This window comes from Bubalus kerabau, chromosome 2 (assembly GCF_029407905.1).
Source record: "Bubalus kerabau isolate K-KA32 ecotype Philippines breed swamp buffalo chromosome 2, PCC_UOA_SB_1v2, whole genome shotgun sequence".
NCBI lineage: Eukaryota > Metazoa > Chordata > Mammalia > Artiodactyla > Bovidae > Bubalus > Bubalus kerabau.
In genome coordinates this window covers 13037629-13181807 of record NC_073625.1, presented here as the reverse complement: position 1 = coordinate 13181807, position 144179 = coordinate 13037629, and positions in this window count along the sequence as shown.

Sequence of the window (144179 nt, the reverse complement as noted above, 5' to 3'; positions counted from 1 at the left end):
CAAGGGAGGAAGAACGGCAAAAGCAACAGGCTCACAGACCCAGAGGACGAACTTCTGGTTACTGGGGGAGAGATGCGGGGTAGGGGTTGTTCGGGAGTCTGGGATGGACATGCACACACTGCTATGTAAAAAAAATGGATGACCTGCAAGGTCCTGCTGTATAACACAAGGAACTCTGCCCAGTGTCATGGGGCAGTCTAGACGGGAGGGGAGTCTGGGGGAGAACGGAGGCATGTACGTGTATGGCTGAGTCACTCTGTGTACCTGAAACCATCACAACATTGTTAATCAGTTCTACTCCAATATGAAATAAAAGGTTTCAAAAATAAAAGAAAGGTAGAACAGGGAGGAGGTTATGGCCTCGGAAATTTCACGAGTTCAAGATCCAAGTAGTGGAGGAATTCTCAGAGACGTCGATGATGATGATAATGATGATAATTTCAGCTAACATTGCATGTGGTATTAAAATACCAGATAACATGTTAGGCAATTTTTTCATGTGTTTTCTCATTAAATCTCTATAGCACCACAGTAGGGTATTACTATTATCCCATTTTATAGGTGAATAAATCAAGTCTACAGATAGCCAAGCCATTTGCTCTCAGGCACACAAGTGACAGACCCAGAACGCACACCTGGTCCTGTTACCTCCAGAAAACCTAATGCCAAGCTGCCCATGATGGTTTTTACTGTCACTCAGGTGAGCAGCTCCATGGAGGTGGGACCAAGCTCCCTGAGGATGTAAAACTTGAATGGTGCCCTAGGGCAGAGTTGGGAGGATGATCCGTGTTCACGTTGGAATCCTGAGAACTCGAACTAGAAAAGCAAGCCTGTGAATCAGATGCAGGAGTCACTCAGGAAAGAGAGAAAGTGTTACAGATTCTGGTGTATGAAGCTCAACTTTGAAAAGTTGTTGGATAAAGGTCACGAAAATGATGGTTGGGGGAAGTGGTGGGATGCACGGATGTTCTGTTCAGGGAAAGGAATGAGAGATGTGTTAGAGATGGTTACAAGATAAATGGAGTCTTCAGAGTAAAGCCAGAGGTTTTTCTTAATTCTAGGAAGTTGAAGGATGCACAGAAAATCATTTGGGGAGCTCTGTGCATTTTGTTTTTAATATAGAGAGTCCCAAGGGATAGGGTGCATAGTTTCAAGTTAGAGATCAGATAAGACTTTAGGGCTGTCCGGAAAGAGATGGATATAAGGGCTAAAGTGTAAGGAGAATGAAATTTGGGATTTAAAACTATTATTTTAATGACCAGGGCTTGGAACGAAGAGGTCAATAATAACGGAAGAGGAATAGCAACTAGAAATCAATCAGTGCAGGAACTGTTGGTTTTGCATGATGACCACTAGGAGGAGCTCCAGCCTCCTCCTCACCCAGAGGTTAGGAGCACGCGTTCAAATTCTCAGTCTACTTCCTAGATGGGGAATTTGGACCATCTGCTAGATAACAAAGTGGAGATCATGATGTTGTTCAGAGAATAGTTTTGAGGATTAAATGAGATACTACATGTAACATGTTTTTACCGCTCTGCCCTGAAGACAGGCAGCCATCAGGGTCCCGGTTGGAGAGGATTCTCTTCCATCAAAAACGAAACCATGAAAACTACTGGACCAGGGTGCCAGGGCCTCTGTGTTCAGCATGGAAAGGGAAACCGTCCACAGTTCCTGACACGTCTGTGCTCTTTAGGGATTGTCTTTTTCTGTCCAGTAAATCCATATGGCTTATGTGGCAGAAACGGGGTGAAGCTGCCTCAAGTCTAAGAAGAGTCCATTAGGAAGAAATCCAGAATTGGTGAGCCTTCTAGATCTTCAAATGAGAGCTCCTCCTTCCTCGAAGACATGTTTCACCCTTCCTTGTCTCTTCTCCCCAGCTGGATGGTGAGATGTTGGAATTGAGGTGCGGGTGGGGGGTGGGGGTAGGCTGGGAGGTCTGCCTCGGAGGCCTGTCTTATTACACGTCTTCCACCCCCTTCTGTTTCCATTTCTAGAGCCTGTCTCTCAGCAGACTCTCTCCCAGCATTTTTTGTTTTGTTTTGTTTTTAATTGGGGCCTGGATACCCTCATTGTCATTTATTACATTTCTCTTCTCTGAGCCTGGAGGACTTTCTCTGGAATAAACATAAGACCTGTTATTTCAGAAATAAAATGTGTTTTTCATTAAAAACCTTATTCTGACTCCTTCAGTCCCAGCAAAGCTTTTCCCTCCTGGCCTAATTGGGTTTCAAGTTATCAATGATACCATTTCTGTACAAGGAAGCAGGACTCCGCCTGTGTCCTACTAAAAGCCCTCCTACCACTGATATGAAATGAAACTTCCCTTTGGGAAAGTGTAAGGGGAAAAACTGTTGCTTTTGAACTGTGGTGTTGGAGAAGACTCTTGAGAGTCCATTGGACAGCAAGGAGATCCAACCAGTGCATCCTAAAGGAAATCAGTCCTGCATATTCATTGGAAGGACTAATGCTGAAGCTGAAACTCCAATATTTTGGCCACCTGATGGGAAGAACTGACTCATTGGAAAAGACCCTGATGCTGGGAAAGATTAAAGGCGGGAGGAGAAGGAGACGACAGAGGATGAAATGGCTGGATGGCATCACCGACTCAATGGACATCAGTTTAAGTAAGCTCCGGGAGTTGGTGAAGGACAGGGAAGCCTGGCATGCTGCAGTCCACAGGGTCTCAAAGAGTCAGACACGACTGAGCAACTGAACTGAACTGAATTGACAGGGAAATAGAAAAGGAGGGTTTCAGAACTCCGAGAGGAAACCTCTCATTACCCTTGTAGGTTGCTAGGTCTACATTGTCCCTCCTACACTCATCAAAACCATTCCCCCCTCCCCATCCGGCGACCCTCCCCGATCCCATCAGCCAAGGGAGAGACATGTCCAGGACTGTGAAAAAAGGAGACCGATAAGCCTGCCTAAATGGGAAGCGTCTAGACTTTGTTCCAAAAGCAAATTTAGTGGAGTCCTCAACAAAGAAAAAGCCAAGTGGTTACATCTCAGAGTGAGCTGGTCTCCATCATTCACCTGAGCCGTGGGCAGTGATTGACATGAACACCGACACAACAGAGTCCCTCCCATTTCTGAGCAGCAGCCCCCAACCTTGGCTACAGGTTACCATCAGCTTGGGAGCACTTACCTCTCATGCCAGGATTTAAATTGCTTGAGATCAGATCTTCAAGACTTTTTCAAACATCTAGAGGATTCAAATGTGCAGCCTGAGCTGAGAACCACTGTTCTAGGATCGTGTTGTCCCATAGAGTAATCTGTGAGTACTTAAAGTTGGAGACCTGAACATCAAATAAAATTAAAAATCAGTTCCCAGATTGCACTAGCCACATCCAGCTGCTGGGGGCCCATGGCTTTTCTAGGTGAGAGAGTACAGACCTACCAAGTCTCCATCATCATGGATGGAGTTGTCCTGGAAGTAATGAGAGCTTAGAATATTTCTAAGCACAGCAAATGCTATTTGGTTTTAATGTAGATTTATTTTAATTATCTTCCATTTTGTCCTTGCACAGCATCAGAAAAGATATTTAAGAGGTAAATTTGGTGTAAATTGATCCCGGTCTAGAACATGAATCACTCACAGCATGATGGGCTCAGGACACTGCCTATCAGGTGTGAATTTGTCCCAATATCTTCCATGTTGTCATATTTACTCTCTTAACTTAAATGTAAATTTACCACCGAAAATTACTCTTCTTTTATTCTGTTACCCTTTCTGATCTGGGGACCTACTCTAACTAGGCCAGTGATTCTGGTAGCTGCCAGAAGACAAGGTGAATGGCTTCTGCAGACCATGGACCTGGCCCCAAGGCTGGCCAGATCGTCTGCCTTTGGATGCACAAAAATCTACCCCACAAAGAATCCCATGAGGGCATGCTATCTTCTGTTTCAATGTCCACTTTGTAATCCATATTACTATTTTATCATTTGGGGTCTTTTAATCCTAATATTGATGTTGCCCAGTCCATGTTTTGGTGGTGGTGATTTTATTCCAATGGACTGATATGGCCACCACCATGATAAAAATAGATAATGCACTTGGTTGATTTCCTCAGTCCTGCAAAAGACAGGACACCAGCAAGAGCGGATTTTTGACGGAGGCACTGTATCCACTTAGGCCCCCAGCCAAGGTCTCACTAAAAGCATGAATCAGAGCCTAAATACCAAGTTTAAGACTCCTTCTGCTAATGGTGTGAGTACCGCCCTCCCCCCACCCCTTGGGTGAAAGAGTTGGTTCATGATGTCAACACGTGGTGAGGTCAGACACAGTTTTTCTTTTGATGGAGATAACTCAGAAGTCCTGAGGCTATCCGGAAAGAAATGGCAGGGCCCACTCTGTGTTGAAATCTGGAAATCCAGCATCCCTTTCAGGGAGGAGGTAACAGGCAGCTGCCAGCTCCTTTCCCTTTCCAACTATTTTCTATTCCCTTTTCCTTGATTGTTGCTGCCTCAAACTGCTCCTTAACTCTGCAAAATGGAAGACTCTGCCACCTGCTGTGAGACGTGAAAATGCCAGGGGCCCACTGGCATTTGCAGCAGCGCAGGATGCTGTCTGAATCGTCAGTACACCTGGCTGTGTGTGGAGATGCTCCATAGTAACTCATCTGTAGGGGTGGGCCTGGCACAGGCCAGAAACCTGTGAGCTTTTGGCTTCGCTTATTTGGGGTTGATTATCATGTCAGCTGCCCAGGGGATAGGCGCAAAATACACACATTTGATCTGATCTGGTTTTTAAGAAGTGGTCCAATGAGCTCACATGTTTTAACAGCTCAATCAGATGGACCGGGTATCCAGGCATCCATCCTATTGCACTGCCTGGATCCATCTGAATGAAGCCATTTAGTGTCACATATAAACACAGCTGAATTCAGACAAGTGGGATGAAATCTTTCCTTGAAGCTCTTGAGTCATTGAAAATACAACCCCTCTGATGGGGTCTCCACTGGGGAGATGCTGTGTAGCAGCCTGGTTGCAACTCTATCCAGCTCCCTGAATGGAATTCAACTTCTTTCCTAGCTTCATTCCTGGGGATCTCCTTTTTACATCACCCTGAGCTCCCCAAAAGGACATTTGTGAGAGTGATAGATAAAGACTGGGGACCAAAGACACAGGCATAAGCTATCAAAAAAGTTTCTTTCCTGGAGGTGATGAAATCTGTGACCTCTCACCTGGGGGGTCAAAGACAGATTGATTCTTTTCTGAAGTAAAATGGAGCCAACAGGATTTATGCTAAACAAGGACTCTAAGAGATTCTTGACTGACCCTAATTGACTCACAGTACTTCCTAGCCTTATTCAAAGCCATGCTTCCTTCTACTTAGACAAAGGGGACGGTTCAGATTCGGGGGTTCTTCCCTTGGTCATGCTGTGTGGTGATGTCTGATTCTGCACCTCAAAGCTCATCACCTTGGCCATCACTCCAACACAAGGCCAGCTGATTCTGGTTCTCACGTGACTTGGGTTTAGCAGAGTTGTTTTTTTCTTTTTTTGCATCATTCTTTTTTATTAATTAATTTTAATTGCAGCGTATTTGCTTTACAAAATTTCTACTACAAAGCAAAATGAGTTAGCCATAAGTATAAATATATCTCTTTTCTTGGGATTTCCTTTGCATTTAGGTCAGGCAGAGCATTCCTGTGCTCTACATTATGTTCCCATCCATTGTCTATTTTAGACATAGTATCAATAGTGTATATGTGTCAATTCCAATCTCCCAATTGGTCCCACCCTACCCCTTTCCCCACTGGTATCCATACATTTGTTCTCTACATCTGTGTCTCAACTTCTGCTTTACAAACAAGGTCATCTGTACTGTTTTTCTAGATGCCATATAGATGTGTTAATATGCAATATTTGTTTTTCTCTTTCTAGCGGGGTATTTCTAATGACTCTTCTACCTGCCCCTCGGCTTTCTCATCTGTAAGTGAGATGGTTGAATCCGGTCATCTCTAAGCTCTCTCCTAGCATTTGCCTTGTTAGAGTTTAAGAATATCCTCTGCTGGTATTTGCATAGCATATTAAACATCTTGTAAAGCAAAATTGTATCTATCATCTGCATTGCTCCTTCTCAGTTGTCCTAGGGAAAACATACCCTTTATTTTCTTCAGACTCTTTACCCAGTTAGATCAGATATCCAAGGTCCATCAGTCTAAGTAGGTGGACATGTTAACACAGCTGCCCCTAACACACTGACCACTGGACTCTCAGCCAAGTCCAGATTCCCTCCACAGGTGGATGCCCTGCCTACGGGAGAGTTAACACCACCTGTCAGCACCCAATGTGGCAAAGACTGGCATGAGCAGTGAGCTTGAACCATCTCGTGTTGAAAGGCAGAACTTTTTCTTTCTTATAGTTCAGCTTGTATCAAGGCCTTCAAATACAGCCAAGGCATTAAAGAAGAGAGAGGGGGAAAAAAAAAAAAACCTTGGAAGGTTTTTGTACTTTATGCAAGAAAAAAAAATTTTTTTTTTCACCATTACCAAAATCTCCTCCAAACACACAGACCCTACAGTATCCCTATTAAATTATATAGAGCGAGTCCAGCCCTTGACTGTCAGCGGGGCCCATCAGTCCTAATTTATCGCCCCAGGAAACACAGTACAATTATGGTAATAAATAATAATAGGATTCAGTACATGACAACATGAATGATGGAGGCTCTCAGAATTCATTTACGTTGCTTTGTGTTGCAATCATCATGCCTCTAATGTAATGCCAAGCAAATGAGCCCCTTTGAATATTGTGCAATCTATTGCAAGTCAACTGGCACAAAACTCACTCAATAAATCATGTTCAAACACATGCCTGTAATGACAGGTAAATCAACAATGAAGTAATTGCATTTAATGTATTGAAATACTGGACAAAAAAAACAGTGACCTCGAAGTGACTTTTTGTAAAAGGTATGATATAGTTGCAACAGGGAGTGAGTTCCATCCTAAGAGGCGCTTCTTGCTTACACGCACACGTAGCACCCGGGACCCTCCTCCCTGCACAGGCCTTGATTTATCGTGGTCTTCCTACGGCAGTCACGTGACCAGGCTGTCAGAGGCCTCAAAGGGGGCCTTCACCAGGCTGAACACCACAGTCTGCTCAGGGTGGGGATCAGCCTCCAGCCCAGGAGCCCCTTCTCTGCCTGGCCTGTCCCCAAGCTCCGATTTGGGGAGTTAATGCAGACGGCAACCTGATGGGAAGGGAAGAGCCCTGGGCAGGAGTCAGGACGGCCCATCCCAGCCCTCGTTCTGGTATTAACAAAACCAGCGTTCAACTCTCACCAAGTCCCTCTGCCTCTCGGTCCTTCATCTGTAAAATGAACGACTTGGACTGTCATCTCTGAAATTCACTGCAATTCTAATATTTTACCAAGTTCTGATTCTAATTAGAGGACTTGATTTTCAAGCAGACAGAAAAAGTCCCCCGCCCCCACTCCGGATCCTGAGTGTTGGAGGCCCTGGTTTGAACCAGCCGGCATCTCTTCATCATTTCTGTGGCTTAGGCCAAGTGTATGTGCTTCTAATTTCTGTGAAACTTGGGCCTGCCCCTTTCTGGGCAAGCAGACAAGTCTGAAAATAGGGCCCCAGGGGCCATGTGGATGGATAACAGACAACATTGAAATGACAGGCTTCCCCACATCCCCTGCTGCAGCGGGCCCATCTCCCCTCGTCCCAGCAACCACGTCAAGAAGAGATGAAGCAGAGCCTCGGCGAAGCCAAAGGCCACTCCAGGGACTGTTCCTGCTCTTGGGAAACACTCCTTCTCCTCTGAAAGGTTTCAGAGCCTCCTCCACTGACAAACATCTCTCTTTCTCCTTAACTCTGAGCCCTTGACTATTTGTCAGTGTAGATCTCAGGACCCTACCGTCTTGGAGACATAGGGAAGTGGCAAGATGTCAAGGAAATGGCAGCAAATGTGGAGTGAGAAGGCCTGGCACGTGGTGTATCAGACCCGTGACCACGTCCAAGTCCTCAGCTCTCCAGCTCCGTGGGCTGCATCTGTGAAATGCTCATATGTGGTGTGCCCACAATGGGGTTGTGGGAAGAACTGTGTGACACACTCATGAAAAACCTCCGTTAGTTGTACACCAAGAAACTGAAGTTTCAGTTTTAATGATTCTTTGGGAGAACAGAACACTCAGAGATGAGGGGACTGCCTTTTGCTCTCAGACAACACTTCTCACCACCAGACATCATCTTGTTGATGGATCTCTGGGTTGTTATTGTCAAGCTCTCCTCAGGAGGGTGTCGACTAAAGGAAGAGGGGCTTTCAGGGTCTGATTCTCATCACTCGTCTGTTCCCAGCACAGAGAACAAGGTGAGCAAGTGTTTATTGAATAAATGAGTGAAGGACTCCTTTTCTTTCTTAGCAGTGATCTTGAAGGCGACTTTAGAAATGATATTTTGGTACCCTCCCTCAAATCCATAAACACAGCTTCTCCTCTTATATATATGGTATATGATGCTTATGATGGTAAAGATAAACATGATCCTACTGTGTAGCACAGAGAACTATATTCAGATTCCTATGATAAACCAGAATGGAGAAGAATATAAAAAAAGGATGTCTACATATGTAAAACGGAATCACTTTGCTGTACAGCAGAAATTAACGCAACGTTGTAAATCAACTATACTTAAATCAAAAAAAAATACTGAAGAACATAAATACAGCATCCTGCTTCATTTACCTTTTCTGCTGAAATGAGGCTGTCTGGCTGGAGGTGGCTTATTTAGCATCCTACAGCAAGGATGACTGTTGGGAAGCTTTTGAAGCCCACTGAGATGCCTTCTGAGGCCAAGGTTGGACCACAGTTTCCTGGGCAACAAAAATCCAGAGAAAGACAGCCTGCTTCAAAACAGGAAGTGATCTGGGAAGCTGGGAAAACCCACAAGCATTTCTGTATTGGAAGAGTGGGGAGTTATGGTGAATCCAACCACCAGAAGCCCTTGAGCTAACAAGTTTCCATCCTCAGGCCTTGTCCCCCTCTCCTGGAAGCCATCTGTCACAGAACCACAAAATTGTCCTCAGCTTTTGCTTACCTTCTCCTTCTTTGGGACAAGATTTTATTTATTTATGTCTTCGTTGCTCCACGGGCTTTCTCTAGTTGCAGCAAGCAGGGGCTACTCTCCAGTTGCGGTGCACAGGCTTCCCACTGCAGTGGCTTCTCCTGTTGTGAAACCCGGGCTCTAGGGCTCGCAGGTTTCAGTAGTCGTGGCTTGTGGGCTCAGGACTTGTGGCTCCCGGGCTCTAGAGCACAGGCGTAGTTGCTCTGCGACATGTAGGATCTTCCTGGACTAGGGATCAAATTGTGTCTCCTGCATTGGCAGGCAGGTTCTTCACCACCGAGCCACCAGGGAAGTCCCCCTGCCTCTTCCTTCTTAAAGGGGGACCTTGCTCTCTCAAGAGCTCCTCCGTGGTACACCTGGAAAAACCAGGCAGCAAGCAGCAGCCCCAACAAAAGACCCATTAACCAGAGCAGGTGGGAGGGAAGGCAAAACAGGGGGCTTAGAGGGACACAGAAAGAAACAGAATAACTATAATTTTAGAAAATTGTTACCAGTTGCGAGATGTTAAAAGTGTTCCCCAAAGACGGGAACCTGGAGAATGGAGAGACTCGGCTTCTCCCTCTGACCCGATGATTAATGGGCTAGAAGTTTGGATCCCTAATGCTAAATACCTACTGTGTTGATCTTGGGGTTTCTCAACACTGGGCTGGATTCAGATTGTTCCTGGAAGCAGGACAGGTATTTGGCCACAACTGGAGAGCAACGGCTCAAAGACTGCATCCCCTACCCCTGGGATTCCAAGGTCCCTTCAGAAAAAACAAAATCAGTGGCAAGGCGAGCCCAGGGTTGAAGAAGAGGAGCCAGCTCCCTGTGTCTTCTGAAAGTTATGGACAAAGATGTGCCTTTCACTGAGCACATGCGCTTGCCTGGTGGCTCAGATGGTAAAGAATCTGCCTGCAATGGAGGAAACCCGGGTTCAGTCCCTGGGTTGGGAAGATCCCCTGGAGATGGAAATGGCTACCCACTCCAATATTCTTGCTGGGAGAATCCTCATGAACAGAGGAGCCTGGTGGGCTACAGTCCATGGGGTTGCAAAAGAGTCAGACCCAACTGAGAGACTAACACTCACTGAGCACATTGCTAAAGTTTCCTTATGGAAGGTAACGGATTTTAGTTCGACCCATCAGTATGAATGGTTTATAAATACCCCCCCAAACAACATTCAAAAGATCACCCATCTCCCCGGTTCAGCTTCCCCAAAGTGTGTTTTCTTCACTCCTATTTCCACTCTCAGTTCTTGCCCCAGCCTTCTTCCCATTTCCACCCCAGAATACCGTCCCTCCCAGGATGTCAGGGACAAGAGATGAAGCCCTGCCTCTCAGCATCTTATGAAACCCTTCCTGAGAGCCAATGAGCTTGCAGCCCTGACTGTGAAATGGCTTTGTCACTTGACTGATGACTGGGGGCCAGCGACCACCACCCATCCCACAGAACCCCCAAAGTCCATACACAACACATCAGTGGGGTGGTGCGGAGGGTGGGGAGAGTGATAAAGGAACTCCAGAGAGCCTTGGATGACACCAAGGGCAAAGTCAGAGGACCAAAGCCAGTCTTGCCTGTGAACCACATTCATCCCTGAGAGGAAGGGCTTTCCTCCAACTCGCAGAGGATGAGCAGGCAGATACAGAATCAGAGGGGAGCATTTTCATCCAGAACTTTCTATGTGTTTCTAGACAAACTGGGAAGCTTGTGAGAAGACCCTCTTCCTGAAGAGCACTGTATCAAACACGCAGACCGGGAGGAAGGAAGCTGCCCTAAGTTCTCCCTGCATGGCCGCCACACCACCACTGACTCTTGGTAAGGAGATACCAAGCTCAGCGATGGTCTAGAAGCCCTAAGACCTTGGTCAAGGGTTGCAAAGCAGCTCAGAGTGATGCCTGCGAGCCTCAAGGGGAGTTTGCCAGAGCCAGGGACATTCAATTATTTTGTTGTCTGTAACACCTGTTTCAACCCTACTTGCCATTGTTAATCATACCTCTCTCTGGAAATGCATGGAGATTCTTTCTCTATCTGTCAATCACTCTCAAGAATTCCAGCCCGAGTATCACATGAGGACCAAGCATGTCGATCAGGAATTAAGAATGGAGTCAACTAGAGTAATGAAGTGAAACTCTGACTTGGACTTTGGTTCAGAATTCCAAGTGCCTTTGTTTTCCCAGAAGTGACAGCTCTTAGGGGAATATATTTTTTTTTCTATTTATGTTTTTATTTTCACCTGAAACTCTGAATTTCGGGGTTCTGAGTTATCAGTGATGAAGCAGCCTCATCCTCCAGATATCTTCAGCTTAGAACAATTTTTAAAAAACAAAACTTTCTAAGGACTTGAGAACTTGAAATTAACCTCCTGAGTGGGAGACTGGGCAGATCTCTTTCTTAGTGTTTTCCCAGGCAGAAGATGTCCATGATCTAAACGCAGAAACACTGGAGAAGCCCAGGACAGCAGACCACCATGTGAAGGGCTGAGTCCACATCATCGGTTTACAGTTTACAAATGAAGCAATCAAGGCCTAGAGAAGTTAGCATTTAATTTGTTGTTGTTGCTTAGTTGCTAAATTCTTTTGTGACCCCACAGACTATAGCCCTCCAGGCTCCTCGGTCCATGTGATTTTTCAGACAAGAACACTGGAGTGGGTTACTATTTCCCTTTTCAAGGGGTCTTCCAAGCCCAGGAATCAAACCTGAGTCTCCTGCATTGGCACATGGATTCTTCACCACTGGGCCACCTGAGAAGCCCAGCCCTCAGACAACCTGTAAAAATGCCCCCAAGAGAGAGATGTCACCAGGCTTTATATGAAGCTCAAAAAGAGCCTCTCCACTGAGATCACACAAATCTCAGGTACTTTTCATTGTGCTTTGTCCATGATTATTAACCTTTCCTTCCCCCACCTCAACCCCTGCCCAGGGCTTCCTCTGCTGCAGGCCAACAGCTTGGCGAAGCTTTTGGGTCACCCACCAGCCAAAGCTCTGTGCTCTTTTGAAAAATGCTCACGTGTGTTCTGCCTCTTATTTCCTGAGTGGTCCTCACACCTGGAGTGATCAGAGTCCAGAGAAGCCAGGCCAGGAAATTGAGTTCTTCTTGACTCCAGGCTGGGTCATTTGGATATTAGAGGACGGATGTGCTTTGTGACTATCCCTTTGCAGGAGAAGACCAGGATCCTGCCAAGGGATTCACGAGACCCTAGAGCTGGCAAAGGTGGAGGAGAGGAGCATCCCACACCCTTCAGACAAGGAGCTGGACAAGCGGTGATTTCATCTCAAATGTTTCCTTGCCTCCCACCAAGCAGAAGAAAACGAAAAATCACTCTCCCTCCTACCTATGTGCACACAAAAGGAAAAACAAGTTTTTTAAGAAAAAGGAAACACTGGGAGCATTTTTGAAGGTAAAAGGCTGTTTATTGCTGCCAAAGTGCTGACTTTTTTTTTTTTTTAACTCCTGCCTCTGGCAACTGTATGAGAATCAGAGACTTCAGTGGAGAAGAAATGCATTCACTTGTCATCAAATAAAACCTCTGTGTTCCACAGAGGAAATGGGAAAATTTCACCCTTAACTGGATTTGTGGATTCTTACTGGGAATGGTGGAGTAGGGGGCATGGGGAGGGTGGAATTTCAAGATGCCCTGCAAACTGGAAAAGGCGGTGACCTCACTCTGCGGGGGGAGGGGTGGTCAGTGCTCCAATGGACAGGAGTCAACGGTGGCAAGGGATGAGTCACAAGGGCACAACCAGAGTCCCAGAGTTGCACACCGGGGCCAAGATGGTACCACTCCATCCAGTGTCACCAGAGGCTTGCGCTGACTTGATTGAAATCACCAGAGCATTGGGGATTTTTTTTTCCTCTCCCCTGGAACATATCCCATGGCCCTTCTGACAATGACTTGGGGGATCAGTTTGGCCGTTACTGAGCTTAGCGCATTCTATATGCAATCATTGTGCTAAGCACACTATTCATTTTCTCCTCTTTACCTTTCCTGCAACTGATTTTTTTATGATCCATCTCCAGCCTGCCTTACTGGCTTTATCCCCATCCATGGGGACAGTAAAAATGGCAAAAGGGAGCTAAAGATGGTCCAGTCCAACCACACATTCTCACCAGGCTGGAGATACCCATTCTGACCCTTGAGGTGATGTTCCTCTGACTTTTCTCAAGTTCTCTTTGCTCCATGTATCTCCCATGTTGATCTGAAAGCCCAAAAAGTGACCACCGCTATACCCCCTTCACATCCCAGCATCGAATTCTCATGGATTTCAGAGCGCTGAGGTCAAGATCCAGAGAACTCGAAACCAGAGGAAATTGGGTTGCTCGGATGTGGGATTGTTTATTATGCTCTCAGCCTTAATTAGGTGTAAGTAACATCTTGTCAGTGTCCTGCCACATATGCTAAAGCTGCCGGGGCAATTTTACTGGTTCTGACAGCTTAAATCAGAAACAAGAGAGTCGACATGTCAGTGATGAGGCCAGACATGATGGATATATTAAGAGGAGTCTGGAAAACTCTGGACTTCATTACACCGACCCCACTTCTCCAAAGTTTCTGTCAAAAGAATCTCAGCCTCTTTGGAAAAGTCCCTCTGGGATCGGATTACACCCAATTATAGGGCCTCCTGCAGCCACCTGGACACAGGAGGATTTCCGCCAGGGCTTCATCACAGAAGTGATGGAGGGAAGATGAGAACAGAGAAACCGCCGATTTGGGTATAATTTCTACAAATAGATCTATCGAGATTTAAAAGGTGCAATAACCTGACATTTTTGGTAAGTTAAAAACTGCTTAAAAATGGGTTTGCAAGGTTGTTTCTTTTTCCATCTCGGCCCCAGGCCATTTTCAAAATGAAAAGAACGGGATCAAGTTCTGAAGACTGAGGGGGGAGTTGAAGGCAATCATACAGGTTTAAAGACCACGCAGAGGAAAGGGATGATCTTCTCAAAGTGTTAGAGACGCCTTTGACTTTAGATAGCAAGTTTCTCGGAGGGAAAAAATGAGGACAGGGAAAATGGAACTTCTGCTCAGAAATCGCACATGAGCTGGTTGGGGGGAACGTGGGTCTTCCTTGCCCAGTTCCAAAGCGGCTGCTTCCCTGGCGGGGGAGGGGGTGGTGATGGGGGGCATTTGCAGCCAAGACCCCAAGTACTGACATCAGGAACTGCCACTGTCTGTCACTTTAAGTGGAGGAGCGTGTCTGCTGTCTCAGCCCAGGAGGGAGGAGGTATAGGAGTAAGGGGCAAACCAGGCCCTGATGACATGGGACCCCAGTTTTGAACAAGTTAACCCTCTATGTGGGGCTCAGATCTAAAAATACACACAGTCTCAAGAGTGCCTTTACAAACAGTTACCTTTTTTCCTCTCTTCCTTTTAAGAGGAAGACCTGTCAATCAGTCATGAGGGTTACACTGCTGAACTCCAAGATTTTAAACCTCAGATGTGCTGTAAAAAGGCTCATGTCTACATAGAGCAGTGAGTAGAAGCCTCCCAGTGGGAAGAATCTCCAGGGATTTCCGTGGATAAGAACTTCTAGCTCTTCTAGCTTCTCCCTCTGGGTCTGTCTACCTAGCGGTCTGGGCCGATGGTCTATATGCATTTTTTTTTTGACAGCAACCCGAGGCTTGTGGGATCTTAGTTCCCCGGCCAGGGATTGAACCCAAGCCCTTGGCAATGAAAGAGTGGAGTCCTAACCACTGCATGGCCGGGGCTTCCAAACGTGCATTTTTTGTGACCTTAGACAGAGATGCTGTGGCTTGGAGAGGTTGACATCACTTCCAAAGTTTAAGCAGGTGTTGCTTGAGTTTTGAAGCTGTAAATAAACTTCAGTGAAATGGCTTGGAAGCAAAGGTGAGGAGGAAAGGATCCTTGTACATTATTTAGTGTGAAAATAGCCATGTGTTTAGATTATTTTTTGCAGGGAAAAAAAAAGTCCCTCCAGATGAAAAGCAATGAGTCATTGTTCTTTTTGCTTTTCTCAGTGTGTTAATGCTAATTCTTTTCCCCTCTGTCTCAGACCGAATTGGACTGAAAATCTCTTTCCCGAACCAATTTGGAGGCCATGAATCAAAAGCCCTGTTGACAAAACTGCTCTTTTATCAACCCAGCAGGTGTGTAACAGTCTTTCTCTAAATGGCCTTCCCTCCTGCGCCTCTTATAATCCCAGTGAAAGAAGTTGGAGATATATGAGAACACAGAGGGTCTCCATCCTGACCCTGTCTTCCCAGTTTTCCCTTTAAAGAAAACACAGGGCTCCCACGACCATGTGGGCTCACATTTTAGGTCCTCTGCTATGACCGCAACAGAAAGATTATGTTTTAAACATTCACCAGGCTTCTCTGTTGTTTTCTCCATCACTTGGACAAAGCATAATCATTTCACTGAAGGCAGCACAATTTTTGGTTGTCTAACTCAAGAAAAGAGCCATTGAGCTCATCATTCATGTCATGACCCATGCCAGACCCTGGGAATGTGAACGTAGTGTGACAGGTAACATTAATGGAGCATTTCATTGTCCCCAGCACTGTTCTAAGTGTCTTACATAAAATAACTCACTTGATTTGTAGATCAAGAGGTAAGGGCTACTATGATCATCTCACTTAATAAATGAGGAAATTGAGGCACAGAGAGGTTAAGGAACTTGCTGGAGGCCACACAACTGGTCAGTGGATGGGAGGATTCAGGCCCAAGCAGTGTGGCTCTAGTCCCTGCTCTCAGTCATGACGCTACCCTGCCCACCACCAGCAAGACACAGTCCCTGCCCCCAAGGAAACCATAGTCTTTTGGTTGGAGGCTCTAGGTAGGTAGGTTTAGTCGCTCAGTTGTGTTTGACTTTTTGTGACCCCATAGACCGTAGCTCGCCAGGCTCCTCTGTCCATGGGATTTCCCAGAAAAGAATACAGGAGTGGGTTACCATTTCCTTCTCCAGGGAAACTTCCTGATCCAGGGATTGAACCCAGTCTCACATTGTAGGCAGATTCTTTACCATCTGAGCCACCAGGGAGGCCCACACACTCAGTGAAAGGTACCTCTTTGTCCATAGCAGTCTGAAGACACAGGGAGCTAGCTCCTCTTCCTCAACCCTGGGCTTTGCCTTGCCACTGGCTTTTTTTCTGAAGGGACCACGGAATCCCAGGGGTACAGGGATTGTTGAATCTTCATCTCAAACGGTCTGTGTTGGTTAATGTATGAAACACAAAACCCGCTGCAACACCCACAGCCTCCAAAGCTACCATCAGCTGTTCCCCGCTTAGAAGCTGTTACAGTTTGGATTCTGAGAACAGCCACCCTGGCCACAAACAACAGGACTAGAAAGGACACCTGTATTGATTTTCTAGGGCTGCAGTAACAAAGTACTTCTCACAGGATGGCTTAGGATGAGAGAAACAGGGACTTCCCTGGTGACTCGGTGGTAAAGAATCCACCTGCCATTGCAGGAGACAGGGGTTCGATCCCTGACCCAGGATGATCCCACATGCCATGGAGCAACGAAGCCAGTGCTCCACAGCTATTGAGCCTGTGCTTTAAAGCCCAGAAGGCACAACTACTAAGCCCACGTGCCCCAACTACTGTAGCCCGTGCGCCTAGAACATGTGTCCACAATGATAGCAGCCACAGCAATAAGCCCCAGGGGCTTCCCAGGTGGCACTCATGGTAAAGAACCTGACTGCCAGTGCAGGAGAAACACAGGTTCAATCCCTGGGTCCAGACGATCCCCTGGAGGAGGGCATGGCAACCCATTCTAGTATTCTTACATGGAGAATCCCTGTGGACAGAGGAGCCTGGCCGACTATAGTCCATGGGTCACAAAGAGTCAGACATGCACTGCAAATGAGTAGCCCCATCATCACTGCAACTGCAGAAACCCCACGTGCAGCAACAATGACCCAGTGAAGCCAAAAATAAATAAATAAAATGTTAAAAAATCAAGAAAAGCAGTCTCACAATTATGGGGGCTAGAAGTCCAAAATCCAGATGTGGGCAGGGCCATGTTCCCTCTGAAAACTGTAGAAGGATCTTTATTTGGCACTTCCAACTGCTGGTAGCCCCAGACACTCCTTGGCTTTGGAAGCAGAATTCTAATGACTGCCTGCGTCCTCCATGGCATTCTGCATTCTGCCAGCCACCTTCCCTCCAGGCATGCCTCTCTGTCCAAATTTACTCGGATTGAATGAAAACTGACCTGAACAACCTCACTTCCACTAGATTACTCCATAAAGACTCTATTTCCAAATAAGGTCACATAAAAGAGATCAGTCCCAGGTGTTCATTGGAAGGACTGATGGTGAAGCTGAAACTCCAATACTTTGGCCACCTGATGCAAAGAGCTGACTCATTTGAAAAGACCCTGATGCTGGGAAAGATTGAGGGCAGGAGGAGAAGGGGACAACAGAGGATGAGATGGTTGGATGGCATCACCGACTCAATGGACATGAGTTTGGGTGAACTCCGGGAGTTGGTGATGGACAGGGAGGCCTGGCGTGCTGTGGTTCATGGGGTCTCAAAGAGTTGGACACGACTGAGTGACTGAACTGAACTGAACTGACTGAAGTACTAGGGATTAAGACATTAACCTGTCTTTTTTGGCAAAACACAGCTCAATCCATAAGGATACCTTAGCCAGTGCAAACCAGAAGACTGCACAGCCAAGTGGTCTGATTCACAACTCTACCTAGAAGAGTTACTGGCGGGTAACTGATTGGCCCAGTTAGATTCCGTCTTGGGAGTTTGGGATTCTAGCGGGATAGAAGGTAAGAGACCAGTCAGTGAGTGTGGCAGGTCATGACCCCTGCTTTTGACAGCCTTTGAAGACGGGCCCATGGCCAAGATGTTTCTGGAGCCTGAAGGGGAGAGTCAAGTGCAGGTTACATACTGGCTCCTGAGACCCCCTTCCCAGGCTTGCTTGTTTATTTTACTAATGATATCAATTAGAGTAGCTAGTCTAGTTGTCTTAGACTAGTCTCAGACTAGTCTAAGTCTAGTCTAATTTGTCTTCAAATTAATCATGCAAGCTGATCAGACTTCTGCCCAACCGGTCCTAACACTTTTCATCTTATCAAAATAAGTTTTATTTTTAATTCACATGCTGTGAAAAATGATGCCAAGCTCATCTTACCTACCATGGCCTCTAATCATTCCTGCATCACCTTATCACATATGTAAATATTTTCCACATGTATGTGTATCCTGTATATGATTTACAATGCATGGGCAAACACATGTATTACATATATTTTTTTATATAAGCACACACATATATATATTAATATAAATGTATATATTTTCTGGGGCTTCCCTTGTGGCTCAGCTGGTAAAGAATCCTCCTGCAATGCGGAAGACCTGGGTTTGATCCCCGGGTTGGGAAGATCCCCTGGAGAAGGGAAAGGCTACCCACTCCAGTATTCTGGCCTGGAGAATTCCATGGACTACAGTCCATGGAGTCACAAAGAGTCAGACATGACTGACCAACTTTCACACAGACACACACACACACACACACACACACATATTTTCTGCTTCATTCCAGATAGGATTTGCAGTGATTGCGTTTATGAATATAGGACCATGCAAGATTCATGAGAAATTTGTGGTATGTTCCTTTGGTATTATAAAGAATAGTGCTGGGACTTCCCCAGTGGTCCAGTGGTTAAGAATCTGCCTTGCAATGAGGAGGACGCTGGTTTGATCCCTGGTGGGGGAATGAAGACTTAGCCCACTCATGCCACAACTAGAGAATCCAAGCGCTGCAGCAAAAGATCCCATGTGCTGCAACTAAGACCAGGTACAGCCAAATAAATAAATAATTTCAAAAAGAATAGTGTTGATAATAGCAATAGTTTTCAGTCAGTGTTGAACATGTGCTAGACACTTCGGTATGGACTCTACATGCATTAAATAATTAAGTCTTTGCAACAATCTGTGCAAATAGGAATTACTATGCCCCTTTTACTGAGCGAGTTCAAATAACTTGTCCAACGTGACACAGGGAGTATGTGAAAGATATGAGATTGGCATCCATGTGTCTGGTTGTAGAACTAATGCTATTCCTCACTTTATGCTTGCCGAGCCTTAACCAGTGTGGTCTTATAGAAGGCTGATTTGCTACAGCAGTTTTGTTATATTCACGAGAACACTGTTGGTGGGGTTCCGTGGCTCAGTTGTTGGCAAAACTGGAAATGGAAACCCAGTCGTCTGTATACTTCCAAAGCTATTGCTTGTCGACTTCAACTCTGGTCTTGCTGGGCTCTGTCCAGATGAAGTTTCTTCATGTGTTTTCCACGTGGGTAACTTTCTTCCTCTGCTTCCTGCACTGAAACAGAATTTTTCCTGTTTTTAGATTGTGTTTGGTCATTTCAATTAAAACCAGAGGGAGCGAGCGCTAGACTCCTGTGCAAGGGTCATGATTCCAGAAAGCTGGACCAAGATTTTTAAGAAAATTGAAACAAAAGTCATTACAGTTCATAAGGAGTTCACCAGGGGCTCACCTGGACACATAACTAGTCAGAACACACATGCTCCAAGCATTCAAGCTAATCACGGGTTTCCCGGGCTCTCTTTGTATTGCCATCTCCAGCTCCAATACAGGATTCAGCTTCAAGTGTGTGCCCAGTTGATATTTTTGACTGACAAAAGCAATTAAAAACATAATATAAGTTCCCTGCAAACCTTGTTATTATTGTGAAGGTGTTTCACATATGTATGGCAGTCTTAACAATCCTTTTGATTAGTCACTCATGTAACTATTTGAATAAACATTTCAAGTCAAGTCAAAATAATCACAGAGGATAATAGCACGGCGTTGCTTAGAGACACTGTGATCACAGTGTGTCTCTCTTCCTTTCATTTTTTTGAACTGAAGAAATACATGACTTGATGCTTTTCCTCTTGATAATGATGCTGTCTCCTTGCCTATAATGGGAAGGTTGAATACAATCCCTTCAATATATGTGGATTCAAGAAGAGAAGGTCAAATTTGTGCAACAGAATTGAAGAGCAACAATTTTCCAGGATCTCTCATTAGCTAACATCAAACCCAGAAAACGCGAGTGAAAGCAAAAGTGGAAATAAACATGTCTTGGCACTATCTATGGGGTTGCCACCTACTATAATTTAAAAAATCGTAAGTTTGGAATTATTTGGGTTTGAACTACTGGTTCACTGATTATAGTGTGACTGTAAACATCATTTATTCACCCAGCATTTACTAATATTTACTCTGTGTTATCACTGCAGATGGTGACTGCAGCCATGAAATTAAAAGACACTTACTCCTTGGAAGGAAAGTTATGACCAACCTAGATAGCATATTCAAAAGCAGAGACATTTCTTTGCCAACAAAGGTCCGTCTAGTCAAGGCTACGGTTTTTCCAGTGGTCATGTATGGATGTGAGAGTTGGACTGTGAAGAAAGCTGAGTGCTGAAGAATTGATGCTTTTGAACTGTGGTGTTGGAGAAGACTCTTGAGAGTCCCTTGGACTGCAAGGAGATCCAACCAGTCTATCCTAAAGGAGATCAGTCCTGTGTATTCTTTGGAAGGACTGATGCTGAAGCTGAAACTCCAATACTTTGGCCACCTCATGCGAAGAGTTGACTCATTGTAAAAGACCCTGATGCTGGGAGGGACTGGGGACAGGAGGAGAAGGGGACAGAGGATGAGATGGCTGGATGGCATCACCGACTCGATGGACATGAGTTTGAGTGAACTCCGGGAGTTGGTGATGGACAGGGAGGCCTGGCGTGCTGCGATTCATGGGGTCGCAAAGAGTCGGACATGACTGAGCAACTGAACTGAACTAAACTGACTCTGTGTTCTGTCCTGAGGTATAAGTGTTTGTGTGTGTTCATTTGGTGGTACATAAATAAATAAAATGTGTAACTGGCCATGTGTTTTGATAGGAAGCAAATAAGCAGAAAAATACAGAAGAAGCTGTAGGGGTTAACAGCTACTGAACTTGAACTGTAGTGGAGGTGGTCAGGAAGATTTCCTGGAAGATGATGTTTGGATAGCATCCTTGAAGGACCAGTAGAAGTTAGCAAGGGAGAAAAGTAGGCAGGAATCAAGCAAACTGGAGATGACATGAGAGGTCATAGAGACCAGGAAGGCCTGACATAGTCACAAAGCCATAGGGAGACCCATATGGTGGGAACACAGGGTACAAATGGTGGTATCGTGATGAGAGATGGTTCTGGGCAGGCGGACGTCGTCTAGATTAGGAGAGCATGTGTGTGCTCAGCCGCTAAGTTGTGTCCAGCTGTTTTGCGACCCCATGGACCGTAGCTCACCAGACTCCTCTGTCCATGAGATTTTCCAGGCAAGAATACTGGAGAGGGTTACCATTCCCTTCTCCAAAGAATCTTCCCAGCTCAGGGATTGAACTTGTGTCTCCTGCATTGGCAGGCGGATTATTACCACTGAGCCACCTTGGAAGCCAATTAGACCAGGAAAGTCCTTGCCTAACATCCTGAGGACCTGAACACCTCTGTCTAAACAGAGGGGTGGCCAAAGAGAGCCATTTACCAGCAACTTAAATGCATTCGAATCATAATGGATGTCAGTTAATATTTGCACTAAAATCTGCTAAAAGGGGAAAAAAATCCCAACCAAAACTCTTCTTGTCAAGTAGGCTAGGCAGTTAACCAAAGCTTTTTCATGCTTTTTCTGAACAGCAGAGGGCGCTAAATAGCATGCGGTGCACAAGGATGGGCCAAAGGAAGAAGGAAATAGTTTATTCAGGGTCTGTACTCTGTAGCTTTGAAAAAGAAGTCATATCACTTAGTTTAATTCTCAACATTTCGACACAACAAGGCACACACGAAATATGAAACAGAATATGCTTTAGAATCTGACATAATTAAATATGCCACCATTTGCTCTGACTCATATCTTGTATTCCCTGTAGTAAGAGTCACTGTAAAAGAAGAGAAATTCTCAAGGCATTTTCATGACCCAGTGATTTTCACAGGCCCCCACCCTCAGTCCCATCCAGAAATTCTATCGTGGTCTGTTTTACCATCCAGGAAAAAAAGAAGACAGCTTCCTGTTCTGAAATTTAGAAGGAAGGTACATTTGATAAGAAAGAAAATTGCATCATAGATTTGTAGGCTGTTCTATTAAATTTCTCATGGGAAAAAAAATTGCTCTGAGAAGGGTGTGATTCAGTTCAGCTATTTTCCTGATACACTTCAGGGTTTAGTTCATGTAATAACACTCCATTTCCATAGCAGGCCTTTTGTTTAAGGACCTCCGAGCACTTTTAAATGCATCATCTCCTCCACCCTCTCAGCATCCCCCGTGAAGTGGGTAGCAGGCAGCAGGCAGGCTCGGCTGTCTTTTGCAGATGAACCACCTGAGGGCCCCAGCTCAGGGCTCCATCCACTGCCCTCCACAGCCTCTCGTTCAACGTCACAGTTGGCCCGGCTTTGCGCTTCTTCGCTTTCAAAGCTGTGTCTCCCCCAGATAAACTTATATATATTAAATTCTCAGGGATCCTGATGCTTCCCAGGGAGGAACGGCCATGCGGCCATGCCAGTTGGAGATGCAGAAGAGTCAGTTTCCATTCATTCAGACAGATGTATTGATCACTTGGTAAATCCCAGAAACAGTTCTAGGCACTGGGCAGGGAACAAAACAGAAACAAACGAACAGAATATCCAGGCTCTTCTGGAGCTAAGGCACTCCTGGGGAAATTGACAATATACACTGAAAGGGAGTGAATTATACCCTATGCCAGGAGATGATTACCCAGGGGGAAAAATTAGAACAAAGTAAGGAAGAGTTGAAAGGAGGGTGATTTTTAGGGGTTGCGGTCCTCATCAAGAGGGTGACTTTGGAGCTAGGAGGCTTCGCAGGACAGAACATTCCAGGTGGACAGAGGACTCCTGCAGAGGTGGTGAGACGGGGCCTTGCCTGGCAAGTTTAGGAGGCGGAGGAAGCAGGTGGAGCCCAGTATGGCTGCAGTGGCGACAGGAAGATGGAGAGAAGGGGCCACGGGGTGCAGAGGCACCAGGGCAGAGGTCGTGCAGACCTTGGAGGCCCCCATGAGGACTCAGCTCCTGCCTCAGGGAAATGGAACGCAAGGAAGGATTCGGCCAGAAGGCTTGTTTTCTCCTCTTGGCACACAGAAGCTGGCAGGATGTGCGGGGCTTTATTTTTGATGCTTATTCTTCTAAAACAAGAGGGTTTTGTTTTGATGTTCAAAATGTAAAGCTACATAAAATATCTAATACATCTTTTTCTTTTCAAATTCTGTATGTGGACTAGTTCCCCAGGGCTGCCTTCAAGAGGCACCACACGCTGGGGCTGACAACAACAGAAAGGTGTCTTGGAGGCTGAAAGTCCAAAAGCAAGGTGGGTGGGGCTGTGGTCCTTCCAAACCACGCTTCTTCGCCTCCCCGAGCTTCTGGTGGTTTGCTGGACATCTTTGGTGGTCCTTGGCTTGCAGCTGTATCACTCAAGTCTCTGCTTCTGTCATCACAAGGCACCTGCTCTCTGAGTCTCTCTCTTCTTACAAGGACACAGGTCCTACTGGATGACCCTGCTTCTATGACCTCATCTTAATGTAACCCATGACATCTGAAATGGCCTCTTTCCACGTGAAGTCACATGGTTTTTGGTGTTGAAGTTTAGCTTATTTACAATGCTGTGTTAGTTCCTGGTGTATGGCAAAATATATATATATATATATATATATATATACATATTCTCTGATGCTAGGGAAGATTGAAGGCAGGAGGAGAAGGGGACAACAGAGGATAAGATGGTTGGATAGAATCACCGACTCAATGGACATGAGTTTGAGTGACCTCTGGGAGTTGGTGATGGACAGGGAAGCCTGGTGTGCTGCAGTCCATGGGGTCGCCAAGAGGTGGACACAACTGAGCAACTGAACTGATATATATATATATATATATATATATCTAGTTTTTCATATTCTTTTCCATTATGGTTTGTCACATAATATTGAATATAGTTCCTTGTGCTGTGTAGCAGGTCCTTGTTACCTGTTCTACATACAGAAGCTTTCATATGCAGAATCTCAAACTCCTTCTTTATCCCTCCCCACCTCCTTTCCCCTTTGCTAACCATAAGTTGTTTTCTATGTCTGTGAGTCTGTTTCAGAATAAGTTCATTTGTGTCATATTTTAGATTCCAGATATAAGTGATAGCATATGATGTTTGTTTTTTCTCACCTGCTTCACTTCAAATGATAACCTCCTGTTGCTGCAAATGGCATTATTCCAATCTTTTTTATGGCTGAGTAGTATTCCATTGTGCGTATGCACCACATCTTCTTTATCCATTCATCTGTCAATGGACACTTAGGCTGTTTCCATGTCTTGGCTGTTATAAATAGTGCTGCTATGTACATAGGGGGTGCATGTATTTTTTTATGTCTTCAAATTATGAAAGTATGAGAACACATTTACAGGAGACTTGGGAAATACAGAACAAGTTTACACATAGTTCCACTATATATTATAATTATTTTTAAGTAGATATGTTAAGATTTTTAGTTGGAGATTCAATAGCAAACTCTCAATAAGTAATAGAAGGAATATACAGAGTAGTAGAAGCATATAGTAGACCTGTAAAGCACTTTTTTCCCTCAAATATATGCTTAGGAGTGGGATTGCTGGATCATATAGAAACTCGACTTTTGAGTTTTTAAAAAGGTCCACACTGTTTTCCATAGTGGCTGCAACATAAGGTCATAGTTTGAGGTACATATCTTTTTTGGGGGGATATGATTCAGCCCTTAACACTGTGTCTCCCAACAATTCTGAGGCTGACTTTTAGGCTGCACACCTGCCTTCAGAGGATCAGCCCCTGATCTGGGCAATGGAGCGTAGTTAATAAGCATCCAGGGTGTAGAAGTAGCATTGGGAATTGCAGTGAAGAATTAGGGATAGTACTCAGCACCTGACCTCAGAAGCTCATTCTCAAGACCAAGGCAGGTATAACACTGCAGAAGTCTTGGTTGTGTCTCCTTTCCAGGTTGATGCCTGTCTATATGTGTGCGTGTGTGTGTGTTGTGTCTCAGTGAGTATTTATGTTTGCATCTGCAGCTGTGTGAGGATGTATGGGTGTCTCTGTGTGTGGCTCCATGAGTGTAACCATGTGGATGTGCGATGTCAGCGTGCACTGACATCTGAGAGTGTAAGCAGCCACGTGTGTACTGAAAGTACGGCTCAGTGTAGGTTTGTACCTGTGTAAGTGTGTGTCAGTCTTTATAAGTTTGCTGTCAGTAAAAGTACAGAATATCTGTGGAATTCCCTGATGCTACCTTGAGCAATTTAAGTCTGAATTTGGCAATAAAGAGTTCATGATCTGAGCCACAGTCAGCTCCCAGTCTTGTTTTTGCTGACTGTATAGAGCTTCTCCAGCTTTGGCTTCAAAGAATATAATCAATCTGATTTTACTATTGACCATCTGGTGATGTCCATGTGTAGGGTCTTCTCTTGTGTTGTTGGAAGAGGGTGTTTGCTATGACCAGTGTACTCTCTTGGCAAAATTCTACTAGCCTTTGCCCTGCTTCATTCTGTACTCCAAGGCCAAATTTGCCTGTTACTCCAGGTATTTCTTGACCTTCTACTTTTGCATTCCAGTTTGCTATAATGAAAAGGACATCTTTTTTGGGTGTTAGTTAGACCTAAAAGGTCTTGTAGGTCTTCATAAAACCATTCAACTTCAGCTTCTTCAGCATTACTGGTTGGGGCATAGACTTGGATTACTGTGATATTGATTGGTTTGCCTTGGAAACGAACAGAGATCATTGTGTCATTTTTGAGATTGCATCCAAGTACTGCATTTTGGACGCTTGTTGACCATGATGGCTACTCCATTTCTTCTAAGGGATTCTTGCCCACAGTAGTAGATGTAATGGTCATCTGAGTTAAATTCACCCATTCCAGTCCATTTTAGTTCACTGATTCCTAAAACGTTGACATTCACTCTTGCCATCTCCAGTTTGACCACTTCCAATTTGCCTTGATTCATGGACGTGACATTCCAGGTTCCTATGCAATGTTGCTCTTTACAACATCGGACTTTACTTCCATCACCAGTCACATCCACAGCTGGTTGTTGTTTTTGCTTTGGCTCTGTCTCTTCATTCTTTCTGGAGTTATTTCTCCACTGATCTCCTGTAATATATTGGGCACCTACTGACCTGGGGAGTTCATCTTTCGATGTCTTATCTTTTTGTCTTTTCATACTGTAGTCATGTACGGATGTGAAAGTTGGTCTATAAACAAAGCTGAATACCGAAGAATTAATGCTTTTGAACTGTGGTGTTGGAGAAGACTCTTGAGAGTCTCTTGGATAGCAAGGAGATCCAACCAGTCCATCCAAAAGGAAATCAATCCAGAATATTCATTGAAAGGATTGATGCTGAAGCTGAAACTCCAATTCTTTGGCCACCTGATGCAAAGAACTGACTCATTTGAAAAAACCCTGATGCTGGGAAAGATTGAAGGCAGGAGGAGAAGGGGATGACAGAGGATGAGATGTGTGGATGGCATCACCGACTCAATGGACATGAGTTTGAGTAAACTCTTGGAGTTGGTGATGGACAGGGAGGCCTGGCGTGTTACAGTCCATGGGGTCGCATACAACTGAGCGACTGAACAGAACTGAACTGAACCTTGAGCAAAGTGAAACAAGGCCAGTTATGAGTGGTCTGGGCCTGTCGGCCCCAAAGAGGAGTCATGTCAGCATTCCAGAACCCACTGGCCGTCACCTTCTTTTCACTGAGGAAAAAGAAACCCACCTCCCTTTCTTCCTGCTCAGAATCCGGAAGTGATCAGCAGGACCTCTGTAAAAGGTCCAGCTCTACACTCACAGCCTCCTGATCATTCAAAACAAGACGGTGGCAGGAGAATCAAATAGCCTGAGCAGTTGTTTCTAGCTTAGCGCAAGAATCCAGGAACTTCCCCAAGACTGCTTATAGCAAAGGAAAAGGGAAGAAGGACGGGCCTAGGTTATTCCAAGCTCTCATGAAAGAAAAAGATAATTTATGAGCAGATACTTGGGAAAAAGTAGAGTACTGTCCAGAGCAGGGTATGATTTAAATGTTGGACTCCAAGTCCTTGGTGAGGTAGCCTATGAAGAGAAAACAGAGTTGTTCCCTGATATTCCCAGGCCTTTCGTTATAGCATTGGCCAGAGTAGAGGAGGCCAGGTGGGTGGCCTGGACCTTAGCCTCTTCCTTGATATAGTGAAGCTTATCCTCATGGAAAGAGTCAGAGTTTGCTTAAATACCTGTGGAGCTGGTAGGGAGTTCACGGACCTGAAGGAGAGAGGGCGAGGTCGTCAATTCTAGAACATTAATCACCAGTTATGGAGGACAAAGCAGGCACATTCACAAAACTCATTCAATCCTCACCAGCACATAGGAGGTAGAAGGATTAGTGTTCCCCTTTACAGATGAGGAAACCACCCCACACAGAGATGGAGTCATTGGCTCAAGGTCAACAGTAACTCTGTAGGAAACCATTTCCATTCTGCCAAGGTTGGTGTTACTGCAAGTTTTCTTCATCCCCTTGGAGACCAGACCAGGTCACCATCCTTCATTCCTGGCCGCTGGAGAATGCTAAATCTTTGCTTTAAAAGATGTTCAGCTCTGGATATCGTCTGTGCATTTCAGCTGGATTGAGTTGGAAACCACAGAAAGTCACCTCACCCCAAACCCTCCCCAATATCAGAGCTAAAAATTTTAAAGATGAGAAATGTCCTGGAGTGAAGGGCAAAGCTGAGGGGATCGGGTAGTCTGTTCCTTCTCATCAGCTTAGTGATATCCGACATCATTTACCCTTCCTCACCTCACTTTCCTCATGTGAAGACAAGAGTTTCATGTAAACTATAGTGTGATTAAACGCTAGGATTCTGTTGTATACTAGGAAAGTGTGTCATAAAAAATATCAAGGGTCCTTTGGGAAAGATTCAAGGTTCTCACAGAGCTTTGTAAAGAAACAAAAAAATTGACAGTTGCCAGGCATTACAGTGCTTTTAGTTTTATAATTTTATTTCTGTATCTGTTTTGGGTTGTGCTAGGTCATCCTTGCTGTGTGGGCTGTTCTCTAGTTGTGGCGGGTGGGGGCCACTCTTCAAGGCATTGTTCAGGCTTCTCATTGCAGCGGCTTCTCTTGTTGCGGAGCACAGCCTCTAGGGCACGGGGGCTTCAGTAGTTGTGGTGTGGGCTCAAAAATCTCGGTTCCCAGGCTTTTGGGCACAGGCTCAATAGCTGTGGTGCACAGGCTTAGTTGCCTGAGGCCTGTGGGATCTTCCCGGACCAGGGATCGAACCTGTGTCGCCTGCCTTGGCAGGTGGATTCTTTACCTCTGGGCCTCCAGGGAAGCCACAGTGCTTTTATGATTATTATACAGCTAGCCATGAAATTAAAAGATGCTTGCTCTTTGGAAGAAAACTTATGACCAACCTAGACAGCTTATTAAAAGGCAGAGACATTACTTTACCAACGAAGGTCCACCTAGTCAAAGTTATGGTTTTTCCAGTAGTCATGTATGGATGTGAGAGTTGGACTCTAAAGAAAGATGAGCACCAAAGAATTGATGCTTTTGAACTGTGGTGTTGGAGAAAACTCTTGAAAGACAGACTGCATGGAGATCCAACCAGTCCATCCTAAAGGAAATTAGTCCTGAACATTCACTGGAAGGACTGATGCTGAAGCTGAAGCTCCAATACTTTGGCCACCTGATGCAAAGAACTGACTCATTGGGAAAGACCCTAATACTAAAAAAGATTGAAGGTGGGAGGAGAAGGGGACAACAGAGGATGAGATGGTTGGATGGCATCACCAACTCGATGGACATGAGTTTGAGTAAGTTCTGGGAGTTGGTGATGGACAGGGAAGCCTGGCGTGCTGCAGTCCATGGGGTCGCAAAGAGTCGGACACAACTGAGAGACTGAACTGAACTGAGCCAGGAAGCATGTACAAATGTTAACAGGAGCAGCACCAAAGCCCTGACTGGGTAAATCGTACAGGAATCTTTGATAATAAAGAATTCTATTTCCCATGGGGAGTAAAGGGACAACCCAGGAACCCCAGCTCCCCTGGCCTGACCCAGTACATCTGGAACGTGGCAGCCTTTGTAGAGGACTCATAGAAGCTCTTCTCACCCCCCGCAAGAGTGTGCAGAGTTTTCCAGGATAGGGAGGATGCAACCCTCCCACTGGCTCAGTGGAGCTGTCTGTCTCTCTCCTCCTCCCCACCCAGCGGCCTGCCACTCACCCCACCCTCCCCACCAGCAGCCCATTTGCCAGTTGAGTCTCATGAGCTTCTGATCAAGGAACATGTTGATGAGGCCCTGCTCGAGGATTCCAGCCTCGCCAGAAAGTTAAAAACTGGGGTCTCTCCCGTAGCCTCTTCTCAAACTGCCATTTCCCCCAGATACGGTGAACTCTCCTGGAATAAAAACCCAGTAAAAGAGGCAGCTCATCTAAAAGAGAAAGATTTATGAGGCTGGTGTCTGCAGAGGGCCCTCCGCTTTCCTTGGAGACACTACCCTCCCCTGGGCTGAGCTCTGCACCCCGAATGCTCCTGCAGCTGCCCCGGCTCTCCCCAGACCCCTCCCCTCCCGTCCACATCCATCGGGAGCTACAGCCCCGTCTCTCTCGGTAAATTAAGCCCTCCTAGCCGCCCACTCTTGGAGGCCATGTGTTGAGCCCTGGGAGCTGACGTGTGGCAGTTATTAGCGCAAGAGGAAAAGTGCTTGCCTCATCAGAGAGAGCAGCTGGAGACAGAGCGCTTTGCAAGGCAGAGGACTGACCTCCAGCTCCTCGGCTGGATGCTGGGGTATTGCAGACTCAGACGGTTCTCTCTCTCTCTCTGCAGCCTCCACCCACTCCTCCAGTTCAGTCCTGACCTTGCAGGGCCTGAACCACCTCCCTGGCCCACCCCCCCAACATCCATCTCCCTACATTGTGTCTCTCTGGTGAACTCATGCTGGGAGATTAATTGCTGCTATCAGCCCTAATCCATCACACTTCCCAAAGATTGTTTTGACATCTAGTTAATTTTTGGCTGATGATTTATCAAATTCTTATTACCGTACTCTGAAGGGGCTCATTTATTGTGTTGATTCATGGTAATGATAAAGGGGAAGCATTTTGAATTTTAACTACATTTCCCTCCTGCTTTTTCTACCCAGTGTAGCTAAAAAAAAAAAAAAAAGGAGAGGAGGAGAGGGGGGGAGGGGACTGTAGCCAGGAAACTTAAACAATTCAAACTGTGAAAGAAAAGGGAAAGGGGGAAAAAGAAAATTCGTCCATTATGTGAGCAAAAGCCAAAAGTCTGAGAAAGGTTATATATATAATATATATATGAAGTACTCTTACCATCTGGGTCTGAACTACTTTTGGAAAGCTCATACCCCTAAGACTCTTAAACATTTATTGCCCTGTAATATTACCTAAATGTCTACTACCATTTTATTCAAATAGAACTTAATGGGAAATGATTTCAGTCGTGTACCAGTGGAAATGTAAAATGAGTGTCTCTGCCAGGCCAGATGGCCAGCCACCTTTTAAAAGTGCAAAGAGACTTTTCTCTGCCACTCAGGTCACTTCCCAGACCTTCCAAATGAATCATTTGCCACTCGGCTCTCTTTAATAAACCCAGATGGCAGGAAGGGGCCCAGATCTCATGTCCACATTTTTTTTTTTTCCAGAATCAGAGGAGCTGGAGCCTCAGAGATGGAGCCCAGAGGTGACAGGAGTGTCCCAAGGGAAAGGGACTTATCCCACAGTCCCAGTCACTGGCGGAGCCAGGGGACACAGTTAATTCAGGCAGAAAGGCCAGGTGGTCGCTTGCTGTCAGGCTCTAGGTCAGGTACTTCCACAAAACAGGAACAAGATTTCCGACCAAAGAAAGGACAGGAACACGGAAGAAGGAAGTGTAAGAGGCCTTTTGTTTCTTTCAAGATTATTATTTTTTTTTGACGTGCACCTTTTTTTTTAAAGTCTTTATTGAATCTGTTGCAATATTGCTTCTGCTTTATGTTTTGGTTTTTTTGGCCACGAGGCATGTAGGATCTTAGCTCCCTGACCAGGGATCGAACCCACACCCCCTACATTGGACGTGAAGTCTTAACCACTGGACCCCGAGGGCAGTCGTTCACCAGGAATCCTCACAGGAAGGCTCCGTGAGAACATGCATACAACACAGACACATTCTGCTGTCCTTCGCCCTAGGAATGTACCAGGGGGTGTCCATGCCCCTCTTTCTGCACACACCTCCCGATACCGGCCCTAGTTCCCCACCTGCCTGCCTTCTTTCTTTAATTCTTATAAAATCTGACTCATCACCGGAGGAATTCAGGGTCACCCTGAAATCTGTAAGATCACCATGGACGTGGCTGGCCTGTGAGACGGCATGTAGGAGTTTTACAAAAGAAATGATTTGTTACTTATGGTCGTGAGGAGAGAAGAAAACATCAAACCCCCTCCCTCCTGTCTAAAAATTAAATGAGGCGATTTTCTCTCATTTTCTATTCCTTGAAAAATTAAATATAATTACTTGTCCCTTAAAACTGGGACAAAAGATGGGGGAGGGGCAGGATAGGGGTAGGGCCTTAAAAAGTACAAACTATTGTGCATAAAATAAGTAAGATACAGGGATATATTGTACAGCCCAGGGGATACAACCGATACATTAAAATAACTTTAAATGGGGTGTAATTTATAAAAATATTGAATCACCATGTTGTACACCTTAAACTAATATAATGATGTAAATCAACTGGACTTTAATAAAAAGAACTATGTACATAAAAGTAGCAAATTCATATATATAATAGTCTAAGCTTAGAAATATATTTACTTGTATATCTATTACATATACACACATATATATGTGCTCATTAAAATAAATAACAAAAGTAGTAAATTTTATATATATAATACTCTTGGCTTGGGAATATATTTACTTATATATCTATTATATATATATGCACACTTACATACATGGGGCTTCCCTGGTGGTTCAGTGGCAAAGAATCTGCCTGCCAAGCTGGAGATGCAGATTTGATTTCTGGGTTGGGAAGACCCTCCAGAGAAGGAAATGGCAAGCCACTCTAGTATTCTTGCCTGGAGAATCTCTTGGACAGAGGAGCCTGGCGGGCTATACTCCATGGGGTCACAAAAGAGTCAGACATGACTGAGCAAGTAAACAACAAAACACACACACACATATGTATGTAAACATAAACACAAACACTTAGAAGGTGAGGAAATAATCGAAATTATTTCAATTATTAAAATAGCTATTGATTTGGCATGTCTTAATTTACTTTTTGCCAATTGTGATGTATTTTTCCCGTTCTCCACTTTACCTTAGTTTAGTAACATAGGAACTTACTGCTGCTAAAATTTTTCTTCCAACATTTTCAAACTCTATTTCACCTGTGACATCTCTCATTTAACTTTATACTGTGTGTGTGTGTTTGTGTCGTCTCTATTTTACTTGATCAGTCTTGCCAGAGATTCAACTACTTCATTAACCTTTTCCCAGATGAAGAACAGCACCACCAGTCAATCAGCTAGTCGGGCTGAAGTCCTTAGCACCATCCTGACCTCATGTCAGATCCATGTACAAATCCTCTGGGACAAGATATACTCTGCATCTCACTTCCTCTCCCTCCCACCCCCTTTACCAGCCTCGGTATCCCCCCCGGACCACTGTAAACCCCCTTTTTCAGGATCTGACTTTCAGTTCCCTCTGTGACCTCTTCTGCCCCTTTCTACTTTCTCATCAGCTGCTGGCCAACGTGACTTCCTTGTTTTTCCTCCAACGAGCCTGAAAATCCCTCTTGCAGGGGCAGGGTTTCCCCATTGATGCTCTGTCTACCTGAAATGCTGGGACAGTGCAATTGGTATTTTAAATCTTCTCAAATTCCATCTTCCATCTTTCTCAGTAAACTAATTCAGCTCCTACTTCACGATGAAAATAAAAGCCAAAAGATATCCAAGATCTAACATGGAGTGGGAGTTGGGAACTCTAAGAGGGGCCAGGCTTGGTTGCCGAAGACAGGTGGCCAGGATGTGGGGAGATGCACAAACGTGCTCAGGGTGGGCACCATGGTGGGCAGGAGGGTGAGCACGCAAAATGTCTCCAGTCTCTGTCTTCAATGAGAGTCTTGTGGTCCTCCAGCCGTGTCAGTGGCTGACTCCAGCTCTCTTGATGCTTCTCTCAATTGCAAAATCACTTTGGAATTTAAAAGGCACCAACCACACATGGAGAATGTTCTCTGGGAAGCAGTTGTTCTCCTTGACCTTTCACTTCCCAGCTAAGTCCACTAGCCGGCCACCCCTACACACACACACGCGCGCGTGCCGTCTCCTTCCATCACGTCTGAAATGAAGCATGTCCCACCTGGTCACAGGTCTCCACATCTGCTGTTTGCCTGGGAGAATGCATCTAACCAGTATCTCCTCTGTGCTCCCCACTGTCCCCCCAACACCCACCCCACCCTACAGACCCTTCCTCTCATCAGCATGAAAACAAGGTCAAGTTGATCACTGCTTGGCAGTAAAATACCTCCGTGGGCCCTCTAGCTTCCACTCTCTCTGTTTACACCCCATTCACAGCCAAGATGCTCAAAGAGGGTATCTCACTCCTGTCTCCACTTCCTCTTCTCTGTCTCACTCCTCAGTCCACCACATCAGGCCCACACCCCACGGCTCCATGCTACTTGCCCAAATCCCAACTTCGTCCTCAGTCTGCACCTCTTATGCCTTCATTTTCCCGACCTCTAGGTAGCACTGAATGTTGTTGACTCCCCCTCCTCCCGGAAGTGCACCACCCCCAGTCTGGCCCCACTGTCAGCAGTCAACGTGGCATCTTTCACTGTTTTCTTGCTCTCACCCCAGTTAGATCTTAGATTGCTTCTCCTCCCTTGGACTCCACGGGTCCATTCTCTTGGCTTTTTTCTTAACTCTCAGACTTGTTCATAGTTTCTTCTTCCTCAGCCCATATCTTCGATGATGTCCCTCAAGTGTAGGTGTTCTTCAGAGTTCTGGGCTCAGGCCTCTTCTCTGCAAAATCTCCCTGCGTGAAACCATCCTGGTTCCAGTGGTCACCCTTATGTTGACGTCTTCCAGATGACAGATAGATTAAAGGACATTGGATCAATAGATACATAAATGATAGATAGATAATGATAGATGACAGGTAGATAGATGATAGAGAGATAGATTAATAGACGTTAGATAGATAAATTGATAAATGATAGATGACAGACAGATTGATAGATGATAGATAAAGGTAGTTACAAATACATACCTCACTCAGACCTTCCTTCTGAATTGCAACCTCTTTCCTGGTGGACAGCCAATAGGCACTTCAAACTCAGTATATCAGCAGGCATTTCCCACCAACCACCCAAGCCTGGTCCACTGATCCTATCTCAGGATTAAGACCACTACCACCATCCCACCCAGTGCCCCAAATAAAATCTGGGGGCCCTATTTGGCTCTTTATTTTCCCCTCCCTGCTGCCACCTACCATTAGATGGAATAGATTGGTTTCTTTCAGTCTCCAGTGTATTTGCCTCTGTTTTGACTTTCTAGTTTTCATGACTCCAACAAGCTTTGTCTACCTTCTGCTTTTGGTTTATACTTTCAAAATTCATTCTCCATGTTTTGGAATGTGTTCTGATTACAAAAGTTCTATGTATCTATTAAATGTTAAAACCACATATGAACACAAAGATAAAAATGAAAATGGCCCATTCTATATATGTGCATATATTGTATGTTGCATACTTTAAAATAAAATTGAGATCATACCCTATATGTATTATTTTGATACTATTCTTCTCCACTAAATAATATACCACAAAACATTTCCATGTTAACCATTTGTAACTATGCCAATTTCATAGGCAAAATAAAGTATTAGTATCTTAATTTACATTTCTTTGATGAAGTCACTTAAACATAATTTTATGTGATTTTTAGTTATTTGAATATGGTTTCCCTAAGGATTGGTTCATGGCACTTACACATTTTGCTTTTTATGCTTATTTATTATTAATTTCTTTTTGTATGAGATTTCCTATAGGTATTATATATGTCCCAGATCTTTCCAAAAATTGTAATCTTGCTTTCATTTTTACATATTGCAGTTTAGGAACTGAATTTAATATAATGTTATCTGTTAACACTTCCCCTTATAGTTTTCCCCTTGCTTTAATGCTTAGAAGTCTTCTCCTTGACAACAGGTAGAAAGTCAACTGTATTTTCTACTCTTATTTATGTATTTTTAAACTTTGGCATTAGATGGTTTAATACATTTGGAATCAATTTTTGACTATGGTATAAGGTGGGTTCTGTGTACATATTTCCAATTATTTACTCAGTTGTCTAAATACCATCTATTAACCAAAACATTTTCACATATACAAAATTCCAGAAATACACTTCAGTCAGTTTTGGCCTTTCAGTTTAGTTTCCCTGATCTGTGTCTGTCACTCTCAGTTTTTACTATTTTAGTATTTATACGGCAATTTTTACATGCAAGAGCAGCAACTCTTCATGTCTTCTCTATCAAAATTTCTTTGGTTGCTGTATTTTCTATACAAACTTTAGTATTATTCTTTAATGTTTTCCAATTTCTATTCAAATTTTGATTGCAATTACATTAAGATTAAAATTTTCTATCAACTGTTAATTAAGTGGTCTTTTATATGTTTCAATACAATGAAATTTTCTTCATGTATCTATTGCAAATTTTCATGGTGGCTATTCTCCAGAAATGGAATAATTTGCTAATGCTATATAAGTGGGAATTTTATTCATATATTATCCAATAGTCTGTTTATAGTGTAGAGCAAACCTATGAAACCTCGTACATTTATTTTGTAGCTAGACAACTCATTAAGTGGGCTCTCCTGGTGGTGCAGTGGTAAAGAATCTGCCTGCCAGTGCAAGAGATGCAGGTTCAATCCCTGGGTCGGGAAAAGAAAATGGCAACCAACTCCAGTATTCTTGCCTAAACTCATGAAGAGAGAAGCCTGGCAGGTTACAGTCAATGGGATCACTAAAGAGTTGGGCATGACTTAGCAACGAAACAACAACAATCTTATCAAATACTTTTTAATGCTAGTAGTTTTTCAAATCCATCCTGTAAATTTTCAAGGTTATCAAGAATAGAATATATGTCAAGAATATAATCTGTTATATCACATCAGATTTTTTCTTCTTTCCAATATTTAAGTTTCATATTTTCTTGTTCTATTTCTAGGACTTTCAGAATTCTATTAAGTGATAATGCTGGTAGGCAGTGTTTCATAAACTTAAATAGGACTGTCTATAGCTGTTTTATTAAACATATTTATGTCTCTTTATTTAATATACCTGTTATTCACCACTTTAAAGTATTTTTACAGTTCAAGTTTCATAAGAATGTGTTTGTAATTAGTTAGGATTGGAAATTTTAAAAATTTGGGGGGGAATCTATCAAGATAATGTCATAATTTGACTTGGCTATTGGTATGGTGAATATTATTTAAAATAGATTAGTGCTAAAGCATCTTTACATCTCTGGAATAATCCTTTTCTGGCGACCCATAGTCAGCCTTCAGTATTCTATCGGATGCATATGTGTGTGCTTACTAAGTCACTTCAGTCGTGCTCAACTCTTTGGGACCCTATGGACCATAGCCCACCAGGCTCCTCTGTCCATGGGATCCTCCTGGCAGGAATACTGGAGTGGGTTGCTGTGCCCTCCTCCAGGGGATCTTCTAGACCCAGGGATCGAACCTGTGTTTCTTAAGTCTCCACATTGGCAGGCAGGTTCTTTATCACTAGCACCACCTGGGAAGCCCATTCTATTGGATACAATTTGCTAATATTTCAAGGATTTTTGCACTTACACTCAAATGTGGGATTGACTTATAGCTTTTGTATCTAAAGTATTAATTGTCATGGTTTGGGTTTAATACTATGACATCTGGCCAACTGGGAAGTTTTCCACCTTTTCCTCTGCTCTGAAATGACTTAGGATAAGAAGCATTTCCTTCTTGAATATTGTCCCATAAAAAATTTTGGGGAGATAATTATTTTACTCATTTTTCAAATGCATCCATACATACCGGTAACTTTCTAAATAGTCTAAATAAATGTAGATTTGATTTGCTTTTTATTTCATTCCATGCAAAAGTTGTATTTTTGCCTTTCTAATGTCCAACTGATAGATGGTTTATATATGGGTTTTTATTAGAAATTTTTATTTTTGCATCATGATCAGACAGTGGGGCCTGTAAAATTTCTAGTCTGTGAAATTTATTGAAGATTTCTTTGTAGCCAAGAGTGGGATTAAATTCTCATAAACATAGCATGGATGTTTCAAAAGAAGATGTATTTCTATTTAGAAAGTACATGATTCTGTATATATTAAGACGTCTGATGTATGTTTCATTAGATTCAATGTCATTATTTACTGAAAGTTTGTTGAACTTACATGCTCGATTGTTAGCAATATTCTTCCTGGTCCTTGGCATTGCCGTATGTTTTTCCTACTTTATTTTTAATCTTATAGGTCATTTTCATAGGATTCTGGGAGGCAGAAATCAGACATTCACAATCACAACTTCGTTTTACCCTCAAGTCTCTAGAGAAGTCTTTCTAAAATGCAAGTATCATAACAACACTTTTTGTCTAAAACTTTTAAAATATTCCATTTCCACTTCCTACTCTCTATCCCTTCCCTTGGTGCCCTTGGGATAAAAGGCAGACCCTTTAAAATGGCCAGGAGAGCCCTTGAAGTATGGATCCTGCTTGCCTCATCCTCCTCCTCTCCTGACACCTCCCATGTAACTCGATCCATCAGGCATTGAGGAGCTGGGCCTGCTCCACTTTTCTCTATTCCTTGCTGCAGGATTTCTGCACCTGTGACCCCATAATGCCCAGAACTTATTCCTCACCCTCTGCCTTCACTTAGATTCTTCTTGCCCCTTAGGACAGAGGTCCCCAACCTCTGGGATCTAACACCTGATGATCTGAGGTGGAGCTGATGTAATAATAATAGAAATAATGTTAGTTACTCAGTCATGTCTGACTGTGCAACCCCATGGACTGTAGACCACCAGGCTCGTCTGTCCATGGGATTCTCCAGGCAAGAATGCTGGAGTGGGTTGCCATTCCCTTCTCCAGGGGATCTTCCTGACCCAGGGATCAAACCTTGGTCTCTTGTTTTGTAGGCAGATTTCTTTACCATCTGAGCCACCAGGGAAGCCCTAATAGAAATAAAATGCCCAATAAAATAATGCACTTGAATCTCAAAACCGTCCCTCACCAGTCCATGGAAAAATTGTCTTCCATGAAACCAGTTCCTGGTGCCAAAAGGTTGGGGAACCACTGCTCTAGGTCTCAGCTTAGATATCACTTCCCACCCTAGAAAGAAAAGTGAAAGTGAAAGTCACTCAGTCCTGTCCAACTCTTTGCGACCCCATGGACTATACAGGCCATGGAATTCTCCAGGCCAGAGTACTGGAGTGGGTAGCCTTTCCCTTCTCCAGGGGATCTACCCAGCCCAGAGATTGAACCCAGGTCTCCCACATAGCAGGCAGATTCTTTACCAGCTGAACTCCAAGGGAAGCCCAAAAATACTGGAGTGGGTAGCCTAAACCTTCTCCAGCGGATCTACCCAGCCCAGAGATTGAACCCAGGTCTCCCACATAGCAGGCAGATTCTTTACCAGCTGAACTCCAAGGGAAGCCCAAAAATACTGGAGTGGGTAGCCTAACCCTTCTCCAGCAGATCTTCCCGACCCAGGAATCGAACTGGGGTCTCCTTCATTGCAGGCAGATTCTTAACCAACTGAGCTATGAGGAAAGCCCTCCCACCCTTGAACTGGCTCTATAACTCCTTCTGAATTCCAGCTTACTTCTTATTGCTGTATTTAGTATTTATCTCCTTGTGCCATAATTGCCTCCTGTTTCAATTAGTTGTGAGTTCCTGTGCCCAGATATCGGGTGACATATTCATGGCCTAGAGAAGTGCTCTTCACAGAATCAGCTCCCAACAGAACTGCAGCCAGGGTGCAGGCTGCGGGAGCACTTCCGGTCTCACTGTGTGTGGATCCATGCTGATAACCAGGCACCGGGCAGAACTGAGCTTTCATGTTGAACACTTTGGACAAGTAACAATTATAAGTGACTTTTTTTCTTATTATTTTAATGTTCTTTAAAATAAAAAATTATTTTCTGGTGGCAACCTAGAGGGATGGGATGAGGTGGGAGTGTAGGAGGGAGGTTCAGGAGGGAGGGACCATATGTAAACTTATGGCTGATTCATGTTGTTAAATGGCAGGAAGCAGTACAACATTGTAAAGCATATATTTTGTTTGGTTTTTCCATTTCAAGTCAAAGAATAAACTTTGCTACTCTATGTTGGACGGAACCAAAGTCATCCAAAGTTAATTTTGATGTAATTGAATGTATCCATGGTTTGCTTATGATGTGTGGTTTTGGACTAAGAAGTAGATTTCCATCTAAGGGATTCCATTTTTCACACTTAATCCACCAGGAACTTAATTCTATGTAGAAAGTGCAGTGGATGTCTAATTTGTGAGCAGTTTGAAGGGCAAATCGAACTGGAAGACATTCTGGTTTGCCTCTTGGTTACCTCCCACGTGACCTGGGGAAATGCATTTCTTTTCCCTAAGCCTCAGCTTTCCTCACTTGCAAAAAGAGAGCAATCTCCCCCCACCTCAGAGTATTCTCATTTAAATCAAATGGTATCCATCACTCCCAGGGGCACAGTGCCTGCTATCAAGTAGGTGCTCAGAAATTCTGGTTCCTGTTTTGCTCTTCTAACCACATGAGTTATTTCCTATGACTTAGTTATTTCTTACGTGATAATCTGTTTAATGTTCGTCTTCTGAATGCACTGTGAGATCCATTTGTTTTGTTTTCTGATCTGTCTCCAGAACAAAGAGCCCAGCCCACTGCAGGCTCTCTGTAAATATTTGCTGAATTCCTCATTAAGTGTCTCCTCTTCCCATGCCCTAGCTCTCATCTCTGCCAGCTACTGTCTGCCTTGTTAATTAATGGTTACTAAGAACAGCCTTAGGTGTAGGATTGATATAATTTTATTCACAATTTTGGGAGGAATAAATGAGTGCCAGAGTTATAAAGAAACTTTCAAAGTCCCTGACACTGGAAATGCCCCAAATCCAAGAATTATTCTCTCACATGAACTATCCATGTTACTGGAACTCACCAAATACCCACTTTATCCACAGGACCCCTTTCATAGTTTTGTACTCTGTAGAGTCGTAGATCAATTCAGTTCAGTTCAGGTCAGTCACTCAGTTGTGTCTGACACTTTGCTACCCCATGGACTGCAGCACACCAGGCTTCCCTGTCCATCACCAACTCCCAGAGCATGCTCAAACTCATGTCCATTGAGTCAGTAATGCCATCCAACCATTTCATCCTCTGTCATCCCCTTCTCCTGCTGCCTTCAGTCATTTCCAGCATCAGGGTCTTTTCAAATGAGTCAGTTCTTTGCATCAGGTGGCCAAAGTATTAGAGTTTCAGCTTTAGCATCAGTCCTTCCAATGAATATTCAGGACTGATTTCCTTTAGGATGGACTGGTTTGATCTCCTTGCAGTCCAAGGGACTCTCAAGAGTCTTCTCCAACACCACAGTTCAAAAGCATCAATTCTTCAGCACTCAGCTTTCTTTATAGTCCAACTCTTACATCCATACATGACTACTGGAAAAACCATAGCTTTGACTAGACAAACCTTTGTTGGCAAACCTTTTTTGTCTCGGCTTTTTGATATGCTGTTCAAGTTGGTCATAGCTTTTCTTCCAAGGAGCAAGTGTCTTTTAATTTCATGGCTGCAGTCACCATCTGCAATGATTTTGGAACCCAAAATAATTGTCTGTCCCTGTTTCTATTGTTTCCCCATCTATTTGCCATGAAGTGATGGGACCAGATGCCATGATCTTAGTTTTCTGAATGCTGAGTTTTAAGCCTTTTTCACTCTCCTCTTTCACTTTCATCAAGAGGCTCTTTAGTTTTTCTTCACTCTCTGCCATAAGAGTGGTGTCATCTGCATATCTGAGGTTACTGGTATTTCTCCCAACAATCTTGATTTCAGCTTGTGCTTCATCCAGTCTGGCATTTCTCATGATGTACTCTGCATATAAGTTAAATAAGCAGGGTGACAATATACAGCCTTGATGTACTCCTTTCCCAATTTGGAACCAGTCTGTTGTTCCATGTCCAGTTCTAACTGTTGCTTCTTGACCGGCATACAGATTTCTCAGTATAAGTATATATACTTAATATATATCCATATATTAAAATGGATAACCAACAAGGACCTGTGTAGCACAGGGAACTCTACTCAATGTTTTGTAATTACCTGTATGGAGAAAGAATCTGAAAAAAAATGAATATATGTTTAACCGAATCAGTTTGCTGTACACCTGAAACTAACACAACATTGTAAAACAACTATGTTCCAGCATAAAATAAAAAAAAGAAAGGTAGAAAAAAATAGTAAGTCAGAACCTATGAGGGAAAGGAATCTGAAAAGGAATATATATATATATGTGTGTGTGTGTATATACACACATATATGTATATATATGTATAACTGAAAAAGACATATATATATATATATAAAAAACTGAATTGCTATGCTGTACCTCTGAAACTTACATGATATTGTAAATCAATTACACTTCAAATTTAAAAAAGGAAAGAAAAGGAAGAGACCAGAGCTCCCTCTCCAGGGATACCCAGAGAGAAGGTATCTTTCTACAACTCAGGAAGAAAGCTCTCACCAAGAACCAAATTTCCCGGCACCTTTGACTTCCCAGCCTTCAGGAAGTTAAGAAATAGATATCTGTTGTTAAAAAAAAAAAAAAATATATATATATATATATATAAGTCAGCTTACCTTGGCTAGTCTTGCTGGGGACTAAGAAGTAAGAACATGTCTTTTCAAGATAGAATTGTGTGTTCATCGTGGCTGGGAAGGTAGAAGGGTGATACTGGGAAAGTAAGAAAGAAACATGATTGGTTAACCATTTCCCTTCATCCCACAATGGACAGTTACAGGAGTGTCCAGGCCCTCATTGCCACAACAAAACCAGTCAGCTCCCAATAGGGAGTGAGTGAGTGAAGTGAGTGAAAGTCGCTCAGTCATGTCCGACTATTTGTGACCCCAGGGACTAAACAGTCAATTGAATTCTCCAGGCCAGAATACTGGATGGATAGCCTTTCCCTTCTCCAGGGGATCTTCCCAACCCAGGCATCGAACCCAGGTCTCCCACATTGCAGGTGGATTCTTTACCACCTGAGCCACAAGGGAAGCCCAAAAATACTGGAGTGGGTACCCTGTCCTTTCTCCAGCAGATCTTCCTGATCCAGGAATCGAACCGAGGTCTCTTGCATTGCAGGTGGATTCTTCACCAACTGAGCTATCAGGGAAGCCGCATATAAACAGTGACTTGGAAATGATGGGGAACACAGGTGGGGAAAAGGCTAAAGAATGACAAATGTTTCTTTCTTGGTTAAATAGCAGCTTAGGTGCTAGATGGGGATCTGGCCTATCTCTCCAACGTTTATACAGAGAAAGCAATTTAAAGAACAGAGAGAAAGGGAGGAAGGGCGAACCAGAGAGAGAGAGGAAAAGCACCACCAACCAAGCTACTTGGGCTTGGATTGGCCGCTGCACGAATCATTAGCTTTCCCGAGGAATGATCAAGAGTGTCATTAGGATGCATTAAGCATCATCTAACAGGGCCTGGGGAGTGCAGGAAGGCTCTCTCGCTCCTGCATAATCGATGCCGATTACTCAAAACTTGCTCCTCTCAGAATATCCTCACCCCATTAGCACCAACCCCTGTCTCTCACATACAGACTTTCACCTCATCCCTTGAGTCTTTTCTCTGGGGATGGAGGAAGCCCCGGGCTTTCCAGAACAACCACCCTAGACTTCTGAACTGCAGAGGGAAGAAGGACAGAGCGGCATTAAAGAGCTTCTTCAATGTATTTCTTGTATCAGCTCATTCCGTGGGGTGCTGGATGTTTGGGTTGGCATCCGAGTCATTCTCGCTCGGCCTCTTGCCTTTCACCTCCTCTGTTTAAATCCCTCCTACACAACCGCCCCTTTGCCTTCAGGCCGGCTTGGTCCCTCCACCCCTGCTCCCCCTCCCCACTCCCCCTGCCCTCCTCCCTATCTCATTTTCTGTCCCTTTAAATGAGGTCACCCTGACTGAATGAAGGACAGGAGGCCCAGAAGAGGTCAGACATTAGCACTGCTATAACTGCACTGCTACTGAAACTGGGCAAACCCATCCATCACTGGCTCCACCACTCCATTAGGCCTCCCATGAAATATGCCCTGCTCTGAATCGCATAGCCATACATCTCCCGGTCTAGACACCTTCCTGTTGTGTGAAGATCAATGCCGCACGGTCGTGCATCATGTGTCATCCGGTAGCCCTCACTCTAATAACCGTGTCTATTCTCTAGTCTGCAGGATAAATTATGGCCCTGAGAAAGTACTATATTATTCAGCAACCTTGGTCACTAATGGATTATTGGGTTTATTGGTTGATAATATGAGCTCCCTTTCTCTCTGGCTTTCTTTTTTTTTACCCCCTCCATTTTTAGCCAAATCTCACTTTTATTTATTTATTTCTCTCTATTTCTATTTGATTTGGCTCAGGAGTTGAGTGATGGTTGCTTTAGACTTCTGTCAACATATCTCCTGAATCAAACCCTGAAAAAGGATGATGCTCTGAAATAAGCCCAATCACAAAGAATTCTCTGTGGTCACCTATGAAATGATGGACCGAGTCCAGGGACGTTTTGTTTTGGCTTTGGTTTCCTGAGGCTTTCGTGGAGTTGCTTTCTAATCGAAGGGCAGCTTTAAAGAACCAAGTTCAAGTTGGGCACCCGGAGAGTCACGTGTCCCATGAGTCTCAGCGTCACAGAGTCTCCTTCCGCATGGGCCTTTCTGCGTCTTTGATTACTTCCATTCAGCACTGCAAGATGCTGATAATTGCCATGGTAACACTGACTCTTAGCTTTCCTCTCTGGAAAATGGGTGAGGAGGGTGGAATCCAAGTGGACACAAAAGGAAGAAGAAACCAATTAGAGGGAAGAACGGTGAAGGTATAAGTGTAAATGTTGACCCCCATTAACTCTGGGAGAAGAAAGATGGTTTCCAACTACGTAACTTTTGAGAACAATGAAATTTTATATTTAAAATGGTAGGCTTCCCTGGTGACTTGGTGGTCAAGAATCTTTCTGCCTGCCAATGCAGGTGGCCTTCCAGCCCTCATCCAGGAAGATCCCACATGTTGCAGAGCAATGAAGCTCACGTGCCCCAACTATTGGGCCTGCGCTCTAGAGCCTGGAAGCTGCAACAGCAACGACCGCGTACCGCAGCTTCTGCAGCCCATGTGCCCCGGAGCCCGAGCTCCGCAGCCAATGCAATGAGAAGCCCTCGCAGCTAGAGTAGCCCCTGCTCTCCGCACCTAGAGAAAAACCCTTGCAGCAAAGACCATCCAGCACAGCCAAAAATAGTTAAATAAAATTATTTTAAAATTGGTGAAGTTTTATAAAGAAATACAGTTTTCCTTTGAGAGCTGTCCAGAGATAGGGTAGGCTTCCCTGGAAAAGAAAGAGCCTCTCGTCCCTCAGAATTCAGGAGAGGGTGACATTCTGGAAAGTGTGGTATAAGCAGGACCCTCAAATGTGCGAGGAAAGTTCAGCCAAGGTGACCTTCCATGTCCCGTCCACTCTTTAGATGCTGTGATTTTATGATATATATGGCAAATAGCACTGGTTGAGACACTTTTTAAAAGACATAATTTTCATAATTTTATTACACTGGAGAGAGGGGTGGAGGGGGGAGGCGGGGGAGATGGTTGACTACAGAGGCTCTGAATGCCTTTTCCCCATGTGTTACTTCATATCTGGGTTCCCGGGGGTAAATGCTTGTTCTGATGCTTATTCCTTCCATTGTTCTGCTCAATTGTGCTTCTGAACAAGAGCACCAGGGCAGAGTTAGGACTTGGGCAACACTGGAAAAAGAAGAAGCAGAGGGAACCAGAGGCTCAGAAAAGATCTTCATCTGATCCTCAAAGCATGAACCATGTAGCCATTTCCCCAATTCACTCAAAGCCCAAAGCCACTTGCAAAATTCTCTCTCTGACCTCACATATTTCTCTTGTCCCCTCAGTTCTCAGGCCGAAGAGCCCTGCCCTGGGGCCAGCTAGGGCCTTGCACCACTTCAGGGCCTGAGAGTCTGAATGTATCTTATTTATATGTTGATTTTTTTTTAATTAATAAACTTATTTTTAAAGCCCTTATAGATTTACAGAAAATTTTAGTAAAAAGTACAGAGTAATTCCCATACAGAGAATTCCTATATCCCCTTCCCTTCCCCTAACATAGTTTTCCTTATTATTAACATCTTATATTAGTTTGAAACATTTGTTACAGCTGATAAGCAAATAGCAATTCATCATTATTAAGTAAAAGACTGTGGCATCTGGCCCCATCACTTCATGACAAATAGATGGGGAAACAATGGAAACAGTGACAGACTTTATTTTCTTGGGCTCCAAACTCACTGAGGACACTGACTGCAGCCATGAAATTACAAGATACTTGCTCCTTGGAAGAAAAGCTATGACAAACCTAGACAGTGTATTAAAAGGCAGAGACATCACTTTGCTGACAAAGTTCTGTGTAGTCAAAGCTATGATTTTCCTAGTAGTCATGTACAGATGTGAGAGCTGGAACCATAAAAAAGGCTGAGCACCAAAGAATTGATGCTTTTGAACTGTGGTGTTAGAGAAGACTCTTGAGAGTCCCTTGGACAGCAAGGAAATCAAACCAGCCAATCCTAAAGGAAATCAAACCAGTCAATCCTAAAGGAAATCAACCTTGAATATTCATTATAAGGATTGATGCTGAAGCCGAAGCTTCAATACTTCGGCTGCCTGCTGGAAAGAGCCAACTCATTGTGGAAAAAAACCCTGATGCTGGGAAAGATTGAGGGCAGGGGGAGAAGGGGGTGACAGAGGATGAGATGGTTGGATGGCATCAGTGACTCAATGGACATGAGTTTGAGCAAGCTCCAGGAGTCGGTGAAGGACAGGGAAGCCTGGTGTGCTGCCGTCCGTGGGGTCACAGAGTCAGACACGACTGAGTGACTGAAAAACAACAGCAATTTGTTAAGTAAAGTGAGTGGTTCATGTTAAGTTTCACTCTGCGTTGTACATGCCATGGGATCTGACAAATATATCTACCAGAACAGTATCTTATAAAGTAGCTTCCCTGCCCTAACAATTCTCTGTGCTCCATCTATTTAACCCTCTCTCTTTTTCCCCAAGCCCCTGGCAACCATTGATCTTTTTATTGTCTCTATAGTTTTGCCTTTTCCAGAATGCCTTACAGTTGGAATCACGCAGTATGTAGTCTTTTCAGGTTGGTTTCTTTCATTAGCATTTGTTTTTCCTTCATGTCTTTTCATAGCTCAGTAGCTTATTTCATCTTCTCACTGAATATTATTCCACTGTATGAATGAACCACATCTTATCGATCCATTCAGAATCTTACTGAAGGTCATCTTGGTTGTTCCAAGTTTTGGCCATTATGAATAAAGCTGCTAAAAATATCCACATGAAGGTTTTTATCTGGATGAAAAATTTCATCTCTTTGGATAAATACCAAGAATTGTGATTGCTGGATCGTATGCTAAGGGTATGTTTAGTTTCATAAGAAACTTCCAAACTCTTTTCCAAAGAAGCTGTACATTTTGTTTTTCCACCAGGAACAAATTGGAATTCCTATTGTCCCACATCCTTGCCAGCATTTGATGTTGTCAGTGTTTGGACGTTAACCATTCTGATACATGTGTAGTGAGATTACATTGCCATTTCAATGTGAGTCTGAGTGAACTCCGGGAGTTGGTGATGGACAGGGAGGCCTGGCATGCTGCGATTCACGGGGTCGCAAAGAGTTGGACACGACTGAGCGACTGAACTGAACTGAACTGAAAGATACGTTGAGTATCTTTTCATTTATTGACTTGCCAATTTTGTCTTTTTACCATCACAGTCCAGGTTTCTTCCTTTACTAATCAGACTCCAAGTCTCCCAACATCCCCAGGAAACTTGCATATGAAGTTGCCTGGGCAAAGGTGTCCACCCTTCCTAAGAGAGAATATCTGTGTGAGTGGGCGTGGGATGGGGAGGGAGAAGGTAAGTACAATGCATGGGGTGCCTAAAATGGGCAAAACACACTTTATGTACTTTATTATGGTTTTCTATTTTAGGGTCACAACCATTCTACTAGACAGATGTGGCAATCCCCATTTTACTAGCAAATAATCTGAAATTCACATATTAAGTAGCTTGTGTAATTATGGAGTGAAGGTCTAAGCACTGAAGTTGGGCTTTATACTCATGTTTGTCTTGTTCTTGGTCCATTGACTTTCCACTGTAACACGTGCTTCTCTGGCAGCAGCAGCCCAGTCAAGGAACACCCTCCCTGTCCTTGATTCCCTCCTCACAACTTCCTCGGGGTACCAGAGGTCCCAGTGGAAGGTGGCTGATGCCTGGTACTGAGCCTGCAGTGGGGTGTGTAGGACCTATAGATTCCTTTGCTGTATGAATGAAGGGTGGGGCAGGGAGAGGGGCAGGGAAGTAGAATTACAGCCAGATCTGTGTGAGCGAAAAGCAATCTTGCAGTTATTTCTCAGTCTTCCCTGAGCAACCATCCTCTGGTGCCTGGTCTGAAGGACTCTGTGCTAGTGTGAGGGCGTTAACCAGGAAAGAACATGGCTTTGCCACAAGCTTCCCCTCCCAAGAAAAGCCGATGCTCAGGTGGGAGCCCATGCCTGTCCCCATGGCCCAGCCTTTGAGGTCCAGGACACAGACCCACCCCCTGTCAGCCCTGAAATCACAGATGCAGAAACATCCCATTGTCCAAAGGAGAATCAACAGTGAGCATTTCTTTGCATCATCCAGGCATCTCAGGTGAGAAAGAAAGTCTGGAAATACCCCTGGAGGGCTTCTGGAAAGGAAGCCAGCCTGCTGGACTGGCCAGGACACTGATTCCCCACGGGGAGATTGCTCTGCCTGCTTTTGCCCCCTCTCCGAGCCTGGCACTAATCTGTTGTTTGTTTGAACTTGACAGTAATGTGTTTACCTAATTAGGAGATGTCAGAGTTCCCCAATTTGTAACTGGGAGTTGGGATTTCCTGATGGCTTCCCAGGTGGCCCAGTAGAAAAGAATCCACCTGTAATGCAGGAGATGCAGGAGACGTGGGTTCAATGCCTGGGTCAGGACGATCCCCTGGAGGAGGAAATGGCAACCCACTCTGGGAAATCCCATGGACAGAGGAGCCTGGCAGGCTACAGCCCTTGGGGTCGCAAACAGTCGGACACAACTGAGAGAGCACACACACAGTGAATCACAGGTCTGCCCCCCTGGTGAAAGCAGCTCAGGATATGAGGAGGGCTCTGAGACCCCGGGTTCCAGCAGCCCCTCTCACGCCTTCCAGAAGTCTGAGCATGCCCTCTGGCCCTTCTGTGCCTTGGCTTCCGCTCCTTTAAAAGACAAGAAAGCAGCTGCACCTGACTTCCCCTCCCACCCTCTGTGAAGAACCAAAGGCATCATTCTGCTTGCACTTCTCAGAGGTGACAAACAATGTCAGTGGAAGCCGCTTCCTACAGGGGAGCAATTTCTGTTTACATATGCGATGCCGCCCCCCGCGGAAATGCTGGCTGCCCCGTGGCCCGGCTGGGCGATCCGGAGAGAGTGTCATAGGGTATGGCTTCCACCTTCTGCCAAGAGAACAGATTTGCTGCCTGCTCTGAGGACAAATCCTTTACCAGAGGTAAGTTCTGGCACAGGTTCTCAGATTTTTCTTTTTTTTTTTTTTTTAAGTGGGGCAGGGTGGTGGGGTAGCTCTAAATCAGAGCCTGAGAAGCAGGGAGGGAGCCATGAAAACAAAATCAACCGGGTTCCAGGTCTGAGAGTAATGGGCTACTGTGAAAACTCAATATTCTCCTTTAACCCCTGAAGGATGCAAATGAATGAAATCATGTTCTAGAAAAGTAGAAGTCGAGAAGGAATACGCGATAAAATGTCCCTGGTTGTAGGCGTAAGTTTGCTGGGTGAAGTTCAGGAAGAGCCAGGGTGAATGAGAAGCTGCCTTTCACACACTCATGCCACTAGTTAGAAGGTGGCAAGAGCTGTCATTTTCCACAATAGGATATGCAGATGACCACAAAAGGAGGTGTGTAGCTGCTGGAGGTCTCAAAAGATAACCTGGGAATTTCTCAGCCTCCGAGGTCTCCAACAGATAGCCCTCCAGGCTTTGGCAGCCAGAAGCCTGCAATCAGCTGCAGGCTGTATCTCTCCCTCCAAGACACACCCTCAACCCACCTCGGAAGCCCCTGCACAGATGTAGCCCCCTTGCAAGACACGGTGGAATGGTCCTTAATGTCCCCCCAGGTCTGCCCTGGTGGTTCAGTGGTAAAGAATCTGCCTGCCAGTGCAGGAGACACAGGTTCGATCCCTGGATTGGGAAGATCCCTTGGAGAAGGAAGTGGCAACCCACTCCAGTATTCTTGCCTGGGAAATCCCATAGACAGAGAAGCCAGGCAGGCTACAGTCCTTGGGGTCTCAAAAAGAGTCAGACATGACTTAGCAACTAAAGAACAATGTCCTGCCAAGAACATGTGTCTTCCCTCTTCAACCATCCCTGATCTCCCCTGCTCAGGTGCATCAGTGACCGAACTGACCTTGGGAAAATATACATGAGGTTTTAGGGAACCAAGGGCCTGACCAGAGAGGGTGAGTTTATAACTACGTTTCCTACTGCTCAGGAATGAGCTAGACTGGCTGACTTAGGCGCATGCCTTGTTGTTCTTCAGTCGCTCAGTCGTGTCCGGCTCTTTGTGACCCCATGGACTGCAGGATGTCAGGCTTCCCTGTCCCTCTCTATCTCCCAGAGTTTGCTCAAACTCATGTCCATTGTACCAGAAAAGAACTGACCTGATGAGAATGAAAGGTATGTGTTTTTATTAATATCTCCAAAAAAAAAAGAGAGAGAGAGAAGCAAATGCATGTCCAGAATGGGGCTGTTACTTTCAGATTGACAGGTTGTCCTCACCATGACCATGGGGTCCACCCAGCTCACCGTGGTCCACAGAGTGGGCAGCTTGACATGTAAGAGGTACAGACTGCCATGTTGGAAAAGGAAGAAAAATAACCCAGATCTGCTCCTCCGACCTCCACACAGAACACGTTTTGGGGGCCCGGCACACATTCCAATTTCCATCGACATCAGAAAGCCTGAGGTGTACTCGTCACTGTGCGTGCCCGTTCAGAACCTGGTTCCAAATGGTCCAGGCTTCATTCTGGGTCAGAACATTCTCCCTTTAATCGAACATCTTCCTCTCCTACAAATTGTTGCACCAGAAGATGTTTCTGTGTTGGTATTTCTGTCATTTTGACCCAAGGAAGGGAGTCAGGTGCCCACATGAGTAGAGGATGGCTTGACTTTTCATCTCCCTGCAATTTGGTGTGGTCATTTGCCAAGTTACCCTCAGCACCCCAGGACTAAATAAATATATAGAATTAAATCATATTTGGATATATCCTAAGCCTAGAATACTCAGATAGATTAAAAAAAAAAGACTTGTTCCATAAAGGAACAGAATAGTAAACACAGGTATTTCAAGAAAACTATCATGGCAACCTGGCAGCCTGAGGTCATGCAATGAACCTGGAATCAAATCTTGAAGGGCAGTTGCCTCAGAGGAGTATGTTTTACAACGAAACATTCTTGTCATCCCTTCTGTCCCCAAGATAGACAGACGTGTGGTATTCTGGAAAGCGTGGAATTCTGGAAGCCTTGGACAAAGCTGACCTGGATCCTAATGTTAAATCTGGTATTTACTAATTGTGTTGCCTTGGGCAAGATCCTTGAAGATCTTCAACTTCCACCATTATGAAACCAGAATAATGTCTACAATTAAGATGTAAATGATAAAGAAATTATTGTTGTTAGGATGAGAATAATATTAATTATCACTACATCAATGCATCATTGTTAATGATAAGACATCCTTTCAAATAAGAGGAAAGGAAGATCACAACAGAGATCTTAAGGAAATGGCACAGAAGATAGAATCTGGTCTCTGAATTTGGACTTGCCCCAGGGCATTCTGATGTCTTGGAAAGAAGTGTCAGAATTGGAGGAAAGAAGCCTGCATAAAGAATGTTAACAAACAGGATTAAAATTTCAAAATTTACACATGTTAGACCAACAAATGCAAAAAGACATAGAAATACTGAGGAGATCCCTTAGTTGATGCTGCCAAAAATGCTATTATGTATTCACCAACTGGAGTTCCTTCTAACAAACGGCCACGGAGCATATGGCTACCTTGGGCATTTTTTCATTATCGCAGAGTGTGTCTGCAGTCCCATGTCGCTAAACTCCATCTGTATCTCTGTCAATGGAAGAAATTTCCATCAGGAAATATCAGCAGGAATCAGGGGAAAGACCTTTCCAATTTACCAAGATCGAAGGAAGTAACGGCAGGGTTCCCCTCCATCCGCCCTCCTTTTTCCCCAACTCCAGCCAAAAAAATGTCTTGTTTTCTTGCCCAAAGATTATCCCATCAGCTTCCACTGCGTGCTCAGGGGGAGCCCCTGGGTGGTCCCCGGGCTTGTGGTGCTGCCCACGATGAACAAGTTTGTATTCTGGGTCACAGAGCCCTTCCACTCACTGGACGGTAATAAAGAGAAGAACAAGGGAGAAAGGACCTCTGCCTCCTGTGAGCACTGCGCCGAGGGGTCATGAGAAGGAACAGCCCTGGGTGTCTTATTGATGCGGCTGCGGTCTCTTGAACCTTTCCATCCTACACAGCATCCATGAGAACAAGAGTGAGGTCATTTTAAAAAATTTTATTTATTTTTAGATTTGGCTGCCTCAAGCTAGTTCCAGCACTAAAGTTCTTTTCCTAGCAGTGCACAGGACTCCCTGGTTGTGGCACACGGTCTCAGACGTTGCAACAAGCGGGTTTAGTTGTTCTGAGGCATGCGAGATCTTAGTTCCCCGACCAGGGATTGAACCTGCGTGCCCTGCACTGCAAGGCAGATTCTTTACCACTGGACCAGCAGGGAGTTCCCCTGGGGCAGTGATGCATGTACCTCGGTGGGCAGGTGGGTGGGTGGGGAGGGAAGCCTGTTCCCATGGCTGGACGTGGGGACAAGAGAAGGACGAAATGCCACTCTCGAACCTCCCGCTGTGTGCTTTGCAGTCTGACCATTGAGATTTCCATTTCATACTGAACGGTGTGAGCCGTGCTCTCACACAGCACCCTCTCATATTTTTAACTATAGACTTAACCAACTGTCATGTCAATGAACTAGCTGAAAGTTAAGTATTGAATATGTGCTACTTTTAGAAAATAGAATCAGGATGTGGAACTGCCTCTCTCCCTGCCCCACTCAGTCTCTAAACACCGAACAGGGGGAGAGAGAAGGCACAGACCAAATGGATTATCTATTGACTTTTCCGGAGATGGTTTCCTTGTATTCACATATGTCAATTTATATGACGTACTTATTTTTAAATGTACTTACATGCACACTGATATGAAGGATCTACTTGAGATCCCAATGAACCATCTCAGGATTATAGCTCTCCATCTACCTGAGAAAAAGGCTGTGGAAACACTCTCACCATTCAGCCATCCCATTAATAACACAGGCTTCATTTAGGTGGTATTTGCCAAGAGAGTCTCACTGATTAAAAAACCTCCAACCAATTATCTTTGACTTCATAGAGCTCATAAGTAAGTGAAAACCAATTGCAATTCTCTCTGAGTAAGATACAATGGAAAGAAAGATATTCAGAATGGATTTTGCAAGCTTATCTATCTGAAAAACATGGCACCCCAAGACAAAGTTATCTCGTCAGTGTCAGAGTACACCATCCATATGCCTCGACCAGTAAAGGACATCACAGGCCTGAGTCCTCACCATGGGCGTCCAGTCCATAAATTGGGGTAGAGGACAAGGAGGCCATCAAGACACCTGAGACCCAGCTTCTATTTTCACCCCAGCCTTGATTAACTTCCTTCTCACAGACCATCAGAAATTGCTATTATAACTAAATTTCTTTCTTCTTCTACAAGACACTATATTCTCCTCTCCAGTTGGATATCTGGAGGTACAAAGTGAAACATTGACTGATTCCTGTCCTGACCCCAAGCCTCTCCTATCTTTTTCCCCAATCACTATATCACTTTGCCAGAATAACATCAAGTGGCTACCAAAATCCGGTCTGTTTATCTACCCAACTCTCTATTTATATATTTGCATTATCAATACAATGATAGATACATAAGCATCTCATTTTAATCTGACCACCTCCTGCTCCCCATTTAAGGTCCAGCTCTCGTTTTGGAAATAAATTCTCCTTCCCCTAAACAATCCCAGGACCCTCTGCCTTCAGCGCTTGATATGTAAACCCCTTTCCATCTTAATTTACAATCACTTATTTCCATTGGTTGAATATACCATTTCTTAAGGGTTAAATTGATAACTATTCCTTGTCTTTCCACAGCACCTTTTTGTTTAACATCTAGAAGATACCCACTAAATGTTGATTAAATAATAAATGAGTAAACAACTTTTAATTAGACAAAATAAATACAGGGTGTCATTTATAATAGAGAAAAACCTATGTTCCATTCCTACAAATGGATGGAAGATAAGGGTATGATAGTGTGAACTTGGCCTGGTTGTGCACAGAAAAACAAATGCAAGGAGCTCAAAGAGAAGAGACTGCAAAATTCCAAGCTCTGTTCTATCTACCGCCTCCCCATCTCCTGAAATTACTTCTTGCCACAATGATATAGGACTCACGCCGCTCTCTGGGATACACCATCCATCTTCAGGAGCCCATAGTCACAGGAAAAAGGGAAAAGGAGAAAAAAAAAAAAAAAAAAACCTAAGCACAATTCACCATTGGTTTTGATCCCCAGCCAAGGCCTTCCACCCGCAGAAATCTCCCAGCTATCACATTTCTACTGCTCTGGCCGATAACGAAGATAATTGTTCCATCCACTTTGTCAAAGCTGAAATGAAAAGAGGGCAAAGCAAAATGATGCCATCGTAAATCACAGGGCTGAGACAACCAAAGAGGGACAAGATAGCAACTTCATTAAGGGTTATGTATGGTGCCATTAAGTTGGCGGGGGGTCACCTTTCGTGTCAGGCCTGGCCTCTGTGATGCATTGCCGGCTCTTCTTTCCAATAAAATTAAACGGAGATGTAAAACTGATTAGGGCCATGTTTGCTCCAGCCCGTGGCAAAGGGAATGGCACAGGGAATCATTGACTGAAGATTGCCACTGATGCATAATGACAGCAATTCCTCTTCCTGGTCATTTCATTGCTTGACCTTGCCCATTAAAAGAAGCCCGGCTGCCTGGGAGAGAGAGACCCTTCATCTCCCGTCACTCCATGACCCCATGGCAGCCCCTGTCCCCTGACCACTGGGCCTCACTCGAATAACAAGACCAGAAATACTGCAAGCTGGAGTTGGGGGAGCGGTGGCTGGTTCCCGTGGATATGCATTGTGGACCACAATGCTGATCCACTGGAACCATGTTAGCATTTCCCTAAACAGCGCAACTCCCCAGCGGGCTGCAGACAATTCTGCCCTCCACTCTTAGACACTGACACGCTGCAAGTTAGGGGCTGGCCTGCTCCATCTGAGCCTCAGACTCACAGTCCGGGGTCTCTCTGTGTCATCTCAGACATTGCCGAGGTGTGGAAGCTGCATAAGAGGGACTGAATTTATCCCCCACTCCCAAATTACGCCTTTCAGCGCTTTCTGAACTCTACAATTTGGGCAGTTTCCATGGAACCAAACTCTCCCCATTGTTTAGTCAACAAACAATTATTTGGGGTCTTGTTGTTGTAGTAACTAAGTTGTGTCCGACTCTTTGTGACCCCATGGACTATAAGCTACCAGGCTCCTCTGTCCATGGGAATCCAGGCAAGAATACTGGAGCGGGTTGCTATTTCCTTCTCCAGGGCATCTTCCCGGCCCAGAGATCGAACCCATGTCTCCTACATTGGCAGGCACATTCTTTACCACTGAGCTACCCAGGAAACCCATTAGGGTCTTTTGGACCCCAAACACTGTGCTAGACATCAAGATCAAGTGGTGAGACAGGCACTCACGCTCCTGCCGTCATACAGCTCACGGTCAAGTGAAACTTTCCACTGAAATAATATCAACAGCTCACTCTGATGAAAGGTTTACCATAAGCCAAGCATTGTTCTAAGAATCTGCCTGTATTAAACTCATTTAATATTCACAACAATAGAGAATGATGTTTATTCTTATCATCATTTTACAAAGAAGGAAACAGGGGAAGATAGGGGCTAAGTAACTTGTCCTGAGAAGCATGTGAAGTACGTGGTGGAACCAGGATTTCAGGTGCTGTGACCTGGAGCCAAGAACTAAACCTGAAGGAAAATGCTTCATTAATAGTTTCTGTGTTTTCTCTGTCTTCTCCCGACCTCCATGAATTTGCTGATACATTTTATATTACCTTCAAGAAGAGTATGTTTTTAGCAAATGGAATTCTAAGGTATTTCTCCATTCTCCTATAGCTTAGGTTTGCCAACAGATAAATGCCATTTATATTTATCCCAGTGTGGCAGTCCATGGAGTCGCAAAGAGCCGGAGACGACTTAGCAACTAAACAACAACACATCCCAGTTAATAAACATTTTATATCACAGGATGTCAGATCCCAGTTAATAAACATTTTATGTCACAGGATGTCAGATCCTATCAGAAAAGGCAATGGCACCCCACTCCAGTACTCTTGCCTAGAAAATCCCATGGATGGAGGAGCCTGGTAGGCTGCAGTCTATGGAACGTGAAGAGTCGGACACGACTGAACGACTTCACTTTCACTTTTCTCTTTCATGCACTGGAGAAGGAAATGGCGACCCACTCCAATGTTCTTGCCTGGAGAATCCCAAGGACTGGGGAGCCTGGTGGGCTGCTGTCTATGGGGTCACACAGAGTCGGACACGACTGAAGCGACTTAGCAGCAGCAGCAGCAGATCCTATAGCATTTTTTTGCCTTTAATTCACTTGATGTCTGAAGTTGATAGTTTATGGTATATTGATATATAGGAAAATGGGTAATGCTTATCTATCCATCCCTCAAGCTTTATATCCTGATCTACTGCTGGCCAAAACGATGGCAAATAGTCATGAAAAAACACAGACAAACAGGACATCAGGAAGCAGCTTCAGCCGTGGCTGTGGTCTTCTCGGTGTTACCGGCTCTTCCTCCTTTTCTCGGCCTAACAGTGGGGAGCAGACGACAGGACCAATGATTCTCCAGCCACTGTCTTCAGGAATCACAGCTGTGACGGGCGCACATAGACAGCACCTCATTTCCACATTCACTAGAATGCATATGACCTCACTGTCACAGCCACGTTCCCAGCAGTGAAGACAGATCTACTGATTCCAGGCTCATCAGAATTTTGCAGCCTCAATGTCTGTCTGTCTTTGTCCCACCGCTTTCTCGGCCCTGAGGGAATCCAGGGATTTCAGCTGCCCTGAGTGGGAGGATTGTGAATGATCAACAGCAGGCCCTCTGCCAACAAAGTGATCAGACCAGAAAACGACTAAGTTAAACCAGGCTGTCTCCACTTACAGCATCTAAATGTGACCCCGTGTCCAGGGGAAAGAGTCAAAGGCTTTGGATAAATGAAGACAGGGACTCTGCCCATTTCCCACTTGATGAGTCATGTGATGTGGAAAGTGAAGTCCCAGCCACCCACCCAGCCACCCACCCTGCAGACCAGAGGCAAACCCGGAGCAAGCCTGCACCCGTCGCAGTATCACACCTCCCTGCCCCCTCCCGCCGGCTCGTCCACCCAGGCCCCAGACCCTGAGTTCTCCTGTGAATGGCCGGAGGGTCATTTCCCACACCAGAAGGTCATGACACCTTTTCTTTGCCTCAAGGGCTCCCGTAAGTAATTTTTCACTTATACAGCACATTAGAGCTTTCACAGAATTTCAGTCGGACCTACAACCCTACAGCCTTTCTGTGAGGTGGGTTCCAGATAAGGAAAGCAAGGCTCAGAGATGTGCTCGAGGGCACTCAGCACTTCAGTCACAGAGAGATGGGCAGTCTGCTTCTGCAGGAAGAGAATTTCCACCCCTGCCTGGCAGAAGAGGCAAGTTTCCCTTGAGCCCAGTCTGCATAGCACCCTCCGGTCACACCAGCAACCCGGGCCACCAGGACCACTTCCTGGAAATGGCCAAGGAAGCAGACAGGGGCCTCCACCTCCTATCCTGCCCCACACCCACCTCTAATGACCTCAGATCCCTGGGACATGACCTTGCCTCCCTCTGCCCGGGCTGGCGGCACCCATGTGGCGCTGGATGCGGAGGTAGCCCAAGCTAGCAAAGCTCATGGCCAGAGCGGCTATGAGCCAGAGGTCTGCACTGCCTCTTAGAAGAAGTAAGATCAGCAGGAAACGGTCCTTATGAGCATCTTCATGAAAGACATGTTGGTGATCCTTCCCCTCCATCTGCCCTGCAGAAAACACATGGGGTTTGGGTCAGTGCCTTGCGGTTCCTGGAGCAGAGATGCTGAAAGTAGGGAATGTCTCAGCCTCCTCCCCTTCCTGCTCCTTACCCCTGTTCAGTTTAGTTCAGTTCAGTTCAGTCGCTCAGTCGTGTCTGACTCTTTGTGACCCCATAGACTGCAGCACGCCAGGCCTCCCTGTCCATCACCAACTCATGGAGTTTACTCAAACTCATGTCCATCGAGTCAGTGATCCCATCCAACCATCTCATCCTCTGTTGTCCCCTTCTCCTCCTGCTTTCAATCTTTCCCAGCATCAGGGTCTTTCCCAATGAGTGGTTTCTTCACATCAGGTGGCCAAAGTATAGGAATTTCAGCTTCAGCATCAGTCCTTCCATTGAATGTTTGGGACTGATTTCCTTTAGGATGGACTGGTTGGATCTCCTTGCTGTCCAGGGGACTCTCAAGAGTCTCCTCCAACACCACAGTTCCAAAGCATCAGTTCTTCGGTGCTCAGCTTTCCCTTTCTTATGCCTGTACTCTGGTCTAATTCATAATTACGTGAACAAGGGTGGCCTTGTGTTTAAAAAAATAAAGTCTCAGAAAGAAAATGCCTAAAATTGGAGTACCCATCCAAGCAAAAACAGATGGGTGCCTCATGGTAAGCAACGCTGTCAAGGAAGACAAACTTTTATGATTCAGTCAACAAACATCGGTTTTCACTCTCGATAATGAACTAGGCTGGAGGAAACGTAAAGGACAGGATGCTTCCATTGCTCTTAGAAAGGCCTCCCAGGGTCCCTGGAAACTGCCAGGAGGGGTTCCCTGGAAACTGCCAGGAGAGAGTCCCTGTGCCTCAGTCCTGAGCAGCCCCCCACCCGGTGCCTAACTGGGGGTGCGGGGTGGGGGAAGGTGGTGCTGGAGCAAAGAGAACTCAGAAAAATGCTAGAATCGCTACCCGACCCTTCTCACTCGTGTCCCCTGAGCCGACAGGACGGCAAATCCCTGGAAGCTGTTCGAGAGTGCCTTTTCCTCTGTCCTTATTTAATTTGCCTACATGGACATGAGTCTGAGTGGACTCCGGGAGTTGGTGATGGACAGGGAGGCCTGGCGTGCTGCCATTCCTGGGGTCGCAAAGAGTCGGACACGACTGAGCGACTGAACTGAACTGAACTGAACTGAAAAGATTATGGCCCACGAGGTCCCAGAGCCGTACGTGACTTGGGGTGTCACATGGCCCAGCTGTCTGCTGCCCACGCATCACCTCCTGTCCCCAGCTGTTTCTCCCCAGCCCTTGGCCTTGTTCAGGAGTTTCAGACCATGTTCTGACCTGTCCTCGGAGTCTACCGAGGCACATTAGCTCCTACCGTGGGGCTGTGAGGATACTGAATGGGAAGCCTTGAACCTTCCAGCAACCCCACCCCACTCCCCACTCCACCCAGACAGAGCAGCCCCAGTCTTTTCCATCCATCGTCCTGGGTGAGCTGGGGGTTGTATTTGGAGAAGGGATTTTCCCAGCTAAAACAGAAGCCACTTTCGAGAACCCCTGGGGAGGTTATCCGAGGTACTTTCCAGCTTGGCTATTTTGTGACAGATGATTTTTCTTTGATGAAAAGAATCCATGAAGGGTTTACCCTCACTTTGATCCCAGGGAGATTCTCCCCAGATGTCCCTCACCTCCTTCCTGCGGGTGTAGTTCAAAGAAAATAGCCAAGCCCCTCGTCTCCCAGACCCGGGTCACCATTGACCCACCCAACCAGCGTCAATGGAGTAACCACTGGGTCCCAAGCTGGCTGCCAGCTATGAGTCAGTGTCCTCTCAAGAATCAGGTTTTCTGGAAATTCCCCACTGCCTGCTGTTTAACACCACAGGGCTTTGGGTCAGACTGACCTGGGCTCTAGACGTAAGTCATCATCTGTGCATCCACAGGAGGTGGCCGGGTCTTTCTGAATCTCAGTGTCCTTGTCTGTAAAAATAAGGTCGTAAGGATCAAATAATGACACTGCTGAAAGTATACAGCGTAGCCAGTGTGAAAACACTTAACACGTGGTCAGCGCTCCAAAACCATCAGTGATGTTTCCTTTGGGGTTAAATCCTTCCCAGTCACTCGGCTGAACTAGCTCAGCTCCCTGTAAACTGCTCTAACTGCAGTATGACCCATTCACTCCATCTCCTACCTTGAACCAAGGGATTTTGCTTTAGCCTCTGGATTCTTATTCATGCTTCCAGGTGAAATTCAAAGGCCACCTGCCCTCTTGTGTGTGTGCGTGCTCAGTCGTGTCTGACTCTTTGTGACCCCATGGACTGTAGCCTGCCATGCTCTTCTATCCATGGATTTCCCAGGCAAGAATACAGGAGCAGGTTGCCATTTCCTCCTCCACGGGATCTTCCAGACTCAGAGATCAGACCTGTGTCTCTTGCATCTCCTGCATTGGCAGGTGGATTCTTTACCACTATGCCACCTGGGAAGACTCATCTCCCCTGTTCAGGCTTTCTTACTTCTCAGATGCAAAAGGAAGCTGGTGATGGGTAGGGAAGCCTGGCGTGCTGCAGTCCATAATATCATAAAGAGTTGGACACAACTGAGCGACTGAACTGAACTGAACTGAAAAGGAAGCTTCCAAATCCCCAGGGCATACTTCTGTTCTTTCTATTGTAGCATTTAATGCATTGTATTCATTCATGGTTTCAAGGAATGTTTGTTGAGTGACTGCCAGATGCCAACCCTGTTCTAGGCCTCACTGAATACACCAGTGATGTGCAGACAGGTGCTTGTCTGTGTGACATTCTCTGATCCTCCCAGCCCCACCCCCACCCCCGCCCCGACCAATGAAGAATCTGGAAAGGCAGGATCCCACGACATTCACTGGCCTAGCTAAGTGGCCTCACCCCTGATCAAGGTGAGTTTTCTCAAAGACTGGGCAAGAGGCAATTCCGGTAGCTGTGCCTATGGTCATGAAATGGACAATAGCAGGTTTACTAGAACCTTCTTCAAACTGTGGGCTGGGAACCCACAAGAGGCTGGCGAAACCTGGGGTCAGCTCTCCCCATCTGTCTATCCCATCAGCCCAGCCCTCAGCTCTTTATCACCTGTATCTGCAACTGGCAACCATGGCGAAAGGAAGGAGCAGAGGAGAAGAAAAGACACAGATGGACTGTAGAAGTGAATGAAATGTGCAAATTTGAAAATTCACTGAATGGCTAGTGGTCCATGGAGACACGTGGGAACCCTAAGAAGATGTCAGGGACCCACAGCTGGGCCAAAGGTCCTTCAGTCCACTGGGCTCAGCCCTTGGACAAGTCCCAGGGGCGCTGGAAATGAGAAGATGTTAGCAAGGATTTCTGCTTCGGCTCAAGCCCCTGCTCTTGTCACCTTTGGAGAAGACATCACGGGAGGCAGCCCTGCCGTGGGGAACAGAAGTGGGCATGGAGCCCAGAGCCCCAGACACGGCTCCCTCCTCGACCAGTTACGGGACAAAAGAGAAGGGAATGGGAATGCGAATGCTGAGTGGCTGAAAGGTTAAAATCCCAGAATCGCTGTCAGCGTTGGCACTGTCAGGGAGCTGCGGTTAAAGGCCCCGGAGTGGAGACAGTGTCCACGAGAAGCTCGAGGCTGAACAGACCCCAGGTCACAGGCCGGCTCCTTCAGAGCACTGTAGTCGAAAGGGACGGCTCGTGTGTGTGTGTGTGTGTTTGTGTGTGTTGTGTGCTTGTGTGTGTTTGTGTGTATATGTGCTTGTTTGTAGATGTGCCTGTGTGTGTATGTGTTTGTGTGTGTGTTTGTGTATATGTCTGTTTGTATATGTTAGTGTATATGTGTATGAGTGTCTGTGTGTTTGCATGAGTTTGTGTGTGTGTGCATTGTGTATGTTAGTGTATGTGTGTCTGTGTGTTTGCATGTCGTGTATATGTGTTTGTGTGTGTACATCTGTGCTTGTGTTTGTTAATGTATGTGTGTTTGTGTGTTTTCATAAGTGTTTGTGTGTATGTGTGCGTACTTACACATCCGTGAAGTCAGGCAGCGTTGTTTCAGGCTTCTTCTGTTTCCAGTGTCTTTCCGTATTTTTTTATTATTATCATTATTGGAGTATTATTGCTTTACAATGTTTTGTTAGGTTCTGCGGTACAACAACATGAATCAGCCATAAGTATACCTATATCCTCCCCCTCTTGAGCCTCCCTCCCCCACCATCTCCTATCCCACCCCTCTAGGTCATCACAGGGCACCAAGCTGAGCTCCCTGTGCCAAACAGCAGCTTCCAACCAGCTATCTATTTTACACATGGTAGTGCCTGGAAAATCCCATGGATGGAGGAGCATGGTAGGCTTCAGTCCATGGGGTCGCAAAGAGTCAGACACGACTGAGCGACTTCACTTTCACTTTTCACTTTCATGCATTGGAGGAGGAAATGGCAACCCACTCCAGTGTTCTTGCCTGGAGAATCCCAGGGATGGCAAAGCCTGGTGGGCTGCCATCTATGGGGTCGCACAGAGTTGGACACGACTGAAGCGACTTAGCAGCAGCAGCAGCAGTGTGTATATGTCAATGTGATTTTCCCAATTCACCCCAGCCTCCCCTTCCCTGCTGTGTCCACAAGCCCATTCTTTATGCTTGCATCTCTATTCCTGCCTCACAAATAGGTTCATCTGTACCCATTTTTTTAGATTCTATACATATGCATTAATATATGATATTCATTTTTATCTTTCTATCCAGTGTCCTTTTTTTGGCTAAGTAACACCTGACATTAAGTTAGGGAAAGCCAAGAAGAGGCAGAGGCATGGATACAATGTTGCCAAGGGGGCCTGAAGCAAAGCAGACCCAGAAGAGGGAGGGCAGATCAGCTTGGCCCCGAGACACTTCTTAGAAAAGCAGCCATCAGTGTGACATTTGAGAACTGCTGTGATTAAGAAGAGTCATGGGTGCAAAGAGCTCTTACCCACAGTTTCTAAAGAGAAGTGCTGCTCAACAGGAGATTCCGCCCAAACTCTAAAGTCAAGGAGGATTATCATGACACTTCCCACCTGGCCTGGTGCTGAGTACAGAGTTCCTTCTTCACACAGACCAGATAGATGAATGGATGAGTGGATGGATGGGTGGATGGGTGGATGGGTGGATGAATAAATGAATGGGTGGATGGATGGCTAGATAGATGGGTGGATGGATGAATGGATGGGTGGATGGATGGATGAATAGGTGAATGGGTGGGTGGATGGATGAATAAATGAATGGGTTGATGCATGGGTAGATAGATGGGTGGATGGATGAATGGATGGGTCGATGGGTGGTGGATGGATGAATAGATGGATGGATGGGTGGTGAATGGATGAATGGATGGATGGATGTGTGGATGGATGAATGGCTAGGTAGATGGATGGATGAATAGATGAATGGGTGGATAGATAAATGGATAGGTGGATGGATGGATGGATGGATGGATAGGTAGATGGATGGATGGATGGATGGATGAATGGATAGGTAGATGGATGGATGGGTGGATGGATGAATGGACGGATGGATGAGTGGATGGATGGATGGGTGGATGGATGGTTGGATGGATGGATGGATGGATGGATGGATAGGTGGATGGATGGATGGATAGATGGATAGATGGATGGTGGATGGATGGATGGATGGATGGGTGGGTGGATGGATGAATGGATAGGTGGATGGATGGATGGATGGATAGATGAATGGATAGGTGGGTGGATGGATGGATAGATGGATGAATGGACAGATGGATGGGTGGATGGATGAATGGATGGATAGATGGATGAATGGATGGATGGATGGGTGGATGGATGAATGGATGGGTAGATGAGTGGGTGGATGAATGGGTGAATGGATGAATGGATGGATGGATGGGTGGATGGATAAATGGATGGATGGGTGGATGGACGGATTGGATCAAGGGAAGATATTTCAGGGAAAAAAACTTTAGGACTGTGTAGGGAGTGGAGAAAGGAAGAAGAAGGCCACTGAGTGCCTAAGTCAAAGAAATGGCTCGTCATAGCCACTTACTCGTCTACAACACCCCTGAAGCACACTGAGCCTTAAAACAGGCCTGCTTCAGGGGCCAGAGGATCCACCATGGGTGGACTGACAACATGTACACAAAGGGTGGTGAACAAGAAACAAAGGCAGCACAGGTAAAGCACTGGCAACGGGATGCCAGGAAGGAATAGCCCAGAACAGAAGAGGAAAATTCCCCCAGTCATGAGGATGCTTTTACTCCAGACTCTGGCAGCAGGGCAAGGATGTGCAAGGCAGCCAGCCACCAACCCAACAGCCAGTGAAAAACCACCTCTGCTGGGGCTGCAGGAGAGGGGTCACCCCGGCTCCACCAGCCGCCTCTCCCTCCCCTCCTCTTGCCTGCCCGCCCTGCCCGGGCACTGATCTCGGAAGGATTCTTCTTCATGTCTTTATACGGACGAGTTAATGTAAACGCTTTTCAACATAAGCATGTTTTTCTGCTCCTTCTCCCTGACCTTGGCATTTTCCTCCTCCATCCCAGGCTCAGCGCTGTCCTGTGGCCAGGTTCGCCTCTCATTTGTCAATGTTTTTATTGAATTTTCAAATGCCAGTAGTACACATAAATCAATGGCTTTCCTCTCCCTACTGGCATATCCCTGCCACATGTGGTCATTCATTTTTTTAATAAGTCCTCCTCTCCTTTCCCCCATTTATAAAAATGCATCTTGTTCCCCCACCACCGTCCATCACTCGGTGAGCTCGGCTATTTGTTGCCCCTGAGTGCTTATTCATCAACGTTTTCAAAAGCAAAATCACTCTTCACCTCCCGCTCTTATTGTGCCATCAATCTTGACCAGGGGATCAATAAACTTCGCTTTTGCAATTTTCCCCCCACCCTCCCGAGCAGACTCTCTCCAAAGTGCAGTCTTTTTATTTACATTTTTAACTGATCGTCAGCAAGGCAGGTGGGGGGGTTGGTACGGCGGTGTCAGTAGGCGAAGGGCTTTCATTTGCTCCCGAAGCAGCAATAACCATCCATGCATTGGTCATTTAACACGGTAACCCAGCGAAATTGATACTCGACTCTTCCCTGCCCAGGGTCCACCCGCATAAATCACTGCTTGAGGAAACAAAAGCCCTGCCTGTGTGTCTGGCAGGCAGGCAGGCAAGAAAAGAGGCGGAGTGACTCACCCACCTAAGTCTCCTTGGAGAGGAGGCACGCTGGTGTCCAGGGATTTTTCCGGCATTGTTTTATATGAGTTAAGGGAAATTTGAATTGAGAGAACCTAAAAGGCAGAGAAAAGAACAGACTGTGGAGTCTTCAATGGAAAGACGTATGAGAGCAGGCAGGCCAAGGGGCCTTGACCCAAGGGGCCCCCTCCCATCTACTTCCAGGTTATGGACGCTCCAAGGTAACAGGGCTTCCGCCTGCTCTGTGCCTGTTGCAGAGAAAGGGGACGATGCTTGAACTACAAAGCTGCAGGCCAGCCAGTTGCTTAGAAAGTCAGAGGGAATCTCTTACCCCTACTCTAAAATAACTTCCTATTAAGTGAGGTAAGTCAGACAGAGAAAGACAAGTATCAGATGATATCGCTTATATGTGGAATGTAAAAAAAAAAATAGTCCTACAAGTGAACCTATATACAGAACAGAAATAGAGTCACAGATGTAGAAAATGAATTTATGATTACCAAAGGGGAAAGACGGGGGCGGGGGTGGGGCAGAGATAAATTAGGAGGTTGGGATTAACAGATACACACTACTATAAATAAAATAGATAACCAACAGGGACCTACGGAATAGCACAGGGAACTATATTCGATATTTTGTAATAACCTCTAATGGAAAAGAATCTGAAAAAGAATACGTGTATGTTTACACATATATCACTGAATCTCTGTGCCTTACGTCTGAAACTAACACAACATTATGAATCAACTATACTACAATTAAAACAATAAATAAATAAATATAAAAAGGCTTCCTCGAGGATGCCTTAAAACACAGGTAAGATCATGAGAATTAGGCAGCCCAACCTTGAGTAAAAGATGAAAGAATGTTGTCCACCTTGCTTCAGTGTTTCCACTGCCTCATAAATGATGAGGCCATCTGAGGGCTTCTGGGTACCGTGGCTGGAAAGCCTTGTGGGAAAGTGTGGCACGGTCATTACTGAGACCTGTGCAGTGTGATGTGTCCTCCTTCAGCCACCAGGGTCTCAGCCTAATTTAGAAGACATGTGAGGGTTCAGAGAAGTTGGGGAGGAGAATTTCTACACTTCCTACTTGCTGTGCCTCAGCTGCTTTTCACACACTATCACGTGGACGCTGGAAACACCTAGCCAGGTAAGTTTTGTGCCAAAGGATGCGTCAATGGCTACATAGAGTTTCAGCTACCTGCCCAAGCTGTGAAATCGGCATACAGATCTCTCTGACTCCAGACCCAGGCCTTGGCAATACCCAGTAAGCTGAGTCTTCTAACTTGGACCAGAGAACCACCCCCCACCAAGGTGCTCTTCAGGAATCACCCTCATCTGATCACAAGGCTGGTGACAAAGAAAATCCAAGGCCCAAGGGGAAGGAATGTAGTTCCAGGGGTCCTGTGCCTAGGACCCAGGGGGGCTGCTCGAAAGAGCAATGTATGGGATGATGATGGATACTGAACCCTAAGTGGAGGCAGGGGTGACCACTGCTCTTGGGGAAATCGTCTGCTTTCTGGGCCTCGGTTTCCTCAGCTGTAAAACGAAGGAGTTAGACTCAGTACATAAGGTCTCACTTCTTTATCCATCTATCTATCAATGGACATTCAGATGGCTTTATATATATATGATGGAATATTACTCAGCCATGAAAAGGAACAAAATTGGGTCATTTGTAGAGACGTGAATGGACCTAGAGGCTGTCATACAGAGTGAAGTAAGTCAGAAAGAGAAAAACAAATATCATACATTAACACATATATGTGGAATCTAGAAAAAAGGTACGGATGAACCTATTTGGAGGGCAGGACTAGAGATGCAGATATAGAGAGTGGATATGCGGTCATGGGGGTGGGGAGGGGGAATTGGGAGATGAGGTTTGACATAAACACACCACCACGTGTAGAATAGGGAGATCGCTGGAAGCTGCTGTATGGCACAGGGAGCTCAGCTTGGTGCTCTGTGATGACCTAGCGGGGTGGAATGGGAGGCGGGGTGGGAGGGAGGCTCTAGAGGGAGGGGATACATGTATGTATATATGGCTGATTCACTTTGTTCTATAGCAGAAACCAACACAGCAATTATACCCTGATTTTAAAAAGTACCTAAGGTCTCTTCCAGATGGAAAAATTCTATAATCCTCCCTGGCATTTGCAGTGCAGGCTGGTATCATAGAATACCCAGAGGACCAAAGTGTGGCACTGTTAGTAAGGAAGTGCCAAGTGTCCTCAGCTCTGCAGAGACCCCGGGGGCTCGGGGTGAGAGAGCTCACGTGGGCACCAGGCAGACGCACTGCCTTCTCTCCGCCATCTCCTGCCCTGAGAGGGAAGCAGTACCAGGAGGTTGAGACAGACTGGGAGGCTGTAGATCTGGGGATTCAGAGTTTGGGATTTCATGGAGAAGTAAAATGCTAACATAAAAATATGGAACCAATAAAATCGTGCGCACCCAACAGAGTACAGTCAGCTATTTGACAAAATTCAGCCTTCAAAAAGATTACCATTGACTGTCATCATTATATAATATCACAAAGAAAGGACATTTTAACTCCCTAAATTTTAAAAACATGAAACTCAAACTGTGAACAAGTTCTAACCCCCAGATTTTGGAACCACAAGAGCAGCCTACCCACCATCAATCTAAAAACTGCCTGTTGTCTCCAGGAAAGACAGTACTAACCACACTGATAACCCATCCCTGAGCTCCCCATGACCAGAGTTCACATCTCAGTCACTGAATATATGTGCATTGCCCTGTTTTGCTTTTTTTTCCATTGCATATGTAAATCTCTGTTTCTTCAATGAGATTCTTCATTCCTGAAACACTGAGGCCATGTCTTGCTTTGGATTTTTCATCACCAAGTACAGTTATTCTCATGATTTTGGTGGTGCCCATCTGAGACTGGAGGGTGAGCTCATTTATGTGGGTCAGCTGAGACAGATGGTGAGAGTGGGCCAGAGTGGAATCTGTTCTCAGGGTGATGTCAGTCGAATCCATGGGAAGCACAGGGAACCAGACCCAAGCGCTAGGGTCTCAGCCCCTGGGCAGCTTGCTCAGCCATCACCCCGGTCCCCCTGGAGCCCACAGCTGCAGCAAGTCCAGACACAGGGAGCCGAGGGCCCTGGAGAAACCAGAGGTTCTGAGCAGGGCGTCCTGGAAACACCCACTGCCCGTCCCTGGCTGACCTCAGGAGAGTGACGTCACAGTAAACAAGGCTTTCAATCAATTAACATGGGCTCCATAATGGCTGAGCTTAGCAAGCCCAGCAGAGGCTGCTGGCTCATGAGGTCTGTACTGTGCTGAGCAAAGCCCAGGAAAGGCACTCATACACAAATACACCACTTCGCCTGAATGCCGTCCAAGCCGTCAATCTCAGGGCTGCTCCAGTGCTGGGCATCAGGCTTATGCAATTTCAACTGTTTTGCTAATAGGCCAGAAATAAACAATGAGTGACCGGTCATCTTGCAAAGCCAGCTCCCCTGCAAGGGGGAGAGAAGAAGGGGTGCCAAGGGGACTGAGGAAGGAAGTGGCTGCCAAGATAATAAATCCAAACCCAAATCTCCAGCATTTTGTGGTTTGACACTTAATTGATTAACTAATTTGAGGCAACAAGATTGAGTGTTCCTGCAGATTAGCGTCGAAGGGGTAATTACAGCAAAAGCTCCCATCTCTGAAGATCGTGGCAGCTGCAGCCCCACACGGGCCAAGCCAGCGTTAAAGCCTATGTCTTACGGCCAAATAGATACAAAGGGTTTATTTAGAACACGTCCCTTTTCGGCTCTGCGTGTTGGGATTGCTCTGGAAAGGTCATTTGGTGCCTTATCAGCATAGACAAAATCCCCTGCCTGTAATGTACGTGTTTATTCTCAAATTAAATATATTAATGTATTATTTGTTCTTAAAATGTCATGGACTAGATAGTGAGCTTAGCCCTCCTGGCAGACCTTTGAAGCTTAAAGAGTAATGTAATAATAGTACATTAATCCTGAGGCCGTTCCGTTGCCTCCCTGCGGAGGCCCCGGACTCTGCTACAAGCTCCTCAGTGCTGAATTTGCTGCCCAAGAGCCTCGGAGCCTGTTTCTCTAACAACAGGAGGCTTACTTTAGGAGGCTGTGCCGAAGCTGGAAAGGCCTGGCCCCGCTATTATTTAGGTGGACTAATCCTACCGTGAACTTGAAAACAGGCCTACATGCTCCAGGGTTTAAAAGAATTCAGGGAAATGGGAGAGGGATTTTAAAAGCTAGGGGCTTCCCGGGTGTACTAGTGGTAAAGAATATGCCTGCCAAAGCAAGAGATGCAGGAGTTCTATCCCTGGGTTGGGAAGATCCCCTGGAGGAGAGCATGGCAACCCACTCCAGTATTCTTGCCTAGAGAATCCCATGGACAGAGGAGCCTGGCAGGCTACAGTTCATAGGGTCGCAAAGAGTCAGACACGACTGAAGTGACTTGGCACACACGCAATGTAGAGACAGCCCTGAAAGGAAGCTGGGACAGAGGGGGAAAATTGCTCTGCAGTGGAGGCCTCAGCCTGTCCTGGGGCTTCGATCTTGGAGCATTCCCTGCACTAGATGCTCATTGGCCATCCCCATGGAGAAGGTATGACCTGGATAAAGCAGTTCCCTGACTCAGCGGACATGAGTTTGAGCACACTCTGGGAGTTGGTGATGGACAGGGAAGCCTGGTGTGCGGCAGTCCGTGGGGTGGAAAAGAGTTGGACACAACTGGACTGAACTGAACTGAACTGAACTGCTACCGAGGGCAATTCTCAGTGACCATGCAGCCGTGAGCTGTCAGCAGGCGATGTTCCCAGTTCCTGAGACATGGATGCACTGAGCCTGAAGAAGTGTCACAGTATCCACTTCGTGGGGCAACCCGGTTGCGTCTCTGGACTCTGGTTTCCCCGTTCCCTGAGAAATTTACCTACTTTGGATGTTAACCAGCTGTTCCAGCCCTCTGCTGCCCTCTAGTGGCTACTGATCCAACTACCCTGACCGGAACTGCCTGCCCATTGGTGATAACACCAGGCTACGCTTACAAGGAAGTTGCCACCAGAAAGATGCTGAAGCGCTACTGGCGCTCACTATAGCCTTCCCTCCCCCGTTTTTTTCTTCTACCCCGTCTGTCCCCAGGCTTTCACTTGCTTCAGTCTTGAAGGCTGTGGGGTCTTTAAGAGGTTTCTGATTAAAATAAAATAGCCTTGGGGCTATTAGCACCATCCCCCCTGTTATTAAGTAACTTTAGTTATATTTGTTGAGAGCAAAGTCTTTCAGCTTCCCTGGTGGCTCAGACGGTAAAGAGTCAGCCTGCAATGCAGGAGACCCAAGTTCAGTCCCTGGGTCAGGAAGATCTCCTGGAGAAGGAAATGGCAACCCACTCCAGCATTCTTGCCTGGAAAATCCCATGGATGGAGGAGCCTGGTGGGCTACAGTCCATGGGCTGGCAAAGAGTTGGACGTGACTGAGCGACTAACACATTTCGGGTCTTTCCAGCAGTAGATTGTGAGACGTGAGAGCAGAGAGAGATCAATTACTGACATTCACCACTTCAGTATCTCCAAAAGCTGCCTAGAGTTAATTGGATGACGTGCCTTGCTTGGCAAACCGGAGGGAATGGAGCTCGTCCTGATGGAAAGGGCACGAGGTTTGGAGGTACTGGCTCTGGATTCCAGTCCCAACCCAGCCATTTACTGTGTAGTGCTGTTTGCGTCATTCATCTAAGGACCTGCTTCTGCATCTGCAATTATGCTCATACCCACCAGACAAGTTTGTTCGCAAGAGATGCAGTTAAGTACAAGCGTCAAAGCTCTCTGCAGCGCTCCGAGGCCTTCAAGAGTCAGCGCTGCCAGAGACCAGTCATCCAGCATTTTCTGATAAACCCCACAGGGTTCCGCCTGCTGAGGACACCACATTCCAACTTGTCCAACTGTCCCCACATCCAGGAAAGTCCCCCAGTGAGAAAAAATGAATTATTTACAGGAATGACTCCAATACCCAAAGAACAGACAGGTATGAAGACAATTGAGCAGAAAAATACAAACCTTACCTCTTGAATTTGACTCTACCCTTGTGTAGTCACAAAGTTACCTCCTGGTGTGGGGGAAGAAAGGTAATCTAGGGAAGGGTGGGTGTCTTATCAGGCTCACAGCAAGGCCCGGAAGTGCGTCCACGGGGCTGGGACCCGGTGTCTGACCGTCCTCTTGGGCGTGTGCTTCCTAAATGGAAGCCAAACAATGATTGTGTGATTCATCCAAGAGAGATCTCCAAGACAGAACCAAATGGCCAGACTGTCGAAACATGTCAAGAGAGTGTTTTCAATTGATAATGGATTCCAAACAGGTGAAGGCAACCAGGCAGTTGGGTTCTAGGGCCTGGGAGTCTGACCGAGTCATTATTTAAAGATCACAAGAATGAACCAAAGTCAAAGCGATGTTATTCCTCTTCAGCAGAGATGAGAGAACATAAAAATGTTGTATCCCAAACCCTATATACAATCTGTAAATTAAAATTTTAAACTCTCAAGTGTATGCATGTACATGTAAATAGATACACACACATATACAGTATTTTACCTCATATATCACAACAGCTGCAAATTCTAGGAACCCAGCTGAGAATCAGGAGGGGAATAGAAAAATACTTCTGAAAAACTAAAATACATACCACAAAATCAAGCTTTAAATGCAATTATATCGCATCTTCCCACGTAATATTAGATACTAGGACAGACATGGAGAAGGAAATGGCAACCCACTCCAGTGTTCTTGCCTGGAGAATCCCATGGACAGAGAAGCCTGGTAAGCTGCAGTCCATGGGGTCGCACAGAGTCGGACACGACTGAAGCGACTTGGCAGCAGCAGGATAGACGTTAGAAAGTAAGAGGAAAATAAAATTAAAAGCAACAAGGAAAGCGCGAAACTGAAAAATCATGTGTTTGTGTGAAAGAGTGATGGAAACTTGAAAGCAAAAGCAACCATTTAGAGTCGGGACAAGAGGCTTCAAGAGATCTTGGAAGCTTCATTGCATCACCACTCAGTAAAACCACTGCCCGGGGAAGTTTTTGAGACAACATGGGAAACTTTAAATATGTTTGTACTAAAGTACTTTGTTTAGGCAGAAAGAAGAGTGGGTGATTTAATTTGAAGTGATATTCATTTGAGAATGTTTTGTTTTGTTATGTAAATGTGTTTAAAGAAGAGAAAAGCTTCAGTTATCATGAAATCAACAATGAGGTAGACTACAAAAAAGCTACAAAGTGTGTATGAGAGAGAGAGACAGAGAGAAAGAAAAGATACAGACAGAGCCAAGAATACTACTTTTACTGAAGAAATTGGCTAGAAGTTAGGTGCACACTTAGCAGAAATGAATGAAAGACTCAATGGTGATATTTACCTACACTAAAGCCCTCTCGATTGACACTGAGGTTCTTCAAATTCCCAAATCTAAGCAGTCACAGGGGAGGAGCAGACACAGGGAACTAATTCAACCAGAAATAAGAGGCCATATTCACTGAATTCATGGACATCGTGGAATCAGGCTTTGGAGGTCTGCTAGCAATGTTCTAGATTCTGGTTTTCTTTTACAGCCAATGGGAAGTTACACGGGCACATGTCAAGTATTTGAAGAGTGAAAGACTCTTTCAATAGATTATTTCCTTTCTGATGCAGTCAGAGTGGGGACCACAGGAAACAGCAGTGTTTTCATCTCCGGAGCAGTAACCAAACCTGACTGTTGCAAGGGCCTGGGGAATATTTGCTCAAGTCTCTCTGCCTCCCGTCTAGGGCTGCGGGGACTCCAGGAGGCTGAACAGCATGCCAGAGGAGATGGGGCAACCAGAGAGCGGAGCTGATTTAAGAGTAGAGAACAGGTAAGCATCAGAAGGGGAAAAAATGACAAGGTTGGCTTTTTTTCCTTTAGCGGGCCTTTCTGAACCTGGACTCTGCATAACAACAGAGGCTCCTGGGTAGTGTAACCTGAGGGCTACCATCCAAGTCGCCTTGGCAGCCAAGCGCAAAAAAGAGCCACCCAGAAACAGCCAAGATGGCAGCTCCAGAGTCGCCTGGGCACAAGTCCACGTGACGGCAGAGAGGTGTCCTTCCCTCCATAACCCTTGTTCTTGGGACCATAAAGGTCAGAGAGAAAACAGGCTGAAATCCTTTCCTCCTGTTCCTGTAATGGTATTAGCAACGACTCTTTCTTACTCAATCGCACTCCCAAAGGATTTTCAATAAACTTTTTATGTGCCATAACTGTTACATTAAATAAAGCTGAAAGTATTGAGTAAACCGACTGTAAATCACTTTAGATGCCTTGGAATTACATTAAGTGTGAGAATTATGGATCTTTTTGCTGCTTGCAGAAACAGAGAAACGACAGAGCCAGGGCTTTTTATGCTGCCAGCCTTCTGAAGATTTTTGAAACTATTTCTTTATGCTTCATGACAGCCTTCTCTAGTATGTGCCTTCAGGGGTCAGAGGAGGAAGAGGAAGATCTGGGGTGCGGGTGGGCTGGAGAAGATGCAGGGAGGGCCCTGGGTCTCCTCTCCCACTTGGCCTCAGTCACTACGGGCTTCAACTTTTCTCTTTAAAAAAAAAAAAATGTTTGAGGTTCATACACTTCTACTTAGATGAAGATGGATTTGGTCCAGAGCCTTGCAGGGTGTGTGTGTGAGTGTTCATGAACGTGTTCTTTCTCTGGACTCGGAAGATGTTTTCCATGCATGTCTCACCAGCTGTTATTTTTGTGAAGTTAAAACCCCAGCTTTTATGGCATTCGGGTTCGATCGTTCTTCCCAAGGCCTCTGTGGGGTCAGAGCTGTGTTTTGCAGGGGCCTGTCAGACCGCAGAGAGTGGAGGAAGTTTGGAGAGCTTGTTGATCAAAACGGAAACCTCTCAGACTGATATTCCCCAGCACCCCCTTGGATGTCAAAGCAGGTTTGGATTTGCTCAGAATTTAAAAAAAAATGAAGTCTGCTCTCCAAAGTTCCAAGTGGCTTCTCTCAACGACCAGTTCCAGACACAGAAATTATGATCAGGGGCTTGAGACAGCAAGCACCATGACCGGATCAAAATGGTGCCAGGAAGGCAGAAACTTCCCTGTGGGAACACCAGAGGCTAAAAGGAGACATCATACCTCCAGACCAGAAACGGGTGTGACTGGTGAACGTACGTGCCGAATCCTTATGACCCCGTGGACCGTAGCCTGCCAGGCTCCTCTGTCCATGGAATTTCCCAGGCAAGAATACTGAAGTGGGTCACCTTGACCTCCTCCAGGGGATCTTCCCAACCCAGGGATCGAACCTACACCTCTTACATCTCCTGCATTGGCAGCGGGTTCTTTACCACTAGCACCACCTGGGAAGCCATGTTGCTGATGAATAATTCCTAGGAATTCATAGGAAGGCTGGAGGACCAGGGGTGTGGAGAAAATAAGTCTGAATGGATAGTCCTAAATTCAACAATCTGGCCTTCGAAGCCAGAGGACAGCAGAACGTGGAACTAACCTACAATGGTCTTCTCTCACCTTACCTGCTAAAGACCAAGTTCCTATCTTGTCATTTAAAAAGTTAGCAGGTGAAAAGCTCCTTTTCAGCCAGTTCATGGATTTGTACTGATTAGGGACCAGGATGTTATTCACATGATCTGGGCTTATACTCCAGCTGGAGAAACAAGACACCCCCAAGTTAAATAATTGAGAACAGCAGGAGAGGCTGTGTTCCTTAGTGAGGACTGGGTGGCATAAATCTTAATTGTTGCGGGAATTTGGAAAAGAAGATCAGAGGGGGTTGAAAAGTGCTCATGGAATAAGTAAAGCTGAGGGATGACTGTCCTACAGCTGAGGGAGAGAGGTTTTCTGTGGAAGGGAGAGGAGTGTGCAAGGGGTAAGCGTGGATGCTGTCAGATGCAGAGGAGGGAGGGGCTGATGGGGGCTAATGGGCCAGTGGGGTGGGGAGGGGGGCATCTTGGGCTGATCCTATAAGGCCAGTGGAATAGAGTTTCTGGCCACATAAATAGCCCAGGAAGTAAATGTTTGTAGGAGCTTCTCTGGACAGCCCTGTTGCTGGCCATGGCACCAGTTAAACCTGCTTCAGCCAAGAGTTGCGTCTGAACCAAGTGGAAGCTAAGGGTGAATGGAAAGGCCCTGTGGGAGGAAGCTATACTGGGGGCCTTCCAGTACGTGGGGGGCCTACTGGGGGCAGTGGAGCAGGAGGAGAAAAGGGGGACCACCAGCGCCCTGCTCCCTAGAGGCTGGGCAGTGCCCTCCAGTTAGGTCCTGAGGTCTTCAACCTGGACACACTGACCTGGGAACCCCAAGACCTGGCTTTGAACCTTGACTTGACCCTGGTTGATTCAATGACACTGAGCGAATGACTTCATGTCTCTTGACCTCAGGCCCTCACCTGGGGGCTGGACAATCTGGAAACTCATTTTCAACTCTGAGTCCTCCCTGATGGCTTTGCCACCTGCCTTGCGTGGTCCCTCAGTAACAGGCCAGAGAGAGGAAGGCAAGGCCCTCTTCTTGGCTGGGTCGACAGAGGCCAGAAGGGGACCTCCTAGCAAAATCCATTCATAGCAAATCAGACAAAATGCTTTTTCATCGAGATCTCTCCACGGCTGGCAGATGGGCTTTGAGCTGCCTAGTCTCCAGGAGCCTTGATTTCCACATCTGTAGAATGGTGATGCAGATAATGAGAGGAATGCCTGAAACCCCGACGGGCAGGGGTGTTCAGGGGAGTGCACCGTTCAGTCTGTTTGTTTGTCTCCAGCAAAGAGATGGGCTCGTGAGGGGCACTTGGCCTGTAGCTGAACGTGAGGAGCCGGGAAGCCCAGTCCCAGGTTTTCTCTGACTATCCAAGACAGTGCTTTCAAAACAGCAAAACTTGCAGGGCAAGAATAGAGATGCAGACACAGAGAACAGACTTGTGGGAATGGTGGGGGAAGGAGAGGGTGGGACAAATTGAGAATGTAGTGTTGAAACCTTGGAGAAGGCAATGGCACCCCACTCCAGTACTCTTGCCTGGCAAATCCCATGGATGGAGGAGCCTGGTGGGCTGCAGTCCATGGGGTCGCGAAGAGTCGGACATGACTGAGCGACTTCACTTTCACTTTTCACTTTCATGCATTGGAGAAGGAAATGGCAACCCACTCCAGTGTTCTTGCCTGGAGAATCCCAGGGACGGCGGAGCCTGGTGGGCTGCCGTCTATGGGGTCGCACAGAGTCGGACACGACTGAAGTGACTTAGCAGCAGCAGCACCAACATTGAAACCTATACATTGCTGCCGCTGCTGCTAAGTCACTTCAGTCGTGTCTGACTCTGTGCGACCCCATAGATGGCAGCCCACCAGGCTCCGCCGTCCCTGGGACTCTCCAGGCAAGAACACTGGAGTGGGTTGCCATTTCCTTCTCCAATGCATGAAAGTGAAAAGTGAAAGTGAAGTCGCTCAGTCGTGTCCGACTCTTCGCAACCCCATGGACTGCAGCCCACCAGGCTCCTCCATCCATGGGATTTGCCAGGCAAGAGTACTGGAGTGGGGTGCCATTGCCTTCTCCGAAGCATTACCACGTGTAAAACAGATAGCAAGTGGAAAGTTGCTGTATAGCACAGGGGGCTCAGCTCAGTGCTCTAGAGGGGTGAGATGGGTGGGGGGTGAGAAGGAGGTTCAAGAAGGAGGGGATATATGTATACGTATGGCTGATTAACATTGATGTATGGCAGAAACCAACACAACATTGTAAAGCAATTATCCTCCAATTAAAAAAAAAAAACCCAGCATAATCATACACTTCCAAGGTAACCATCAGAGACTTGATCAAACAGTATGGATGTAAGTGTCAACATTTCGATGAGCAAATAAATAAATGAATGAAGAAGAGCAAGTCAATGATGGATCTTTAAACAGAAGGGATGCGAAGAGACCTGACACTGTCTGCCACCCAGCATCCATGCTTACAACAAAATAGGTGAAAATTCTACAGAATCATATTAGGAATTATTCTGGTCCAGGAACTGAATCAGCTCTGTGGGCCAAAGGGTGACTGTAACAGGAGGCAGTTACATCCTAGTGGAAGTAGTAGCCGTGAAATCAATTTAACACCCAAGTGCAAGCATTTCAGAGGAGTATACGTGAGGAGAGGAGGACAAAGACCAGTGACAGAGGGGACGGTGGTGACAAGGTGGCAGGACAAGACAGCACGGGCAGTCAGGGAAGACTGCCTGGAGGAAGTGACCCCTGGGTTGCGATCCTAGTGGGGAGCAGAGGACCTAACAATCCCAGTCAATATACTGGCCCATGTCTCTCTTTCCAGAAAGTTCTTCCAAATGTGTGTTTCCATTCTGGTGGTCAGAGCCATCATCTGGGTATGTGGCTGATGCACGTATCCTTGCATCTTACTTTAAATAACTTACACAAGAATTTGCCGTTGCTCCTGCCTGACTCTTAGCGACCCCGTGGACTGCAGCCCGCCAGGCTCCTCAGTCCATGGGATTCTCCAGGCAAGAATACTGGAGTGGCTTGCCATTTCCTTCTCCAGGGAATCTTCCCAACTCAGGGATAGAACCCAAGTCTCTTGCGTCTCCTGCATTGGCAGACAGATTCTTTACCACTATCACCACCTGGGAAGCCCCATACAATAATTGTGTGATAAAAACCACTGTTCCCAGAGGAGACACATCTCTGAATATCTGTACTCACCAGCCACCATGAGCGCCCCCAGACCCCTCAGCTGCCCCAGAGAAGCCGGGCAGGAAAGAGCCCAGCCCTGCCCCGCAGACCAGGAACCTGGACAGAACATCACCCTTGGCTGAGCCCTGTTCTGATGAGGGAATCTTAGCGGAAGCATCTCCCCACAGGAACCCCTTCTGTTTTGCTGATCTTGTAAATCATCTGAATTCAACGTGTCACAGGCGTGTGTTACAATCCACAAGATAATGCCCAGATTTCGGAGCGCGAGAGCGCTTTAACCTCTGTGTACTCCAGCCCGGTTCCCACAAAGCGTGTCTGGTAAAAACTGCAGGGCTCGTGGTAATTGCTCGCCGTGTGGGGAAATGATCTAGAGCCGTGTGAAGAGAAGGAGAAAATGCTGAGGGCAAATCACCTGGATTTTATTATGCTCGGCCTAAAAAATAATTAGCATGGCCTATGAAATCATACTGAGAGCGTTTGTGGGTTTTTTTTCTTTTTTCTTCCCAGAAGGAAACAATAACCTACCTAGCATTTTTCCTTATAAGGAGGTGTGGGGTGTGTATGTGTGTGTCTCCCTGACCATCAAAGATGAATGAAGATCTGATATTAAAATAAATATCACAGAAAAAGAAAGGGTGCAAATGAACTTATTTACAAAACAGAAGTAGAGTCACGGATGTAGGAAACAAACCCATGGTTCCTAGGGGACAGATGGAGGAAGGGTAAACTGGGAAACTGGGATTGGCACCTCCGCACTGCTACGTACAAAATGCGTGTGTTAGTCGCTCCATTGCATCTGACTGTTTGCGACTCCATGGACTGTAGCCCACAAGGCTCTTCTGTCCGTGGAATTCACCAGGTAAGAATATTGGAGTGGGTAACCATTCCCCTCTCCTGGGGATCTTCCCGACCCTGGAATCGAACCCAGATGCATTGCAGATGGTGACTGCAGCCATGAAATTAAAAGACCCTTTCTCCTTGGAAAAAAAGCTATGACCAACCTAGACACAGCATTAAAAAGCAGAGACATTTTACCACCAAAGGTCCGTCTAGTCAAAGCTATGGTTTTTCCAATAGTCATGTATGGATGTCAGAGTTGGACTATAAACAAAGCTGAGCACTGAAGAATTGATGCTTTTGAACTGTGGTGTTGGAGAAGACTCTTGAGAATCTCTTGGACTACAAGGAGATTCAACCTGTCAATCCTAAAGTCATGAATATTCATTGGAAGGACTGATGCTAAAACTGAAACTTCAATACTTTGGCCACCTGATGTGAAGAGCCGACTCATTGGAAAAAACCCTGATGCTGGGAAAGATTGAAGGCGAGAAGAGAAGGGGAGGACAGAAGATGAGATGGTTGGATGGCATCACTGACTCAATAGAGATGAGTTTGAGTAAGCTCTGGGAGTTGGTGATGAACAGGGAAGCCTAGTGTGCTGAAGTCCATGGGGTTACAAAGAGTTGGACACGACTGAGTGACTGAACTGACTCCCGCATTGCAGGTGGATTTTTCACCCACTGAGCCACCAGGGAAACCCAATGTTTAAAATAGAAAAATAATAAGGACCTACTGTGGGCTTCCCTGGTAAAGAATCTGCCTGCAATGAGGGAAACCTGGGTTCGATCTCTGGGTCAGGAAGATCCCCTGGAGGAGGGCATGGTGGCCCACTCCAGTATTCTTGCCTGGAGAATCCCCATAGACAGAGGAGCCTGGCGGGCTACAGTCCATGTGGTCACAAAGAGTAGAACAGGACTGAGTGACTAAGAACAGCACAGGAAGGACCTAGTGTATAGCGCAGGGAACTCTGCTCAATACTGTGTAATGGCCTATATGGGAATAGACTCTAATAAAAAAGAGTGGATGTATGTATATGCATAACTGAATCACTTTGCCTTACACTTGAAACTAACACAACACTGTAAGTCAACTATACTCCAATAAAAATCAAAAAATAAAAATAAAATAAATACCACATCAAGAGCAACAAGGAGGCCTGGGTATGAGATACTCATCAACAGCTTGCCCCCGATCATCCCCCTGGCCCAGTTCAGGCTCCAGGCTGAGGAGGCTTGCCCTCCAGGCCACTACTGTTGGCCAGCAAGTCGACAACCTTGCTTAACTTTGAATAAATTTGGAAGGACCACTTCCAGAGGCCTGTGTTTACTGCCAGAGTGGGGTCACCAGAGCTTCTGTAGGAAATTATAGAGCCCCAGAGGGAGCCATCCCGTCACACCTCAGTCCCCAAGGCCAAGAGCAACCTGAGGGGTGAGCACCTGTTCCCGTTCTTTGGGCGAGTAAGCCTTGGAGAGTTACCAAGTATTTTTTAACTATTTCTCCGCCCTCAATCATAAAGGGGAAAGAATATACATGTTCTAGAGTATAAGTGTCATTGAATTAACGCAGTAGAAATAGCATTTGTCAAAGAGTCCAGCTTCACAGAAATGTTTCCCTTTTCGGCATGTAGCTAGATGGTCCCAGGGGGTCAACAGGTTTGGGATCACTAATTGGATGAGTAAAAAGTCCTGGTGTGGTTGTTTATTCCCTAGATCTCTTGGACATGCAAATCTCAGGAGGAGGGAGCGGCTGGGTAGAACAGAAAGTATCCTGTCCTGGTGCTTGTTGCAGAGAAGGAAAGGGTTGGGCTTCACTCCTGGAGTAGCTGGGAAGTCCAGGCAGGAGAAACAGGTCGGTCTGCATTTCTCAGTGGGTAGGGGGGGCACATGTGCACGCTCAGTCGTGTCTGACTCTTTGTGGCGCCGTGGACTGCAGCCCACCAGGCTCTTCTGTCCATGTGATTTCCCAGGCAAGAATATTGGAATGGCTAGCCATTCCCTACTCTGGTGGATCTTCCCAGCCCAGGGATCGAACCTGCGTCTCCTGTGTCTCCTGCATTGCAAGTGGATTCTTTACCGCCGATCCAGTGGGAAAGCCCCCTGGGGAACGAGGGTGTCATCCAAAACAGAACCCAGAGCTGGCTGACTTTGGGAGTGCCTTCACCCCCTCTGCCCTGGGATTCCCCGAATGCTGCAGGAGAAATCTGAGCCACGTTTAAGGTCTGGAAGGAGCACAGCAGCTTGCTGAGCACCCTTGCCTGCTCCCTCTAACTTGCATCTGTCAAGCACCAGGAGATGGTAATCGGCAGCTCAGCGGCAGTAACAGAACACCATAGAGAGCTGACTTAGTCAAAGTGTATTTTCTCGCAGTTCTGGAGGCTGGACGCCCAGGATCCAGATGTAGGCTGATTCGGTTCCTGGTGAGAGCTCTTTAACTCGCTTGCAGGCGCCCGCCTTCTGTCTGTATCCTCACAAAGCTTTTCTTCTAAGCTGGCAGAGAGAGAACAAAAGATCCCAGCTTCTTCTTATAAGACCACTGGCTCTGGGAAATTCCCCGGTGGTCTAGCGGTTAAGAATCTACCTTTCGATGCAGGGGACACAGGTTCAGGCCCTGGTCTGGGAACTAAGATCCCACATGCGATGGAGCAACTAAGCCAGTGCACCATGACTACTGGAGCCCATGGGCCTGGAGCCTGTGCCCCGCAACAGGAAAAACCACTGCGGTTAGAAGCCTGTGCGCCACAACTGGAGAGGAGCCCCCACTTGCTGCAATTAGAGAAAGCCTGCACGCAGCAGGGGAGGGCCATGGGCTGCAATGAAGACCCAGGGTGGCCAAAATAAATACATTCTAAAAAAAATAATAATAATTTTTTAAAAAGACCACCAGCTCTATGGATTAGGGCACCACCCTTGTGACCTCTCTTAACCTTAAGTACCTCCGGAAAGCCCTATCTCTGAGTACATTGGAGGTTAGAACTTCTGCATATGAACTTGGGGAGGGGAACACAATTCAATCTATAGCAGAGATCAGTGTTGCTTTTCTTATCCCTATTTTCTAGATAAAGCAACATTCAGAGCGGTTAACTGACTCACAGGACATAGGCCAGCAAGAAGGTGGGAAAGCAGGTTCTGGCAGCCAGGACCCTCAGCTCCAGCCCAGGCTCAGCTCATGACACCTCAGTGCTTTGTTCTGACTCCATGCTTTCCCGATTCTGAGGGGCCTCCGATGATAACAATTTTCCACCCTGTCTTTCAGGTCAGTGCAGAGCAGCCCCAGGTCTCTTCTGTTCCAGTCCCCTGGGCAGCAAGGTGACAAGGGCAGGTGAGCGTCCACTCCCCTAGCAGATGGCTCCTCCAAGGATGACCCTGAGCTCCAGGGCTGGCTTTATGGCTTCAAGGCTCGCCGGCATTACCCGGTGAGAGCATTTCTTCATGGCCCAGCTGATAATTTATTTAGTTTTGCTAAGTGTTCCCTTCCAGGGAAGGGGGAGCTGGAGGGGGTGGGGGGCGGTGGAAAGGAAGATGGGTTGCTGTCTTTGAAAAGCCGACTCATAAATGTTCAGGTACGTTGCTTTTTCTGTCGGCTAAGCAGCTTTCCTAGCCAAAAAAATAATCACACTGTAAGCATCTCCCAGGTCTTGAGAGAGCAGACGTATTTTATCTCTCCTTGGTGACGGCTCTGAGCAGCTAATGCTCTTGCATTTTAAGCTTGAATAGATTTTTGTCCAAGGCAGCTATACTTTGTTGCTCCTTCTGTAAAGATCTTTGTACTACTGGAAAACAAAAGAAGCTTCCTTAAAGGAAAGTGCCTGTCACTGGGTGTGCAAGATATTATTGTTTGGTTGCTCAGAGGCTGTTCTCAACAATCCATTCCTTTGCCCTTTCCTAGCATCCTTTCAGGGAGGGGTAGCCCAATGCCCCAAGTTGTGCCCAGTGTAATAGAAGGAGATGTTTGCTGAGGGCTGTCTGCTCTAGGAAAGGCAGAGCTTTCTTAATAAATAGAAACTATGAGATGAAAGCCTACCGCCTCAAGCTCTTACTAAGAGCTTTTAAATACGGTTGGGATACCTGGCATCACAGCAACCATTTTGTAACCATGAGGCATCAAACAACAACAGCAAAAAGCCGTATTCTCAGGATAGCAAAGAAAGAGCCCGAACCTTTTTGATGACAAACTTAAACTGCTGAATTAATGTTTTACTATCTACAAATTAACTTTGGAACTCCCTGTTGAGGAAATAATAAATATATATGTGTCATAACGCCACTGTTAAGTGGGATTCAGCCAAAAGTATGCCTAATCACCAGGGAGAGTTCACCTTATTAAAAAAAAAAAATCCTCTGGGATGGATTCTTTTGTGATGAATCTGGTGCCAGTGAGTGCCTAAAAGTGAAGCAGACACCTCACTACTCCGCAGTCCACACAAGCCAGCAGAGCTGTACCTCTCTGGACCATTTCGTGGTGGTGTGTATAAAACTCTGGTACTGAATCATCCTTTGGAATGACACCATCAGCTTTACCTTGACGGCTGCCAGGAGGAAATTCCCTGTGACCATCAATACCACATCCATTGTACAGTTGTTGCTGAGGTTGTTCTATCTCGGTGTCTTCTGTCTGAGGATCCCAGCACACTCCTGTGTCTGGTTTTAGTAACAGAAGCAGTCATGCTATTACCACGCTTAATAATGGGGTTGACTGACCTGTTGGCCCGCAGCTGAAATTCCCCTGGGAGGGGAAATTCCATCTCAGTTCTTTCTCCAGGAGCCACCTTCTGCTGATGTGGGTGACCCCTTTCTCCTGGGGCTAGACTGAGAACTCTCAACTCACTTCATCCCAGACAGTAATGAATTGAATCAAGGTGGTACCATGCCCAGAGGGAGTAACACTGCCCCCCACGTCTCTCTTGGAGGAGCCTCCTGGTGACAGTACAGACAGAGCCCTCATTGTTCTTAGGAGACACCGGGGGTTGGGGGGGTGGGGGGAGCAGGTCAGACTCAGACTCAGCAGAGGAACATCAGAAAGCCTTTATGCTGGGGCTACGTCTAGTAACTTCTCTTGCTGTTTCTGGCTCCAGAGAACCATTTGCCTCTGGCCTGAGTTCCAGTAATGCTGTATCACTAGTACCTTTCTTTGTTATATGCATTTGCTTCACCTTAGGGCGTGAGAAAAACTTGGAGACTCTCTGTGCTTCAGAACCGTAAGAGCCTGCATACACGATAGATAAGCAAACAGAAGCCCAGGGAAGTGGCTGGACACCCTGCAGGTGGTACACAGCCTGCATCTCTGACTCCTCGTCCAGTGCTCTTTCCACAAGGGTCCTGGACTGAACAGTCTCACTAGAAACAAGTTCATGAAGCAGGAATTTCCTTTTTTTTTTTTTTTTAACATTTATTTCTTGTAAACTTTAAAATTTATTTTATTTTCGGTTGTGCTGGGTCTTCGTTGCTGTGCACGGGCCTTCTCTAGTTGCAGCGAGCAGGGGCTACTCTTCGTTGCAAGTGCGAGGGCTTCTCACCGCAGTGGCTTCTCTTGCGGAGCACAGGCTTCGGTAGTTGAGGCCCGTGGGCTCAGTAGTTGTGCCTCTTGGGCCCTCGAGCGTGCAGGCTATGAAGCAGGAGTATCTTGAGCCCAGTTTCCACTCACTTCTCTGCCGAGAGTCGGTTGACAGTGAAGGGCCCTTCCCCTCTTTGGAGTGAGCCGTCTTCCTCCCCTGTATTTCCCGCACTCCGCAGGGTCCCGACTCCATTCATCTCAAAAACACTTCTGCTGTGTTGCTCCTGTTTTGTCCCACCGCTGTCCTAGTGCGTTAGGTAAAGGTTGTGGAGATTTATAAACATGACGGGACATCATCTCCGAAAGATTTCATTCCAGCATAGGGACAGGAAGGTAACCTGATGATAGAGGATTTTTTTCTTTTCAAAGACTCTGTTGTGCTTTCAGTACTAATAGATGTTGCTAGAAGCAGCTTACTCGGGGACAAGTTTTTTGTGTAACCAGTAATCTTCGTGGTAATCACTGTAAGGAGAGCAACATGTTCCCCCATATCTTCTTTATTAAATAGTAACCTAAGGAACACTGAATAGGTCACCTGAATTAGGCCGCAGCCCCCTCGTTAGAGTCCTGGGTCCTGGAGCTCCTCTTCTGCAACACACAAAATCTCTTTCTCCCAAACCCTCTGTCGCAAATAATGGTACCACCATTCTCCCAGCCAGTCCCACCATAAGGTGGGGAGTCATTTTACGTCTCTGCTTTTCCTTCGTTTCTTCCATCAAGCCATCAGCCCCAGCTCCTAAATATTTCTTAAATGCCATCCCTTTTCTTCCAAATAGTACCAACCCGTTGCTGGTGTTCATCAACTCCCATCCCGAGCTATTGCACGCATCTTCCACTAGCCTCCCTGGTTCTGGTTGGGCCCATCTTTTCTTCTCAGGTAACATCTCTGCTCTCCTCTTGTGTTTTCTGCAGACGTTAAGAATGACCTTCCCCTGCTTCTCTCTTGCTTTCTACCCCTTGTGAACAGATGACAGATAAGACACCTTATTACTGAATCTTTCCTTGAATTTGAGGTACTGTTGAGAGTTCTTGGAAATTTGTGAGAAGTGTCAGTATACACCATGACCTGGCCTCTCAAACACGCCCGCCACTTTTCTTTCCATAATCAAGATCCATAACAAACCTAGTGGGCATCAGGAAGTGATTTTTGCCTCCCATAGAGAAAAGCCTCCAAAGTCCTAAGAAAAAAAATAGCAGCAATATGGATGGACCTAGAGATTATCATATTAAGTGAAGTAAGTCAGAAAAAGAAAGACAAATACCATATGATATCACTTATATGTGGAATCTAAAATATGATACAAACTTGTCTATGAAGCAGAAACAGACTCACAGACATGGAGAACAGACTTGTGATTGGCAAGGGGGAGCGGGACACAGGAGGGTCAGGTGGGAGTTTGGAGTTAGCAGGTGCAAGCTATATGTAGAATGGCTAAAACAACAAGGCCCTACTGTATAGCACAGGGAACTATATTAAAGTATAACGGAAAAGAACATGAAAAAGAATGTATGTCTATGGATAACTGAGTCACTTTGCCATACGGTAGAAATTAACCCAACTATAATACATCAACTAGACGTCAATTTAAAAAGAAAAAATAAATAAAACAGCGTATACAGCAAAAAGAACAAAGGAAGCAGCACAAACCAAAAGACACAAAACTAGATAATAAGGTAAGGAAGAACTATCACATAAAAATGAAGAGAAAAGCAGTACCAACCCCTAGAGTGTAATACTGGATGATACAATGAGAAAAAGCCACAATTTTAAAAATGAAAAGAGAAGCTATCTGGTTTAAGGGGAAAGACTCTGAAATTGATGTGAGTGACAAAATCTACTTGATTGTGCATCACTCAATGACTTCTTTGAGATCACAGAGAAGATTCTTGCAGCAGAATATTGCCTTCCATTATAGTCTGTTTCAGGGATACATAAGTGCATGAGGGTGGGATTGGAAGTTATCTAGGCAGAAGTACAGTTAGTCCAGTGTTTGCAGATGTTGGGGAAACATCAGTCCAGTAGCTGTGTATCATCTGGGACAGAAATCTAAAATCGAAAGACACACTTTACAATACATAATGAATTAACAGACAAGAAATTCTATATCTCAAATCAAAAAGCTTCCAATATGCAAACAAAAGCAGCAACAACAATGAAAATCTGTTAGAAATCAGAAATACCAGTAGAAATGGTTAGAAACCCAATGTTGGTGTGAGCTGTTAAGATATGCACACATTATGTTAATAACATCTTATTAGAGATAAAGAGGATAAAATATAGACAAGGACCAGAAGGATGTTCATAGATTTGCTAAACATCACACCCATTTTCTTGGAAAAATCATTCTGATACTCACCTGAAAAAATAATTTAAAATAGCTACGAATTTTATAGAAGAATGCTAAGAAGCAGCAAGTGTTATCAAATATTAAAATAAATCCTAGAGCTATAGTCGCCTAAAGAGTGTGGAATGAGTGGAAGATTCAAAGAAAGCTCAATGAAATAAAAGATATGGCACCCAAAGTATCATATATTTTTGATAATTATTAAATTTATTTACTATTAAAAGTAATAAATATTTCCATTTAGTGTAGCAATTAACACATTTATTTCATATTTAATAAAAATGTATAATATGCAAGTAGGCATGTTAATAATATAAAATACTAGTAATAAAATTTTAATATTTAATAAATTTAACATAATTTAATAAAATGTAATAAAGGAAGCAGTAGAGAATACAGCAAATGGTAATGGAGAAAAATGACCATGTCAGTCAAGGAAAATATCAAATTAAGTTCCTGCTCCAGAGTAAGTGCCTGACACATAATTAGGGCACAGTAAATATTTGTTAAAAGAAGAAATGGATAAATGAATAAATAATACATTAAATTCAAGATGGATTAAATACATGGCAAACCATAAAGCACTACAAGGAATTACAGACATATATTGTACTGATCTCTAATTGGAAAAGGCCTTTCTAAATGTACCAATGATAGATGGGGTAACAAAGGGAATATTCACTGTTCAACTGCCTCCCTAATGATTTTCAATCTCTCTTTATGAAAAAAGCCAGCAAGCTAGGAAAACAATTAGCACACAAATATGGCATACAAAGGATTAGCCTCCCTCATATATAAAAGTCTCTTAGAAATAAAAAAGGCAAAGACAAGTACTTCAATGGACCATAAACAGAAACAGGATGAGGAGACAAGTCTAAGTGGAGAAAGACAAAGCGCCCACACGTATCTGAAGAAATGTTCAACCTCTTATTTTCTGAAGAACTGTTCATCCTTGTTTATTTTCTAAGACATGAAAAATAAACATGCAAGAATGATTTAATTCTAAACATCCGTCATCAGCTCTTCTCCTCAGAAAAATGTACATTCACACAAAATTTGGCTTACACACTTTAGGCTCTCCCCAGACCTTGGAATCATGTCAAAATCTATCAGACCCTAGATTCAGAAGGTCTACAACTTCATGCTAAAGAATGAATAGTGAATCCACATATATGCATTAACATACAAATATCATATATTAATGCACATTCGTGAAATCTAGAAAAACATACAGATGAACCTACTTGCAGTGCAGAAATAGGGATGTAGACGTAGAGAACAAATGCGTGGACACCCAGAGGGACACAGGGGTGGGATGAATTGGCAGATTGGGATTGTCACATACACACTATTGATACCGTGTATAAAATAGATAACTGGGCTTCTCACGTGACGTTAGTGGTAAAGAACTGGCCTGCGAATGCAGAAGACTTAAAAGACTCAGTTTGATCCTTGGGGTAGGAAGATCCCTTGGCAGAGGGCATGGCCAATAACCCACTCCGGTATTCTTGCCTGGAGAATCCTATGAACAGAAGAGCCTGGCAGGCTGCAGTTCATAGGGTTGCAAAGAACCAGACACGACTGAAGCAACTCAGCCCACACAAAAGAGATAACTAATGAGCACCCACTGTATATCTCAGATGCTCTGTGGTGACCTAAATGGGAAGGCCATCCAAAAAAGAGGGGCTATATGTATACATACAGCTGGTTCACTTCTCTGTACAGCAGGAACCAACACAGCATTGTTGCTAAGTCGCTTCAGTCGTGTCTGACTCTGTGTCACCCCACAGATGGCAGCCCAGTAGGCTTCTCTGTCCCTGGGATTCTCCAGGCAAGAATACTGGAGTGTGTTGCCATTTCCTTCTCCAGTGCATGAAAGTGAAAAGTGAAAGTGAAGTCGCTCAGTCGTGTCTGACTCTTAGCGACCCCATGGACTGGAGCCTACCAGGCTCCTCCGTCCATGGGATTTTCCAGGCAAGAGTACTGGAGTGGGGTGCCATTGCCTTCTCCACACAGCATTGTAAAACTACACTCCAGATTTTAAAAAAGAATGAATTGTGAGATGGGTAGATAACAAGCTGCTGGTGGAAGCATGCTCCATACACTTTGTAAAAGCATTTGATAATATGTGTTAAAGACCTCATAAATATTTATAATTTATTCCTTGTACAAATATGATTAAGAAAGTCTCTTAAGGAAATAAAGAGCACAATGGCATGTAGGCGATGATGTTCATCATAGCATTATTTATTTCCACATAACATTAACTACATTAATTTAGCTACTTAAATTCCCCAAAGAAGGAACGGTTTCAATAAATTACATCACTTGCTTGAGATGGATTATTATTCCACTACAGTGTTTTTCAAGAATATGCAGTGACATGGGAAAACATTTACAAAGGATATAATATAAAAAAAGGAGAATGCTGTGTATTTAGTGCAAGAATAACTGCATTAAATACACATATTTAATACATGGGGAAAGCTACAAGGAAAGATACCAAATGCTAAGAATTATTATTTCTGGGAGAAGAAACTATGAGTATTTTTTCCTTACTCTTTTTCACGCTGAAATATCTTAACTTTCAAAATCAATAATAACACCAATAATAACTATAATAATTGCTTTTTAATACCAAAAAAAAAAAAAAGGAATGACAATGGAAACTTGGTTTGACTAAAAAAATACAGGACCAGAAACTTGAAATACAGAAGTGCAGCTTTAGCAGGCTCCAGAGGAAATGAACTAGTCCTCCATGTATTTCTTCAGATGCCATTTCACAGACAATGCTCAGGTCTCAGGGCTCTGAGATGCTGCTCTATGTGGGTCACCTAAGAGTGATGGCCTTACATCCAGAGTGAGTATGGCAGCTTATTTCCTCTGAGACGAGATCATATAAACCTCATCTTTCTGTTTGTCCTTTTGTGATTTACTTAATTACAGGGGAAAGACATCTCTGGATAGGTTTTCTTGAATTCAGATTTGTGAGAGTTCACACAAAGCAACCAGTAAGTTGACATTTTTTTTAATATAAATTTATTTATTTTAATTGGAGGTTAATTACTTTACAATATTGTATTGGTTTTGCCATACATCAACATGAATCTGCCACAGGTGTACACGTGTTCCCCATCCTAAACCCCCTTCCCTCCTCCCTCCCCGTACCATCCCTCTGGGTCGTCTCATTGAGTTTATACCAAGCACCTGTCTATTCACTCAGGAAGCAAGAAAGGCACATATCTGACCTCCAGGAATTAAAATATCATGAGAGGTCAAACCATGCTGGAATCCTTGGTGAGACAAAACGTGGAGACATAAAAATGTAATTCTAAAAGATACCTGCCCCCAGTGTTCATTGCAGCACTGTCTTCATTAGCCAGGACACAGAATCAACCTAAATGCCCATGGACAGAGGAATGGATAAAGAAGATGTGGTACATACCCACAATGGAATATTACTCAGCCATGAAAAGGAATGAAAATGAGCCACTGTGGATGGACCTCATGTCATACAGAGAGAAGTAAGTCAGAAAGAGAAAAACAAATATCATATATTAACATGTGTGGAATCTAGAAAAATGGTACAGATTATCTTATTTGCAAAACAGAAATAGAGATGCAGACGTAGAGAACAAATGCATGGCTACCAATGGGGATGCAGGGGTAGGAGGAATTGGGAGACTGGGATTTGCATATATACACTATTGATACTGTGCATAAAATAGATAACTAATGAGAACCTACTATATAGCACAAGAAAATCCACTTACTGCACTATGCTGGACTGAATGGGAAGGGAAGTCCAAAAGGGAGGCCATATACGTTCATGTATGGCCAATTCACTTTGCTAAACAGTAGAAACCACCACAGCACTGTAAAGCAACTATACGCCAACAAAAATTGGAGAAACAACAAGCATAGTGACAAGACACAGGCTTTAGAGTGAAAATGCTGTGATGTGAATCCAAGTTTGATCACTGCCAGCTGTTTTACCTTGACAATTTGCTGGAATTCTCTGAAACTCAGACCCCTGTAGATCATCGGCGGGAATGCCAGAACCAACTCCAATAGGGCCGTGCTGTCCGACTCTTTGCGATCCTGTGGACTGTAGCCCGCCAGGCTCCTCTGTCCATGGAGAGTCTCCAGGCAAGAATACTGGAGTGGGTTGCCATGCCCTCCTCCTGACCCAGAGATCAAACCTGAGACATTCCTGCAGGGAATGTCTCCTGCATTGGCAGGAGGGTTCTTTACCACTAACACCAAACAGGGCTGTGCTCACTCACTCAGCTGTGTCCAACCCTTTGTGATCTGTGGACTGTAGCCCACCAGGCTCCTCTGTCCCTGGGATTCTTCAGGCAAGAATACTGCAGTGGGTTGCTGTTTCCTCCTCTAAAACAGGGCTTTGGGTCCAGCTAAATGAGATAAGGTGCCTGAGGAAGATGTACACAGGTGTTCATTCTGTCTTCTTCATCCTGTCTGATCTCCCTATTTCCACATCAGTGTGTTTGATTAGGCATCTGAAACCCATCCCCTTTTGGTGCCCAGTTCTTGTTGCTGATTTAGGTCTTGTCTAGAGGAGTTAAGGTTTATTGAGCACCTACTTTTCACCATGTCCCATGCTAGATTCCAAGACTGAGATTCAGACAGAACATGTGACGCTACACTCCCTATTTACTCAGAGAATTTACCATTGCTGATATAGCAACTCAGAAATCTCAGTGGCTTAACAAATATGTAATTTACTTTTTACTCACATTACAGTTCCTTTAAGAGATGAGTGGAAAGTCTTCTATGTGCTTATTTGGAGACCGGGGCCTTCCATTTTGAGGTTCCGCTATCCTGTGGAGCCTCCCCACTGGGACCTCTCCTTTCAGCCAGTCAACAACGAGGGCAAAAAAGAGGGCCGGGGTGGTGTGTGCAGCTGTGTGCAAGCTCCGGGCCAGAACCCCGTCATCTGGACCCTCCCTGCCTTCAGGGAAGCCTGGGAACTGTGTGTGGACCTCCTATGAGCCCGCAGAGCCAGTCTCTGCCACACCCTCTACCCGCTGAAAAGCCTTCTCTGCTCCCGATCTCATGGACCAGCTACCATTTCAAAGTAGTGAGATGTTTTGACTTGGACTCTTCGCTTTGCTGAATGATAGAACAATTTCTTTTTGTATGATCCATCAGAAAAGCTTTTCTTTAGGTGTGAAAGGTATAAAGTTTTGTTGTAAAGCATAGTCCAAAAAGAAAAGAGAAAATGTTGCCAGGGCAACATCCCTTCATGAAATAGTAAATATCAGTCCTAAAAGGAAGTTAATGCCAAAGAATGCTCAAACTACCGCACAATTGCACTCATCTCACACGCTAGTAAAGTAATGCTCAAAATTCTCCAAGCCAGGCTTCAGCAATATGTGAACCGTGAACTTCCTGATGTTCAGGCTGGTTTTAGAAAAGGCAGAGGAACCAGAGATCAAATTGCCAACATCCGCTGGATCATGGAAAAAGCAAGAGAGTTCCAGAAAAACATCTATTTCTGCTTTATTGACTATGCCAAAGCCTTTGACTGTGTGAATCACAATAAACTGTGGAAAATTCTGAAAGAGATGGGAATACCAGACCACCTGATCTGCCTCTTAAGAAATTTGTATGCAGGTCAGGAAGCAACAGTTAGAACTGGACATGGAACAACAGACTGGTTCCAAATAGGAAAAGGAGTTCATCAAGGCTGTATATTGTCACCCTGTTTATTTAACTTATATGCAGAGTACATCATGAGAAACGCTGGGCTGGAGGAAGCACAAGCTGGAGTCAAGATTGCCGGGAGAAATATCAATAACCTCAGATATGCAGATGACACCACCCTTATGGCAGAAAGTGAAGAGGAACTCAAAAGCCTCTTGATGAAAGTAAAAGTGGAGAGTGAATAAGCTGGCTTAAAGCTCAACATTCAGAAAACGAAGATCATGGCATCGGGTCCCACCACTTCATGGGAAATAGATGGGGAAACAGTGGAAACAGTGTCAGACTTTATTTTTCTGGGCTCCAAAATCACTGCAGATGGTGACTGCAGCCATGAAATTAAAAGACGCTTACTCCTTGGAAGGAAAGTTATGACCAACCTAGATAGCATATTGAAAAGCAGAGACATTACATTGCCAACAAAGGTCTGTCTAGTCAAGGCTATGGTTTTTCCAGTGGTCATGTATGGATGTGAGAGTTGGACTGTGAAGAAGGCTGAGCACCAAAGAATTGATGCTTTTGAACTGTGGTGCTGGAGAAGACTCTTGAGAGTCCCTTGGACTGCAAGGAGATCCAACCAGTCCATTCTGAAGGAGATCAGCCCTGGGATTTCTTTGGAAGGAATGATGCTAAAGCTGAAACTCCAGTACTTTGGCCACCTCATGCGAAGAGTTGACTCATTGGAAAAGACTCTGATGCTGGGAGGGATTGGGGGCAGGAGGAAAAGGGGACGACAGAGGATGAGATGGCTGGATGGCATCTCTGACTCGATGGACGTGAGTCTGAGTGAACTCCAGGAGTTGGTGATGGACAGGGAGGCCTGGCGTGCTGCGATTCATGAGGTCGCAAAGAGTCAGACACGATTGAGCGACTGATCTGATCTGAAAGGGAAGTTAGAAGTAGGGAGGACAAGACCCAGGGTGAGTGCCTTGGGAATGGGTTGGGGAAGGGAGAGACACGATGACATGGAAACACCAGTAGAACCTCATTAAGGCTCAAGTTTTGCATATACTGGGAATTGCCTGAATCATTTCGCATTCCAACCTCTTTCCTGGGTCCTGCTCAATTTGCCAAGGCTGAAAATCTAAATTTTCTAAACTCACTGATATTTAGGATTTTAGATGTGGCTTGTTGTTGCTGTTCAGTTGCTAAGCTGTATCTGACTCTTTAGATGTGGCTTGGTCTTCTCTGGTGGCTCAGATGGTAAAGAATCTGCCTGTAATACAGGAGACCCAAGTTCAAACCCTGGGTTGGGAAGATCCCCTGGAGAAGGGCATGAAAACCCACTCCACTATTCTTGATGGAAAATTCCATGGACAGAGGAGCCTGGTGGACTATATAGTTCATGGGGTCACAAAGAGTTGGACAGGACTGAGCAACTTTCACTCTCACACTTAGGTTCTGCCAAAGCAAGTGCCCTCTTAAATGACAACAGAAGAGAGAGGGCGAGAGGAGCCAATCTGATTTCAGGGTTGGATGCTGAGACTTTGGTGCATGGTTGGATGCATGGTGAGTTAGCACCTGAGGCCACCAGGCCTTCTAAGGCAATGTTATCTCTAGTTTCCAGCAAAAAGAGTGCCAGTGCATAATACTATTTTGCTAGAATGTTCTATAATGTAGCTATTTTCTGACTTCTGTGTTCCTGGCCATTCACGTCCAAGTTCAGGTCTCTGAATGGCTCAGGGGACTCTATGAACTACTTAATATCATTTCACAAACAGCTTTATACCTGAACAAAGCAGAGTAGACTGTGCTGTCTGCCACTAAAGAGCCCGTAAACCACATCAGAGTCGATGCTTCTTGTCCTGTAAGCATCAGCCTGGGCAGATGGAGTGGTCCAGGTGGAGGGACTTCCTCTGCCATGTGAGTTACAACAGCAGCTCAGACCTTGCCTTGGACCCAGAAGTGCTGAGAGGACTGACCTTCTGCAAGAAGCCTGGGGTTGGGACCAGGAGACTTAAGAGGACACAAGGGCTTGAATCAGAGACAGCAAGGTCCAAGGGCAACTGCTTCCAGGAGGCAGACGAGATCGCTCACAGCAGGGGCTGGGACCTCAGCTCATGGAAGAGGACTTCCTTTCCTGGACCACATAGAAAGAAGAAGGAGAAAGATGAGCTAGTGCCCGCCCATCCTCGCAAAGGAACTGGACATCACACAAGATAACAATACCTGAATCTGGCTGAGAGTAATAACCACAGGTCAGGAAGATCCCCTGGAGGAGGCATGGCAACCTACTCCAGAATTCTTGCCTGGAGAATCCCATGGACAGAAGAGCCTGGTGGGCTGCATGTCCACTGGGTCACAAAGGGTCTGACATGACTGAAGCGACTTAGCACGCACACGCATGAAGAAAGAATTAGAACTCTTTATCTGCTTTAGGCAGGTTGAGAGCCCATGAACAAATTATAATTCCTTTATTAAAATAAAGATTTTCCTTTCTTGCACATCTAAATCACAGCTTGTACATTTCAACCCTACATGCTCAAATTTCTCACTGATTTCTCAAAACGAGCTTGAAAGTTTCTGTATTGTTAAACATCTGCTGCTGCTGCTGCTGCTGCTGAGTCGCTGCAGTCATGTCCGACTCTGTGCGACCCCATAGACGGCAGCCCACCAGGCTCCCCCGTCACTGGGACTCTCCAGGCAAGAACACTGGAGTGGGTTGCCATTTCCTTCTCCAATGCATGAAAGTGAAAAGTGAAAGTGAAGTCGCTCAGTCATGTCCGACTCTTCACGACCCTATGGACTGCAGTTTACCAGGCTCCTCTGTCCATGGGATTTTCCAGGCAAGAGTACTGGAGTGGGGTGCCATTGCCTTCTCTGGTTAAACACCTGAGGATACTGGATATCGAAGGTTTAGGAGAAAATCACACAGGTGCTCTCAAGTAGAACCAGTATCAGATCCACGAGAGACAGTCCACTAACCACGTCTGTTCCATGTTGCTCTCAACTATTAGAAGCAAAACTTTAAAAAAAAAAAAAATAGCAGGTTACTGATGAATGACCAGCATTTGGCTTTCAAAAAGTCATTGCTCTTATCATATTAATTAGACTGTAAGAAGAAAGTCCACAAAGTTTTGACCCCAATCCTTTGATCCCTGTCTCTCAGGGCCGAAACCCTGCAAAACATCTCTTGGTATAATCAATACATCCATGGGATGGGAAAGGCTTGTGTTACTGGCATTTTGAAGAAAGAACTTCGAGAATGATAAGGCCTCTGACCTAGGAGTTGAAGAGCAGCAGAGGATGATACAACAGATCAGAAGGAAAGGCAATTAATATCATTTTGGAGAGTGCAGAAAGCATCAAACGTGTATCCATGAACCACAAGATGGTGTGGCTCTCAAGATGTTAATTAGCTGTTTCTGTTAGTGAACATTATGTCAAAAAGAAAAAAAAAAATAAATCCCAGCCAATGAGGATTGGGAAACACTTGGTTAAACAAAATGAAACAGATTTCCAACACTGCAGATCTTTCATAAGTGGTGTGTACTGATAGTATTCAGGAGGTAAATGACACAGTGTTCTCCAAAATGATTTGGTCACAAGACACTTTTGTCTACAGACCATTTCTTGGGGTTAATAGTCCTCACATGTGCCCATGGTGCCCAAGGAGTACTGTGTTTTCATTTACTGCAGATGAATGAGAGAAACCCACAGATTTTGTCCTGATTGTACCAGCTATCCAAAACTGATGAAGAACTTAGGTTTGGGGTGGGGAGTATAAATTAGAAGCTTGGGATTAACAGGTAGACATTCAATTCAGTTCAGTTGATGCTTTTGAACTGTGGTGTTAGAGAAGACTCTTGAGAGTCCCTTGGACTGCAAGGAGATCCAACCAGTCCATTCTAAAGGAGATCAGTCCTGGGTGTTCTTTGGAAGGAATGATGCTAAAGGTACACATTACTTTATATAAATAAACAACAAAGCCCCACTGTACAGCTTGTTGTTGTTGTTTTAGTAACTACAGTGTGTCCAACTCTTTGCAACCCCAAGGATTTTAACCCGCCAGGCTCCTCTATCCATGGGATTTTCCAACCAAGAATATTGGAGTGGGTTGCCATTTCCTTCTTCAGGGGATTTTCCTGACCCAGGGATCGAACCCAGGTCTCCTATAATGGAAAAAAATCTGAAAAAGAATATATATATATATATATATATATCTGAATGACTTTCCTGTACATCAGAAATTAATGCAACATTATAAAAAAACAGAACTCTGATTTTACTCCTGGAAAATACAAGCCAAAAAAAAAAACCCATTAAAAATCTTTGCATATTTACTCATTTCCAGATGAATCATGATACATATGATCCCCACACTGATCAAGTCTGTACAGTTTCATGATCTGAAATGCTCTGAGCAATGTCTACCCTGCATTTTCCCCAAGCAACTTGCTTCTTTGTCAGTGAGGTAAACTGGTCTCAGTGATTTCAGCTAATTAGTCACTAAACTAATTACTCTGTGCACTTTTAAAAAATAAATCTGCCTATTTTCTCTTTTTTAAAACGAGACAAAAAATAGAGCCCAGTTACAAAGCACTGTTGAATCTATTATAATTAGAAAGTAAAGTCACTTGGAACTATTATATGATATTGCAGTTTCGAACCTGTGAATTTGTGCTATCAAATTAAAGAATAAATAGTCCTTTTGAACCCACACAGTTTGTCAGCTCTTGAGTTACAACTCCTGTCCTGTGGCAAATTCTCTCTTCTACATAAATGCCAGATTTTCATATCCTGGGGTTGAATCTTATGTGCATAATTTGTTACATGGATTCTGCATTTTGTATGGTTATCTAATGTCCAAAACTCATTACCACATCCTCTTGACAGGGTCTATAGATAAAACAAACAGATGTAACTGCTTCTACCTAAGAAACAAGGCCAGCAAAGAAACGGAAAAAGGCCACTGTTTTTCTGGGTTTTCCTTACACAGGACATGAGGGTTATGCAGAAATGGTTTTTTAATATTCGCCAAAGGTCTTAGAACCATGCGTTCCATTCCACTATGTCTAGAAGATTTATGGACCTGGAAATTCTTCTCTGCTCACATTTCCTGGAAGCTTCTATTCCAGGCAATTAGGAAAGAAGTAAGTATCAACTCTGTACCTTCCAAACTGCTAGGCCCCTGCCACTGTTAAGTACATGGGTGCTCCCTGGAGGACTGCACTCTATGGGCCCCTAACGTCTTTTAAGACTGATGGAAGCTTGAAAAATTTAAACTGAATTTCCAGGCCAGGAGGCATCCAGAGAACATTTGAACACGATTTGTAAAAGATACTCCACTAATAGCAAGTTTGCTAAAAAGAGTCAACTCTATCTTGCAGGTGTATTTATGTGCTCAAGTTTGTCCCTGGCAATATACTAGGAGCCACAGAGTCTGGGAGAGGGAAGGGGAGAGAGAGATGGCCCTCCTCTGGGTGCACCAACAGTCTCATTGAGGGAACACGACTCAGTGTAAGGAATGACCAGAGCTCAACCCAGACTGCATGCAGGCAGACCTCAGGGGTATTGTGGGTTATGTTCCAGACTCCCCATAATAAAGCGAATATCTCAGTAAAGTGTCTCACAAACAGTTTTCTTTCCCAGTGCATATAAAAGCTATGTTCACACTATCTGTAGTCTACAACTGTGCCACAACATTCAGTTCAGTTCACTTCAGTCGCTCAGTCGTGTCCGACTCTGCAACCCCATGAATCGCAGCACGCCAGGCCTCCCTGTCCATCACCAACTCCTGGAGTTCACTCAAACTCACGCCCATCTAGTGGGTGATGCCATCCAGCCATCTCATCCTCTGTCGGCCCCTTCTCCTCCTGCCCCCAATCCCTCTGAGCATCAGAGTCTTTTCCAATGAGTCAACTCTTCGCATGAGGTGGCCAAAGTACTGGAGTTTCAGCCTTAGCATCATTCCTTCCAAAGAACACCCAGGACTGATCTCCTTTAGGATGGACTGGTTGGATCTCCTTGCAGTCCAAGGGACTCTCAAGAGTCTTCTCCAACACCACAGTTCAAAAGCATCACTTCTTCGGCGCTCAGCCTTCTTTACAGTCCAACTCTTGCATCCATACATGACCACTGGAAAAACCATAGCCTTAACTAGACATTATGTACTATATAAAAAATAATGTACATACCTTACTTTAAAAATACTTTATGGCTAAAAAGTGCTCCCTATTCTCTGAAACTTCACGAGTCTAGTAGTAGCATCAAGGATCACTGATCCCAGGTCCATCATCACGCACACAATAATAATGAAAAAGTGTGAAACACGGCGAGAATTACTGAATTGTGACAAAGAGGCACGGAGGGAGCAGATGCTGTTAGAAAAATGGGGCGATGGATTTGCTCAACTCAGGGTTGCCACAAACTTTCAACTTGTAACTAAAACGAAACCTAAGAAGCTCCATAGAGGGAGGTCAGCTTGTGAAAGCCCACCGCCAGAGTGTGCAGCTGACCCGCCCTCGGTGGAGAACAAGAGGACTCGTGATCTGTAGGTGTGAGGGGGTCGTGGGGGGCAGAGCTTGCAGAAATGAGGGGCCAGGGAGTCCCAGAGATTCCCCTTGTCCTTCTTCCTGCACCAAACTCTGTCCTTTGGAAGGGAGCCAAACCAAGGAACCTCATGTATTCTGAAGCCTGGGCTTCCCTGGTGGCTCAGATGGTAAAGAATCTGCCTGCAACGTGAGAGACCCGGGTTCGATCCTTAAGTTGGGAAGATCCCGTGGAGAAGGAAATGACAACCCACTCCAGTATTCTTGCCTGGAGAATCCCACGGACAGAGGAGCCTGGCAGGCTAGTCCATGGGATTGCAAAGAGTCGGGCACGACTGAGCAACTGACATACTGAGCAACAGCCACACAGCCAAGGGCTGCTCCTGAGAAACTCAGAGCAGGTCCTTCCTGAAGCTCATTTGCTGCCTTTGTCTCCAGAGATTATTGATGACTGGTTTATACTTTGAAAGGAGTAGTTAAAAAAAACAGACAAAAAAATCAAGGAAAGTCAGCCTCGTCTGACCTTCCCCATATAGGGAAAGCAGAAGCTGGGTGAATTTCTGATGGGAGCTGCCTTGCTGATGTGGCCAGGACTAGGGTGAGTGTAGCTCCTTGGGCAGCCATGCTGATGCTCAGCCCAGGTTTCTCTCTCTCTCTCTCTCTGTCTCTCTCTCTCTCTGTGTCTCTCTCTGTCTCTCTCTCTCTCTCTCTCTCTGTCTCTCTCTCTCGGTCTGGCAGCAGAGCTCACTGAACACCAGGCTTGCAGCCCAGCCCAGCTGCCCCATTAGGTGTCAGGACAGGACAGGCTCTGCAGGCAGGAGGCCAGGCCCCGCGTCTGTATGCCCTCCCCACCCTCTGCAGGAAAGAGACCTGGAAGCGACCTTGAGAGGACAAGGTAAGAAGCAGTTCTCCAAAGCCTGATGAGGCTTCCCGACCTTGGACGTCAGCCAACCAGAGAAATAAAATGTTCTTCAGCCCCAACTTGGCAGCCCCTCATCCCTGGTGCCTCCTGACCACCTGACCCTCAGCCCCAACAGCTGCCCCTGAGAAGACAGTCCCCTGGGAGGAGGGTCCCAGCTTCAGGCATCACACGCAGCAAAGCCAGGCTGGTCCCCAGAGACTATTCTCTGCAGGTGATTTGGGCCCTGGGTTCTTGAGCACCTCCCTGCGGCAAGAGAATAGCCCAGTGGCCACCGGAGGACTCTGCTTTATTCGCATTAAAGTGGGGACACCCAAGATGTATATTAAGTATGTAAAATAACTATATTAAATGTATTAATTCATAAAGAAGAAATGAATTCCTTCATTTCCATGTGAACAGAAAGAATGAAATATTGATGAATTTTCTCCATCAGTTCTGAAAAAAATGGAGCCGTAACAAACAGAAGAATGGCCAAATTAGCAAGTGGGAGTTTAAACAAAATGGAAAAAGTTTGAAAAGCCCTGTTCCTCTAGCCCAACCCTTTGCACCTGTAGATAGAAGTTTCAAGAACACATGTGCCCAGTCCATGATCACCCAGACAGTCAATCAGAGGGGAGGGGCGGTGTGGGAGACGCGTGGGACCATCCCAGGAAAGGATGGGGACCAGGCTCCGTGCTGCGACGCAGGTGCCCTGGACCCCGGGGCTGGCCCCCCTCCCAGCCTCCACTCTGTCCCTGCCCCTGTGACTGCTGGGGCCCCCACACGGAGCACAAAGCCCACCAGCCCTTGAGTCAGGGAGCAGCTCGGGTATCAGGCTCTGCCTAAACACAACACGAGCAGGCAATTACCCCAGCCAGATGTGGTGCTCAATGTCCATGGAAAGGCTATAAGAGAAATGCCCAGGACTTTCTCCTGACCTTTCCCCCAGAATCAGGAACTCAGATGCTGGGAGCCCCAGAGAGAGCTGAGTTTTCATGGGTGAGTATTAAATTAATTATTTTATTATTATTATTTATTTAATAATAAATCATATTTATTATTATATTAATTATTATTCATAATTAAAATTATTAAAGTATTTTATCTTCTATAGGAAGCACAGTCTTCTCTCCTTTACCTTCTTTTGACGTGTACAGTAGAATATAAAGAAAGAGGGCAAGGAGAAACGGGGGGAGCTGGGAAGACCAAAAATCACTTAGACTTTTAATGGAGGTTCATTCTGGTACAGTATCCTGGCGTCCCCTGGGTCTGGAGAATTAAACACTGTCACTCGGGTCTGAAAGCAGAGTCGTCCAGTTTGCAGACACCTGTCATAATTAAACTAATGGCTCTGAAAATGTGCCTTGATATTAAATCTATCTTCCACTGAGGAGCAGAGCTGATTAAAACCGCCGTCTGACAGTTAATGATGAACCTCTTGCTTGCTGAGCTCTGCGACGGAACTGGACAGTTCAGACTGTCTGAGCCCTTCCACCACTGACCCGCTCGCCCCCGCCGCCTCCCTCCGCCTGACTCCAGCACTATTTCCATGCCCTTCCCAGCCTTGTCTTCCTCGCAGAACCTGGACTCCTTCTGCACCCTCGCCTCCCACAGTCCCCCGTTCTGCTAAGGAAAAGACGGGCATCCTTGGCAGGGAAGGACCACTAAGCTGACAGCAGGTTTTTCGGTCCCCATGAAGCATCTCCGACCCAGCAAACAGTCTACAGCAGGAACAGAGGGGAGAGCCCCCGGCCAGCCTTTCTGCATCTCCTCTGGAAGACTGAATGTCCAACCACAGCTGGGGCAGGGGCTCAACTCCGCCCTGCTGGGAAGTCCAAGAAACTCTCAAGTTAAGGGCTTGCTGAGTTGACTACATTCTCTCCAATCAGGTACTGCAGCGGCTGCTCAGACAGACAGGTCTACAAATAGAACTTTTCTTTGGGAAAACTAAGTCTGTTCAGCTGACTACTAGGAAATCTAAAGATGCTCACCATGTATACACGCTACACTCACTGGGGAGAGACCTTTGGTACCAGACTCCTCAGAGGGAGAAGCTGGGAGACAAAGCAGTTTCAGCCTCTGCTTCAGCTTCGCCTCTGAAATGAAAGGGTGTGACATTGCCTTGAAGGGCCCTTCTGCACCCTAGAGTCCAGAATTTTGTCCCCAAAGGAGGCCATCCTTCTCTCTTGATGAGGCGCCTTTTTTTATTGGGGCTAGTGGCTTTGCACCACTGTGGCAGTTTCTGCTGTGCAGCAAAGTGCCTCAGCCACGTGTATATATATATCCCCTCTTCCTTCAGTTTCCTTCCCATTCAGGTCACCGCAGAGCATTAAGTAGAGTTCCCTGTGCTGCACAGTGGGTGCTCACTAGTCATATTAGTCACGTATGCGTGTCAGTCCCAATTTCCCAGTCCAACCCACCCCCCGCCGCCAGATTAGGGGTCTTCCATACGTGAGATGATTTCTCATCCCGGAGGGCGCTCAGTTTCTAGCATCCTCTTTCAACACAGGATGCAGATTCCACAGAAGGGCTGATTGGCCTCAGATTCCCTTCCTTCTGCTGCCCCAGACCTCAGTGACGAAATAGAAATCAGCAACGACAAGAGGCCCTGTCACCCTGGCCTCTCCTGACAGGATGCTCCAGAGCCCCTTGGAAGGAATTCAGATTCCCTTATCTTTCGCCCCCTCTGCACCGGCATTAAAAACCATGCCTACCTTCTGACTCCATCTCTCCTCAAGCCCCGGGCTTCCCTACTTGGGATTCTGCAGGTACTTGCTACTTGCCTGGGTCTCCTGAGGTCTCGAATGTGGCTAGAGCAATACCCAGGAGAGCATAGAGTCCGTCGCCTCCAAGTCACTCTGTGCAAAATGGTACCAACCCTTCTGAGCATTGGCTCTCGACTCTGCCAGCAGCACCGATGACCTATGTGATTACACCAAGTTGTGAGCCTCCCCAGTTATCAGTGCCTTACACATTAATCTCTGCTGATGCCTTGCTTAATTGTCTGATTGACTGATTTATTGCATTCTATTCTTTTCACAGCATTTCCTTTGATTCTTATACCACCCCTGGTAGCTAAGTACGTCCCCAATTTACAGATGAGTAAATAGCTTTTTCAAAATCATCCGACTAGTGGGTGATACCAGCTGGGACTAAAACCCACACGGCTGAACTGCTCCTTAAGGCCACTGTCAGATCACTGAGGCTCCCAGTGAACTCTGGGGCTGGGTTTCAACTGCTTAATTAAGAATGTATAGTATTAAGATATTTTCACTGATCTCTGAAGTGCAATTTGCCTTTCCCATGATTTCTCCACCATAGATCCATATGTCAGAAACTTCATATTTTCCAATTTGTATCTCTGTGAATTTGATTGCTGGGCTCTTTTAAATTCCCACTTTTTCCCCCTCCATCCCCTTTAGGCAGAGTTCAGGGGTATTGTTAAGGGTTTTATTTTCTTCTTCCTTACCTGCTTCCTGACTATTCTCTGCTTCTATAAAAACTCACGATGGATCGAGGTAGATGCTCGTGAAAGAGATCAGCCGGAGAGAGTGATGGAAAAGGGAAGTGGGGGAGGGAGGGGGGAGCTGGAAAAGAGCATGAGAGAGAGCAGATATTGAGAAAGAAAGAAAATGAAGCCAAAGAGAAAGAATCAGACAAAGTGGAGAGACCGTGTGACACAAAGATGGGAAAATGAGGAAGAAAGCTCTGTCTGTCTTCTCCCAGACACCCTGAGGTCAGACATCCATGAGTGTGTGCGCCTGCACACACACACACACACACACACACACACACACACACACACACATGCACTGGCTGTCACATTTTAGAACACCATTAGGAAAGTGATACCCAGCTGAAGGAGTCCCCTGTCCAGTGACCCCGGCTGACACTCCGGTCTGACCCCTCCCCTCCGAAGGCCGATCCTCTGTCTCCTAAGTGACAAAGCCTCCGTCTCTCGGATCAACGCAGGACCTCTAATTGTGCTGAGCAGCGATGCCATGGGTGCCCAGGCGGGCTGATGTCTCTTACTATCATTAGCTTTCTTACCAGGCTCTGAAGCCTTCCGCTGCCACAACAGTAATTACCAAGAGATTAGGCAGGCATTAAGCACTCCTTAATTTGACACATCGCAATGATCTCCATTCAGCCTTTCTGCTCGAATAACTCTCAACAAATATTTCGGAGGCTACCAAAATAAACAGAAGTACTGTGTTTGCACAGCTGAGGCCCTCTTCCTGATTCTGTCAATGCTATCAATGTCAGGTAGGGGGGATGGGATGGGGGCCATGCGGGGATGGGCGGGTGGGTGGGGAGAGGAACGGGAAGGAGGGGAGGACCCCCGGGGCCCTAAAAGAGCCTGAAAAACCCAAGCCCATCAGTGAGGAGACATCAGTATAATACTAACATATGGCATGCTACCATTGATGGCAATTTAATAGGGCCCATTATTTAAGCAAGTAGTTATACAAGGACCTAGTAAAGAAACATCAGTATTTATACAAAAACCACCACATTAGGAAAAAAATAATAATTACAGTGAAGGGAGTTATGTTGTTGTTACTGGGGTGTTTTGGCGGGTTATTAGCTCAGACATTATTCATTAAGCAATGCAATGGGAAAACCACCGTTAATATGGCAATAAATCCCACTGGGACCCATCGTGGGAGAGATAGGATCATTTGGTAATTACAGTGCATTAGAAGTTCAATATTCCCTTTCATGCATTTATTTATTTCCTCATTCCCACCCCAATATTCACAGTTGCACCCCTCTCTTAAGTAACCTGAATTAGGGGAGACTGGAAAGAAAGAGGAGAATGACATGGGGACATGACGGGTATCCAGAAGCTTCTCAGACAAGACACGAGAGAGAGAGAGAGAATGGATCCATGAAAGGCAGAGATGAACTTAGCAAAAAATGAGTACAAGCCAGCACAGCCAGAAATTGAGTCATGGGTATCAGTGTTCGTGGGGGTGGGTTAATGAAGGCCAGGAACCAAATGATGAAATAATTGGGATATGGCAACCCACTCCAGTATTCCTGCCTGGAGAATCCCCATGGACAGAGGAGTCTGGAGGGCTACAGTCCAGAGGGTCACAAAGAGTCAGACACGACTGACTAAGCACTTCCTCCTAGAAAGATGAACAAGGTTCTCCTAGAGTCAGAGATTGGAAACAAAACTCATCATCATCAGGCATTTTCCACCCTGAAGAGAGATGCTTCCATCTCAGTAGGCTACCTCCAGCAACACCTTCTTCCTGGTGTGGTCCAGGAGATCTCTGGCAAGTGTCTGCACCCAGGAGGCCATCCTGGCCTGATGGAGTTCTGGCCTCCATGCCAGGAGTCTGGCCACTATAGAAGGAGAATCATGACTCATGGGGGCCGGGGTCTTTCTCCCTGGATGGACGTCAGCATTAAACTTCTTTCCAGATCAAGAGTGAAGCCAGTAGGATGGAGAGAGAAGGAGGCTCCCATTTATAACTGTAATGAGTCGTCTAAGCTCTCACACACATGATTCTTCTCCAGGGCTCACTCAACCAGTGAGGATGGTTATTGAACATTTTTAACTCCTGCTGAAGTGTGAGCAGAAATACAGTCCAACAGGGACCGGCAAACTATGAACTGCAGGCCAAATCCAGCTCGCAGCCAGATTTAAAAATTAAGTTATAATAGGATACAACCACACCCATAAGTTTATACTTTGCCTCTTTCATGCTGTAAGGACAGCATTTAATAGTTGTAACAGAGAGCGTAAGGCCCAAAAATCCTAAACTGTTTACTGGCTTGCCCTCTACAGGAAATGCTTGCTGATGGATGAATACACAAGTGAATGAATGCAGGGACAGATCCTACATTTAGATGGATTCATAACTGTGAGAACAATTGATCAAATAGTGTCTGTGTATTCAGGTGACCAGAAGTACCTATTCCTCGAACAATAATGATTACAAAGCAATTAAAAATGATTACTTACTTGAATGCAGGGGCACTTTTAACTTTCATCATCTCTTTTAATTCTGAATATTCTAACTTTATACTTTGAAGTGGGAACTATTGTCCCCATTTCATAGCTGAGGACAGTTAACGAAGGAAGGTCGTGTACCTGGCATGCAGATATTTTTAAGTATAGTTTATTTCCAATCTTGTGTTAGTTTCAGGTGTACAGAAAGGTGATTTTATATATATGAAGCACCAGTACTTTGGTTACTTGATGCAGCTCTTTCGAACAGACCCTGATGCTGGGAAAGATTGAGGGCAGGAGGCGAAGGGGCAACAGAGGATGAAATGGTTGGATGGCACCACCAACTTGATGGACATGAATTTGAGCAAACTCTGGGAGATAATGAAGGACAAGGAAGCTTGGCATGCTGCAGTCCATGGGGTCGCAAAGAGTAGGACACAACTGAGCCACCGGACAACAGCAACCTACCCATCACTTCTAACAATAGCTGCCTTCTCTGTGTAAGGCTCTTGAGAGATAAAGACCGATGAATCAGTCTTCCCTTTCAGGGATCTAGCAATGACTCGCAAAGAACAATTAAGCACAGTCTTCAGCGGGGTGCGTTAAGTGTGCTAGGCGGTGTCTACATAAAGTAGGAGCACAAAGGCAGAGTTCTTTCTAACAAGAGGAATCCAGAAAGGTTTCAGGACAGAGACTCAGCTGGTAAACGGGAATTTAACTGGCCAAAAAAGCCAGGGGAGGAGCTTGTCCAGGAGAGAACACAGCAGGAAGAAAAAGGCACAAAGGCATAGGAGTGCTCGCATGTTCAGGGCCAAGCAACCGGCTTAACGTGACTTCCTTGCAGGCTGTCTGAGTCCCGTGCTGGGACATAAATTTGGGCCAGACCGTGCTGAGTCACAAATGCCATGGTGGAGAGCTTTGACCTTATTCTGCAGGTGCCAGAGAATGAAAAAAGATGACATCATCCCGTTCTGAGGTGCGTGATGATCAGGTGACAAGGGAAAAGGCTCAGGGGCAGGAGGATGAGTTGGGTGTGGGAAGAGGGGTGGTGATGCTCTAGCCCAAAGCCCGTGCCTGAGTGTTTGCCCTTGGGCAGCCCTTTTATAGATTTCCCACATGTCATCAAATCGTCTACAATCAGTTAGAGTTGAGTTTGAAGACAATACATCAATATATCTGCATATTCACAACCGGTATCAAACCCATGGTTTACTAACTTTGTAGAGAAGGAAACGGCAACCCACTCCAGTATTCTTGCCTGGAGAATTCCATGGACAGAGGAGCCTGGCAGGCTACAGTCCATTGGGTTGCAAAAGAGTTGGACACGACTGAGCAAGATCACTCACTTTACTAACGTTGAAAATGGTGCCAATACTGCCCATTCATAGGCAGCTTCCACGAGACCCTCCTCGGAGAATAATTTTCCCTCAAAATCTGCTTCCCTGCCACATCGACTCATTAATCCTCATCCCACTTATTGCCTCTCAGTGGTCCCAGTGGGGTTCCTAAAATTTCCTTCTACTCTGTGTCCAAGGCTAGAAGTGCGGGAAGCTCTATTTAAAATCCTTTGAGTAGACAGAATTCTCCACGGGCCTCCACTACCTAGAGACCATCCAGGGCTTTTCTATCCTCCCCAGGCCTCAAAGGACCAAGTGCCCAGAAAAGAGGGTTACGTTAAATTTCCAGCCAAGCATCCAGACTCCGCTCCATGCCCCGCTTCCACCAGCCTTCACCCCTTCACGGTTGAGCCCAGATAGTAGTGCAGTGGGACACATAAGCGCACACCCCAGACTGCACTCGTATTCCAGCTCTGGCATGAACGAACCTGCCTTCCATCCCCAAGACCTGGTAGAGAGCATCACTGACCAGCTGTAGCTCTGTCCCGTCTTTGTTTTAGACTATTTTCCCCAGTGGAGAAGGAAATGGCAACGCACTCCAGTACTCTTCCCTGAAAAATCCCATGGACAGAGCAGCCTGGCGGGCTACAGTCCATAAGGTCGCCAAGGGTCAGACACGACTGAGCAGCTAAGCATGTTGTTCCTACAGCAAGATGGGTAAGCAGGTGGGACCAGCCTTCTCCTAGGGCCACGCCAGGAGAAGGGAGGAGAGCTGCCAGCTTGGCCACAGTGTGAGTGAGACTGGGGCTGGGTTTAGCTGTGCTACGTGGGGAGGTGGAATAGCCCCCAGTCTTGTTGTCAGAGTTAGAAAGAGTGAACCAGAGGCCATTCAAAGGAAAGGAATAAAATGGCTCCTTTTTAAGAACCAGAGTGGCCACACTACAGAAATGGTAGGTGACTCTTCGGAAATGAATTACGTTGTTCATGAAGATAATAAAACAAAGAAAGTCAGGTCAGACACTCTGTGTGGCAGAAAGACAGTGCTGCAGGAAAAAAACAAAACAATAACAAAAATCCAAGGAATTCAAGTCAGGTACACCCAGCGCCCAGTTCTCTGTCCTCGAGCAAATCGCTTAAACTCTCAGTAAGATGGAGAAGGGGGTGGACTTAAGGGAGATGTCTTTGTGAGGAGTTGGCAGGATAAGGGATGTAGAAAGCTGAAAACCAAGCTGGTGTCTCTGGCAAACGCGTGAGGCAACACAGTCCATCCAGGAGCAAGGAGCAGGAGCTATAAGCAGATGGATTTTTGGTCCTAAAGAAGGAAGACCTTCCCAATTACTGCAGCTACTAAACAACGCAATGGAATGCTCTTGAGTTTGAGAGTTCCATGTCACTGAGGGTGACCACCGACTTCCGGGGTAGCCATATTCAGGGGCTGTTGGTGTAGGAACTTCTGCATTGAATAGCAAAACCGGGGCAAAATCCCTTCCTGCCCTGAAAGCGCATGATTTCTCGCTTCTGCCTTTGCAAAACAGAGGAGCCCAGACATAGAAACTGCCACTCATCAAGACAGGCACTGAGGCTCTAACTGTCACGGGCCCCCCATCGCTGAATCCTGGCTCCATCCTTTGCTGACATTCACTTCCCTCTGATGGTTCTGTACATGGAGGGGAGGACTAATCACTCAGGGTTTATTTCTCCAGCTCTGCAAATGGGAGGGTTGATGTAAGCCTGCCCGTGGGCTGCCAGAAGAGCCCCTGCCCTTAAATAGTAATGAGATCCATCGGTCTCCTTAACAAATGCATCTTCCCTGAGCGCTAAGTAAACCGTCTCCATTTACAGTGTCAATATCAGCACGGGGCCTCCCCTGCCCCTCAAGCAGCCTGAACGGATTGCAATTGGCTGCCATTCCCGATTCCCTTGCTCCGTTTGAGCTGTCAATGAGCGTGTCAATAAGATACCGGGACTATTGATCAGCATAGGCATTTAGGGGTCAGCGGTCGATGAGAACTCTTGCCAAGAGATGTAGAAAATGATAGCTTTCAGATAAAGGCAGCAAAGTGAAGTTCCCGAAGGAGAAATAATATAGCTCAATTTCCCCTGTCCTGCTGCTTGTCAGTTTCCCTGGGTTTTCTTGAGGAGGGGAAGGAGCAAGGAGAGAGAGAAGTGGTAAAAGCGAGTTAGAAACGTGAGGGTTTGACTGCAAACATCTCAGAGAATGAAAAAATAACAGCTGCAATGAACCCACACAGCATCCCCCAGACCACTGTCTGCCTCAGAAGAATAAAGAGAAAGACCCAAAGAGGTGGTGTTTCTGAGATAGATGGGCTCAGAGGATGGAGGGCAAGATGACAAGCATTCCTCAGAAACAGGAGTTGAGGGAACCACAAAAATCAGTTTAATAGCTCTTTGCTGGCCCATTCTCTTAAGAGTTCAGCTGGAGTGGACCAATTCAACACCAAGCCATTTGCTGCTCTAGATTGATCCTTGCCCTGCGTGGTGGGGAAAAGGCTGGTCCTTTTTGGAGCAATGTGTCTTGTCATCGTTCATCACAGAAATAAAATGTGTTAAAATAACATTTTATTCGGGGGTGGAAAGAGATGGCAGGAAAGCTGAACGTTATTTTTGCCTATTCTGTGACTCAGAATTTTTAACTGATATTTTCACCTTACAAAACAATTGCCCACTTTGCCAGTATCAACGGTGAATTGCCTTTACATGCAAACAAAATCCTTCAACTTACACATAATTGATTGCCCGGGAATACCCAATGTTTAGGAGCACAAAACTTTTGAAACTGTTCCTTTATAGTTTACCGAGTCCTAGGTTTCACAGATAATTCCAGACACAGAAATCTTTCTTTCAACTAAATAGTCAACAAAATGATTCTTAAAAATCAACTTAAAGGTCAGTGAAATAGCCACAACCCCGTTATAGAGTCCTCCAACTTTTTAAATGAAGTACACTCATACATGAGGATAACAAGCATGCCGCAGATTGGCATCCATTTTTTCCCATCCTTTCCTTTTTGAATTGAGATCCTTTTATAAATCGAGATTTTTGTGTGTGTGACCTTATATACTACTTCTTTGGGAATCGTTCATTCCCTTAATTCAAAGCCACATCTCAGCTTCCCTCTGAGACAGTGAAATTCATCTCAAGCCCTGCCAGTCAGACCTTGCACTTTAATTAAACCCTGAAAGTTGCTTAAAGCGATAATTCAGCATCTCCGTCTAAAACTTGGAGAGATGTTATATGAACAACAAGAGGCAGATGCATGTCAATGAGCTTGAACAGAATCACATGTCACGCTTCCTGGCTGCATACTCTTCACTGTGTCAAAGTTCATTCATTCATCATAGCAAAAGGTATTTATTGCCAGGCGAGAGATGATGGTGGCATAAAACAAGCAAACAGGAGGGCTGATTGAATACATACATTTCATTCTGCGTGATTCTGACAAATGACACGAAGACAACAACAGAAAGGAAAAAAAAAAAAAAAGTTCAGCAAACCCACAAAGAAAATGGGAGAGGAACTTGCAGCTAAGAAGAGATGTCAACAAAATTTTGGAAGCAGTGAAATAGAATACAGGAGAAAGCTAAAATCTACACTGGCAGCTAGAGGCCAGAGGCCTTGAGAATCAGGCCACTTCACAATATGTCTCAAAAGGCACAGGAACTGCAGATACCAAACTGCTCTGAACTGTAGGGCAGGGTTGACCATATAAGCGTTGGTTTAAAGTCTTTAGAAGAAGCCATCAGGCTCACAGATGCCCTCTTCTACCCAGGTGGCCAGGAAGCCCCTTCTTTGCTACAGCAGGAGTCTGAAGGGTTCCTGAAAGCTGTGGTTCTCAAAGTGTGGCCCTGGGTCCAGCAGCCTCAGCTTCACCAGGAAACTTGTTAGAAATGCTAATTCTCAGGCCCACTGAATCAGAAGGTCTGGGGTGGGGCCCAGCAATCTGTATGTCAACAAATCCTCGAGATGATTCTGATGCAGGCTGAATCTGGGCTTCCCTGGTGGCTGAGTGGTAATGAATCCACCTGCCAAAGTAGGAGACATGGGTTTGATCTCTGGATTGAAGATCCCCTGGAGAAGGAACTGGCAACTTACTCCAGTATTCTTGCCTGGAAAATCCCATGGACAGAGGAGTCTGGTGGGCTACAGTCCATGGAGTCACAAGAGAGTTGGACACAGCTTAGTGCACAAACAACAAAAATGCCAAAGTCTGAGAACTGCTGCTCTTTGTGACATCAGACAAGCTAAATGTGACATCAAGGACAACAGCAACAGCTGAAGAGACTAGCCAACTATTGAAGGCTTGGATGAAGTTGACGTGCAGAACACTGAACCCCAAATACACATCTCACCCCCCAGAGGGGTGGCAGCCAAGCTGCTCTGTCCTACACCGGATATTTAAGGATTCTTCCCTGGGAAACTGATGGGCCTGAGGGAAAACATCTGTGCTTAGTGACGTCAAGGAGGGGAGGAGTCTATAAATGAAATGATTGGGTTGTAGCCCAATCAGCCTACAGGAAAACCCACCAGGCTATGAGCACCCTACCCCGCAGGGAGACAAAGCTTCCCATTAGCCTCACTTATGGGAGATGAAGAACTGACATCCAACAATTACCAGATGTGAGGAAATCCTCAAAGAGGAAGGGACTAAACCAAAACTAAAACAAAGCAGAAATAAGAAACTTGGAGTAAAGGAAAATAATGTCAGAAAGAGGAGAAAAGATTAAAAAATAATAAAAACTATAACATATCATTTCAAAAGAGTAAGAAAAGATACTACATTCATGAAACAAGAACAGGTAACGAGTCAAAAATGGAAACACTGAAATAATTACAATGGAGGGAGAATTACTTGGGAAGCTGCCCATAGGTCTGAGCAGGGTCAGGATGCAGCCAAATACTCTTGGGGTGAGGAGTAAGACAGACAGATACACTCAGATCTCACCCAGGGTGCTTCATTCCAACAATTTAAAGACAATACTAACCTGAGAAGTTACCTGTTAAACATGGGGACAGTTGGGAATGATTATGGACAGAGGAGCCTGGAAGGCTGCAGTCCATGGGGTCGCTAAGAGTCGGACACGACTGAGCAACTTCACTTTCACTTTTCACTTTCATGCATTGGAGAAGGAAATGGCAACCCACTCCAGCGTTCTTGCCTGGAGGATCCCAGGGACGGGGGAGCCTGGTGGGCTGCCATCTATGGGGTCGCACAGAGTCAGACAGGACTGAAGCAACTTAGCAGCAGCAGAAGTAATACTTCTGTGGGGCTTGAGTCTCTTCCCCTTGGGGCTCATCCCCTGCCTTCTCCACAGACTCAGGGAGGAAGACAAGTCTGGGGCAGCCTCAGCTCTTTGCCAAAGGAGCTCGGGCCTGCAGACTAGGACACCAGAGGTCACTTTCACAAAAGGCGACAAAGGGAAGAGACGCTGTTTTTCTCTTCCTGACTTAACTTCATTCCTTATGACAGTCTTCAGGTCCATCCTCATCTCCACAGATGGCGTAACTCCATTCCTTTTTATAGCTGAGTACTATTCCATTGTCTATATGTATCACATCTTCTTTAGCCATTCCTCTGCTGATGGGCATTTAGGTTGCTTCCCTGTATACAGCATAAACTAATGCAACAGGGTAAAGCAACTGTACTCCAAAAAGACAACAAAAGTGAGCAATATAGACCTTCTGAGACAAAGCAATTATAGCAGACAGACCAAGAAGTCCAAATAGTCATAACAGATGTACTTAGGGATATAACGAAGTTTTGAGTGCTATGAAACGAGTTCTTAAGAAAGAACCAGGTGGGAATATTATCTATGAAAACACAAGAGTAGAACTGAGGGGTCAAACACACAGTAGTTTGGATGAGGGATACATCCAAAACGTGACTGAAAGAGCTAGAAAGTAAACGTGAGAACATTTTTCAGAAAGGAGCAAGAGATGGAAAACATTTTTTTAAAGCCAAGAACTATCAATAACTGCAAATAGGAATGAGGGGACAGAATAGGAAGAAAAAATATTTGAAGCAACAATGAGGATATGAACCAAATTGGAGATTTTGAATATGTCAAGTGTTACCGAGGACAGAGGCAATAGGCTCTCACATCTACTGTCTGTGGGACGCAAACAGTACAATGGATTCAGTATTAAACATGCCGAGGTAAAGTTAAACATGCATGTAATTGACATCCTAGCAATTCTACCTCTAGGCATATATCTTAGAGGAATTCTCAAACATATGTACCAGGAGATATGTAAAACAACATTGATGGCGGCATTACCCTTTATAGGATAAACCTGGGGGAAAAAACCAAATATCCATCAAGAGGAGAACCAATAAATTGTGGGACGTTCTTACAATGGAATATAGAACAGTGGAGAGGAGGGAATTACAGCTTTAATGATTAACATATGTGGATCTCAGAAACACAGTGCTAACCAAAATAAGTACATATATTTAAGGAAAATAATACAGTGTTATTTCATTTGTATCAAGGTAAAAATCAGGCAAAACTAAATAATATGTTGTTGAGGGATACATATTTAGTTTAAAAAGATACTTAGTTTAAAGGTTTAAAAAGAACTATAAAAGAGACTGATTAAAACAAAATTGAGAATTGTGATAATTTCCTTGGGGTGGAGGAGCAGACTGGGGCATGAAGAGCACTCAGGGTGCTTCCGGCTGGCTGCTGATGCTGTACTTTTTTTTTTTTTTTAGTTTTGGTAGTGAGTGTCTGAGGGTTTTTTTGTGTTTTTTTTTTTTTAATTGCATTCAAACTGTGCATATTTGTTTTTGATAAACTCTATCCATGCAGGCTGTGTCTTCTGGGTAAAAAAAAAATGTTTTCCAGAATTAAGGAAAGATAAAAGATACTGAGCTGGAAGCAGGAAAGGGGATAGAGGAGTGGAACAGAGGAAATGGAAAATAAGTAAGACATGATGAATCCTGCTATAGCTGTTACTACTGTAAATAGAAATGGTTTAAACTCACTGTGAGGGATGCAACCGTGTTTCCCTGGCTTCCCTGATGGCTCAGTCAGTAAAGAATCTGCCTGCAATGTGGGAGACCTGGGTTCGATCCCTGGGTTGGGAAGATCCCTTGGAAAAGAAAATGGCAACCCATTCCAGTATTCTTGCCTGGAGAATCCCATGAACAGAGGAGCCTGGATGGCTACAGTCCATGGGGTCAGAAATAGTCAGACACGACTGAGTGGCTAACTTTCACTTTCACTTTGCGTTTCCCTAAAAGGCAGGCTCTGGACCTCTGACCTCAGAATGTGACTGTATTGTGAGATAAGAATGTTAGGGAAATAATTAGGTTAAACTGAGGCTGTAATGCAATCTGGGGGCTTCTCTGGTGGCTGCCAATGCAACAAACTCTGATTCGATCCCTGGGTCGGGAAGATCCCCTGAAGAAGGAAGTGGCAACCCACTCCAGTGTTCTTGTATGATAAATCCCAAGGACAGAGGAGCCTGGCGGGCTAAAGTCCAAGGAGTCACAAAAGAGTTGGACACAACTGAGCGACTAAACAACAATCACCCAGCCTGACTGGTGTCCTTATGAAAAGGAGAGACTAGGCCACAGAGAGACACCAGGGATGCAAGCACAAAGGAGGGGCCATGTGAGGATGCAGCAAGAGGGCAGCCATCTACAAGCCAAGGAGAGAGGCCCCAGGAAACCAGACCCACTGACACCTTGACCGTGGACTTCCAGAACTGCCCGGAAATACAGTTCTGTTGTTTAAACCACCCAGACTGTGGTCTATTGTTCTGGCAGCCCTAGAAAACTGAAAAATTAACCAATCTAAAGATAAAATTTTCAGATGAGATTTTTACAGTGATCCAGAATACAATGTCCATTAAAAAACATACTTAATAACAACAACAAAAACCAGAAAAGTTGAAAATGTAGAATTTTTAAAAGCAGAATACCTCAGGAACATGCACAAAAATAGATAAATCTGAGTTAGCACTTTCAATACTAGGCAAAAAAGAATTTAAAGCTAAAGCAAAAATTCTAAGGGATAAAAAAGATACTGTAGGCTGGTGAAGGAATAATAGAGCAAAACGATGCAACCAGTCTGAGCATAAAGATACTTAAAACTCAGTCTCAGACTGTTAAAAGAAATAACTGATATAAGTGGGGAAAAGAAATACATCAATGATTGTAGCTGATGATTTCAAAGGCCCTTCCCAGCAGATCAAGTAGATAAGAAATGAATGAAGATGCAGAGGGTCTGAACAACAAAAATAATAAGTATCAACACATATAGACTCTACCCCAAATGAACAGACAATCTGTGCTATTTTGAACACATATGGAGCGTGCATTAGTCTAAATAGAATACTGGGCCATAAACAAAACCCAGTGTATTCCAAAAAGTCAGAAAATACAATTTGAGTTCTTAGACCATAAGGCAATAAAATCTGATATCAATAACAAAGCAATCCTTGTTTTGAAAATTCCCTATGTTTGAAATTTTAGTATATTACTAAATAATTATTGAGTTAAAAGAGATATCATGAACAACATAAATATTTAGAGGTAAGTAATAATGAAAACATGTCAAAATGTATGGTGTAAAACTTAGTACTTATAAGTTTAATTAAATTTATTAGAAATTAAAAAGAATCAAAAATAAATAAGCAAAGGATTCAACATATAACATTAGAAACAAGTCATGGATTAAATTCAAACAAACAAGAGAAAAAAATGCTAACAATAAGTATCTTGGGACTTCACTGGTGGTTCATGTCATGTAGGGACACCCAAGATGGACGGGTCATGATGGAGAGTTCTTACAAAACGTGGTCCACTGGAGAAGGGAATGGCAATCCACTTCAGTATTCTTGCCTTGAGAACCCCATAAACAGTGTGAAAAGGCAAAAAGATAGGATACTGAAAGATGAACTCCCCAGGTCAGTAGGTGCCCAATATGCTACTGGAGATCAGTGGAGAAATAACCCCAGAAAGAATCAAGAGACGGAGCCAAAGCAAAAACAACACCCAGTTGTGGATGTGACGGTGATGGAAGTAAAGTCCAATGCTGTAAAGAGCAATATTGCATAGGAACCTGGAATGTTATGTTCATGAATCAAGGCAAATTGGAAGTGGTCAAACAGGAGATGCCAAGTGTGAACATCAACATTTTAGGAATCAGTGAACTAAAATGGAATGGAATGGGTGAATTTAACTCAGATAACCATTACATCTACTACTGTGGGCAGGAGTCCCTTAGAAGAAATGGAGTAGCCATCGTGGTCAACAAAAGAGTCCGAAAGGCAGTACCTGGATGCAATCTCAAAAATGACAGAATGATCTCTGTTTGTTTCCAAGACAAACCATTACTGTTCTTGTTCTTCTGACTGGATTGTGGTTAATTGCTTATCTTTTGTGGTTAATATGCTTATTTTTCAAACAGGATGTGCACCTAAATAGTTAAGATGCATATCAAAGGCATTAGTTTTGGCACGTGCAATCTAGTTTGCCAATTCCAACACTTTGGCCACCTGATGTGAAGAACTGACTCCTTGGAAAAGACCCTGATGCTGGGAAAGATTGAAGGCAGGAGGGAAAGGAGATGACAGAGGATGAGATGGATGGCATCACCGACTCAATGGACATGGGTTTGGGTGAACTCCAGGAGTTGGTGATGGACAGGGAAGCCTGGCGTGCTTCAGTCCATGGGGTTGCAGAGAATCAGACACGACTGAGCGACTGAACTGAACTCAGTGACTAAGACTCCACACTCCCAATGCAGTGGGCCCAGGTTGGATCCCTAGTTGGCAAACTAGATTTCACATGCTGAAACTAAGACTCAGTAAAAACTTATTCCTTTGATATGCATCTTAACTATCTAAGTGCACATCCTTTTTGAGAAAGGATGTTATTATTAACCACATTCCAGTCAGAGGAACAAGAACAGTACTTTGAACAAGAATTGTTTAATGTAAGTAATTATTTACAAGGAATGATCTGCTATGGTGGTGATTAAGAGAAAACTTAATACCCAAGGTTTTCTGGAGTTGGGGAGAGGGAGGTGCCCACAGAAGCAAAAACATGGTCCCTCCTCAACGCTGGAATTCAGACCTAAATAGAGAAGGGGCGGTGGCAGTCCACTGGATGCCAGAGAAGTTCTCTGGTTTCCCAGGACCAGAGTATGTCCCCATTTGGCCAACAAGAACTGCCTCCTCCCCACGCCCAGCAAAGGGGGCTGTAGAGCTGAGACTTGCATGCAGGAAACTGACCAATGGAATAACACACAAAACATCTCAGGCCAGCTACTTTTCTGCTCATCATCCAGTGGGCGTAATGCCATCAGTGAAGTGGAACGCTGAGATGTTTGGGGGAAAGTCAAGATCACTAAGATCTCTACAGACTCTGGTATGGCAGACAGCAGAACTGAGGCAGCCCTGAGGCAGCCCTGTGAAGACGGACTGCTGGCATTGCCAGAAACAGCAAACTGCTCTTGGTGGTCCTTTCGAGTTGGCTTGGAGAAAAACACATCGGCCACATCAATAACTACAACCAAAAGCTAGGAGTTGCGCTGACTTGCTCCAGTAAAGGCACAACACAGACAAACATCTGTACCTAGAATCACCACCCGACTCAGTGTATGACAGCCCACACTTACTCCAGTATCCATTCCTCCTCCGCACAGGCCAAGTAGGTGAGCAAAATGGGAATACAACAGGTACCACCACTCCCACTTCTTTCAATGCTTGGATGATGGTATAGGCTCTGAAATCTTCCCAGAGAGGCAATATTGTTTCTGATGCATTACCTTGGTTGCATGGAGGAGTTCCAGGGAGTTTTATTTCGTCTTCCAGTCATAATGACTCTCATCCCACAGGTCCGGGAGCCAGTGCAGGGGATACCTCCAGTTTCCAAGTATCTGCCTAACAGTTAACACATTGAAGATCTGAGAAAATAACTCAGCTGAGTCCCCCTGTGTCGTTGTGGTTCAGTCGCTAAGTCAGGTCTGACTCTTTGTGACCCCATGGACTGCAGCACATCAGGCTTCCCTGTCCTTCACTATCTCCCGGAGTTTGTGCCAACTCATGTGCATTGAATCGGTGATGCCATCCAACCGTTGCATCCTCTGTCGCCCCCTTTCCCTCCATCTCTTAGTTCATTGCCAGAGCCTCCACTTTAATTGGTGGGTTGAGGTGCATTGTGGATGCCCAGGAGTTAGAGTCAATTCATAGCTAGCATCTAGTAATCTTCAGAAGGTTTGGATTTTATGCTGTCACACGAATAAATAGCCATAGGTCCTTTTGGTTTAGGCTGAGAAAACATTTAGAGCACCTACTTGTGAAATCATATCAGGGGCCTTCCTCCAAGGGACCCAGTGTTACCTGCGATCTAGAGGCTCTGGGTCTATTGACTGACTTAGGTCTCAAAACTGGTGACTCCAGCCAGGGTTTAGGCCAGACTTGAAGCATTTATGGGATATGGATCAAAAAATACTTAGTAAGCTGCCATATTTTGTTCCAACTAACACTGATTAGTTACTATCACCAAGGAGCTCAGCTATGAGATTCAGGCCATGCTGGAGATTGGAAACCAATAGACTGTGAAGAGGTTTGTTAAGTTGCCCTGGGTCAGAACTGGTCCACAGTTACTGGGATGAGCTATTGGTCAGAGAATAAAAGGCAGGACTGGCAAGGAGGAAAATTTCCATCAGAGTGCCAGTGTGTCAAGCTTTATGCACAAGAATCCACCTGTCGGAATGTTGGCCAGGCGTCTAGAAGCTGCCCATGGTGGTCACTGTTGAAGCCATCACTTAGAGGCCAGCTGGAGCACCCAGAGAACTCATAGGGAAAGTGCCGGCAAAGGTGCCATCAAGACTTGCTGGGGGTGAACTCCTCTGGGTGTCCTGTACGACACAGGAGCCCACAGGAGGGAATGCATGCGCTGGAACCAGGACGAGAAACCCCTTTCCCTGCAGTGTCCTCCAGCGCCCTCTGCTGACAATGCTTAGCATCAAGTCAGCTGAAAGGAGGAGCTCTGCATCACTAGCAGGGCATCCAAGGTAGGTTTGGAGCTGAAAGGCAATAGAGTTGTACTGCCACATAAGGAAAGTCATAAGCAAAACAGGAATCACCAACAAACCAAAAGGGAGTTGTCTGAAAAGACAAATAGGTATTGAATTCTTAAAGTGAAGTCGCTCAGTCATGTCCGACTCTTTGCAACCCATAGACTGTAGCCCACCAAGGTCTTCCGTCCATGGGATTCTCCAGGCAAGAATACTGGAGTGGATTGCCATTTCCTTCTCCAGGGGATCTTCCCGACCCAGGGATCGAACCCAGGTCTCCCACATTGCAGGCAGACGCTTTAACCTCTGAGCCACCAGGGAAACCCCTAATAGAACTCTTAGGCAAGATTAATTAAGACTAAAAGAGAAGACAAATTAAAAAGAATGTTCTGAGACCAACAAAGATATCTTATATATTTGAAACATAATATTTCCTGGTGGCTCAGATGGTAAAGAATCTACCTGCAATGCAGGAGGCCTGGGTTCAATCCCTGGGTTGGGAAGATCCTCGGAGGAGGGTATGGCAACCCACTGCAGTATTCTTGCCTGGAGAATCCCCATGGACAGAGGAGCCTGGCAGGCTACAGTCCATGGGATTGCAAAGAGTCAGACATGACTGAAATGACTAAACATGTGTTAATTAAGTATCAACCCTAAAGCTCATGGAAATTCCCTAGATAATAGAGCAGAAAACAAAAATATGGAAAATGGTTAGATGGGGATACAAATTAAACCCCAGCCCTGCGTGGGCTCCAGGAATGGTTCTGCCCTCTCTTTTCTAGTCCTTGGTTCTTCACTGGGTAGTTTTGTTGTACACATGCGCAAAGCAGCACTCACAACAGGATGCTCTGCTAGAGCATTTCCTGTGCTTTGGGGCAGGAATGGCCTGTGGCCAGTCATGAACTCCAAGGGGAGTCGGCAGCCCAGTCTTCCAGCCTCTACATGGAACTGCCTCCTTGGAGCAATTTATGCTCCAGAGCTCCCTGGGCAATGAGGCTGACACTAGGCTTGTCCTGAAACCACACCTCGGCCTCTCTTCTTCCCCTGTGGTTTCTTGCTTCTCTCATCGCCCTAAAAGGTTGCTTCTGAGGACACCCTCAGTACATCAGCTGCACAAGAATCCCTGTCTCTGACTCTGCATCTGGGAAATCCACCCTAAGGCGGAGGGTGGTAGCGCTGAAAGCTATACCACAGGGCAATGAATCTGTAGTGGTGTTTAGGATGGATGAGAACAGAGGGCACTGGGGTTAAGAGAAGTCAGTCAGGAACTAAATTTTAGGAAAGAGATGAGAAGTGAGAAAGGGCTGAAACTGAGAAGCAGAGAAAGAGAAAAGGAAGATAAACGTTATGTCTGGAGAACTTCCTTAATACTGATGCAACGTGGCAGCTGAGGGAAAGGAAGACATGAAATAGGATGACAGCGTTTGAGATCTAGTGACGAGCGGGAGGGCAGCCCACATACAAACATCAGGTAACCGGAGAATAATCACACTGGAATAAAGCATGCCCAGGTAGAACTATCACCCAAGACTTAGCATCTGCCTGACTTTGCAACCTACAGAGCTCTCAAATACCTTGTCTGTTTTTTCCCCAAAGGTGTCTGTGAGATAGGGTGGTAGGTATTCTCTCTTCTTTACTCTTTCCTCCCTTCTTGTGATTTGAAGAGCCTCCCAGTAGAGAAAAGGGAGAATACACCTCATGTCCACTGACTTTGGACTTGGCCAGGTGACTTATTTCAGCTGATATAATATAAAGAGACATGACGTGAGCAGAGGCTGTGTGTATGTTCACGTGATTCAACTTGGCTTGGGTGCTTTTGCAGTCCACCTTCAGAAAACACGCCCAGGTAATTACTGATACAAGGAGAATGGAAAGACATGCGGAGCAGACCTAAACCCAAGCCTCAGCCAAGAACCATGTGCAGCTGATCCTACCCAGCCCCAACAGAACCACAAACACCTACAAACCTGTAAGTGAGAAATTTCAGGAATGCTTGTTATACAGCGCCATGGCAACAATCACTGACTGACACGATTAGGTAAACCGCTATCATTAAAATGCCCATTAAGCAGATGAAACTCCTGAGATACAGAGACAGTAAGAAGCTGTCCAAGTTCACAGCTCAAGGGCGAGGGTTAACTGTGCTCTTATCCACCTACTCAAGAAAGACTCTGCAAATTTAGACACATTTCACTGCTTAGAGGCCCAGCTCTCAAAGGAATAATTTTTAAATGCATTAAAAAAAAACTACAGAGTTTTCTAATAACCTAAGAAATGCATGTTTTCATATATGCGGCCTATTAAGTCTGTTCATATCGTATCAGCAAACATCATGTCGTCTTGGAGAGGTTCCTAGTTTTTCCTGTGAAATGTTTTTCAACGCCTGAGTGAATCAAAATGAATGTAAATGAGGTTTATTAAGTCAACCCCACATGGTGCTGTATTGTCAGCATTTGTAGGGCTGTGACAGGTTAGTTATTGCAGTTTGAAGGAAATGTCACCAACACAGCAGCCTGCAGAATTAACTTAAAATATATATATATATAAACATCTCAGGATTTTCGACCCCTTTGAGAATCGTCTACTCAGAAGGTGACAGGGAGCTGAGGGAGGCTACATGATACCTGAGGCCAAGGGTCAGGGGCTGTAGGTAAGCACCCAGGCTTCTGAGAGCTGCTCTTAATGGACTGTGGAAAGGAAACAAAACGAGGCTGATTAGAGTTGACAAGGAGTGACAGGAGCCGCTGGCAGCCACGCCAAATGCCCTCTGCTCCCAGAACGAGTGTCAGACTGGCTTTGGGGGTGGAGTGTGGGCAGAAGCAAGAGGAGAAAGGAGGCCCAGGAGGCTGAGCTGGTGAAGGTCGGGCTTTAATAACTCCAAGGGGGCTGAGGATCCAGCCGAGGTGACATCACCCCTTCCCAGGGAGCATTCCCACTCTTGCCCAGGGAAGGCATCAGGAATGGGCTGGCTGGGTCATCAGTCCCTTACACGACTTGATTTGGGAAGAGTCGGGAAGGGTCCTTCCTCCACATCCTCACACCCAGTCTTTGTAACTTTTGGAGAACTGTTCCTTCAAGTCCTGCACCCTTCCTCTCTATAAGGAGTCTCCTCTTACACGAACATACCTCATGGGACAGAAGATGGTTAAGCATTCATCCATCAAGACCAAAGTAAAACATACCTTTTATTGAAACCTCCAGGCCCTCCATGCAGGGGAAGGAAAAGGCACTGGAGAAAAACATGCGACTAGACCAGAAATAGATGTTCAGACTTGTCAGCGCACTCAACTAAGCCTGGGAAAACTTGTGCGCCTGCGCCAGAGTCAGGGATGGGGTTACACAAGGTCGCGCAAGGACCTTCTCCAGCCGGGACAGCTGTTCTCCTCCTTTATATAAAGTGGGAGAACCCCAAGGTTTGGGAGATCATCTCATTTAATCCCACCTTTTTACAGAAGAGAGACTATATGCCAGGAAAGAACAGGGAATTTCTAAGCTCTCCCACCTGAGTAGAACATGAACAAATTTTCTTTGTCAAAACGTTGCCTTTCAGAAACCCACCCACACCTCTGCCTTCTCTGCAAAGACCCTGCACCCGAGACTTAAACTCCTCTTGAGCACAGTCAGAAGCATCTATGAAACCATATTGGTCAATGGCGTGTGGCCGTGTGGTTTTCTGCACAAAAATGAGTTTAACAGACTCATCCATTCAGCAGACATTTGCTGACTGCCCATTGTCCCGAGCCTCTGGAACCTCAGAGACTAAGATGCCCAAAGTGGGCAAAATCCTTGAAGGATGAAATGCAAATTAGCTCCCAGAAGTAGAGGGGATAAGTGTTCACACTGAGGTTTCATTTTGTGAGGTAGGGAGTGAAGAAGAAAAGTAGACCCCTAGGTGGACACAGCAGTGCTCGGCACTTCAACTGTGTCTGATTCTTCCCGGGCCTATGGACTGTAACCCACTGGGCTCCTCTGTTCATGGGATTCTCCCAGCAAGAATGCTGGGGTGGGCTGCCATTTCCTTCTCCAGGGGATCTTCCACACCAAGGGGTGGAACCCATGTCTCTTAGGTCTTCTGCATTGGCAGGTGGGTTCTTTACCACTAGCGCCACCTGAATGGACATGGCAGACAGGGAGGAATCATCTTTCTCTCCCGCAGATAGATGAAACCCAGAGACACACTTTGGCTTTGTTAGTGCTGTAGGAAAAGGCCCATGCTGTTATTTTGCATGTATATATATTAATAATATAATAATATATGTGTCATATAATATGCAATACTTGTTTTATGTTTATATGTAAATATAAATATAGACATATATAAATAAATATATAAACATAAATCAATGACTTCAGAACTCTGGAAGCCCATGAGTCTATAAAGCTGTCAGTTGTTGAAGTTCACTGGAGTTGACAGAATATGAACTGTCCGTGCCCCAAAGACAGAATCCCAGTGAGTGCTCCTACAAGGACTGAATCCTGACCCCACATCATGCATATTCAGTGACTTGGAATTATTGGACTCAAGGACAGAGCTGAGTCTCACTCCCTAAGAGTGAGCTTCTAAAGGAAAGTGCCCAATAAGCAGGGGGTCCCTTAGAACTGAACTCAACAGGGCCCCTAAGTCTAGAAGTGGATGTGGAGTCTTTGGGGAAGGTCCAGAAAGAGGTCCACTTTCTGGGAAAGAAGGTTACTAGGGAGAAGATTACTAGGGAAAATGTCACTAGGGAAAAGGTTACTAGATGTGAGCTGAACCATAAAGAAGGCTGAGTGCCGAAGAACTGATGCTTTTGAATGGTGCTCGAGAAGACTCTTGAGAGTCCTAGCACTGCCAGGAGATCAAGCCAGTCAATCCTAAAGGAAATCAACCCTGAACATCCATTTTGAAAGGACTGATGCTGAAGCTGAAGCTCCAATATTTTGGCCACCTGATGCGAAGAGCCGACTCATGGGAAAAGACCTGATGCTGGGGAAGACTGAAGGCAAATGGAGAAAGGGGTGGCAGAGGATGAGATGGTTGGACGGCATAACTGACTCAATGGACATGAGTTTGAGCAAACTCTGGGAGATAGTAAATGACAGAGAAGCCTGGCGTACTGCAGTCCATGGGGTCACAAAGAGTTGGACACATCTTAGCGACTGAACAACAACAGGGAAAAAGGATCAGGCCAAGGACTGAGAAACATCAGACATTAGCAGCCACTGGAAGAGGAGACAGTTGAGGAGTCCAAGGGAAGCAGGATTGTCCAGGAGTTTCCCATCGCAAAGCCAAGAAAACCACACATGGTGTGGAAAAACCTCACTTAGGCCATTCGTTTCAACTCCTCTTCCCCAATAAACCTTTTTAGCAGCTTTCCTAATAATAGAAAATGATTGATTGGAATTTCACTCCTTTTTCAACAAAGACAGCCATGTGGTAGAGAGAGCTGTGAACCTGGGTCAAACCCTCCGAGCTGAATCTCGCCGTGCCCGTGTGTCAGAGCCCAGCTGTGTGACCTCGAGGAGGCGTCCTAACATCTGGGGGTCAAGACGTCCTCAGCTAAAATCACAGGTTACTGTGAGTTTTGATAAGGTAATGGATATAAATGCATGTGTAAAGTACTATGCACATAACACGATTTTTTTTAACTGTAATTCTTAGAGAACTGACAAGTATGGGTGTAAACAACAAAAAGACTGGTACCCAGAGTCCTGAAGATAGAAAGTTTTCATTCACATCTTGCAGGGCTTATTTGCCACTCACTATCAATGACGCTTTTTTTTGTTTGCTTGCTTGTATTTATGATCAATGTTCTGCTTACTGAGTATATTTAATGTTTTTAACACTTGAAGGGCATGGTCAAGGATGAGATGGTTCAGCAGAGATGGAAAGACCATCAGAGCAGCAAGGATTTTGGCAGTGTAACTTGACTTGCTCGTCTCCCTCCTCCCCCCCTACCCCGCCCCCCAGCTTGGACTTGCCTTGAAAACCAGCTGCCTCACAACTATCAGAAGTGGTTTGGAGCCCCTCAAAAAAGCCCCATCTCCAGAGCACCATCATTATTTGACCTGTCAGCTCCCTGAAAAAGCCCCATTAACAAGACACGGCTATTTGCCCTGATTCAGAACTCACTCTACAGAAAAGTCCTAGCCCCAGTGTGTTTTTAAAGTAATAATAATCAGCAGCAGCAGAAGTAACATCCTGTTTGGGGATGTGAAAGGAGTTTGGGAAAACAAGAGCCCAGTTCAAAACTTAAAAGGAAGATTTAGTGGGTGGCAGGGGCTTCCCAGGTGGCGCTAGTGGTAAAGAACACACCTACCAATGCAGGAGACGTAAGAGACGCAGGTTCGATTCCTGGGTCGGGAAGATCCACTGGAGAAGGGTTAGGCTAACCATTCCAGTATTCTTGGGCTTCCCTGGTGGCTCAGCTGGTAAAGAATACACCTGCAACGCAGGAGACACGGGTTCAATCCCTGGGTGGGAGAGATCCCCTGGAGGAGGGCATGGCAACCCACTTCAGTATTCTTGCTTAGAGAATCTCATGGACCAGAGGAGCCCAGCAGGGTAAGGTCCATAGGGTCACAAACAGTCGGGCTCAACTGAAGTGACTTAGCATAGCAGGGGATGAGATGACCATAGAATGATTTGAAAAGCTATGTCATATGCCTGGGAATTTGGAAGGTTGTGAGGATGTGTGGGGCTGTGCATGTACCCAGGAAAGATCAGAGAGGTCTGTAATATCTCACCTCAGGGTGTCCTTGAGACCCTGTGCAAGGAAGAAATTAAGGCTGAGACAGAGTTGTAAGGTTCCTGAGCACTTTAGACATATGCCAAAGCACACAGAGCCACTTATCAAAAAATTTAAAACATTAATTCAAAGTACTTTAGAAAATAGGTGACTAACCATTAGCTGACCACTCAGGAAAGCTAACAAATATTTAAGTGGGTACCCACTTCAGGGAACATGTGTTTCACAGAGTTAGTCTGGAAAAGTTATTAAACCAACAAACAGCAGTAACAATAACAACAACAGCAAAATCAAACAACAAAAACAAAGTTTGGTGGAGGGAGATCTGATTTCTAGAATTGTCATATTATAGTATCTAAAAATGTTAAGTTCGTGAGAAAAAATATTTATGTATTGCTGTTGTTGAGTCACTCAGCCATGTCAGACTCTTTGTGACCCCATGGACTGCAGCACACCAGGCTTCCCTGCCCATCACCAACTCCTGGAGTTTGCTCAAACTCAAGTCCATTGAGTGGTGATGCCATCCAACCATCTCATCCTCTGTCGTCCCATTCTCCTCCTGCCTTCAATCCTTCCCAGCATCAGGGTCTTTCCCAAGGAATCAGTTCTTCACATCAGGTGGCCAAAGTATTGGAGTTTCAACTCAGCATCAGTCCTTCCAATGAATATTCAGGACCGATTTCCTTTAGGATGGACTGGTTGGATCTCCTTGGAGTCCAAGGGACTCTCAAGAGTCTTCTCCAACATCACACTTTGAAAGCATCAGTTCTTCAGTGCTCAGATTTCTTTATGGTCCAACTCTCACATCCATACATGACTACTGGAAAAACCATAGCTTTGACTAGGTGGACATTTGTCAGCAAAGTAATGTCTCTGCTTTTTAATAATGCTGTCTAAGTTGGTCATAGCTTTTCTTCCAAGGAGCAAGCATCTTTTAATTTCATGGCTGCAGTCACCATCTGCAGTGATTTTGGAGCCCAAGAGAATAAAGTCTGTCATTGTTTCCATTGTTTCCCCATTTGTCATGATCTTAGTTTTCTGAATGTTGAGCTTTAAGCCAGCTCTTTCACTCTCCTCTTTCACCTTCATCAAGAGGCTTTTTAGTTCCTCTTTGCTTTCTGCCATTAGAATGGTGTCACCTGCATATCTGAGGTTATTGATATTTCTCCAGGCAATCTTGATTCCAGCTTGTGTTTCATCCAGCCCATGATGGATAAGTACATGATGTACTCTGCATATAAGTTAAATAAGCAGGGTGACAGTATACAGCCTTGATGTACTCCTTTCCCAATTTGGAACCAGTCTATTGTTCCATGTCCAGTTCTAACTGTTGCTTCTTGTCCTGCATACTGGAGGCAGGTAAAGTGTTCTGATATTCCTATCTCTTTAATAATTTTCTACAGCTTGTTGTGATCCACACAGTAAAAGGCTTTAGTGTAGTCAATGAAGCAGAAGTAGATGTTTTTCTGGAATTCTCTTGCTCAGGCACAGGAGAGGGGTAACAAAGGACCAGCTTGGAAGGGATTAGTCAGAAGAGAAAGATGGTAGACCCCCATCAGCAACCATCAGGTAGATGATGAGAGAGGAGGAGTTTGAGAGTGAATTCCAAATTGCCTACTATTTTAATTTCATAAAGGAAATGTCTTTTTCAATCATCATTATCCAGAATGAATGATTGATTTGCAAAATAGATTATCAAGTCCCAATCTGATTTGTTTTCAACCTATCACAGTTGCTTAAGCAAAGTTTTATGTATAGCCAAAAGAGTGCAGCATTCTTTCCATTTCTGAAGAAGGAATTCAAAGCACTGAATGTTGGATTTCCTCAGTTGTCACAGGATAAGCAGATGGTGCTCAGAGGGGGCACCTCCCTGCAGGAGAGACTCTGATTCTCAAAGCCATCTATTGTATCTGAGCTGTGTGAGTGCCCTGCAGGATCTGACAGCTCAAAAAATCAGACGGGAAGTGGCCTGTCTCCCTTGGGGTGCCAGCAGTAAATCATAACAGAGAAAGTAGAGGGACATGATTCAAAGAGCCCAGAAATGGAAAAAGACTTGCAGGGTTGCCAGGTTCAACTCCTCATCTTGCAGGTGAGGAACTTGGCCCAGAGAGGACAAGTGACTTATCCAAGGTCACTCAGCTGGATGGTGGCAGATTTGATACAGACAACCTGGCCTCTCTCTTCTTGAAGATGTATGGCCCCCAGGCAGGCCAGGATGTCACTGAGAGACACATGGGCATGCTTGTACAGCCCTGGCAGGCCTCACAGCAAGTAAGAAAACCTTCTGCTGCAACCCTGATAATGAAATTAAGTTAGCTACTAATTGGTTGATTGGCAGCAAGCTCTGTGAGGCAGTAAGGAACACATTAAGCTGGATTAAGAAGCACACATTTCTTAGATCTGATCATCCTGATGATCACTTCTGTGGCCTACCCCAGTGATGCTGTACATCTCTCCCCTAGGAAAGCTCTCAGAAGGATCCCATGACCTTTTAACTGTCAGATGACTCGTTGCTTTCTCTTCCTTTTTCTATCTCATTTTCACCATCTTCTCTGCTTAGTCTTCTTTATCCAGCCTTTCCCAAGCTGTGCTCTTCAGAACTTAACTGCCTGTAGAGTGCCAGTTGAATGTTTAATGACTGGCTCTCTTGGATAAAGAACTCTGATTTGTAGCATTCAGGAATTTCCATGGTGTAAACACTCCCATCACAGGCTAATTTCAAGATAGCAACATGATATATACTAGCTTACAGAATTCCTGATAATTTAACAATTGGTTCTTACAAGTAAAAAAAGCTGTTTTCTACACAACACTGATAGGGTTCAGATCCCATCTGAAAGCAGAAAAGTGCACATTCTTTTCAAGAACATATGGAATATTCTCCAGTTTAGATCACATTGTTGTTGCTCAGTTGTTAAGTCCTATCCAACTCTTTGTGATCCCATGAATGGCAGGCTTCCCTGTCCTTCACTATCTCCTGGAGCTTGCTCAAACTCATGTCCATTGAGTCAGTGATGCCATCCAACCATCTCATCCTCTGTTGTCCCCTTCCCCTCTTGCCCTCAATCTTTCCCAGCATCAGGGTCTTCTCCAGTGAGTAGGCTCTTCATATCAGGTGGCCAAAGTATTGGAGCTTTAACTTCAGCATCAGTCTTTCCAATGAATATTCAGGGTTAATTTGCTTTAGGATTGACTGGTTTGATCTCCTTGCCATCCAAGAGACTCTCAAGAGTCTTCTCTAGCACCACATTTTGAAAGCATCAATTCTTTAGCACTCAGCCTTTTTTATGGTCCAGCTCTCACATCTATACAAGGCTACTGCAAAAACCATAGCTTTGACTAGACAGACCTTTGTCAGCAAAGTAATGTCTCTGCTTTTTAATACTCTGTCTAGGTTTGTCATAACTTTCTTTCCACATACCTCCCTTTCCAAGAAAAATTCATTCTCCAGAAAAAAAAAAAAAAAAAAACTGAAACTCATTTTTCCTAAGATGTAAATAAGTGGTAACAGCTTAAACTAGTACCTTTCCAGACTTATGTATATCTTCGTACCTTTAAAAAAAATCTTAAAGCTGCTGCTGCTAAGTCGCTTCAGTCGTGTCCAACTCTGTGTGACCCCATAGACAGCAGCCCACCAGGCTCCCCCGTCCCTGGGATTCTCCAGGCAAGAACACTGAAGTGGGTTGCCATTTCCTTCTCCAATGCATGAGAGTGAAAAGTGAAAGTGAAGTCGCTCGGTCGTGTCCAACTCTTAGCGACCCCATGGACTGCAGCCTACCAGGCTCCTCCATCCATGGGATTTTCCAGGCAAGAGTGCTGGAGTGGGGTGCCATTGCCTCCTCCGAATCTTAAAGCTAAAGTATTCCAATTCCACTCCAGGGATTCCAGGCAGCCCAGAGGATATGAGGAAATAGTAATTCTAGACTAACAGTGTCATGAAAGGGCCCCCAAATATCACAGGAATGCTGCTCAACCTATCTATGTGAAAGTCTGCCCTTGATCTCTACTTTCCAAGACCTGCCACCATCCCAACAAGCTCCAGTCTTCCTCTCCTGTGCTTCCAGACAAATATAGGATGAGGTCAGGACATCTAAGTAAACTGAGGATATGAAGCATGGCATCCAGACCCAACGACAAGATAGGAAGCAGATGCCCTGAGTCTGGCCAGCAGACCTGAGTGCTAATCTCAGAGCCACCACTCTCCAGTTGTTTCACCTCAGGAAAGATACCTTATCTAAGCCCTGCTTCTCGTCTTTGAAACAGGACTTCTATCGCCCACCTTGGAGGATAGCTGGGGGCGTGGTATCCCCCGATGGTGGTGATGGTAACTCCCAATGGTGCTGATGCTCCTGAAGGAAGTACTCAAGCCCTACCTTTACTAGGAAACTAGAAACAGCAGAGCTGGACTAAAAACTAAAAACCCCAGAATCTTCCTTGCAGCTGATCCCAGTTGCAGGCTATCATTTCCTGCCGGCAACTCACCCAGGCTGCCAGCTCAAATAATGGAACTCTGTAAGACACCAAAACATAGGTGAGGGCAGCATTCCTCTCTGGGGGAGCTGGACCAGCGGTTCATTGGTGCTGACAGCAGATGTGGGGGAGACATTTTTGCCAACCGTCCAGTATCCCTGGTCCTCTGGTAATTCAAATTACTTTCCAAATGTCACTGCATCTGTCTGAGTCTGACAGCTCTTCACACTGGGGCCCTTTCTCTGAGCCTGAAGACCCGGACATATTCCTGAAGGGGCTTTTGATCTTCATTTCTTCCCAGGTGGGAGAGTCCTTTGTCAGACAAAGTCCAGACTCATGAAATTTGTGGACAAAAAAACCGAGTGACAGGTAGTCTGGCAGGTGAAGACAATAACACATCGAATGCAGGGATCCAGCTAGTTGGATAAGACATATGACATTCCTGAAAATGAACAGTCAGGGGAAATACTTACGCTGTTCTTCAAACCCACTATGGCATCCTCCCCACTTATCTTGAAATCTGACTTCTAGTAACTCCCAAAGTGTGCAAGCAAAGTCCGGACACCTAAAATAAATATTACACAGTCTCACGAGTATTGCTTAGAACTAAAGCACTTGTTCAAAGCCTCTTCTCTCCTGCTTAGCATAAAAGTCTAACAATCCCAGATACCTGGTTTTCCAGTTTCCTGCAAATTGATTGTAGCGCTTGTAAGATGTACCAAGGGAGGGAGAGGTAGGCATTAGACAGCTCAATAATAGCAACGAGGAGTGACAGCTGGCAGCCTGGTGGCAGAAACCGAAAGGAACTGGAGGAGCGTGTGTGTGCCGGAAGGTCACAGAAATTAGGCAGGGTCATCGAGAAAGGGTTAAACTCTCTCGTGTTTCTGAAAAGGTAAGGAGATGCAGAATACATTTGAGAAAGCCTTCCACCCAGAATGCCTAAAGGAAATGAAATTTGGGGCTTCGAAAGAACAAGCTTGGGAATTCAGGGAAATTCACTTAAGTGGAACGCTGTCCTCCCCTGACAGTGCAAGATAAATGAGGCGGTGCTGCACCTGCAAAGGTCAGCGAGCCGGGGCTGGGGAGAGAAAATCGCCCCCTGTCACCCTTCCAGCAGCTCATAACATTCCTAAATTCCCCCCATCCTCCCAACAGCAACCACCAGGTCCCTGCCTCGCTGTAGGAATTGCTGTGTGTGCACAGCAGCATGGGCCCCTCTGTTATGATGCTGGCCTGGGGGCAGGGAGGTGGGCCTGTTCCTTGGGAATGAGTGTCAGGGAGAGATGGATCGTGCCAGACACTTGGCTCCCACCTCTCCTCATCTTCTCTTCTCTGTCCCTTCCGTCTGCCACCTCCCTCTTCACAGGGCACCCAAAGCCAGGCTGGGCCTGCAGCCGACAGCTCTGGATTCTCAACAGGCCTTCAGCTTTCACTCACAAGATAAGCATCTCTCCACATTCTTGGAGGCTTGCACCTACTTGAACCACACCCCTATGCACCCAGGGCCTCAGATAAAAAGCTCCAGGGGCTCAGAGCCCCACCCCAGCCCGCCCCACACTCCTGCCACCCAAGAATCAGTTCTGGTTGATCTGGGGTGGCCCCAGCATTAGCAGATTTCAGAAGCTCCCTGCAGGATTCAGATGAGCAGCCAAGGCTGAGAACTGCTGACTTAACTCTGGGGCACAATCAGGAGAAGCTGCCACCCGGGAGCTCCAAGAAAGACCCCATGCCCTGATGGCTCTGCCATGGTGAGCCCGATGCTGCAGTCAAGGCTGACTCTGTGGAGGTGAATACAGCCCACAGGCTGCTTTCAGTGTTCAATTCAGTTCAGTTCAGTTCAGTTCAGTCACTCAGTCGTGTCCGACTCTTTGTGACCCCATGGACTGCAGCACGCCAATTCTCCCTGTCCATCACCAACTCCTGGAGCTTGCTTAAACTCATATTCATCGAATCAGTGATGCCATCCAACCATCTCATCCTCTGTTGTCCCCTTCTTCTACCTTCAGTCCTTCCCAGCATCAAGGTCTTTCCCAAGGAGTCAGTTTTTCACATCAGGTGGTCAAAGTATTGGAGCTTCAGCTTCAGCATCAGTCCTTCCAATGAATATTCAGGACTGATTTCCTTTAGAATTGACTAGTTTTATCTCCTTGCAATCCAAGGGACTCTCAAGAGTTTTCTCCAACACCACAGTTCAAAAGCATCAGTTCTTCAGCACTCAGCTTTCTTTATAGTCCAACTCTCACATCCATACATGACCACTGGAAAAACCATAGCCTTGACTGGACGGACCTTTGTCAGCAAAGCAATGTCTCTGCTTTTTAACACACTGTCTAGGTTGGTCATAGCTTTTCTTCCAAGGAGCAAGCGTCTTTTAATTTCATGGCTGCAGTCACCATCTGCAGTGATTTGGGAGCCCCCAAAAGTAAAGTCTCTCACTGTTTCCATTGTTTTCCCAACTATTTTCCATGAAGTGATGGGACTGAATGCCATGATCTTAGTTTTTTAAATCTTGTGTTTAAAGCCAACTTTTTCACTCTCACTTTTAATGTTCAGATACTGAGAATGGAGGGAATGAGGGCTTTGATGGGACAGGAGCCAAAGTGTAGGGGGAAAAGAAGCCTCTGGAAGCTTTGGAAGTGTTGACTCACCAAGAGCAGCCTGAGCAGACAGGTAAGACTTCACAGGCGCCCTTGGGCAGGGGAGAAGTTGAGCGTGGTTGTTATCACTGCACACTCACTGCTGATCAGAAACAGCCTGAGAGCCTTTGAAGAAGGAAATGCGAACCGCCCTCGTAGGGCTTTCCCCTCAATGTTACCTGTAGAGGTTCACCTGAGCAAGATGGGCCTGAAGACTCTCAGTGGCCCCCAGGCCACTGCCAGGGCCAGGCCTGGCACTGGCTTCCTGGAGGGAACTGGTCTTCAGGCCTGGCTTCGCCAGAAGTGTTTGCCTCGTACTTGATAGGGACTTTGGGAGCAAAAAGCTGCCCTTTCTGCTCATACATCAGAAAGCGGTGCTTGCATTCTGGCCACCCTTGAAGACCCTTGTGCTCAATCTAACCATCCCAGCATGTGGGTGAAGAGACCAGGAGCCCTGGTCAGTGTCTTGACTCACTTATACCCCCACCTGGTGCCAACGAATGATTTAAGGTAGCTTAGAAAGACCCCACATCCTTCCACAAAGTAAAATCCATTTCAGATGAAGATATTGAGGGCAAAAGAAAATAAGAGAAGTGAGTATGATTCATACCAAAACACAGACATGTCTTGGAATTCAACACGTTGGCAGAGAGAGAGGCCACTGATCTGACTCTGAGTTTTCTAGTTCCCAACACAAAAGAAAGCAGGCTCTCTACACAATTCAGAGCCCATAACATCAAATCTAAACAGTCGTTCAGATAAACAGACGGTTCCTGGAACTGAAACCAGACAGAAAAGCCTCCCCTAGCTCCACGTGGAAAGGACTCTGTGAGTTAGCGAATAAGACTCAAGGCAGTCTTTCTGTAAACATGGCAGTGAGTTTCACAGGTCTGTTTTTAAAAACATCCCTCAGTGAAGGCTGATGTCATAATGCCAAATTATCCTCCAATTAGAAAAAAAAAAAATTCTACAGGAGACCAGGACAAATGTTCCAAGGACCAAAGCTTGACTTAATTCAAAAGTAGATGTTCCAGAAAGGAGACGAATGGTAGATTGGGTCATCGTCATTTTCCAGGTACGAAAACTGAGGCTCAAAATATGGTCCAGATGAGATACACGTCAGACACTCCCATCTGCTAAGCCAAAGAGCAAGAACTCAAACAAAGGCTCTGGTATTGTTTGTGTTTTTGTCTAGCACATGTTCTAATCTAGACAATACAACTGAGGGGGGTGGTCTGTTAAGATGGGAAACCCCTGTTGATGGCTGCTATAAGATAAAAGAGGGCTTCCCAGGTGGCTCAGTGATAAAGAATCCGCCTGCCAACGCAAGGAGACACAGGAGATGTGAGTTTGATTGCTGGGTCAGGAAGATCCCCTGGAGAAGGACATGGCAACCCACTCCAACATTCTTGCCTGAAAAAATCCGATGGATAGAGGAGCCTGGTGGGCTACAGTCCATAGGGTTGCAAAGAGTCAGACACGACTGAAGCAACTGAGCATGCACGCACATGTAAGATAAAAGGGAGCCCCAAATTTATACTCAGCCTGCCCCCCACTGAGATCCTCAGCTTCAGCTTTCCCTCCTGTTACATGGTACATTTCCGGCTCCACCCCACCCCTCCCAGCCTGAATGGCCCTCCCACCACCCATGGAGTCGGATAGACAGCCCCTGCCTTGATGGCTGGAGGTACCACACCCCACCTTCCGCCTGTACCCCAAAGCAACCCCCTGCACTGGCCTCAGCCACCTCGGGCTCCCCTACCTTTGTTCCCCCCGGGGGTCCCCAGATCTGTGAACGTGCCCCAGGGCTCAGGTGTGGGAGGGGAACAGCAAAAAGGGAATCTGTCGGGGGGACGAGGAAGAAAGAGAAGAAAAACGGCCCCCTCTGAAAGCTTTCCAATCACTCCAGCCACCACCATCTCTAATTCTTTTCTTAAGGTATAAAATCATTCTTCCACTGATCTCGCTCGTGGTCAGAGCTCAGTACAGGCCCATCCGTCACGGGGCTGATTTGGTTCAGCAGGTGTTGGCTGGGCCATCGCTCATTTCAGGCTAATCTGCTGGCGGCTGTCAGGGGTTATGGAGTATTTATTGAGTTTGTGTCAGGTCCGGATGACCAATAGCCAGCAGCCGGTGGATACGCACTGACATTGATGATATTGCCGAATTAAGCGAGGTGATGTATACTCAACTTGCTTAGAGCCAGCAACGGACCCTGGGATCGTTTTATAACCTGATGCAGACGATCCCTGGGCTTCCCTTTGTAAAGAAAACATCACACGCAGGGCCGATTCTCTTTAAAGGAAAAGATGCATGGTCCCCACAAAGGTAGTCATATCTGCATTTCAGTGAAGGAGAGCATTTCCTGGGGAGGCTAGAGCCAAGACACAAGATCCAGACGTTTGCAAATGGCCTTCTATGTGCTGCCAAGGCCCATCGGAGTCACATTTAGATGCTGGATTCACAACACTTCGATGTTAGAATTCACCAGGAACAGGCATTGAGCAGTGACCTAGACTCAAGAGGATGAACATAAATTGAGTCAAAATCTGCCTTTATTGGCAGCAAGATATCACAGACAAGAATACTGGGATTGAGTCAGACAGCAGATAGGATCATGACGCCATCTGAGGCCATTGTGCAGTTGGGCAAGACACTGTGTGTGCTCTGATACCCGGAGATAGTTTCTTGTTATCTCCTTGTCTTCTCCTCTAGCCAGTCCTCTCCCTGAAATCTGACTAGACTCCAAAGCAACTGATAAAATCTCCTACCATCAGCACCTGAGGGATGGAGGTATTGTCCCCAACTCATGGGACCATCACATTCAAATAAGCAGAATTAGGCATAAAGGCTCCTACTTAGCCCACCTCCCAAAGGATCCTCTGATTACACAGTCCCATGGTCAGTCTCATGGCTGAGGTCAAGTCTCAAGCACACTCACAGGGAGTAGCAGGTGTGATGCCCTGCCCTGCACCAAGGAGGGGCCGGCAGGATGTGTTGGCACGGGCAAGGGTCTGTAGCTGGGATGCTGAGAGGGTCACTTGAGTGGTCTGGGTCTCAGGGTCTCCTTCTGAAAAAGACTGCCCTCTGAGGGCCCTTCATCTCCAAGTTCCCTCCAGTCCACAGCATCTGATTTGGAAGAGTCTCCTTTCCAACGCCATCACTTCTTCCTTTGAGAGAAGCCCTATCTCCGGTGATGCGTTGGTGATGCCTGCTTTTTGGAGGAGAAATCAGCATGGGGGAGCCTTTCCAAAGGCCTATATGGGGATTGGTGCTCACAAGTGCTCTCCTTCCAATGCCCAGCCATAGCTTTCATTCCTGAACACTTACACTGGGCCAGGCACCAGGAGGATGCTTTATTTGTAAAATACAAAGAAAGACACTGAGGCTTCAGGAGCTGAAGGGAGCCATCGAGGTTGCACAGCTGGAAAGAGATGCAGCTGGGATTCCACTTTGGTCCCATCTGTCTCTGCTGGCTGGGCACCACCCACTAAGCTGCCCTGCCCAAGACAGGGGGATCACGCAGAAATCATCAGTGAGTCCCAATGTCTCCCTTCCTCCCTAGGCTTTTTGGAGAAGGGCTAAGGAGCATAATGGTGAGTTTTACACCTCCCCTCCCCCTCCAACACCTCTCCCCTGCCCGTCTGCCCGTCCCCACAGGAAAGGGGAGAATTAAACACAGGCGCTAAAGAAGGAAAGAAAGAATGGGGTCCCAGATAATCGTTCCCAAATCATCAATGACCGCCTCAACAAACCTACCAAGTACGTATTAACCTATCACATATTGATAGAAACGGCAGATTTGTTTTATACACACGTACACACATAAGTATACACGAATGTTCCCTGGACGGGTAGGTGCTCTTCACAAATGGATGACGAGCTCTGTGATGCTTCCCCGTGATGGAAATTGAATTTAGGTCACAGAACATCATCTGGCCCAATTACCACTGAATTATTCCACACAAAATATCAAAGTGAATTTTTGGGGGCTGTCAGCCCGGTTGATGAGTCGGGCGGCTGTCAGCCCGGCTGCTCCCGCCTCCGGTGCCAGAGAAGAGTCTGAAAGTCACGCAGTCCAAACAGCGACCTTGGCGGGGGACGGGGTGAGATTACCAGGATGATGAAACGCCAAGGCGAAGGTTCCGGAGTCCGGATTTGAATACCTGTTTACATGGAGAATAACAGATAGCCACCCACGGACTGCAAGGTCGTAACTCACTCCCCAGAGTGCCGCCAACACCATAAAACACGCTGGCCCTGCCCGGGATGTCTGCGCCCTGGCAGCCAGGCTGGGGAGTGATTTAGGGCCCCGGATCCATTCAGAGACTATCTGATCTATTGTCTTTTATTACAAGCACTAGTCTGTCTCTCTCCCTCTCTCACAACTTCTTTTTTTTTCTCCTCCAAGAAGCATAATCTCCCTTAAAGAGATGCTACTCAGAAGTGCTCATTTGATTCAGAGATAATGAGGGTTCTTTATGCCATAAAAAATTCTTAACCTCTACCACTGTAAAAAAAAAAAAACATATTTTTTATTTTCCCTGCAGATCGGCCGGGCCCTGTGTCCTCCTTTTGCTACCCCAGTGGGCAAATCTATCCCTGTTTGCACCCTCAGCTCCTCCCCGCAGGCTCCCTCTCCCCAAAAGCCAGCAGGGCCACCCACTCCTTTGCTTCTCTTCTGACTAATTGTCTCGGGCCATCTGATGTTGAAATAATCCATAATTGCTTAATCTATCCGCGTCTGTGTGGCAAGAAGCGGAAAAGCACTTTAGAAAGATCAATCATCTAAAATCATTGAGCAGCATATTGGAAGCCGGGTCGTCGCCTGCTCCCAGCTGGGAAAATGATGGTGGTAAGAGATAAAGACTTGGGAGAGGAGGCTTCTCCCTCTCCATCGCTTTTTGATTCTGAGATAGATTACCAGGAGTACTAACTGCTCTCCGTTTGTGCTAAACAAAGATAATAGCATTGGAAGTCACAGCTACATAAATGATACGACAATCAAATAAACCACCCCCTACCCCCGGTCCCCCGCCAGAACTAGCAGGCTAATAGATTAAGCAGCGCGGTAGGGGGGTACATCTTTGCCATGGGGACCTTGATCACTGGGGACCAAGTGGAACAGAGAAATCTGAGTTCCTAAACAGCTGAAAAAAAAAAAAAATGTAAAAGGCTCCATCCAGTCTCTATAAATAAGAGAGAGGCAGGCTAGAGGCAGCTTGGAGGAGTAGGCTCAAACCTCCCATAGCAATCAAATAAGCAGCCATTCACTTGGCATCCCTGGACTGCAGGTTGCAGGGACAAGGGTACCACTATTTTCAAGGTTATGCATCTCAAGCTGGTATCTGTCTCCTTCCGCCTGCGCTTCACCTGCTTGTACTCAGAGTCTGTTGTTGTTTTGTCGCTAAGGCGTGTCCAACTCTTGGCGACCCCATGGACTGGGGCCTGCCAGGCTTCTCTGTCCATGGCATTTTTCAGGCAAGAATACTACAGTGGGTTGCCATTTCCTTCTCCAGGGGATCTTCCAACCCAGGGATCGAAACCGTGTCTCTTGCATCTCCTGCTTTAGCAAGCAGATTCTTTACCACTGAGCCACCAGGGAAGCCCTACTCAGAGTTTAGGGACTGTTTTTTCTGCTGCTGCTGTTGCAGCAGCAGCTGCTTACAGAGCCCTGGCCTTTCTGAAAACTCACCCCTAACCATCCCTGACACTCCCCTTCCCCTGTAGAGGAAAGGTGGCAAGGAAGAAGGGCGTCATCAGGATGAGAAGGAAGAACCAGCAGGTGAGGTCTCCGCTCACCCTTCCCTGTTCTTGGCCTGAATACAACATTCAGAGATGTGGCCTCGGGCACAGGGTACCAGGAGGGGTGCCCAGACATCCACTCAGTCTAGATGTACAGCGCAGCTGGAAAAGCTCACACTTAACAGCACAAGTCCACAGCCTACCTGGACCACTGATGGGCCGTGCAAGTCACATACCCTCCTGAACCTCAATCTTAAACATACTTCACCGCGACATCATAAAGTTCAGACCTGGAAGCAACTGACAAACAAACACATTTCCATAAATAGGAACTGATGTAATTGAATTGTTGGCTCCTCAGAAGAGTGGGCTTCCTGGGTGGCCCAGGGGTAAAGAATCCACCTGCAATGCAAGAGACATGATCCCTGGGCTGGGAAGTTCCCCTGGAGGATGGCATGGCAACCCACTTCAGAATTCTTACCTGGAGAATCCCATGGACAGAGGAGCCTGGCGGGCTACAGTCCATGGGGTCACAAAGTGTCGGACACGACTGAAGAGACTTAGCACGCATGCACGCGCACCCACAGAAGAACCCCATAGGGTAAGTGTGACTATTCTTTTCAAATTACAAATGAGAACACTGAGGCAGGGAGAGGTTAAGTAACTTGCTCAAGAACACACAGGTTTGCACTGAAGTTATAATAAATGCCGGCTGCTACGTCTCTCATCAAGGAAGACCGACTTGCTCTGAACTGAAACCCCACGCGTGTCCTCCTGTCTGTAGCTACTCAGCCACGTGAGGCTCTGAAGTAATTGCTAGAGCAGTGTCTGCTGTTTCAGGGGTTCAGAGCCGCAGGTCACCTGGGGCAGACTCAGAGCCCAGCTGGTGTGTACCGGTCACCTCTGCCCGTCTGCTCCTTCTGTCTCTCTGATCCAAAAAGACTCCGGCTTCACCAGCTCTCAAGCCCACAGCCCCAAGAAGCTGAGTTGTGCTTGAGTCCATGCCTAAGGGAGGATACAGAGGCACCCTCAGAACTGGGGGGAAACCACATTTTCCCTGCCTGATCTCCCCCTTCCCCGGGGAACAGGGGTGCCATGTAGCAAAGAGGCTCCAGACTCACCCATGGTACCTGCTGACTCCTCACGCAGGAAAGGGATGGGCATGAAAGGGAATGTCAGAACCCGCTAGAATTCCATGTCTGGGACTCAAAGGCAGCAAAGCAGATCAGGGACTCTATCCCCAGGACTCTGGCACCAGGTAGAATCTAAGCAAAGAACTAAGTCCCGGGTGTATTGTATTCCATCCTTTTCCCTCAGCACGTCAGCCTCACCCACCACACACATCCCTGCCCACAGTATGCTGTCTCTGCGGGAATAAAACCCAACTAGGGGGAAGGATCGGAGAAGGCAATGGCACCCCACTCCAGTACTCTTGCCTGGAAAATCCCATGGGCGGAGGAGCCTGGTAGGCTGCAGTCCATGGGGTCGCTAAGAGTCGGACACAACTGAGCAGCTTCACTTTCACTTTTCACTGTCATGCATTGGAGAAGGAAATGGCAACCCACTCCAGTGTTCTTGCCTGGAGAATCCCAGGGACAGGGGAGCCTGGTGGGCCGCCATCTATGGGGTCGCACAGAGTCGGACACGACTGAAGCGACTTAGCAGCAGCAGCAGCAGCAGGGGGAAGGATAGGGTGGGACGAATTGAGAGAGATATATACACCATCATGTGTAAAATAAATAGCTAGTGAGGAGCTGCTATATAGCTCAGGGATGCTCTGTGGTGACCTAGAAGGGTGGGAGGAAGGCTCCAGAGGAAGGGATATATTTATACATATGGCTGAGTCACTTTGTTGTATAGCAGAAACTAACATAATATTATAAAGCAATTATTCTCCAATTAAAAATTTAAAAATCAAAAAAAGAAAAATAAGGGTTTACAGTTAGCTAAGTCCATTTTTATACCAAAAGAACAATTACAATAGGTGATGCAGTAGAAGGAGCAGGCAAATAGAACTCTGGGAAATAAGAAGGAGCTAAAAAATACTTTTATGTACCTATGGAGACATGATACATGATAAAATGTCACCAAAAAAACAGTGGGAAAATAACAGATTTTTAAATAGAATAGATGTTATTTGGAGATCACTACATAGGGGGAAATCTATTAGATCTCTGACTTCGATTGTATGCAATGAAATCTCTAAATGCATCCAAGACCCAAATATGAAAGATGACACTACAAATATAATTTTTAAATTCAAGAGAACTCTTTTGTAATAGAAGGTGAACATTTTCTTAAATAAAACCTCAAACACACAAATCTTAATACAAAAATACTTAGTGGATTCAAGCACAGGGTTTCTATGCCATCAACAACAGTATAGACAGAATAACAAATGGGCAGGAAATAGGATAAAATTGTTTTCAATGTTTAAAACCAAAAAATGGATTATTCTCTGGTATACACAAGCCCTTTTCACAAAAATAAACTCAAGAAAATGGAAAAGAACTTAAGTAAGCAATTCACAGAAAAGGAAATCTGAATGGCGAATATACATAAAGAGATATCTAACTTTAGTAGCAATTAAATAACTATATAAATTTAAATATCAGTAAGATACTGCTTCCTGACCATCCAACTGTCCAAAATTTTAAAATCAGATAATACATTTTGGAAAGTTATGGAGGTATATGAACTCTCCTTATTCTTGGAGGTATATAAGGAGGTATATGAACTATGAACTCTCCTTATCCTTGGGGGTATATGAACTCTCATTATTCACCAAGAAAAATGCATTCTTGGTGGGCATGTACCCCAGTGTTTCCGTTATGGAGAACAGTACTTAGTCAAAGTAAGAATGTGTATGCTCTAACATCCAGTAATTTTAAAGCATTTAAACCTCATAATTGACTGAAGTAGCATGGAATTGGAGAGCATTTAAGTCTATTTTCCTACCACTAGGGAAATAGATAAATGTGATGAATACATGCATACCGTGGAGTCCTGTGTACCACTTATGAGTCTTAACTACAGTAGGTTCATAGAGTAATATGGATAGACTTTGACAATGAAGACTTGATTCCACTTGCAGTGGACTGAGTAGAGAGGGGCTGAGAGCACTTCCACAAAGAACTAAGCGAGCAAAAAAAAAAAATAAAGACTGAGAGTGCCAAGGAACCTAAGCTCTCCCACATCACTGGTTGTACAAAGTCTTTGAAAATGTTTTGGCAATACTGACTAAAATAAATCAGTGAACACCCAATAATTCCACTCCTCAGGATGAGCCCATCAGACATGTATATCTAAGTTCATCATAAGGATCTATAAGAATGTTCATAGCAGCACTACCTGTAAGCCCCTTCAACACCTGAAACAACCCAAATATCTGCCAAGAGAAGAATGGATAAATACATTCTGGTATAGTCACACAACCGAGTACTATACGGCAATGACAGTAAAGGAACAGCATGGATTAACCTCACAAATATAAAGTTCAGTGAAAGAAGCCAAACAAAAAGGATAACATGCTGTAAAATTCCATTTTTGTACAATTCCAAAGCAGGCAAAATCAATCTACGGTGTTGACATGCAGAAGAGCGGTTCCCCATGACAGAAGGCTGTGACTTAAATGGGTGTGAGGGGGTCTTCTGGATTCAGATCATGTTCTGTTTTATCATCTGAGTGCTAGTCAACTTTGTTAGTGTTGTGAAAATTCATTAAGCTGTACCCTTATAATTTGTGCAATTTTCTGTATGTACATTGTATTTCCACAAAAATATACATAATAAAATCAGAGTGTTGAATGGCACCATAAGAAGCAAAATTAATTCAGCCCAAGTACCTGTGGTTATTGAAAGAAGAAGAAAAATTAAATAGAACAAAATAAAGAAGAAAAGTGAAATAAAACCAAAGAGAAATAGAAAAACTCTAAGGGAAAGAGAAGAAAAAGAAAAAGAAAAAAAAAAGGCAAAGAGAGGGAAACCTATTTGTCAAATCAGTAAAGATGGAGCACTGAGGCGATTGTGGTATAAAACAGTATTTACAGAAGTGAAAGCTTTTTAAGCAGGTGGCCCTGTTGCTACCATGCTCATTAATCTCTTTCACCACCAGTGAATTTGGTTTCACAACGAAAGCAAGAGCATAATCCTTACTCAATGAGTGCTTTAAGAAGAAAGAGATAAAGAGAAAAAGAAAGAAAAATGAAGGAAGGAAGGAAGGAAGAAGGGAGGGAGAGAGGGAGTGGGGGGAGAGGGAGGAAAAAGGAAGAGACTCGGTCCACTTGACTTTCCAGGACCATTTTAGTCTGGGAAGCCTGCTGGCCCAGTGATATTTGACTGCGTTTTAAAAAAGCAGGGGATGGAGGGGAGATTGTGTAGCAAATATTGCTCAGTTTTTCTACAAGTGGTACAGCCACGAGAGTCTGCAGACTTGTTACTGGGTGCAGCCTAATTATTTTTCATCATGATATTTCAGATCCCTTTCTTCATTTAGAGTGGGCAACAGAGTCTCACTTGGTACAAGGTATGAAATGAACTGTCCCAGCGGGGAAAGACATCGATCCCCAGAAAATACACTTTGTTCTACAAGTGCTGTTCTTGGGTCATGGTTTTGCTTTATTCTTTTTGACCTGGAAGACGTATTGTTGTTGTCCAGTTGTTAAGTCATGTCTGACTCTTTGTAACCCCCATGGACTGCAGCACACCAGGCTTCCCTGTCCTTCTCTATCTCCCAGAGTTTGCTCAAACTCATGTTCATTGAGTCAATGATGCCATCCAACTGTCTCAGCCTCTGTCGCCCCCTTCTTCTCCTTCCCTCAATCTTTCCCAGCATCAGGGTCTTATCCAATGAGTCGGCTCTTCACACCAGGTGGCCAAAGTACTGGAGCTTCACTTGAAATCTAAAGGCCTCCAAGCCAGACAGAAGGTGTATTCTGAGGGTATTGATTTGGGCGTGAGCTTTCAAAAGTGGGAGAAGTTCTCATTCCAATCAGCCCTTGTTCTAGTTTTCCTGTTGCTCCATCCATCATCTCTTCATTCATGCTCAGCCTTTGGAAATAACTTCAGTTAGAGTTACAAGCATAGTGAAGTCCCCCCTGCCCTCCAAAAAGGCTCACACAAAAGAATGGAAAACTCAAGGTTTGGAAACCATAACTGTGACCTGCAATATGTCTAAAGTGGATCGTAATTCTTCCTGTTTCTTTTTTATAGGAAGGTCTTTAAAGTGTCCACATTTATCAAATTATGTTTCCTTCAGGTATTTCCAACCATTTTCCTGGAAAGTAATTGCTCACCTGATGAATTTCCTGTCTTTTCTTCACAGCCCTTCTTGGCTACCCGGTCCGCTCTGCTCCTAGGACAACGCCCTGCATCCCAGCACTACGCTTTCTGCCAACATGTCTCAGTGCACAGCATACTACATTAAAAATAGTACTGTGCATGGCTGTCACACACCAGACCATGAGGTTTCTGAGGGTACAATTTGGTTCCTTGCATTCACTTTGGGAAAATCTAGCAACTAAACCCATATCTGATGCTTGCTAAGAGCTCAAGGTTATTTCCCTGGTGGCTCAGTGGTAAAGAATCCACCCGTCAATGCAGGAGACATGGGTTCAGTTCCTGGGTCAGGAAGATACCCTGGAGAAGGAAATAGCAACCCACTCCAATATTCTTGCCTGGGATATCCCATAGACAAAGGAGCCTGGTGGGATACAGTCCATGGGGTCACAAAAGAGTCAGGCACCACTTAGCAACTAAACAGCAACAACAAGATTATTTGCAACAACCTCATTATTTGTGGAATGGATTGTGGAAGTAACAATTCCTTCATAGGGTCT